The following is a 133,207-nucleotide window of genomic DNA, read 5'->3' on the forward strand; positions in this document are numbered from 1 at the left end:
TAGAAGCGTGAGCATTTTGTCGCTGGTACTCGGCTCACACTACGCCGGGAAGCTCGGTGCACCGTTTTTTCGTGGACACCCGACATTTTCCCTCGAGCTTTAATAGCTTCGCTCTTGATGAGAGCTAAGCTTCACTTTTGAATATTGCGCCTGGCGCTCTACGAATCGGACAGTGGTGCTAGTCGCTCTCTCATACACTTTTTGCTGTATTAACAGGGCTGCTGTTTCAGCTCGACAAACCGCCTACTCTAGAGCAAGACAAAAACAGAACGGAAACCAACATTATGTCTGAAATAAAGTACCGTCCATTTCGTGGCCAATCCCCCGCGATGTGCTGCTCCACGTCGCTAAGAAACAACCAACCAGCCAACCAACCGAGATACAAAGACAGAGAAACAAAGACAGACAACAATTACAGAGACAAAAAAAGATATAAAAGGGGATAAGTAGAGAGGCGGAAATCGAGGAAAAACGAGACGGAAAATGTGAGAAAGAGAAAAAACATAAATGAAAGAGAGACGTAAAAACTGAAAGAAAGAGAGGAAGAAAGAAGCAATAAGATCTAATAAATGATTATACAAATAATCTAACAAATTACTTCAAAACTATCTGTTACTTACCATATTGAAATTATGAACAAACTATTTTATATAGCAACTCGTTTAATGGCCGATGCCTCATGGTGGGTTGCACCAGGAAAAAGATGCAATCAATGATTCAATCAATCAATCAATCAATCAATATCAAAGAAGCAAGCAAGGCCGCTAAGCTCCACTGTTGGTACTATAGGCTTGTGCCACATTTGTAAGCTGTGCAGTTCTTTGCCTGTAATTTTGTTATACAACGTTATCCGCAGGCCCTTTTTTTTTCATGCTCCTATTACTATACAGTTAAAGACCATAAACAATGTCCTATACACGTTCTATGGCTTCAGTTGTTAGAAGCTGCCTCTAAATTAGGCAGCTTATAACTAAGAGACAAGCCCTTGAGCGTTCTCCCCTTGCTTGTTTACTGATAACGTTTTGACACTCAACGATATAGTTGGTGATCATATTATATGCGAGTGCATGGAAAATACTCCTCGCGACTTAATTCACTATAATCCCTTCAGGCGCAGCATTCACATATGTGGACGCCACTTGATTTTTTTTTCAATTGGACAAGTGAGAAAGGGCAAGATACATTGCGAATATGATATATTTAACCTTCTACATACTTATCATCATCATCATCATCACCACCACCAGCCTGACTACGTCCACTGGAGGACAAAGGCCTCTCCCATGTTCCGCCAGTCAACTCGGTCCTGTGCTTGCTGCTGCTAATTTATACCCGCAAACTTCTTAATCTCATCTGCCCACCTAACCTTCTGTCTTCTAATCCGCTTGCCTTCTCTAGGAATCCAGTTAGTTACCCTTAATGACCAGCAGATATCCTGTCTACGTACTACATGCCCGACACATGTCCATTTCCTCTTCTTGATTTCAACTATGACATCCTTAATCTCGGTTTGTTCCATAATCCACTCTACTCTCTTCTTGTCTCTTAAGGTTACACCTTCCATTTTCCTTTCCATTGCTCGTTGCATCGTCCTCAATTTAAGCTGAACCCTCTTTGTAAGTCTCCAGGTTTCTGCTCCGTAGCTAAGTACCGGCAAGATGCAGCTGTTATATACCTTCTTCTTGATGGATAGTGGCAATCTACCTGTCATGATTTGAGAATGCTTAAATGTGCTCCACCCCATTTTTATTCTAGTTACTTTAATCTTGTCGTTCGGCTCCACGGTTATTACCTGTCCTAAGTAGACATAGTCTTTTACAACTTGTGCATTATTACCTATATCGAAGCGCTGCTCTCTTCCGAGGTTGTTGTACATTACTTTCGTTTTCTGCAGATTAATCTTAAGACCTACCTTTCTGCTCTCCTTGTCTAACTCCGTAATCATGAGTTGCAATTAGTCCCTTCAGTTACTCAGCAATGCAATATTATCGGCGAAGTGCAGGTTACTAAGGTACTCTTCATTGACTTTTATACCTAACTGTTCCCATTCTAGGCTTCTGAAAACCTCCTGTAAACACGCGGTTAATAGCATTGGGGATATTGTATCCCCCTGCCTTACACCCTTCTTGATTGTTATTCTGTTGCTTTTTTATGAAGCAGTAGATTTCTTCCAGGATGTTTATATATGCTTCGTCGACGCCCTGATTCCGCAGTGTCTGCATGACTGCTGATATTTTTACTGAATCAAACGACTTCTCGTAATCTATGAAGGCTATGTATAGTGGTTGGCTATATTATGAGCATTTCTCTATTACCTGATTGATAGTATGAATGTGGTCGATTGTTGAGTAGCCTGTTCGAAATCCTGCTTGTTTTTTGGGTTTGATTGAATTCTATTGTTGTCTTAATTTTGTTAGCAATTACCTTTGTAAATAGCTTGTATACTACAAAGAGCAAGCTGATCGGCCTGTAATTCTTCAAGTCCTTGTCAACTCTTTTCTTATGTATTAAGATAATGTTAGCATTTTTCCAAGACTCTGGTACTCTTCCCGTCAGAAGACACCTCGTAAACAGGGTGGCTAGTTTTTTCTAACACAATCTTTCCTCCATCTTTCAGCAGATCTGATGTTACCTGATCCTCACCAGCAGCTTTGCCTCTTTGCATTTCCTCCAAGGCTTTCCTGACTACTTTCGTCATTACTAGTGGGGTGTCATCTGGGTTACTGGTAGTTCTTATATTAAGGTCGTGGTTGTCCCTGCTACTGTACATATCTCTGTTAAACTCCTCCGCTATTTTAACTATTCTATCCATATTGGTAGTTATTTTGCCTTCCTTGTCCCTTAGTGCATACATACGATTTTTGCATGTCCCAAGTTCCTTCTTCACTGCTTTGACGTTTCCTCCGTTCTTCAGAGCGTGTTCAATTCTCTCCATGTTATATCTTTTTACACCGAACACCTTACGCTTACTACTCAACTTCAAAAGCTCTACCAACTCTATTTTGGCCGTTCTACTTGAGGCTTTCATGCTTTGACGCACATTTTAATGAGATTCTTTGTTTCCTGGGACAGCTTACCAGTGTATTGTAGCTTATCATTACTTATCACTTATCATTACTTATTATTATCAGTGTATGTAGCTTACCAGTGTCTAACTACCGTATCTCCGACTTCCACTGCACACTCCGTAATGATACTCGTCAGATTATCATACATTGCGTCAACGCTAAGGCTGGTTTTCTCGATAAGAGCCGAGTACCTGTTCTGAAGCGAGACTCTGAATTCTTGTATTTTCCCTCTCAGTGCTAGCTCATTGATTGGCTTCTTGCGTATCAGTTTACATAATCGTATCTACATAATCAATTCGTCCTTATTTAACCCCAATGTACTGCGTGAATCTGCAGCTGAATATTTTAGTGAAAGCACTGCCATTTTTGACTGGTCGCTCGACGTGCCGCGTTCCAGGATCAACTTTATCAGTGTTATTTTTTTCTCGCTCAAAATTAACACATCAAGAAACTGCACGTGCATTTCGGGCCTGAGATTTTCCATTTTATGTGTAAAATCTAACATGACTGATTGCGGAATAATGAGACATTTGAATATACGCAAATTAGAAATAATTAGCAAAGATCACCAAAAACAACCTGTTTCTCCATTTTATCTCTTGAAATGTTATATCATTTACCTCAGAGGATTGGTGTAAAAAATTAAGACATTTACGAACAGTTTATTATAACTTGCGCCCGAAAGGGTGTGTGGTTACCTTATACGTTCTGCGTTCAGGCCACAACGACATCATTTGTACACTGGAAATGGCACCTGTGCCTAGTATCACGGGGTCGTGACGCTGACGGTGGCAGAGATAGCGTGCTCAAAATGGGACTTCATTTGGCCGAGCTTGTGACCGGAAAAATAGTAACTCAAATTGCAGTAAGAATTCTGCCCTGGATACTGATATCGGCGAGCAGTGTGTTGGCCGTTAAAAAGACTGGTTATCATTGGAACGTGCCGTTTTATATACATAACGCATCGAATTCTCCAGCCTTTGGAATAAGCTCGAGCGTTCACATTTTGCGCACGGTCTTAACAAAGCACTCTACTACAATGGGGAAGCGTCTCGAACATCAAGGCGCGTCTCGCAACGAGCATTGCTCACAGTTTTTCTCGGCGTAAGTAGAATAGAGAAAAAACGAAATAAGGAATGCGCATGGCGATATGGCTTCTAATTATTTCTCCGTCTCCTCAGTAATTGCCGTCTTCGTCTGGGATAGGGCAAGCAGAATCAACTATGGGCTCCATAACTACTGCATTACTTTACTCTCTTCCCTCTCTGCTCTCTTTCATCTCCCCCATCTCTCTCCTATGCGCAGGGTAGCAAACCGACTGCCTATTGGCTGGTTAACCTCCCTGCCTTTCTTTTCCCTCTATTTTCCTTCCTTCCTTCCTTCCTTCCTTCCTTCCTTCCTTCCTTCCTTCCTTTCTTCCTTCCTTCCTTCCTTCCTTCCTTCCTTCCTTCCTTCCTTCCTACTTCGTTTTCAGAAGCCTAGAGAGAGAGAAACAACATTTATTTATGCATCCAGCGTGCGGGAAGTCACCGTCCACGCACGGCGCGGGTATTCCTTATCTGAAGACTATGGCTAATGGAGTCGTATAGTTCCAGGGCCTAGATCTTGAGGACGTTGTGCTCCGGCTAGGCGTTGGATACTCGGACTTCGAAAATATGCTATTCTGCTTCGCCGTTTATGGCTAAGATGTGGCTTTCACGAAGTCATTTTTTTTTCGGAGGCGAATGGCTGACAGCCATTTTTGCGACCACCGTGATAGCAGGGAGGCACATCTTTTGCGAATATCCTCACTACGATATCACGAAGGCAGGCGAACTGCGTGGGTTACAGCCTCACACGGACGATATGGGTCCCGTTTTGTAGTCTTTTACATGGACGCGTCAGCCTCTCACCACAGGGGGTGATACACGGCAACCGTAGTTCATCAAAGTATGCCTGTTCACATGCTTACTTTTCGAGCCCTGGGCATTGTTCACGCAAAGGACGGTCACCAAAGTTCTCACAGCAGAGGACACCGTGTCTAGGATCATTAATACGAATTCGCGGATAGCGTGCCAAAATCTTACGAAAGTTCGTGTCTCCAGTCGCGTTGCTGGTTGTTATTATCTGGACCACCCGAACGCATGTTTAGTCATCCGGATCCCCAACCCACGCAGGACTTAGTTGGTAACGAGGCTGCCAGTGCCTCAGCCCATGCGCTTGACTCCCGGGAACCCCCTCACCCATTATCGCCTGACGATTCAGAAACTAATCCGGTCAGTCACCACCTTTCGCGACATCACAGCGATGTACAAATCGAGCAGGCTCTGCTGTCCGCCCCCGGCGACGGGCCAGCATAAGGCAGACGAGCGCTGGCTCTTACGCCAATACACAAACGCAGTATTGTGCCTGGCAGCACTTAGGCATTTTAATCCGGCTTTCTCTGGGGAATGCCCACACTGTGATCACCCCCTTGCGAATACTTTCCAAATGTGTGGGCATGCCCATCTAACCCGGCGGTCCCCCCCAATCTACTCTCCTTCCCCCCCCCTGCCCGAGAGAGCTGGAAGGCTGCCCAGCTCGGCTGCTCGGCCTTGGAGGCTCAAAGAGCCCTCGTGACCATGGGCGCGTGCCAAAGCGCAAAACACAGGGGTCTCGGACTAGGGACTCCTTCTAGAGTTTATACAGGGCCGGCCCTAAAGGCCAATCCTGCCTCTCACTTGTAAATAGTTTCAATAAATGTTTTTTTTTTGTTTTCACCCCCACATCACTACGATAAGCTGAAACAAACACTTGCGGTCGCCACAGCCCGCGTAGACCACAGACAGGTGAAGGCAGTAACCACATTGAAATGTCGTTATGACAGGCAATTGTGGATTAAGGCCACAAAGACGGTGGACTTGCACTGGTAGTTAAAGACCAATGTTGACATTGTGACTGTGAGGAGCGTGACTTTGCACTGGTGTGCTCTTGTACATCTTTCTCTCTCGCTTTCCGTCTACCTCTAGCTTTAAAACTATCCTATTCCTTTCTCCAGAGCAGAGAAGTATACCAGTTTTTTATGCTAGTTCAGACAAGTTTCCCAGAATTGACTGAAGGGAACTCTGGTGCTGCGACCGTTCATCAACCAAGGGAAAGATGGGCTAGTATCCGTGCTTTCGAGCTTCGAACGTATACGCGGCTTTGTTTATTACGGTATTTTAGTTTTGTTTTGAATAAAATAACAGACCTTTATCAACTGCACGACCCGATTTGATTTAGTGAGTCTAAAAGGTTAAGATGGTGAAGGGCAACTGCTGAACATTTGCCGATTGTCATCTCGTGACAAAACAGCTCCGAGCCACGCTGAGGCCAAGTGGAGTCGAAAGTACGAAGATTAGACAAATCTATGTACTATCCATCATTCCCGTGCTCGCTGGAGCGATGTCTCTAGCAGCTCCATAGACACTAACGCTAGAGTTTGGGCGAGGTTCTAAGGAAAGGCAAGTGAAGCGAAAAGTGCGTCGTTGTAACTGTTTCCCTCAAGCAGGTCACCTCAACGACGATGCATTGGGGATGGGGCCAGAGTTCTCGCTAGTATATTTATAGGAAATGCTATGAGTTAACGTTTCTTTGTTCCTTTTTTCTTCTGATCTTTCCTTCTTTTGAATCGCCCGTGTTGACGACGCCGCTACCAAAGCTAACTTGTTTGATAAGGCATCTAAAGTTTTTCACCTAAATAATAAGCCTTTCACCTTGCTACGCAAAAAGTTTTGATCTTTCTGTGTTTTTTTTTTGTCTGTTTATGAGCATCCTCTCCTGCTCAAACTACTGTCTGCAGTATTGTACAAAATAAATAAATAAATAATCCATCAGACAACCGTACATGGTTGTACAGTTCCGTTGACAGCCTATTAGAAATCGCAGGTTCCACTTGGCATTGGGCGCTTCCAAGATCCGTATTTCTTCTCTCATTTCCTTCTGCCACGACGAGCGATATGCACGTTGGAAAAGGCGAACGCTCGTTTCACGGAACCTTCCTCAAGAGCCCGCTTTGCAACTCAGTCAATAAGAGCTATCGAGAAAAAGCCTCCTATCGAAGAACAATTGAACGGGACTCTATCGGTCACCGGCTTGTCTCTCGTTATCACTTTGACATGTGCACTAAATCGTTTCACTCCGTCTCCTGATAATAATCTAGAAGATTGCCCGCTCGAGAAAAGTACAATACATTGTTTGAACGAGAGGGGTCACGAGTAACGTCGAGAGGTCAATTTTTGAGCCCGCTTCCCTTCACCCTTCGCATATCGTACTACAGCCATGCCCGCTTGCCGAAAATACTCGCAAATGCCTCAGTTCCCTGGCACTGATTTGCTTGCTTTGTGTCTGAGCAGGGCTTTTAGCTCGAAGAGCAAACTGATTAGAAAGGCAGAACATTCAGTTAGTAGGCAGGCGTTCGTCACGCTAATAAGATGGAAAAACCAGACTGCACAAAGCCTCTACTGTCTGTGAGCTTTGTGAGAAGCGAACATAACAGAAACGTATTAACAACAGGACTTCGTTTTCGGCAAGTTGGCGCTTAGATGACTTAGCTATGCTTGAATATATATATATATATATATATATATATATATATATATATATATATATATATATATATATATATATATATATGGGAAACAAGTCTATACATAAGGGCTCATTTTTCGTGTTTTACATAATATTAACGAGATCTAACAGGCAATAATGCCAAGGAAGGTATAGGGGAAGTTATAAGGCCAATTGTAATGTAAATGAGAAGAAAGAAAAGTGGGTGAAAAGATAACTGAAAAGATAACTGCCCACGCGGATATTGCCAGGCCCCTCACGGATCTCCTTAAAAAGAATGTGGCCTTTTCTTGGGGAAGGGACCAAGAACATTCTTTCGCGTCGCTAATTACCGCCCTCACATCACCACCTGTGTTGGCTCATTTTGATCCAGCGGCTCGAACAGAGCTTCGCACCGATGCAAGTGGTCATGGCATTGGTGCTGTACTCGCTCAGATACAGAATGGCGCCAACCGTGTGATAGCCTACGCTAGCCGCCTTTTGTCGCAAGCCGAACAAAATTATTCCATCACTGAGCGGGAATGCTTAGCCCTCGTTTGGGCTATTGCGAAATTCCGTCCGTACTTATACGGACGTCCGTTCGCAGTCATCACAAGCCATCATGCGCTTTGCTGGTTGTCGACGCTTAAGGACCCTACAGGAAGACTCGGCCGATGGGCACTTCGATTACAGGAGTACACGTTCTCGGTTATTTACAAATCTGGAAAGCTGCACAGTGATGCTGACTGCTTATCCCGGCACCCCGTTGATCCACCTAGCTCCACTGATTTGGAATCCGATGCCTGCGTTTTAGCCATCACTGACTTTCTGAACGTGGCCGACGAACAGCGCCGAGATCCATCGCTGCTCACCATCATTGACCGCCTTCAATCGCGTTATGCTGACCCTTCTCTAAGCAGATACCTACTTCAAGACAACGCTTTGTACCACCACAACTTACACCCCGACGCCGCGGAACTTTTACTCGTCGTACCGCATCACCTGAGAAAGGATGTTCTGCGACAATTCCACGACGCTCCAACTTCTGGACATCTAGGAGTCTCCACGACTTACGACAGCATTCGACGACGAGAATTCTGGAAGGGCCTCTACCGCTCTGTTCGCCGTTACGTCGCATTATGCGACCTCTGCCAGCGCCGAAAGAAGCCTACGACTCCCCCTGCCGGTCTTCTTCAACCTATTGAAGTTCCAGCCGAGCCATTTTATCGAGTGGGGTTGGACTTGCTAGGTCACTTTCCTACTTCTGCAACTGGAAATAAATGAATTACAGTGGTCACAGACTATGCCACTTGGTATGCAATCACTCGAGCGCTACCAACCAGCTGCGCGACCGACGTTGCCGACTTCCTGCTGTACGACATTATTCTCCAGCATGGCGCTCTGTCTCACCTGCTTACAGACCGTGGTCGCTACTTTCTATCTCGTGTGGTTGATGATCTACTCCGATCTTGTGCTACCCGTCACAACTTCACCACATCTTACCACCGTCAGACTAACGGCCTTACGGAGCGCCTAAACCGCACATTGACAGACATGCTTGTCATGTACGTATATATCTACCGACCACACTGATTGGGACATAGCTCTTCCGTTTGTAGCCTTCGCCTATAACTCGTCACGTCATGAAACAGCGGGCTGCTCCCCTTTTTATCTACTCTTCGGACGTCATCCCTTACTGCCCTTCGACACACTGCTTTCATCAGACCACCCATCCTCCACTTCGTACGCTCAGGATGCGATCACCCGGGCCCTGACGGCACGGGCGGTAGCGCGCGCTCGGTTATCGTCGTCGCCGACAGCACAGAAGTCCCTTTATGACCGTCGACATAGAAATGCCGTTCTTTCTGCGGGATCTCTTGTTCTCCTGTGGCTCCCATCTCGACGTGTTGGCCTCTGCGAGAAACTACTGTCGCGATACGCTGGGCCCTACCGAGTCATTCGTCAGGTCACACCTGTGACCTACGAGATTGCCGCTACCACAAACTTATCAGCTGCTGCACCCAGAACGGAAGTAGTCCACGTTTCTCGTCTCAAGCCCTACAACGCCGACTCGCTAATTTAACAGGCACCGAGACGGTGCCTTACGGGCCGGGGTGATGATACGTGTATGGAACTGTCGCCCCGACACAGCTGAACTGGCACCCAAATGAAGAAGACGACAACGTGGTTGTTGTGGGTTGGACTCTCGAGCTTCTCCCGTTGGCCTGCTTGACTGCGCGCTCTCTAAGCCGTTAGCAAGACCAGCTCTCGGTGAATAAATCTTCCCTGTAACAATATATATATATATATATATATATATATATATATATATATATATATATATATATATATATATTGTAAAATACATTTTTCTGCTCCTCCTCTTTTTCACGAAATTAGTTTGTGCAAAAACGTTGCTTGTTAATTTAGTTGTAAGATGCCAGTCACTGTGGCATTGAGCACAAAAACTGCACAAAATACAAGTGAGAAGATAAACTAAGAGTGCATGTTTGACCTCTCACTTCTTCTTTGTCTAGTGTTTACGGTAAATACCAGCATAAAGACATTTTTAGCCACAGTATATCATACGTATATACCATGTTGAAACACCGAGTCCATTGTTAATTGCATTATTCATAAGCACACTATCAATTCAACACATGACTGCCGGATTTCAATTAGAGAAGAATTTAAAAAGGCTTGCGCAGGCTGATTTTGGTTCTGGGGATAAAACCCTTGCTGTCTTTCAGGTGTTCGAAGCCTCCCTGGTGCTTGATACCGTTGATTTTTTTACGTCATAAATCAACTATGATCTTCTAACAGATAGAAAAAGGGGTCACAGGAGAGACAGGGATGCTGACCAGAGGGCACCTACCACAACCAGTGTTAGTACTGGTTCTCTCTTTGCCAGGTGCAATAAAGTGTTCACTACCACCACCTCCACTCGGTAATCATGTGTTTAAGAAGAGCAGATGGTGTGTGAAGCAATGAAAGAGGCCGAAAACGATACTTCAATGTCACGACAGTAGTGTCACGTGATCGTGACTGGGAAGAAGGCTGCAGCAAGACTGGGACATACACAACTATTTAATCATTGAACTTGTGCGCCCCACCCCCCTTGAAAAATTTAAAGTCAAGGTACATGCAATTCATGTTGTACTCAGATATCTGCGGGAACAGCGGTAATCAAATAGTCTGAGCAGCCCCGGACGCATCCAAATTTATACATACGACATCAAATATTGCAGCTTTATTTTTGAGAACGGCGTTAGTTCCAGAATAACTCAGCTGCTCACGTTGCGAGCTAAAGCTTATCAAAACAAACTGAAACAATCAGGAATAGCAGATAACATTCGGGTACCACATAAACTTAGTCAGCATAAAGGACAGTGAGCACACGATGTCACCACCGCCACCGTCACTGAATGAGACCACACAGGAAAAAAATATGCAGATCCAAGTCTAAAGTCAAGATTGATGGGAGGAGAACGAGGTGTCCCCAGAACTACTCAATCCTCCAAAGTGGATGCATGCCATAGGATGGACAGAACAACAAACAATGCTAACCGACGTGGAGCCCCGCAGTGTCCAGTGCAAGCTAAGCTGTGCCGACGTCGTCACAGAGCGCAGTCATACGTGGACGCTACCAGCCTTCAAACCATGAGGCAATCTAAGTCGATTCTTCGAAGAGAGAACTAAGAATGGAAGTGATTGCTAGAACACGAAAAGAAGAAGTAGAAAGTGGTGAATGTTGTATCTTCTTGACATTATTTTTCTTGGTAAGCAAATTGCAGTTACCATCAATAGGATACTAGACATTTTCTTGGCCGATACCACACAGTGGGCATGGGTCACAGTATCCAGACTATAACCAAACAAAGCCAACATAGAGAAGCTGCTCGAATACCGGCTTATGTGAAAAATATAACTACGAAGAAAAGACAGCCGAAATTCTCCAACAATACCAGCGGGTACGCTATCTTCAACCAGCACCCGTAGAATAACCAAACAGGAGTAACCCAGAACGACCCTCGGACACTTGAGAAGCGTATCAACGCCAAACATCTTGACGGACGCCATAATGCCTAGGATATCAGAGGTTCTACAGACCAGGGTGACACAGAATCCCTCAAAACGAAGCGGAAAATTCGGTTCTGGAACTTGAGACCAGATTGACCAAACCGTAGGGAAGCTTCAGCCAGCGCATCCACACACTGGAAGAAACACAGAATGCTCGCAAGACGTTTGGGTAAACTGCGAGAGACTGTAAGATCCTGGCAACCCTGAACAGGAAAGATGGCGAGGCCAACTAAAAAGAAAATCTGCAGTAACACCGACAGCAAAAATTTTGGAAATAGAATTGTCTTCAGAGTATGAACCTTTCAGAGTATGAAGCTTTCACAATGGTCCTTGCTCTTTGAAACAAATCTTATAACCCTGCAAGAAACCGAAGGTGCAGGCTTCAAATCGCTACCTCATTCACGAATTCGACGGTAAAACAAGGGCAACGATGCTGTCAGAAAAGGCAATCATCGTTCTATAACATACATCTTGCACCACATTGAGCACTCCATCTTGAAAATCTTGCGTGAGAAAAAACGGTGGCAAATCCTCCTCGCGATAGACATGTACACCTCAATAGTGGACCACCTAATTATCTAAACAAGTTTATGCGAGAAGCCAGAGGATTGAGTGAGGACAATGGACTAATAGCGCTTGGTCATATTAACATTTGCACTCTCTATGTGACCTGGGGTTACGTGCTTTTAAATTTAAAAAAAAAGAGAAGGTATACACAATGCGGCACAACAACACCACGCGCATGCGCATATAGCCAACAGTGTATCTAGAAACACCCGTCCTGATCGCACGCTTGCACAGTGTTCAAACTTTAGGAGTATAGAGCGGCATGGATGAAAATCTGGGCAACGACTTTTTAGTACAAGTGATCATCGTTCGCACCGAATCGGTCAAAAAGATTTTAAAAAGCGAAGCTAACGGACCGGGAAATCTTCCGATAGGACTAGAGTGTTGTTGATGCTACGAGATACGAGATAAAAACACGTATCCCTGGAGGCGCGGAAAGACCCAAGTACACAAGTGTAATCCAACTGTCTCGAGGCGCCCCCGTTGACGAGCACCACTTAGTGAACCTGTGGAGGGCGCGAACGGGACTCGCGAAGCGCTGACAACACAAAGTGCGACCGCGAACTCAAAATTTGTATATCCAAGCTGGTCAAGGAGGCATGAGAGTACCCTGAACAACTTAAAAAAGAAATCACCACCCAAGCACTCCGAAGTGTGGCAGCTTGGGCTAGTTGGTATGGCATGACGATAGCTATAGCGCGAGAACAAAACGACGACACAGAGACAAGAAGGACACGAAAGACACGAGCGCTACGAAAAAGAGCCCGAATAACTAGAAATGTAACTTAGAAGTGTGGCAGCTTGGGCTATAGTCGGTATGGCAGGACGATAGGTATAGCGCTCGTGTCTTTCGTGTCCTTCTTGTCTCTGTGTCGTCGTTTTGTTCTCGCGCTATAACTATCGCCAAGCACTCCGTGTGGCTTAAACGTGCAGCCACAGGTGGTTGCAGACGTTGTAATTGAAGCCAACGTTCCCCTCGAGAAACATCTGTCCAAGCCGGCGTCCACCCTGGCGGGCGCGTTTTAGGGGCGAAGCTCCTTATGGCGTGGCTTGTGCGTCCCTCGTAGTACGTAACCACCAGTGGCACATACCCGAAATAGCGGTCCTTACGATTTTGACCTCCAAGGTGGTTCCGGTGAGAGATTTCTTCTGTGCGTTGTTGAACAATAAAAGATAGTGCTCAATGCACATGTTAATGGCTGCTAAGGGGGAATGAGAGACAGGAGCATTCGGCCTTTAGGTAACGCGCACGCTGCGATCCCCAATAGCAGCTATTGGCATGTACATTGAGAGCACGATCTGACAAGAAAGGGTTGCTACGTTATACTCGCTGGGTGTAGCCCCTTGGTTTTAGAAAGGTTTAGCGAGCGTTGGGCCGCATAGCCATGAATACAGTGAACTAGTATATACCATGAACTCGAGGTGGTTAAAGGTGGGAAGTAAACCCGAAGCGCAAGCCGTAAGAAAGTGTGCATGTGCCACCTCCCGTTTAGTCCTTGAAATGTCCGCTGGATGGCGGTGCTTCCATATGGAGAATATATGATGAAAAGATGCGAGATGGTGGTACTTGGAGTGCTGAATAGATGGACGAACGGACACACAGACAGATGCATGGACGGACGCATGAACGGACGCAGGCGCGGATGCATGGACGAACGCAGGGACGGACGCACGAACAGATGCACGCACGGACGGGTGGATGGACGCATGGACGGTTACACAGACGTACGCAGGAACGGACAGAAGCAAGAACGAATGGACCGACGAATGCTTCGCCCCACTCCCCATCATTCACTCCGTTGATATGCTGCCATTTTTCTTCTATTACCACGTTGACGCAGCTCTGCCTGCAACGCCGCTTTCTCGGCTTGCCGTTGTCGCTTGCATTCGACTCGGATGGCTGCCGGATCATCGTTGCGCAGTTGGTGAAACATTTGTTGCTGCTTGTGCTTCACCACCCATGTAGGAGGAGGAGGTAAGTTTATTTACAGAAAGGCAGAGAGGTCGGCCTGAGCGATAGCTTGCTCTAGCCTGCTACTCTACACTGGGGGAAGGGAAAGGGGAAAAGAAAAATTAATGGATGACGATGGTGAGATAGAGAGGTGAGTATGTAGTGTTCTTTCTAGCGGAGACACATTTCATAGCCGCGCACATAGTCCAGTTGTTTCCAAAAAGGTTATAACTGCACTTGTGACCGCAGTTGCACTGTTGGTGTCTGGCCAAGGGCCCAACATGGTCTCATCTGTTAATGACCTTCTGCGATACAGTTCTGTAGAAGAAATCAGTGTTTGTCGTTCACGTGCGTATGCTGAGCAGACACAAAATATGTGCTCAAGTGCATGTTTCTGGCACATCACAGTGTTCACAATTAGGACCAGTGTCACTGCGACCGATGATATGTGCGTAACGTCTGGTGTACGCTACACCAAGACGAATGTGGTGGATCACACTTGTGAGTTGCCGTTTCAATTTAGGGGGCATGCGGAACCTTATTTCCGGGTCCCATTTGTGAAGTCGCTGGTGTCGCCGTTCCGGTTTGGTCCAGTGATGAAGTGTGTAGCTGCCCATCACGCAACGAAGCAGGGCGTTCGTGTCAGCTCGTGAGAACGCAATGCGTACTTCAGGGGCACTGCTTAAGGCATTTTTAGCTTCAGCGTCTGCCTCTTCGTTTCCCATCACGCCGCAATGAGCGGGAATCCGCTGGAAAGTTATAAGATGACCATTTGTAGAAGCAACCTGAATAAGTTCTGTGATTTCTATTGCCAAGCTGTAATACGGACCTTGCTTCATGATGCAATTAATGGTTTGCAAAGCGGGTTTGGCATCACAGAAAATCGTCCAGGCTCGAGGTCACTCTCCAGAAATAAATCTTATTGCCTCCCGGATAGCGACAAGCTCTGCGGCAGTTGATGTGGTTTTATGGTCCACTTTGAATCGTCGAGTGATATCCATGTCTGGGATGACAAAGGCTGCGGCGGAGGTGTTTAGCGTGGTGGATCCGTCGGCGTACACGTGCAGAGAATCACTGTACGTTGTATAAATGTGATATAGGGTCAGCTGTCTGAGGCCAACAGAAGAAATGAGCGACTTCTTCGTGATTCCAGGTATCGTAAAAGAAACAGGTGGTTTAGGACCATGGAGGCACTGCAGGGGCATTTGGCGGAGAAAACCTTGATGGTATAATGTTTTCATACCGCGATATTACTCTTGAGAAACTGCAGTGACAGAAACTGCAGTGGGTGAGTGGCAGGTAGTACTGACAGTGGGTGCTGTCTGTGTCTGCTCAGCAATCGGAGGTGAACTCTAAGTGGCTCGCAGAGCATGTATACACTGATAGGACAAGCCCGAGCCTCTGCGATTGTCCTATTTGTTGAAGTACAGCGCGGTACACCCAAGCATCTTCGTAAGCATTGAGCTTGAACACTCTCTAATGTCTTCACACAACTAGGTCTCATATTGGAGAGCACCGGCATGCTGTATCGAAGGTATCCCACAAATAGAGCATTGTACAATCGAAGTAGCGATGACTCTGATGGGCCCCATCTTGCTCCTGCTACGTGGCGAAGAACGAGAGCAAAGCTCTTCAATTTAGATTTAAGTACTGCGACATGCCTCGTCCACGATAGATCTCTGTGTACGACAACCCCAAGGAACTTGTGGTGCGTTACAGCAGGTATCGCTGTCCCATTAATAGATATCGGGTATTTCGACATATGCTTGCGCGTGAACGCAAGCACTGCGCATTTGTCGATTGAAAGAGTGACCCCTTGACGTCGTAGATATTTCTTTGTGATCCTCACTGCACGCTGTAGTCGAGCTCGTAATTGCGAACGAGTACTTCTGGATGCCCATATGCATATATCATCAGCGTATGCACTGATCTTCACCGTGCTGGGAAGTTCTGCTGCTAGGCCGATCATTGTGACATTGAATAGGATCGGGCTGAGAACTCCTCCTTGGGGAACACCACGATGAACCTTATATCGATCGGTGTCTTCGTTATTTGTCGTCATGTAAATGGTGCGGTCCCTAAGGTAGCTAAAAATCCAAGCGTACAGTCGTCCACCGATGTCGAAATCTTCCAGTGCGTCAAGGATCGCATAATGCAGCACATTATCGTAGGCACCCTTAATGTCTAAGAAGACCGCCGCCACTAGTCTGTGTCGGCTTCTTTCCTCTTCAACGCTGGTGATCAAGTCGACCACACCATCAATGGCAGATCGGCCTCTTCTGAAGCCGTTCATAAATTCAGGAAAGAAGTTGTTCCTCTCTAGAAGTCACTCTAATCTTGACAGTACCATTCTTTCCATCACTTTTCCGACGCAGCTGGCTAAGGCGATTGGTCTGTAGGAGGAAAGTGCATAAGTGCCGGGGAAGTGTTCACCACCCATGTATATTTCTGTATGCCTTGCGGATATGTATGCTCTCATGTATCAGCTGTCACTGCTGCTCTTTAAAAGTTGTCTGTTGTTCCAGCATTGTGGCACTTGAGACCAAAGTGACCAAATCGTAGAAATCTAATCGTACAATTTTCACCCTCCCCATGTGGAAGTCAAGTTAAAGCTGCTGCACGCGTGGCTGGTGGCAGGGCTACGAAGAAATGAACGATGTCGCGGACGATGCTCCCAGTAGGGCGCACTCATGGAGGAAGGAAAAATACAGGAGGGAGCGTTGCGCAACTCGATTGAAATCTACCAAGTAGTCCTAACACGTGACAAAAACGTCAGCGCGCACGGTAGGTTTTAGTTATCTCGGTTTCGTCTTGTTTTGAAAAGTGATCACGAAACACTGCTGGCCAAGTTCTGCACGCACAATTCTGCAGGCTGCCGGGTGATTATCCCCTCCCGTGAAGGATACAAAATAATAGAGAGTTTTAGTACTGCGGAATGGTGCTACGTACGCATCACGCAAGCGCCTTGCGTTACGTGGCGTCGTTTGCCACTAATCGGCTTTTAGTACGCCGTAGTACCCGCGTACGTAACGAACGTGAAGCGTGTTGCGTCATCTGGTAGATCAAAATAGAAGCACGTGTTGTTGACAGCCAATGTGAGCCAATGCAAGTGTTATAGCCAGATTATGGCCATATTTTAAGCCACAGAGCCGGTCGGTGCTTGCCTTCGATGCCGCCATTTTGCAAAACGAAGTCTCGCGCTGTCGCGAACTTGTTCGGGAGCAGCGCGATCAGCTCATTCGTACGCACGCACGCATCTCATGCATGCGTACGTAGCGGCTGCGTACGTAACGCGATACGTGCGCGTTGCGGTCTGCGCATGCGCACTACGCAGAACGTGGCGTCCTTACGTATGCAAAGCCGCCACGTACGCAGCGTACGCAGTACTAAAACTCTCTAATAATATTCGTCACAAAAGTGTGAGGGATACATGCGTCCTATGCTCACAATGCTCATGCTAATTTGACTAAAGTGCACGTCTAACGTTGGTTCGGGATCCTTTCACGGCTCGCCCGAATTTCTCGCTTGCACGGAACGAACGAAGCGGAAAAAGCACTGAGAAAAACAAAACGAGGCCACGATCAGAAGTGCAGGCGGGGATACCGAACAGCATACAGATCAGCTGGGCGTTCCGTGAAGCAGCCAATCTGCCGCTCTCCCGGCCACTAAAAACTACCGAGAACCGAGCAAGAACATCTCTATCTCGACAAGTCTCGTTTATTTCGTGATCTCGGGGCAAAAGGCTCGACTTTGATGGCTTGAAAACAGGTTGGCTTGTGCCAAGGCTGGGTGCGTGACGTCATGCTCCCTCCTGTGTTTTTTCTGCCTCCATGGGCGTGCTTGGATGTGATGTAGAGAATGACGTAACGGATGGAGCAGCCAATACAGACCGTTATAGTTAGTTGCGGCGAATGGTTTTGTGTTTAGTCATATACAGCTCTCGCTGCAAAGGAAGTGCGCACAGAAGAATGTGACGACCAGCGGGAGGCTCATCCATGGTGACTGAGGATCCTGAAAACTAGCTACCAGAACAGCGCCCAAGAAGAGACAACGAGTCATGGCTACCTGATGTGAGGAAGCCACCCACTTTAGGGTAGATTTAAAAGGAGCCTGGTAAAAAAAAATCCTATATCCTAATCTGAAGCACTCACTGAGCCCAGTACTGCTTACCTTCGGTGATCAGACAAGAACCAGCGCATTCAGCGTGGTATTGGTGATTTTACAATCTCCTGTTTCACATCAACGTCAAAAGAACAACACCATTTTTGTACATCCTGGTTTGAAAGCGGTACAAGAGGACGTACTCCAGCACCCCAATTAACGCGTCCCATTAGCCCACTTTAGGGAGTTCACAGCACCTTGGCGTGCATGATTTAGTTTGTGCCGCCCCTACTCCTATCTTGTCATGAGTGACATTCGTCGCTCCGCTTTCCTAATAAAAGAATTCACCTTCTCTCTCTCTTTTTTTTTGTCATGCCAGCGCCGCACGCGCAAGAGAGTATATACACGTGTAACGTGACTGGTTACTGCAACGCAGTGAAACACAGTGAAACACAGATCAAGCTAGACATTACCTTTCTCTGAAACTGTTATAAGCAACCTACCAGTATAGCGAACCGCTGCAACGCATATCGTCACCCTCTAGATAAATAGCCAAAGCCATACTAGAGCTAAATTAAGAAACTTTGCCTCAGTTTTCATCTCTACGCAGTCACTATTTCAGATGTTGGCTAAAAACACAGAAACAGTGGCTCTTTCTTTCATTCTTTTACTCGTTTATTTAAATAAGTTGATACATGAAATGCAAGGAGAGCATCAATACATATATAGTTCACGTCCGCAAGTAAGAAGTGTTGGGGGCACCTACCAACAAAGACAGAACGGTGGTAACTGAAGTCGCTGTAAACAGCAGTATCGTTATACATAATCATAAGCATGCGCACAAGATGGGGAGGCTGCTCCTCTTCTAGTCACAAAGTTTGCCCCCTAAATTGACTCAAAGGGAAGCGGGGCGCTGCAGAAAGCTTTAGCCCCCCCCCCCCTCCCCTTGAAAGGGAACCCTGTTCACGCCCTATGCATATAATTTATATGGACTGCGTGTTCATCAGCCATAATGCGAAATAACAAAATAAAAATAATCAAAACAATAACTAACATGGATAATTTAAACCACCAGTTTATAGCTCAACGCCACTGGAAAATCCCCGCTGATTTCTCACGAAAAGTGCTCCTAGTTGACGAAAAATTCCTCGTGCTCCGGGTACCGAATGCCAGAGCAACGCCTTTCCGGGGTAGTAGCTCTACCAAGTTGCTCTTCATAAAGGGACCACCTCTGAAAAGCGTTGGTCCCGAGTTCGATCCCCGCAGTAGGGCAAGCTTTTCCTTAATTAGAATCTTGTGTACTCATTTTCTCGTGGCTTTATGCTACAAACCAGTGGTTTATCTTATCTCTTTCATAACTTCTGCGCCACTCGTTCGCAAAACAGTAACTGGCTGATAACACGTAGGAACGCAATGCGGCTCACTCAATTTTCATCCGGAAATCGGAAAAGGAGGTGCTTTATCAGCGTCTTCCTCCTCTGCTTCTTCCTTTTGGCAATCCTCGAGACTAGTACCTCCTTCCTGCTTCTTTCGGGTGACTCGTCGGCCTCGGCTATCCACCTGCGGATGTACGTCCTCTCTATCTGGCGTGCTCGTACCACTTCCGGTGGGTCGCTCGGCCGCGAGAACCTCAAGTCCGCGTGATGTGCGGCGCCCGGTATCTTGAGTACCACCACGTCGTCCGATAAGGGTTCGAGTACGCCCAGGACTGACCACGGGTCCAACTCTCCGTTACTGCGTAAAGAACGAAGTACGACCTCTTAAAGTGTCATTTTCTTGATTTACAAATTGTTAGAAGTACATTTATAAATGCATATACGTGAGCTAAGGAACATCCAAAATTGCCCTCACCTTGATTGATTTGTGAGGTTTAACGTCCCAAAACCACCATATGATTATGAGAGACGCCGTAGTGGAGGGCTCCGGAAATTTGGACCACCTGGGGTTCTTTAACGTGCGCCCAAATCTGAGCACACGGGCCTACAACATTTCCGCCTCCATCGGAAATGCAGCCGCCGCAGCCGGGATTCAATCCCGCGACCTGTGGGTCAGCAGCCGAGTACCTTAGCCACAAGACCACCACGGCGGGGCCTGCCCTCACTTTATTTAGACAAGATAAATCTACCAGACAAGATTTTTTTCTACCCTTTCTTTTTCTTTTCCTTCCTTACATTTACATCCACCTTACGCCTTCCCAAGTGCAGGGTAGCAAATCGAAAAAAAAAAATTAACCTCGCCGTCTTTCACTTATATACTTCCTATTTAGGCCCGGTATGCATATAAATCAATAATAATTGTCTTTAAGTGAAGTTCAGTAATAGTTGCGTAAACTACAAATAACTTAAGTGGACGAAAAATAACCCTTTTTGTAGGTCAGACCTGAACCCAGCTCTTCGAATTACGCGTCCGATGCTCAATCAGGTGAACGATGACGGAAGGCACTTCCCCGTCCGTTTCGTTAGGTATTTCTCGGAGTGACAGCCAGCGCCACTCGTAACCAAGGTGACGAGTGTAGAAAATTATTCATGCCTGAAGCCGTCACGTGGATCGGGATAATTGCACGAGTGGGCAGCCGACCACTAAACCGTCGCATGCCAACGTAAGGTGTTGAGTCTGCCGGGGACTGCACATTTCACTACGCATGGTAAGAGCGGCAAGTTGAAAGGGTTGGTAAAGTCGCGCGGTGGCTTATTAAAAAGCGCCAACAGACGGCACAGACAGGTTGTGCCTATCACGTCTACCTCCTTTCCGTGTTGAGGTGTTTCGTACTTTTCAAAAAGACACCAGCGGAGAACAGACTTGTTGACTCAGTAAATCTGAAGTGCGGCATTAATAGCGAGAAACAGTGTATTTATGCTTATATGTTTTTACAGTAAACAAGATCGGGGCGGGTTAGCCCGACTTCCACTTTATGTAGGCTGGCAAATTATCCGATGATGCAAAAAAAAACGTCACTTAGGTTTCAATTCTGAAGCACTTACAATGTATACCCTTGAATGAGTTCTTGAAGCGTTTGCCCTTTATGTAAGCGCCATGCGCAACACGTTTTTTTTTATTCAGCAATCATGAATGATCACATATCTCCCTAAAATTAAGATTTCGTTCACCGACTTTTAGTGCTGCTTGAAAAGAGGCGAGAGGTGGGGGGGGGGGGGGGGGGGGGACGCCGCCGATGCTAAATGCAAGATTTAGCGGATTTTACTTGCGAACTATTTTGAGACGAGCCAATATTGAAACCTGCCATGGTGGTCTACTGGTTATCGCGCTTGACGGTTCAGCCGAAGGTGGCGGAAGCGAATCTCGGCCGTGGCGGCCACAATTTCGATGGAAGCTAATATGCTGAAGGCCCCTGTTTGGCCTATCTACTTAGATTTAGGCGCTCGTTAAATAATCCCAGGAGATATAAATTTCAGGAGCCCAGCACTATGGCGTTTCTTAAATCATATCGTGGTTTTGGCGCGCTAAAATCTAACAAGTGCGATATCATAAGTGAACCAGTGCTGGCACTTTCCAATTACTGCAAGTCTAAGCTAGGTTACTGACCACGTAACCTTGATTTCTTTATTCATTATCTAGGCTTAAGTCGCTGGGATTACTGTCTGTTGCATGGTCTGCCTTCTCCCTCTGACGTGACTTCTTGTTTTTTTTTTCTTTAACTCTTTTTCTCTAATGATAACATAGAAGAGGGTTCAAGCTTTCTTCTGTAGCTTAACGGAATTATGCGTCTCCCTTATTTCGGTATTATCTCCTTAAAAACTACATCTTCTCTGGCCTCTTCCACTCACTATATCTAATGAACCATTATTTCCCATGTACAATGTCTGTCGAAACCTGAAGTGATCGTAAAGGTAGTGCTTTTTCACCGAACGCCTCAGGCACTGGCGTAGCCAGGAGTGTGGTGGGATTGGGGAGTTTTCATAATCACCTTTACTCCAAGTTTTTCCATTTTGCATTCACGCGCACATACTAACACACGCATTACATACATAAAGGGTGGTTGAATCCTACTCGCACGCTTCCGGTCTAAGGAACTTCACTTGCGTACCACCATCACTTGTAATCGCTGCGTAATGCCGGAAATGCTGCCCAAAATAATGTCCGTCAGCTAGAAATGGCTGAATGATAGCTAACGTTCTCTGTCCTTTGTTATATAACATAACATACTCTCCTCAATGTCAACCGAACGGTTGAGTTTTATCTATCCATCTATCTAGCTGGCTGGCTGGCTGGCTGGCTAGCTGCCTAGCTGCCTGGCTGCCTGGCTTTTCTCACTCCATCTCAAACCTAGGCATTCCTTAGATGGTGCTCACCTGAATATGATGTTTGTGGCTGTGTCAAACCTATCCCCGCCGTAGAGCATGATGGTACGGTAAAAGTCCGGCGTGATGCCGAACTGCTTCTGACATCGCTCCAACTCGGCAGTGGCATTCCATGTGTACGGGAAGAACATGTCAGTCACGCCGTTGCCGCAAGTAGCCGTCATAAGTTCGTTGCATTTCTGGGGATGAGACGGAGACGACATGATGGTTAAAATATTTGAATGCCATAGCTGAGCTGTCGAATTATTTCAATGTAACAAAAGCCTCAAGTTGAGGGTGCAAAACAATGTTGATTATTTTAAAGGGACACAACACTAAAATCCTTGGTTGTTTTTTGCGTCAAATGAAAACCCGTGGCTTCAAAAGCCTAGGAAATTTACTGTTAAGCGAGAGTATGCCCTGAACATAATTACAGTCTGTCTTTGAAAGCTAGTTTCGGTTCCTGCTGTACCCTGACGTCACAACGTGGTATAAGCTTCGCGTCAAGTGCTCCCTCAAGATATTGTGACATTTGCACGGCCGCTCCGCACCGTAGCTCCATTGCTGACGCACAAGCAGTCATTTTGGAATTTTGGTGTCTTATTTCGTCACAACCAGCCATACTGTTGCATGAAGCCACGAGAATTCGAACGGTAGCCTGAACTTAAGCTAGTATCGATGTCGGTAGGTGTGCCACCATAAAATTGAATATCAAAATATTATATACTACCACCATTTGCTGAGCCTCACGCCTGCTTAACAGCTATCTCTTCATACAAAAGAGTATAGTGTGACAGCGTAAAGATACCTCCGATAAAATGGTGTCAGTACCCATTTAAGTCGAAAATTTTAGATGCCTCATCAAACGCGAAAAATCGCCGTTGGCATCGGCGGTGCAAACACGAGGGATACAAAAAAACATCGCGTGATGACGTCACTCTGTGAAGTCGGACATCTCAGGTCGCTAACACTTGTGGCGTCAGAATTACGGTATTGTGACGTCATTATAACGTCACATAACGTGAAGCCACATGATTACGTCATTACATACGACATTGTCGTTTGTTCTAAAGGGCGTCGGTCACAGAGGCAAGGTAAAACCACAGGAAGTGCACAGTTTTTCCTATGCTTCCGATCCTGCAAGCCATTCGAAACCACGTCGGCTGCAGAAAGCTTTCGTGAATGGGGTGGGGGCACGACTACAATCGAATAAAAAGGAAAAGAAGGTGTCTTTCGCCTTCGAGTTACCTTAGGCTGATGAGTAAGAAACCATTTTACTTTTTTCTTTTACAGATATTATATAAGTGCCTATAACTGCTTTTCACTAAAAAAAAAGAGGAGTATCTGGGGAGTATACTGCTACACATCAATAATCGTCTTCTGACTTGATCGCGTTTCCTTTCTTGAAAACCCGGCACTGGCCACTTTCCTGTTGGAAATGCTTTGTCTCACTGATAAGGCACGCACTGTTGGCGACCACGAGCTACTGGAACCGTGGCGATAACGCGAGGAAAGTACTCGAAGTAGATGACGACTACTGTTGAGTAGCAGGAACACTTCCCAAAAACTCGGGCGTTTTTAAGTGTTCAGTTGTGAATCATGCTGCATTTGTGTAGAGATGCGTCGAATTCGCATGACATAATTACAAAGCAATCATTGTCAGATTCCCAGACAGAAAATGACGGAATATTTTGTTTTAGTAAGCATCGGTAAGTGGAGTTAATTAGCGTGTAACTAAATATCTAATTATCCTGCAATCAGTAAGCGTCTATATTTGCATAAAAAATGCACTATTAGGCCCGAAATGCATGTACATGTTTTTTTTTTTGTTCTTGTTGTATTCGTTTCGAGTGAAGACAAAATGAAGAAAAAAAGTCTTAATGTTGGTTTTGAAACGCGGCACGTGAAACAATCGTTGAACATGGTAGTCTTCCCAGCAGAGTGATCCTCTGCATCAATACGCTGCACAATGAAGTTAAATGATCGCTAGTTGCGATCCACGAAGCAAGCCTGCACGAATGAGCGCACTAAGTTTCAAGTCATTTGACGGAACACGTGGCGCGTTACGTGCCGTCGAAGTTGGCGTATACAACAGTACAGATGGTGGCAAATGCTTCATGTAATCATTTCAGCTGCATTTCGCTTGAAGCAGAGAATATATCAGAAAGCAACATGGGTGAAATTACCTCAACATAGCCTTAGTCTCATGATGAGACAAGCGCAAAAATACACACACTCAGAAAGGACACAGACAAGCATGGAGTGTGTGTATTTTTGCGCTTGTCTCATCATGAACCTTTACCAACACGCCCAACTGGCAGTCATCCTAAATAACCTTAGTCTACGTAAGCAAAGCAGAAAAACTCCAAAAATATTTTGCAACAGGATGGCAAGAGATGCACGTTTATTTGGGACACGTAGTGTGCGAACCAGTGTAATATAAGCCCGGATGAAAGGAAGAAAGAACTACGACACAGCGCCATGTTCACATGACCATTTTTGCTCGCGTATACATGCGATCTGTTTGAATTCAGGAGGTCAAATTCTGTATACCACGAAATCGTAGCAGCAAGCCACGAAAAGTTCAGATCACACCTGGAATTATGCCTTACCTGAAAACTGTAACCAGGGATGTGTCGCTGGTAGATGAACAGGTCGTTACACTTGCGCTGTCCCGTACTGTTGAATAAGATATTCACAGCCCTCACAACGGCATCTACCAAGGCCGACTTGTTGTTTGCTGGAGCTTTTACGAAGCCCTCGCACACCACCTGCGTAAATAGAAGAACGCTGTTTAAATGCCCCTGCCGTTTGAAATGGTTATATTATATTCCGCTCTGCTAAACTTCAGAGCACCAAATCTTTACGAGACATGGAAAAGAGCGGCCAGGTGAAGCGTGGCTAGAATGTTTTTCTTTTCTTTACTACGGGATGGTGTGAGGCTTCACCAATACCGGAGTATAGGTTGAACCCCTCTCCATGTCACGAGACGAAGAGACCGGATGATTGGCGGGAAGTTAGAGTGCTCTGTAAGTACCCTAGAGGGAAGTGTGCGTTAGTGTTTATGGAAGGGACCACACAAGGCGTTTCCGCCAGCGTGGGATTATTCGGTAGCTCATGAATTTCGTATGCACTCCGTTCTTTCGGCTCCGTTCGAATCCGTGGCACAGACAACTGCTTTGTGGAAAGACGAGGTTCAGGTAACGTGCAGCAGTTACACTTTTCCGCCGTGACCTTTTGCGATAACCAGTTCAAAACGGGTCAAGAAGTTCACAATGATTCATTCTTTTATCTGAAATAAAAGCCAAAACATAACAATGAACAAAGCTCGATGCGCGTTCGAAGCCCATAAGCACGGAGATCTGGCAAATCCGTGTACTATACCAATCATTCCCATGGTGGCTGAAGAATCGCCGCACCAAAGTTCCCTCTAGTTAATATTGTAAGAAACTATCGGGAGATGTGCTGTCACCAAGTACGGCGACCAATATCGAAGAGGCATCGGTGGAAGCGAGGCGCCCGCTGGACCTATTATGAAGGGGCGAGGCGCCGGGTGCCCCTCGCCTTGACGCCATACGTGGCTAGCGAGGTGCCCTTCGACTAGCCCCGTACAGTTTCGGTGTAGTTTATACTGTTCGAGAATGACGCAGCTAGTTTACCCGGACAGGACTGGCCGGCACGGCCCCGACGAGATCAGAAGGCTCTGGAAAGTTGACCAGGGCGATAGTCCCGTAGTTCTCTTTGATCCAGTCTCTGAGGAGCGTGTAGTTGCTCGGGTGCAACTCCTGGCAAAGCCCGAACTTCCGTCTCAGCTGTTTGCAGCCGGCCACTATAACAAATTAAGACGGAACATGCATATACACCGCTGTAATTGTTTAGGGGCAGGAAAATGTGCAAGACTAAATGCAGACACTGAGATCTCGAGCAAATGGTTATATAGTTTCACTTCGTCCAAAATATGCGCTGTGAAAAAAGACCACCAATTTATACAAAGTTGTTACGTATTCCTATATTTTTTTTATTGTACTTATGCGCTTCTACCAGAACTAGTGGTAGACCGTGCAAACATTTTTTGTATGTATGTGTGCTTTGCCTTCTATGCTTATGAAGATTTTGAGTTAAACACATTGCACACAACACACGAATGGATTTTCCCAAAGCCTACTCCCGCGTGGCATAAGACAACCCTTTATTTTGGGACGTGGCTCTTAGGCAGCCATTTCCGCGTTGATTGGCGTCACCGTCGCCGTCGTTGGCGTAAGTGATGCGCATGAAAAATTGACCGATAAAGAGGAAAAAATAAAACAAGAAAGAAATACCTAAGATTGAACAGGACTTGAACGCTTACCCTCGGTGGTGCAGTCTGATGTTCGGGCACAGAACCATACTGATGCTTGAAACTAATTTGCGAAAATACCCTATGCAGGTGTCATGAAAGGCGAGAAATCACGATAACTCATGCAATATAGCGTGGTAGAAAAGTAAAATAACCAGTCATTGCAAAACGCTATATGCGCTACGAGTGTGTGGTTTATTGATTTCCACTGCACTCCAAGTTGATCAGCCATGAATTTTTATCGTCATCAACCACACACGCAGCATCAACAAAGTGCACAACAAAGTGCATGTACCTGGTACCTCACTCATCCACCGAAGGATGAATAGTAGCGTAGTAGGTATCGTCCTACTTCACAAAATTTGTTCTTGGCAGAAAGCCGAAATTTCGAAACACAGTTGGCCTTGCTTCAAGGCAAATTTAGGCCCAGAATTTGATTTAGGCAGTATCGCAATCATCAGTAATTTTTTTTCTTTGTGTCACGCGAACGTCGCAAATATGAAGTGAACACTCCTCGCGCGATTATATGATATCGTTTACTTCATTCTCTTCGGGGCACCCCCGCCAGTGTTTCGTTCATTGTCACACTCGCCTTTCACATATGAGGCTCTCGCCTTAGTTACCTATCCATGCTCAATATAAGGTGGTGAATAAGGTGGTGACCTAGTGCTTAGTCAATTGCCACACTGTCAACGTAGTATTCCTAAGTTGCAGTTTATTGGTTAACATATACATCAGTCACAGAATACTTGTATTCTGATGAGGGTTCCGGAGTATAAAAACTAAAAACGCGACGCTATGTAAAAAAATTACAACTACATTAAATTCTAAAAATGTCAGATTAGGAAGGAGATAGCAGGCGAAAACAAATGAAATGTTTAATAGAATTATGAGAACTAACTGACAATGGTGCCAAGGAAAGCACAAAAGACAATATTAGAAGTAATTGGAATGTAAACGTGAAGAAAGAAAAGTGGATGAAAAGGTAAACTGCCGTTTGTAGGGACGAATAATAGGTTTTATAATCTACCAAGTGAGACACAGCGGTTGTGTCCCCCCCCCCCTGTCATGTATTTATATGGGGGTATATATGTTAGTTTTCATGTGTCCAAAAAAAAAGAGAAAACAACGCACCCTTGAATTTCTACTTCTTCCTTTAACATTATTATCATCATCAGCAGCAGCAGCATCATGACTACGCCCTTTGCAGGACAAAAGCCTCTCCCGCGGTCCAGCAATCAATCTGGTCATGTGCTTGCTGCTGCAACGTCATACCTGGCAATTTTTTAGTCTCATCAACCCACTTAACTTTCTGTCTCCCCCTAACCCGCTTACCTTCTCTGGAAGTTCAGCTAGTTACCCTTCATGACCAGTGGTTATCCTGTCTACGCGCTACATACCCGGCCCATGTTCATTTCTTCTTGATTTCAATTATTATATCTTTAACCCCGGTTTGTTCTCTAACCCACTCTGCTCTTTTCTTATCTCTTAAGGTTACACATCTTCCTTTCAATCGCTTGTTGCGTCATCCTCAATTGAATCTGAACCCTCTTTGTAAGTCTCCAGGTTTCTGCTCTGTAACTAAGTACCGGCAAGATGCAGCTAGTATATGCTCTTGAAATTAGTGGTAGATATATAATAAGAGAAATATAAAGCAATGCGATGCGAAGTCATATACAATGCAGTAAAGGAAACGTGCATAATGAAAATACAAATGAAAACAAGTAGAGAGAATGAAAGAAAGCAAAGTAAAAAAAGAAAAACTCAAATGAATAAAACGTGGAATTGACAAAGGGTATACCAAAATGCATCATTGAAGGTACGAAAATTATGTATTTCGAGGCTTCAATGATGTATTTTCGAGGGTACGAAAATACATCATCGAAGCTTCGAAATGCCAAAACGTACCACTCTGAACGTTAAGAGGTGGGTATATGTGAGCGATATCAAGGTTCTAACTCACGAACCAGAATATCCCAGCTTCTGCAACTCCGTCCATGATTTTCTTATGGCGGCTGAGCACAGTTCGGATTCCCGTTCGTACGCAGCCGTTACCGCCTCGTTGAACTTGCCGCAAGGCGCAAGGCCCGGTGACATGTTGATGGGGGCGCTTGCAGCGAGGGACCTGAATGAGGTGAGAGAACGTGAAAGAAAGCCAGAAGTGTCTTCTGGAATTTCATTAATGCTGTTGTTCTTACTCAAACGGTTTAACAGACTTTCTTTGAAAGACAGTTTAAACATCCTAGCCGCCTGACCGCAAACGCTACAGTCAGTTGATTGATTGATTTGTGGGGTTTAACGTCCCAAAACCACCATATGATTATGAGAGACGCCGTAGTGGAGGGCTCCGGAAATTTCGACCACCTGGGGTTCTTTAACGTGCGCCCAAATACGCTACAGTCAGTCAATCAATTACCTAACCATTTAAGAATTCTATATATCCACGTGAAAAAGGTAATACATTGCAGGTAAATATGCAGGAGCAGATCCCAAGCTTACTAACCGCAGACGGCACCTCATACGTTAAGGCAATGAAAAAAAAAACTAAACTGGGAAACAGGAATAACAAGAGTGGTTTTGAAGTGTTACTATAGTAACAAGGACAGCACTAAATGTTCAGGTTAGCACTTAGGGAATTGTATACGTGCAAAGCAATGATTGGTGTGATAAATTTGAAATTTTCGTTTTTGCTTGCTTCTTTTAAAAACATGCCTAAAAAATCACAGCCGTGGCACATAGTACAAATGGTTAACCGGGATTGGCTGAAGCGTTCGGCACCGGTGTTTAGCTGTGGGTTCAACCCGACGCTGCACAGAAGCCTATCACGATTATTGGTCACGTGTTAATGCTTCTCAATCAGGTTAGACATAAGTTTGACTTGAGTTTACCTTAGCGTTTTTTTTTTTTCACAAGCTGCACATTATGCCTAGCATGATAACGGTCATTGAAAATTGTTGTGAGTGGTTAAATGCGTTTCGTAATGCGTTAATCGCAGTGGTTGTTCTCGAGCCACAAGCGGGCACAGACGTCGCCGCCGAAGACAATGTGCCGCTGGATAAATTCCCGGCAAACGTGCTCCCGCAATGATCAAATTGACGCCGCAACGCCGTGTTGTTGCAAACGTTTGATATCGCGAGCTATACCTCACAACGCAGTCAAGGGCGTGCTTGGGTACGACGCTGCAAATGACGTATCTGATAACACAGCCAATAGAGACTGCTCATGACACCGCTGCCTGACGGTTTTGCGTTTCTCCTACAGCAATACACAGCTCTCATTGTAAAGAGAGAGAGACAGAAAAAACTTTGCACATAACGCGGAGCATTCCAAAAGGTCGGGCCCCTATTCCAGGGCTCCGCTGGCCCTAGCCATCATGTGTACCCGTTGAACCAGCCAGCGCTGGTCAGCAATGGCCGAGCTGGACAGCAGTGCCTCCCATTGTTCCTCTGTGTTGTTCATGTTGTGGTGTTCTTCATTGAGATGTGTACACTCCCACGGGATGTGAAACAAAGCTGGTGTAAGCATCACGCATTTATTTTTGTACACACAACGAGCGTGGAGATATGTACTTTACTTTGTCACGTGCATTTTAGATACCTTTGAGCAGTTTTCCAGCCGGCCTTAACTGCTGGACTGTAAGAATGTTGACTCATCGATATACTGTACTCATTCGCATTATAGATAGTTTTTGTGTGTTCTTGCGCGCCCATCAGTGTGCCCATTCGAGTGCCCGAGGTGCATGTATGGAATGATCATCAACCATGCTCACAAAAGAAGTGGGTGCGGCGGAACTGGTATCCATGTTTGCGTCACATCATTAGTCACTTGTCCTGTTATCGTTGTAAGCATGTTATGACCATGCAGGTTGTTTGGTGATAGTGGCGGCCACTGATGCTGCTTTGCAAGAGCTGTTAACTTTTGAACATTTTTACCCTAAGGCAAGTCGTTGTTAAAGGCACGCCATCACTTCTTTTTAATCTTTGTGTGCACTGCGAAGCCTGTTTTTTTTTTTCTCTCGAACTGCGGCAGCCATACTACATTGCAGACTAGTTGCTTCACACTGAAATGTAGACTTGCTGTGCAAGCAGAAAGAACGGAACAGAAAGGAGACAGGATAGAGCGCTAACTACCATCTGTTTATTTTCAGCTCACAGAGTGAATATATAGACTTGCATCAGACTGCATCACATTGTGCAGTGTTGCAAACGAGGTGCATGTTCTGCAGCTGTTGTTATTTGTGGTGCCGATTTTAAAGGAACCTTGAATTAGTGCGCATGGTGTGATGACCCACTATTATTCATAATGGCTTCGTCACCTAAAGATAAACAATTGGTAGCTTTTGCTTCATTCTGACTCCCTTCTTCTCTGTTCTTTCTGCTTGCGCAGCAAGTCTACACTTCAGCATGAGGGGCGTCACACTGAGACTTTTACAACTAAGACATCTTGGCCGATCTCCCAGAGTGGGCATGGGTCATATTCCGTAAGGCGCAAACAAATAAATAAACACTTCACCCCCCTCCCCTTAATGGGAGACCCTGCGCAAGACTGTGTCTTCAACCCAGCGTTCCCGCAACATGAGACGCCTTCTCTACAGTCGACATATTCATTTCGACTCTCCTAACACCTTCACAGGCATCTCTATGTCACTACGGGACTTATTCCTTTGTAGCTGATCACGTATGCGGTTTAGCCTAATCCACTCTGTAAGGCAAGATAAGCGGAAAACGCTTACGCGGTCACGATGTGCGGGTACTTCACCCTAAACCAGGCGGCTAGCATCCCGCCGTACGAGCCCCCGAACGCCACCACGGCGCTCTTCTCAGCTCCAGGTAGCGTGTACTTCAGGTGCAGTATGAGGTCTGCGTAGTCGGCCAGTGCTTGCTCAGACGTGAGATAGCCGAGGTGGTGAGGACTCTGCGGCGCAGTGTGATCGAAACAATGAAATACCTTCTGTTTTCTTTTTGTGTTATTTTTCGAAGGCTGCAAAAGTTTCTGAAAGGTTGGGTTTCCGAGGAAAGAAGCAGCTTCCGCCAGGAACCATGTAACGTGCCGCGTTTGTGCATAAATGTTCAAAACAAGTCAACTCATAATTAATTATATACTTACATTCACTGATTATTTTTAAATAATTACTTTGTGACACATTTTTCAATTCACGAATTGTACACCACGGTTTCGCTAGCCACATCCAGATTTAAGAATCCTTCGGGTACCATCACACATTCGAGGTACTCATTTTGATAGCGTGCAACGATCTACGTGGGCGCTCTAGCTACTGCTTCAGTTTCTGACGCCCCTCCTTCTACTATTCGTAGAGCTCTACAATTTTTCCAGGGATCGCCCGTTGATTATCTATCTTTCTGACATTGTATGCTTTCTCAATTTTCATGCCCTCCCCGATCTTTTTTTTGTTTTTAGTTCTGAAGTCTCTTTTTTTTTCGGAGCATTTGTAAACGCACATCTTGCTTTGTGGTAGCAGTTATAGATGGTGCTAAAACTAATTTAAAACAACACTATGCTCAAACAGTGTCACATAACACGTGCACATATAAGTAACAGAAGCCTCAGAGACAACTGCTGCACCCAAGCATTCTTTTGTGAAAAATTCGCAACAAAGCATGAACTGCTTGCGCAATTTTAGAGCAAATAAGCCATTGGTTTAGCCAGGATAAATGTGAATACATTTTTTTTTTCAACGTTACGCAAGTGCAGAGACCTGCTAACAAGCGTGCATATTTTGCATAAGCCGAGTTTTGCCGAGCTCACGGCAATGTAACTCGGGCTTTGCAAATCTAAAGTTATGAAAAACCAATGCAAATGTTCGTGGGCAGGGATGGCTTAGCTGCATAAATCCTTTCAAAACCAATGGTATGACCCATGCTGACCGAGGTCAGACGTAGGGCACATGGCACACTGCATAGGCCGTCGAAACTCGGAACCGCGTCGAAGCTGAAACTTACCTGGTACGACTCGTTTCCGAACGGCAGTGACTGGCCGTAAAACCGATGCTCGGCGAACACTACGAGGGCTTTGAACTCTGGCGCCCACTCCCACATGATGCCCTGCGGGATGACGAGGCACTTGTTCTGCAGGCAGCTGGTGTAATGCGTCATATCGCGAAAAAGCGGCAACTCGAGAAATGGATAACCTCAGACGGAAATAAAGAGCGATATGCGACGATATCTTTGATGATGATGATGATGATGATGACGATGATAATGACTATGATGATGATGGTGGTGGTGGTGGGGGTGGTGGTGGTGGTGATGATGATGATGATGATGATGATGATGATAGCTTATATGTATGGCACGCACATGCGCACTCTTGGGGATTGGCCATAAAACGAATCTTTACGAAATAATAAATCGCGTAATAATTGTAACTCTAGTGATGTATAAAATGGTTAGGAACTAAATTTTACTAATTCAGAGATTTGCGATCGAAACCGCCTTGATTCGATTAAGAATCTCTCTGCAGCAGATCAGATATCCCAGTGACAATGACTTAAGGCACAGGCTCCCAAGGAAATATGAAAAGTATTAAAATCTAATATAATTGGATTAAAAGCCGCTTTAGAAATGTTTTCTCTCAGTAACTCAAACCGGCTACACTATAAAAAGTAATGCTCGAAAGCATCAAATCCAAACACACATTCTTTTTACAACACGCTTTGCGCAGTGTAAAAGACTAAAGATCGCAGACTGAAGCATAGAAATGATCATATACATGGCTCATCTTTACGTGGAAAAAAATTACACGCGAACAACTTCGACATTTGTCAAGCTTCAGAAAAGATGCGTTATGAAAACAGAATTTGAAAATATAAAACTGTGCTTACCGTGTTTGTAATAAACTTTTCCAACTGTTCTTCGTTTCCAGTGTAAAAAAATATCGGCCCGCCATCACGGTTCCAATACTGATCAGCCATCACGTAGCGTATCTCGAATGTCTTATTGTTGTGAAATGCAAAGTGGTCCAACTAAAACAAAGAAACAATAAGGAGAGGACAGGGTTGTAAGTAAAGCATAACTACGAATCCCAAAAACCTTTTTTATGAGTATATAGTTATGCGAGTATAACGGGAATTATAATTGGAAGCCGCTCAAAGTTGAGAAACAGTATATATATACTACTGTTTTGCGGCCTACATTTATCTATACCTTATATGTTCAAATAAAAATACTGCATTCATTCTGCCTGGAATGTCTATAATTTCGAAGGAGGTGAAATTGTAGAGTTCATGTACTTAGGTGTAGAAATTCGTGTATTATATACGTGCACCCCATGTGTTTGACATTTTCGTAGCCCTCTAGTGCGGGGTCACTCACAGCCATATCGTGGCTTTGGGACGTAAAACTTCATAAATTACTTGTACATACACAGGTCAGGCTTGCGCATGCATAGTCACCATTCTCTTGATGGCATTGTATCTGGTCGCAATTGCCGTTATTATTTTCAAACTCTTTTCAAATCTGAATCATTGCTGAGACGCTCGCCAAATGAACGCTCACACGTGCTCACGTTTTCCGTGAACCATTTTCCCGTTTAAATAATCTGCCAAACATAACGGTTTTGGTTGTAACAACTTGGTGAGGGCCAGTTGGTTCATATTTAGAGCCACGAACGAAACAGCGTGAAATTAACAAGGGCGAAAAAGGAGCGAATACCAAAATGGCAAAGAACGAAAACCATGAGACAGCGCTTAACCAGTGGTCTTCCGTCTTATGTCATTCTTCTTTATTCGGTGCTTTTCCTTTCTCTGCAATAAATAATGGTTTTTTTTTTCAAGATTTCCAAACAACGTCCAACATTTTTAATTCTTGTAAAGGTTTTTCAGTGCTTTGTCTTAAGAGCCACTTTAGTACGAAAGATGTGTCCGCGTAATTCGTGTTGCGCGGGCTACGACAGGCTCGTGTTGAAATGAAAAATATTCTGGAGAATGAAATACCTTTGTTCGGAACTTGTACTCCTTGTACGAAGTGTCAACCGCTGCACCTGACACCGAGAGGGTGGCACAAAGGCCCACGATTATTCGTAACAATGCATTAATCGTCATCGTCGCGTTTCTCCGTGAGGGCTCCTTGCATTGGCCTCAAGTCCAACGATTCGGCGACGCCTCGATTCAAGCCCCAAGTTGTACCGACGGCTGTCGCACCACAATGCTTTACACGTGTTTTCGGCGGAATGCTTCCGAATGCGTCCCTCTATTGATTCAGGCTGCGTGGCTTGCGATAAGCAGAATGATAGGCTATCGTTTCTATCCTAGAATAAGGGCGCGTTTTCTCTAGCCTCGCATTTATCGCCACTGACCCTAGAGATAGCGAGAGAGATGACGTACAGGCATGTCGACTACTTTGGGCGATGTGGTACATTGGCAGGCTGTATATGTGTTTCGCCGCTGAGAGTTTCACAGAGTGCATTGCGCTTTCACACAGAATGACGAGCGCCCACAAGGTGCAGTAAGAATTTACCGTACATGACACAATCAATGTGGGGCGTTAGCGCTAGCCATCACGAGTATATTTTGATTCACCTAAATTGCGACCTTTTTTCATTGCATTACGTCGCAAATTCGAAGAATATCATTCGCCACCATACTTCACTGCATCAAATGAAGCCTGCTCAGTGCAAGTGGATTTTCGAAGCAACTGCTACATCACCCAACACAAAATTTTTGATAATCACAAATGAAGTCAAACAAATAGAACATTCGTGTTTGTGCTGCGGGGAAGTAGTGCATGGCTTGGGAAAAAGCAGGGCGTTGACACGCTCAATGAAAAAGAAATTGATGGATCTTCGTTGGCTGTGGTGCGCACTTTTTATGTGATTCGTGCGAAGTTTTCTCATCAAATTTAATTTTTACACGTATTACAGATGTGTATATCTCTCTTGTTTCCTGTTGTTGAATCTTTTTTTGGCTCCTGTGTGATTAATCATTCTCCACTAATTTATCCTTTTTTGTCTCCTCGTTCAAGAGTAGTTGGAAGTTAAGGTTTGCCTATGCTTCTTTTGGCTTGCGTTTTCTGGCGCGCAGTGCGAAACACACAGAGATTCACACGTTTTCTTCCAGCCGTTTACTTTATTCCGTTCGCGTAATTTGCAAGAGCCCAAATTTTGCACGTGCGACGAAGCGAAGGGGCAGCCTCGTGCTATAGCAGCCACCGCCGGAATGCTCTCTTGGCGACGCGTCTGCCCAGCCGGAGCGAGTGCGGGTCCCAGCGGTCGTTGGAAAACCGCAGGTCCAGGCAGTGGGCCCCGCCTCGAATGCTTCGGTACTCCACGTAACGCGACGGTGCCACGTCGATTCCGTACGCCGACCATGGGTCCAAATTTCCGTAGCTGCAAAAAAACAAGGGGGGGGGGGGGAGGGACGCACGTACTTTCAAACCGCATTGTTTCCTAATGATCATGGCAATATGCAATATTGTTACGTGATTTTGTCTGAATGAAAGAGGGCATAGTGGGGCATACCCAAGAAAGGTGCCTCAGACTGAGAGTGAAGAAGTGGACGTTGTCGGTGAGCTGCGTTGTGGCTGCGGACTGACAACTGTTATTTTCCACGTAACAATATAAAAAGAAAGTGTTCGCACCCACTAAGGCCAACTTCGCTCCGTATGCTCTAAATAGAGCTCGCACTGTTTTGGAAAGTATTTTTGTTGTTCGATCGTTATCCTCTGGCTTGCTTCTTGCTTGCCTTTTTCCGCTGAAAAACATGACGACTGAAAGATAAACCATGACCTTTCGAAGGAACTCGTCGTACACTATGTCCCGCCACAGCCAAAAGCAAGCTTTTGTGTCCGTTGTCTGATGCCTGAAGGGCTATTGACACAAAAAATTGTGACGAGGTGGCTTTTAGCTGCAACAAGTTACTGGAGGCTGATTAGTCATAACATGGCACATCGCCGGCTCCAGCACGCGACAGATGAATTGCTATCCTAATGAAACACCTAACATGCAGTAAACAATGTTTGCCTACCATTGCCACATATCTATTAGGCCTACCATTGCCACATATCTGTCGCCATTTATTCTTTCTTATGCTTACTGATGGTGCGCCTGACAACTATTTATTTATTTATTTATTTATTTATTTATTTATTTATTTATTTATTTATTTACTTATTTATTATATGCTCAAGTGCAAATCAGTTTTGATAGACTGATCCGATAATAAGAAGCGATGACAAAAGTATACTAGGCCTTGTTTAAAACCATGAACGAATTTGGAAAGGTCGTACCATAACACAAGAAAATAACGGTACACAAAACAAAACATCACACAAGTTAAATAAAAAAGTATGGCTCCCCATTGAAATAATGATAGTACTTCATGTTGTTTCTCGGGGAACGTCATTCCTCTCTAGAAACGTTTACCTAAAGAATCAGTTTTGGATAGCAGAAGTCTTGTGTATTTTTATTTCAATCTCTGTGCAGTTATTGCATGAATAAACTTTAAAAGCTGGGCTTCTGGGAAACCCTGAGCCTGAACAAAATTTCACTTTCTCGAGTTCAAAACTGAAAACTTGCGCAAGAAACGAAGGAAGCGGAATTTATCGAGAGCTCATTTGTCTTCGATAAACACAACCCGTGTGAAAATCACAATATAATTAAAAAACTACAATTAGCTTCCTCCATACGTCCGTAAGCTTCACTGCCTGTAGGTTTTCGTTCAGGTTGTATTATTACCAAGTAAATGCGAGATCTTCATTCGTTTATTCATAGTGAGGATCTCCGTCCGGTACACTTAATTCATTCATGTGGTATGCGGGAACTTATTTGTCAGCTGCCAGCTCCTACGAATATGACGTGCTCCGTAATTCTAGCTGGCAAAAAAAATAAAGAAAAAAAGAAGGAAGGAAGGGAGAACGAAAGAAGGAAGGAAGGGAGAAAGAAAGAAGGAAGGAAGGGAGAAAGAAAAAAAGAAGGAAAGAAAGAAAGAAAGAAAGAAAGAAAGAAAGAAAGAAAGAAAGAAAGAAAGAAAGAAAGAAAGAAAGAAAGAAAGAAAGAAAGAAAGAAAGAAAGAAAGAAAGAAAGAAGAAAGCGTTCCACACTTTGCGTCATGGCTATGAACGGTACTGGCTGACTCTCCTAAACTTACTTGAACAGACGACTCCACTGTAAAAGGGAACGCCTGAGTGTGCACATCGTGTTTAGATTTCGCTATGTTACCGAAGCATAGTAGGTTAGATATGCATAAGACTTGAGGTGCTTGAAGTTTTGACTCCCCTTGACATACTAATGATTTGCATGCAGATCGTTTTCATAACCACTTGCTCTTAGAGGACCAGCAATAATATTGATGTCCAGCATTGGAGTCTTCCCTTTAACACTTGACGTTACTGTACATAAAACTTTTATGGAGTGGATGGGGAAAGGCCCGCTACTAAGGCTCGAACGATAGAGCATCGTGGGCATTGTCGTAAGGGTATATATTCGGTGCCTACTGGTGGAAAAATGTATTTTCGCGAACCTTAATTTATTTGTATTCATATTATAACTAGTACTCTGCAATTAAAAGACCACACTGCCCCGCCGAGGTAGTCTAGTGGCTAAGATACTCGGCTGCTGATCCGCGGGTTGCGGGACCGAATCCCTGCTGCGGCGGCTGCATTTTCAATAGAAGAGAAAATGCTGTAGGTCCGTGTGCTCAGATTTGAGTGCACGTTAAAGAATCCCAGGTGGTCTAACCCCCGTATTCACAAACACTCGTCGACTCGACTTCCACCCTTCACTTGACCGACTTGAGCACTGCGCCACCGCTCGGCTGAAAATGACGCTGCGCTGTTCAAGAATCGCTGCAGATTATCGCTAATATGCAGTGATTTGCCGTGCCTAGAGACGGTGCTCCCATCGGCTTTCTCAAGTGAAGCGTTGAGTGAAGGGACAATCTAGAATACGGGGGTAAATTTCCGAAGCCCTCCACTATGGCGTCTCTCGTAATCGTTCATATTAACTAATCATGAATCAAGAAGACCATAACTAATACCCCTGATATCAACGTTAGCTTCAGTGTCTGTCAGTTTTCAAACATGTTGCACTTACGTGAAGAACACCCTCGCCGTGCCGCACAGGTTGAAACCTCCCAGTGATCTGACGATCCTGTCGACTTTAGGGTGGACACCGAACTGTAGACGGCACTTCTGGCAGAACTTTGCGTAGTCCCACTCGGTCGGGTAGAACATGTCCGCCACACCGTCTCCGCAGAATGGTTGAACGAATTCGGTGCATTGCTGCAGCCGAGAAAAGTGGCACGCGTCGTAATTTGTAACCGTCCTTCAAAATAATTTAGCTGGAAGAGTTAAGGGAACGCATAAAACTAAGGAGCATAGAGGCTAAGGAGCATAGAGGCTAAATTGCGCTGCATAATGAACATGAACACCACAACTAATTGTGAATTAGGCACAATATTGAGACTTTTGAATGCAGAGACAGGATAGCTATTTATTGTAAGATTTTTCCTATCATGTAGAACATGACAACTTACTCGTTACTCAGCACAAAAATGGAGAAAGTGGTGAAAATATTTCACAGGAATCCTAGAAGTTACATGGAATGTATGCACTGAAGCATCTATTCACAGTTGTTAGAAGAGCCAATATTTAAAAGCTTTATACATCGCAAATGGACGCCTTACTTTTCAAGTACGTTTCAAACATGTACAGAGGACTCCGTTCTTCAAGCACATAAAACCTTAAAACGTGACTTTTGTACATGAAAACGTCAGTATTGTAAAAACATAAATAAGGTCTTGTCGTACGTGCAAATGAGTTCTGCATAAAACTGCACGGTGACGGAAGGGTTTAGAAAGGAAAAGAATACAACCACCCGTTTGCAGCACAAAGCCACAAGGAAATCCGTACGCATTTCCTTGTGGATTCGTGCTACAAACGGGTGGTTGTATTTTATTACTTTCTTAAGGTATTTTCATGTTTGTTTTATGAAAAGAAGAAGTGAATCAGAAGGCCCAAGTCCCTGACTGGGTCCAGCTAACCACGGTCATGCTGTGAAGTAGCTAATGTATGATTCAATGTAGCACACCGGTCTGGTAACAACAAACATGCCATGAATGTAGGGCCTCCACGAAGTGAATGCTACCAAAGCACAATTCGAGTCAAAAGATATATTCTGTTGGCGAACCGCACGTTAAAGAACCCCAGGTGGTCAAAATTTGCGGAGCCCTCCACTACGGCGTCTCTCATAATCATATGGTGGTTTTGGGACGTTAAACCCCACAAATCAATCAATCAAATCTGTTGGCGAACCATTGGTTCGTGCGCGGCTGGTTCCCAACAACCTTTTCCGGCACCAGTATGCTGTTTTACCGCAGTACATTTCTACATCGCGGTGCAGTGCTGAAAACCTCCTGGGTAAGGCAAAGTGGGGCAAGCGCTTTGCCATACAACTTGCAAGGACAACAGCTTTCTGTATTTTGCTCATATGCCTGACTCTCGGAGGCAAGAAGAAACCGGCTACACTTTTCATGACAAGTAAGCTGTATACAAGGCGTCCCTGATATCTTTTAAACAGAGTTTGACAATACGCCAGCTCACTCAACGGCGATGCAACGAAATGCCCGTTGTTCAATACGGCCTTGAAGGAGTCAGTCTATTTTGTATGTTCCTATTAATTGCTCAATCAGGTACTTTGATTAGGTAACATTTAAAGCAACGAAGCTGGGCTAAACATTCCAATGAAACAATTGTAGAACGCTTTGCGAAACGTCCGATTACATAGTTTCGAACTTATAGTATATATTCTTGCGAGTTCTGAACTAAACGTTGTAGGAAGTTTGGCGCCTGTTTTGTCTACGTCTCTATCTTTTGTATTCGTGATTCATGCGCTACCCTTACAAAGACAGACGAAAAAGGCACCATTTTGCTCCAACGTAGGTAAGCTATAAATGTGTAACCAATAAAGTGATGACTAGCATACCTGATAAAGCCTTGCAGGCTCCTCGGTTGCAGCCGGTACGGCATAGCATGCTGTTTTGCCTGTTCCGTTACGAAAGAAGCCGACTGCCTCGATGACAGTGTCGATCAAACGGCTATCGTTTCTCTCAGACTTTCTTAGGTGAGCGCATACAACCTGGAAAGATGTGTTTTTAGGATAACCCTATTTGAGGGGCTCTGGCACACTTTTACGAGCAATAAACTAATGTCTATAAATCAGTTTACTCTCTCACTAATCAATGGTGGCGGTGGAAAAACTTTATTTATTGTCCGGCAAATTAGTGGCCCGGGCTCAGGTCTCCCATGTCCGGACGTCAAGGTCCTGTCTCTCCGCCACTTCACGGGCCTGCTGGACTGCCACAAAAGTTTTTAGAATCCGTAAAGTATATACGAGCCGAGTTACAGGGGCGTTTCGCACGCTTTCAGCGCCTTTTCTCTCATTTCGTACCAGCAAGCATGCTCAAAACTACGCTAGTGTGAATAAAAAGGTAGCAAGCAGCTACATCCGTTCACTAGCAGGCGTCATGGCCTTAAGCACTTTTTTTATAACGCGCAGCTTACGTTTGTTGTGATCGCGAGTGAGCGCGCGGGCACGTAGCGGCATCTTGTGGCGGCCGTAAGAACTATGCCGCTCACGATGCTCAAATCATCCAATGGCCGTAGACGTTGGGTTTATGGCACACTTATGTGGGTTGATGGCATCATTTGTAAAAAAAAAGCAGCGTAAAATTACTAGTTAACTTTGAAAAATGGTAAATTCTGAGTCGCATGCGGCGCTATAATGTTTGGCTCACATGTAATCATGATCCGTGACTTCGAAAATGACTGATTGGGCGAGTTCGTGATTCATGATTGCTTTAAATACGAGCGCGTAACGTAGACAAGGACTAACTGTATGACGCGGACAAGCGCGTCCATGTCTTAGTCCTTGTCCAAATTACGCACTCCTATATTTCAAGCCTCGACTACCGTTCGGCAGAGTTTTCTCACCGTGCTCGAAAAGCTTCTCTGTAAGGATTAGCCCAAACTGTGTGGTGTAGTAGAAACGAAAAGTAGGGCTAGTTGGAATGCTTTCATGATCACCACAGCGCTGAAAACGAAGGCGTAAGATTGCATACAGTGCGATTGTGTCTAGAGTGCTGTCCTAAACATCGTTACATTCCGTTATTTTCTGAATCTCATTAGTCCAGAGGGCTGCTACGTCCTTCGAGATTGGCCTAAAGTGATGGCATTACGTAATGAATGGAACCCTGAATGGAACCTCCGTTTAGGCGAATTGGGCCTCGCACTGACCTTTAGCGGTTGTGGCGGCACTTGGGACGAGCGAAACGGGTAGTTCACCAGTGTCACGCCAATCAGACTGTCACGCACCCAACCGCGGAAAGACGCCAAGTGTTTGGAACTCAGCCGCTGACAAAGATGAAATCTTTCGCCAAGTTTGCGGCGTCCTTCTTCTGTAAGCGGTCATACATGAGAAAATAAAAATAAAAATCAGAGCAGGCTCTAACAAAGCAAGGAATATCACTAAAGCCGCACATTAACCGAGCAACGTACCTGCTTTCGTGAGACCCCGTGAAGTCACTTTATTTGCTTAAAGATCCCCTCCCCCTCTAGGGGTGTTACATAAAAGGCGGTGTTAAAAAATATACATGGGCGCTTTTTAATAGCGTCGGCAAACATAGATCAGTCAATGATGGCGCAGATGGCGTTAGGAACGCCGTTCCGGGTTTTCGCGGCTCGTACGAAAAAAGAGACTTGGAATGCAGTGGTCCGGGTACGTGCTATTGCTATTTAAAGCGGATGACCAGTGCGGTGAGATATGTGTGAAGGGGGCTATTCAAAATGCAAAAGCAGCAACACCACAGAAGCGTTTACATACACAAAGCTCTTTTTTTACTCTATGCCACGTGTCGGCAACCTTCGACCCGCATGGAAGTGTTATGCGCTAAAAACATTTAGACGACGCAAATCAACGGGGAAGTATAACCGAAAGCAAAGTTGCTAGTTGCGAGTTGTCACTCTTTTCTGTCACCTATCATTTCCGGGTGGTTTGCGTCGCCTAATTTTCCTGTAACATGCACCAACAAGTCCAAAAACAAGTTTTATTAAACTACTTTGCCCGCCCGGCGCAAAATCACTCCCACCTTCTCTGTCATTTCCTATCTGAAGGCTGGACGGCTAAACCGAAGTTTAGCCGTCCTGCCTTTCAGATGGGGAATGCATCCTAGCTGCGGTGGCTGCCTTTTCAATGGAGGCTAAAATTTTGTAGGCTTGAGTGCTCAAATTTGGGTGCACGTTAAAGGGGCCCTGAAACACTTTTTTAAGTAACCATGAAGTTAATTCACTGGAAAAGCGTATTGCCTCAAAAAATTAATGCCGCAAAATTTTCAAGAACCAGTCCAGTACGAGTGGAGTTACAAAGATTTGTCACACGCTGCAATCGCATTTTTCCTTCTCTCATCCCGACGAGAGCGGTGGAAGCTAAACAGAGAGAGATGGGAGGGGCAAAAAAAAAAAAAGGTCACGCTCACCCTCCTGACTTTGGGCATTTTTTTCTTCGAATGAGCGGGTTTTTTAGTTTAATCGCACGCGCCCAAGTGGACAAGTAGCGGCCTCCCATGGCAATCTCTGTAATGACCGAGCGCGCCATGCTCAAATCAGTCAATGGCTGTAGATGGGCTTACTACGAGTGATTTTTGCGCTTATTCCGTAATTTGTCGATAGAACAGAAAGCAATTTTTTGCTGACTTTGATAATTTATTGTGAAATCTAGGACGCGTGCTGCGCTACAATATTTGGCTCGCGTGCTTTCGGCAGCCTCTACTACCGATCGGCAGCGTTTTCTGACCACGCTCAAAAAGTGTTGCAGGGCCCCTTTGAAGAGCCCCAGCTGGTCGAAATTTCCGAAGCTCTCCACTATGGCGTCTCTCTTAATCATACCTTGTTCGGGACGTTAAACCACACATTATTATTATTATTATTATTATTATTATTATTATTATTATTATTATTATTATTATTATTATTATTATTATTATTATTATTATTATTATTATTATTATTATTATTTCAAGATTGACATTGCAGTTTTGGCCACAAATTCGGTTTTAGCTTTCAACCTACGTATGTCTCTAAACTGGAACCTTGTTACATGCGCGCCATAAATAAACATGAAATCTATTCCGTGTTTCTTCTAGATTATTCTGAATTAAATTCGCAGAATTTTTTTTCTGTTTGCTTGTAAACACCTCCCCTATCGGCCCATGCGGCCTCCCACCGTGTCAGCTTCATACAACCTAGGCCCGCCACCATAAAGGTCGTCGACCCCTGCTTCATTGCAATAGAGCTAGAATAAAATACACAAGTGCTTACAATACGACTGATAATTCGATAGCGGAATCCCTGCTTAGGCGGACTCTACGAAACTCGTAAATAAACTTGTTGTTTAGCTAGATAGATGATTTTCAAAAAAAAAAACATTCTTAGCGCAAGCTCATGACACATTCGCACACGCACACACCCCCACAAACAAGCACCCAACACGTGCAGATCTCATTTGTAACTATATTGTTCACCGCACGAATGCTTGAGTATATAAAACACGTGGCACCTGCGCCCCTTAACGTCGTCCAACTAAGTTGCATGCTGTGCGGAACAGCGCCATTAGGCGCATCACCATCAAGTTTCAGCGGAGAAAACAATGCTCAATCGTTGGCGTCTTCTCTTAATCAATCTATGATGACAAACTTGATGTGATAGAGTTTTCAAAAAATAATTTAACAGCATAAGCAGATTTAGCGTTACAGTTTAGTGCATATTTGAGTATTATGGAGGTCGTTATTATCGAAAGCCCCGCCGCGGTGGTCTAGTGGCTTAGGTACTCGGCTGCAGACCCGCAGGTCGTGGGATCAAATCCCGGCTGCGGCATTTTCGATGGAGACGAAAATGCTCCAGGCCAGTGCGCTCAGATTTCGGTTCACGTTAAAGAACCCCAGGTGGTCGAAATCTTCGGAGCCCTCCACCACGGCGTCTCTCATAATCATATGGTGGTTTGGGGACGTTAAACCTCATATATCAATCAATATAATCAATTATTGAAAGTTACCCGTAGATGCTAGAGCTTCGAGTAAGGGCCATATCCGTTTGACCTCTCTGGGGCAATGTTTCCACGTCTGTTTGTAGATGTCAGTGACTGCCTTATAGAAGGTGTCGCACTTGGTGACAGGCGAGAACATCTTGAAGGGGGCGCTGCTGGCCAGAGCTCTGCACGATGAAGAAGAAATACACATGCGCATGGCACTCATTTTGTTATATTTTTCTCTCTCGGCATTCCTCTCATCTCGGCCACCGCACACGGCAAACATCTCTCTTCGCTCAATGTTATGAACAGTGCTATTTGCTATGAAAAAAAAAACAAGTGGTGCATCTGTGTGCTTCGCTGCAAATGTCCTCGAAAAACAATAGTCTGCTGTCTGCCTTATTTAGTGCATAGCGTCGCATTTTCAGCGCAACCTAAGAATCACCAGGTTATTTGTAATTACGTACATATGTATTTTCTAGTGAGGGAACACACCACCTATTACTTACGTATTGACGTGTGCCTCAGATATGCGTAATATTTGCTTTTTGATTTAATATGTTGACAAGTGTAAACGCGTGCACCAGTTAAAGGTGGTGAAGTGCTTATCCGGGTGGCTCAATTTCGCCGGGTGGCTGAATCGTGTGACAGACAGAAATTTTTACGTTCGAGTATCCCAAGAAAGACGATCGTGTTTAAAAGTACAGCAGTACTTTTCCAAGCTACACACTTAAGATTTGGTTCGTCATATAAACTTTTAAGCGAGGAGCACATAGAGAACCCGAGCTGTCGTAGGGTGTCGTGTGTTGTCATATCCTGTCCTCGTCTCATGCAACTTGACACAGCGCTGACAAAACCACGTTAAGCATATAGCAGTTTGTAGAATATTGAGCCCGCTCTTTCGCCAGGAAGGAGGCTTCTTCCGTCGAATATTCTAGCGTTATCGCTAGCACCCGCGTAGGTTCCAGAATAATCTGTAATGTTCGTGAAATGGGCGAATCTTAATAAAACGATCTACTACATTCCTGAGGCTCCTCGAACACTGCAGGCATGCTTTGCGCCCAGAATCACTAACAGTGTCACGGGGTGATCACAAAACTACAAGAAGGAATGTGGCCATATCAAGTGATATGAAGCGATGATACTTCATATCATTCAGGGGCCCGGGCTGTGGTATGCTTTCGTCGCTTAGAATAACGCTGGCCAAATCACGTGCGAAACGAAATAAAAGGGGAAGCAGGTTAAAAGTAGAAAGAGGAACAACGGAAAAACGTAAAAATAACAACACAGACAAACAGAACTGAGGAAGTTAAAAAAGAAATAATTTGGTAAAGAAAATACAGAGGCAAGGAAGAGAAAACCGATGAGAAACAAAGAAAGCTCCCCAGATCTGTCCTCCCTTTAGGCTTGGGACCACTAAAGCGAAGCTGCAATAATTTTTATTTTTTATGTTACCCCTAAACTTGCGTGTATCATGCGTTTTGGACAGACGCCAAGGCACCTTCAGGGTGTATTTCAGTGCTTTTTGCCGGGCCGGGGCTGGGCCTTTATTCCCCATGGTTCATCCTCCTTGGCCTAAACTATCAGTTTTGTTCCAAGTCAACTTTATCAAATAGTTCGGCTGCGCTACATGGGTAGCATATCCACAAGACACCCCCCCCCCCCCCCCCAAAAAAAAAAAACTGACAGGGAGACCTCATATAGCTACCTAAAAGGTAATTATAAAAATGCAGCAAAACTAGGAACGTATGAGCAATGATATATCAGCTTTATAAACAACAACTATAGAATCAATACATACTTTAGTTGTGGCCCTTACTTTTTAGGAAAACGACATGAATTCAATCCAAAACCATGTGAATGAACGTAAACACAGCTTCACTGGTTGACTGAATATTTTCGCGACCTGGTTACGCAGCCTAGTGCTCTAACTTCGAAACTGTGCCATACTAACATGTGAATAGCATGCTATACAGTTTTATTAGCGAAACTCGCGAGGCTATCGAAAGCTTTATTTTGTATATACCTCCACCTGACCGTGCTAGTTTAACGGTCATAGTACTCTAGCGCTGACATGAGGTCCCCAGATCAAATATCCCAGAGGCACGTTCGAGAAGCAAGTGGTCGAAATTTCCAGAGTCGTCCACTCGAGCGTTCCTCATAATCGCACCGCAGTTTTCGGACCTAATACATCTCTCATACGGCCACCCCCGAACCCCTTTTATCTAGGCTCAGCATTCATCTACCAAATAGAGCTTTACGAGAAGGATTTTGTGGCCATGCTACACGGCTACGTGCAAGCTTTCCACGTGGGGCAGAAACGGTGCTTGTCAAAATATTAGTCGTCAAAATATTAGTCGTGTCATATGTAGTCGTCTTTAAAGCAACGTACACGTGTCTCTATTTCTCTCTCCTTGTATGCATTCTAATAAATATAATGCTGGAAAGTACACTGTAGTCGTGCGTGCGTCTCGTATGGTTATAAACAAACAATATGACGCAACACTGGCTGGTGGTGGCTTGGCGAAGCGTTAGGTGAAGAGAGTACAGACACTGATGTCCTCAAAATTAGAATTGGAACATGTATACGTGTGTATGCTACATCAAACAAAGGTGTAATGTTAAAAATCTGTAACTGAGATTGCGCGGGAGATTTTGTTAGCACGGTTTTCTTCGTAGCTATGTGAGAACGAGAGTACTTCATTGAGCCCGCATTCCCGAACTTCTTTTTCTAAAAGCTTCATTTAACTCCCGTGGCGAAATGGAAACCATGTGGCATGAACAGCTTTTCCCTCCACATAAAGAAAGACGAAGTACTTGAACGGAGTTACGTGGTGGCCGTCTGACAGAGGCCTCGGTAACACGGTTATCGTAACAGGCGTTCCCCTACAGATCGGTCACCGATAACTTCCGCGTAGTATCTCTGCGAAAAGAGCGGTGTAAACATACTTACGCTCGGACGAAGTGTGGGTACTTTGTCCGAAACCAGGTTGCCAGCATACCCGCATGATGGCCGCCAAAGGCGGCCACCCTGCTGGTTCGAGCTCCCTTGATGTTTCTCTTTAGCCAGATGACAAGATCGATGTAATCGGCAAGGGCCTGTTCCGTGGTCAAATATGCGGTCATCTCAGGGGTCTGCAAGAAGTGCTCATTAGTAGGTTTAACTGAATTTATTTCAGTTCACTTTTATTTTCTAGAAAGTACCTAGTAGTTGTATTGATTACAGTGCTAACTGCTGCGAGTAAATAACTACACGGGGTGCGAAATATATATACTGGCGCACGCTCACATGGGACACGTAGGTTGGTTTTAAAAAAAAGTGATCAAAGTTTAAATAGCACAGACTGGTCATTCCATATGCCCTCAGTTTTATAACTGAAATGACAGTGCACTCGCAATATTGCCGCGAACGCATATCCAAGGTCCTCTCGATCATCGAAGCCTCGGTGACGAACTCAGCGACGGTCTTAGGGGGGTTGCGGATGAGTCCAGCGAAGAGCTCTTGTTTAACTCCCCGCATCAGAAAGCGCACCTTCTTCTCTTCTGCCATTTCGGGGTCAGCTTTCCGGAACAGCATCTTCATCTCCTCCGCGAACAGTACAACACCTTCGTTAGGGTGTTGCATTCGCGTCTCCAACAAAAGGGCGGCTCGTTCTTTCAGCACAACCGTAGCGAATGTTTTGAGGAATCCGCTCTTAAAGACAGTCCAGTCGGTTAGGGAGCCTTCATGGTTCTCAAACCATGTTCGAGCTGCATCCTCCAAATAGAAGAAGACATGACGAAACGTTTCTTCGTCATCCCACCTGTTAAAGATGCTGACGCGCTCCAGCTTCTCCAGCCACTCTTCCGGGTCTTCACCAGGAGATCCTCGGAATGATGGGGGCTCACGAGGTTGTTGCAGAACGACGGGAGGGTTGGTAGCGCTGGTCATGGTGCCTGCGTTGATCATCGTGGTTTTTACGTCTTCTTTCCTTTTTTTTATCCGGGAGCAGTCCAAACTCTGGCTGAAGGCCTTGCTGTCGGCGGCTGACACGAGTTGGGCGTGCTTGTCGGCTTGGCAATGGCTTAGGGTTCATGTACCCCGCATCTCCACCAGATGTCACGCAGCAAAGGACGACGCAGTTGTCTATGAGGAAAACAAGTTTATTAAAGCGAACCTGTGCTCCCCTAACAACTGAAAAAATACACAGGCGGTGAAGCAGCGGCCAGCAAAACGACGGGCACGCTAGTGAGCGTCGGCGATCGAATGACGTGGCATCGGCTGTGCGGGAATTTATATCCCTCAGCGCGAGTTCGAGAACGCCATGATAGCGTTTGTTAGAAACGCTGTTCGTTCGAACAGCGCCCCTAACAAACAACGCTTGAAGCGTTGTTTCTATCAAACAACGCCTGAAGCGTTGTTCGATAGCGTTTGTTCGAAACGCTGTGGTAGCGTTACGCTGTAAAAACGGCGATAGCACAGGCTGGCGCAGCCAGGCCGAAAAAACAAAACACAAATAAACAAACCTAATGCATGGTTCGCGGCCACAAGCGATGACCTACTCCGCTGCTGCTCGTCGACCCCGACCCGTCCCAACCCGTTATCAAGAGGCCCCGCCGTACCGCCGCCCAATGTCGCCCACCCGACCCCCTGTAACCCGAAACCAGGTGCCCAGGAAGACCGAGGTGTGGCGAACGCCAGATAATCGTCCGCTGTGCTACCACTGCGGAGAGGCCGACCACGTCTACCGCCGCTGCCCGTACAAGAGGCTGGGTTTGCGTGGGTTCTCCGTCCACGCACCCCGCCCGCGAGCCGGCCAGCGCCCATTTGAGATCGAAGAATACCTGTCGAACACCAGCCGTGAACCATCCCGTTTCAACCGTTCGCCGTCGCCCTACCCGTACCAATCCCCCAACCGTCGCAGCCATGCTGACTTCGCCCGTGGAAGGTCCCCCAGCCCACGAGGGGGAAACTAAAAGCAGCAACTTCTGGAGGTGAAGTTGCACAACGGCGAGAAAATGAAAACCCTCCAACGACGCAAGACCGTGACTCACGACATGCCCTCATCCCGACGACCCGACGACACCCTGACGAGACCCCCGAAAACGACGACAGCTACGCTGCGCGACGCGTACCCGAAATGACGAAGCCTGCCGCTGAGAAGACGACGATGACGACGCATAGTGCCCGACCATCAAAACGTGCAAGCCGCGATACGACGCCCCGACGCACCCGAAATTCGAGGAAAGCGGCATCCGACGTCCAGTTGTCCATCGATGGCCTTGACGTAGTCGCCCTCATCGACACGGGAGCAGACTACTCGGTCATGAGCGGGTCATTCGCGTCCAAGCTAAAGAAAGTTACGACCAGATGGAACGGTCCGCACATACGCACAGCAGGAGGCCACCTCGTGACCCCAAGTGGAATGTGCACATCGCGCGTCACCATAGACGGCACTACGTACCCTTCGGAGTTCGTCATTTTGCCTAACTGCTCCCGCGACGTAATTCTCGGAATGGACTTTTTGACGGACCATGGCGCAATAATTGATCTGCAGACCAGGTCGATAACGTTTTCTTCCGATCACTCCACGATGCTGCAGCCGAACCTCGGACACCGGGCTGCTGTAAGGATCGCCGACGATCACGTCACCCTGCCACCCCACGCAAGCTTGATGATCGCCGTCTATTGTGAAGGTGCTGCTCCTGACGTCGACGCTATCGTGGACACTGACCAAAGGTTGCTTCTAGACCGCGGTGTGTCTGTCGCAAGAGGCATTCCGCGGTTTAAGCAACACAGATCCCACGTTTTGGTCACCAATTTCACCGAGGAGTACCAGCATCTAAACAAGAGCGCTGCAATTGCGTTCCTCGAAGAAACGCAAGAAGCGAGTCAAGTGATCGCGGTCGCCACCTTTGAACGCGCACGCGCAGATGCTTCCAGGCTGCCACATCCTTTCGACGTGAACCCGGCGCTGTCGCAAGAAAATCGGGACAGATTACTGGAGTTGCTCCGTCGCTACAGCGAGTGTTTTTCCTCGAACTCGAAGTTACGTCAGACACCTTTGGCGAAGCACCAAATAATAACCGAAGATGGAGCCCGACCTACCAGACAGTCACCGTACCGCGTTTCTTCACACGAGCGTGAAGCCATCCGGACTCAAGTTGATGACATGCTCAGCGACGACATAATACAGCCATCAAAAAGTCCGTGGGCTGCGCCGGTTGTACTCGTGAAGAAAAAAGATGGCACTTTAAGATTCTGCGTTGACTACCGGAGACTAAACAAAATCACCAAAAAGGACGTGTACCCCCTGCCACGAATCGACGACGCCCTCGACCACCTCTGTCACGCCAAGTACTTCTCATCCAAGGATCTGAAGACCGGCTACTGGCGAATTGAAGTAGACGAGATAGACCGAGAGAAGACTGCATTTATAACCCCGGACGGTCTATACGAGTTCAAGGTGATGCCGTTTGGGCTGTGCACGGCACCCGCAACGTTTCAGAGAGTCATGGACACTGTGCTAGCAGGCCTGAAGTGGCACACTTGCCTCGTATACCTCTACGACGTTGTCGTATTCGCCCGGACTTTCGACGAACACCTCACAAGGTTGGAATCTGTACTCGAGGCCATTCGTACGTCGGGGTTAACGCTGAAGCCTGAGAAGTGCCGTTTCGCGTACGAGGAACTCAAGTTCTTGGGTCACGTCGTGAACGCCACGGGAGTCCTACCTGACCCGGCAAAAACATCAGCCATTGCGAACTTCCCAAGGCCGAAAGATAAGAAAGGTGTGCGAAGGTTTCTCGGACTGTGCGCATACTACCGGCGCTTCGTCGCAAACTTCGCGCGCATTGCAGAGCCACTCACGCGCCTGACGAAAGAAAGCACCCCTTTCAGCTGGGAAAACGACCAAGAAAAGGCATTGTGCGAGCTGCAACAACGCCTGCAAAACCCACCCGTGCTCGCTCATTTCGACGAAAACGCCGAAACGGAAATGCACACGGACGCCAGTGCTATCGGTTTGGGTGCCGTCCTCGTCCAAAAGCAAAGCGGTTACGAAAAGGTAATCGCCTATGCAAGCCGTGGTCTGTCGAAGGAGGAGAGAAACTACTCTGCCTCCGAGAAAGAGTGCCTGGCTATCATATGGGCCATTTCAAAATTTCGCCCATACGTCTATGGTAGACCGTTTAAGGTTGTGATAGACCATCATGCGCTGTGTTGGCTCGCCAATTTGAAGGATGTCTGGCCGTCTTGGGCGGTGGAGCTTGCGCCTGCAAGGGTTCGCCGTTACAATATTCTACAAATCCGGCAGGAAACACTCCGACGCCGACTGCCTGTCCCGCGCCCCCGTCGACCCACCACCACAGGACTCCGATGAAGACAGCGCGTTCTTCGGAGTCGTGACAGAGAGCGACCTAGCCGCCCAGCAGCGTGCCGACCCTGACCTCCGCGTCATGATCGACTACCTCGAAGGACGCAACGTCGCCGTGCCTAGGACGTTCAAGCGCAACTTACCAGCGTTCAGCCTCAAAAACTGCATCCTAATGAAGAAGAATTTCAACCCCGGAACGAGAACGAATTATCTACTTGTCATCTCCGCAGACCTTCGTGACGAAATTGTGGAAGCGTGCCACGACGACCCGTCTTCCGGACATCTCGGAACAGCTCGCACGATTAAAAAAATTAAGGCGAAATACTTCTGGCCCCGCCTTACATCCGATGTCACCCACTACGTCCGGAGCTGCCGTGACTGCCAGCGACGGAAAACACCACCGACGAGACCAGCCGGACTTCTGCAGCCGATCGCCGTCCCAACGAGGCCCTTCCAACAGATCGGAATGGACCTTCTGGGCCCGTTCTCTACATCCCGATCCGCGAACAAATGGATTGTCGTAGCGACAGACTACATGATGCTCTACGCAGAGACCACCACTCTTCCTAGGGGAACTGCACAAGAAGTTGCAAAGATCTTTATTAACCAAATTGTGCTGCGACATGGAGCCCCTGAGGTCCTAATCACGGACCGCGGAATGACCTTCACTGCGGAGCTCATGCAAGGAATCTTACGCTACAGCAACACAGATCACCGAAGAACGACGGCGTACCACCCCCAAACGAATGGACTAACGGAACGGCTCAATAAGACAATCGCGGATATGCTGTCTATGTACGTCGACGTTGAACATAAGGCGTGGGACGAAGTCCTCCCGTACGTCACGTTTGCGTACAACACGGCTATTCAAGAAACCACGCAGATGACACCGTTCGAGCTCGTCTACGGAAGACGGCCGACTACGATGCTCGACGCCATGCTTCCGCACGTAGAACGACGACCTCAACGCCGACGTCCAAGGATACCTCCAACGTGCGGAGGAGGCCCGCCAGCTCGCTCGAGCTCGTATAACGGACCAGCAACTGGTGGATGCCGGACGCTACAATCTCCGACGCCGAGACGCCGAGTACCATCCTGGAGATCGTGTGTGGGTTTGGACTCCCATTCGATGACGTGGACTCAGTGAGCAACTTCTACGACGCTATTTCGGACCCTACCAGATTCTACGACGTGTTGGCGAACTAACGTACGAAGTGATCCCCGATGGGGACTCCCGTACATCACGACGACGCACGCGGCCCGAAGTCGTCCATGTGGTTCGCTTAAAACATTTCTACGGACGATGACGAACTTTTAATTTGTGTAGACTGTCCCTTATGTTAGCATCAGGTCGATGCACTCTTAGAGGGGGGGGGGGGGGTAATGGCGAACCATGCATTGGGTTTGTTTATTTGTGTTTTGTTTTCTCGGCCTGGCTGCGCCGGCCTGTGCTATCGCCGTTTTCACAGCGTTTCGAACAAACGATACCACAGCGTTTCGAACAAACGCTATCGAACAACGCTTCAGGCGTTGTTCGATAGAAACAACGCTTCAAGCGTTGTTTGTTAGGGGCGCTGTTCGAACGAACAGCGTTTCTAACAAACGCTATCACGGCGTTCTCGAACTCGCACTGAGGGATATAAATTCCCGCACAGCCGATGCCGCGTCATTCGATCGCCGACGCTCACTAGCGTGCCCGTCGTTTTGCTGGCCGCTGCTTCACCACCTGTGTATTTTTTCAGTTGTTAGGGGAGCACAGGTTCGCTCCAATAAACTTGTTTTCCTCATAGACAACTGCGTCGTCCTCTGCTGCGTGACAATATTGTTCCAAACAAGCGAGAAACTATCAAAGCTCAATTCGGCGATACTAAAATACACTAGCGTTTGATAAACTAAGTACATTATATGCCACAGCAACAATAAAGAACAGCATTAAATAAATTTAGGCGAGTCACAAGAGTACAATAATAATAATACTGACAACAGATTGTAAACAGCTTGTGTGTAAGTAACTATCAATGTACGAGGGAAAAATGGTTTTTTTTAACTATATATATATTTTTACCTGAATATATCACATAAAAGCTATTTTGGAGCCCGTAGCAATTGAGGGGATAAAAAAAACGTCATACAAAAAAGACGCGCCTAATAACAGCTCACTCAGAGACGCTACAACTCTTGCGTTAGCTTTGTCCAATCCACTAGGTGAACTGACAAAACTGATTGCATTCTTGTTATTTTTTGCTGTGAGAAATAATAGGAGTAGGGTTGGCCAGCTCACCTTGAATGAGTCTTTTCCAAAAGGCAGAGATTTGCCGTAGTAGCGGTGCTCGGGAAACACCAGCAGTGCCTTAAAGTCTCGCCCCCACTCCCACATGATTCCCTGGAAGGAGGTAAGATGACCTCTCTATACATGTCTTCTTGATATAAACGCTCCCCTTGAGAAACACTTTAACTAGAGAACATTTTTTTTATTTTTCTATTCAAAAATTATGTGCAAAGAAAATAATGCTATCTGAAAAGAACTGCTCCACAGATTTAAATAAGGACGCTGCATTACAGAGATCGAAGTGTTGGAAAACATAATCTTTATTAACTATTCTAATTCATCCACGAAAACTCAAATGTATGCCCCGAACGACAAACGAAGCACGAAAAGTAGAGAAATGCATAACTTTCTACCGAAAAAAAATTGAAGTTCTCCCAAATGAATATGTGATGAGATTAACTAAAGTGGTCATGCATTCTGCTAGCGATTGAGCCTGATCTTTCATGACCACGTGGCTCGCTGCTAAGCATGAGGTCGTGGGTTCAATTTATTCCCAGTGTAGCTGCATACGCATCGATGGGGACAAAATGCAGCAATACCAATGTACTAGATTCAGGTGTCACCCAATCTTGTCAAAATTAGTCTTACCCCCGTATTATAGAACGTCCCTTCACTCAACGCTCCACCTTCACTTGGGAAAGCCGATGGGAACGCCGTCTCTAGGCATGGCAAGTCACTGCATATCAGCGATAATGTGCCGCAATTCTTGAGTAGCGCAACGTCATTTTGAGCCGAGCTGTGGCACAGTGCTCAACTCTGTCAAGTGAAGGGTGAAAGTCGAGAAGAGGAGCGTTTGTGAATACGGGGGTTAGTCTCCTTTCTACGGTGCGCGTCTAATCGCATACTGGTTCTGTAACGTAAACCCACACAAAATATTTTTAAGGAAAATATCTTATATGCATCGTCAAATTCGAAAATTCCCCGTCGGCGCCCCTCGGCAGCGTCGGCGTCAGCACGTCATGCAAGAAATAATCGTCACGAGAGGTTAACGTCATAATGAAGTCACAGATTGCAAAATCTACGACGTCCTTGTTACGTCACGTCACACGATGACGTCATCGCATGATATTGTCGCTTGGTCGGAGAAGGACCGACCATGGTTGCAGTGCAAGACCAGGCAATGCGTCCGATTCTGGAGGTCATGTGAAACCACGTTAGGGCACAAAACTTTCGGAATAAAGGAAAAAAAATGAAAACGCCTTTCGTATTCTAGTGGTCTAAGTAGAATGCATAAGGTACTCTACGAGTTTTATTATTTTATTGACGATGCATAAAACTTTAACAAAGAAAATCAGCATACAGCAAGACATCTACTCGCTAGGCGTTACGCGAAAGTAAATCTCTCTTACGGTGTTCGAAATGTGGTCTTCAATAGGACCTTCGTTCGCGGTATAGATGAATATGGGTCCGCCCTTCCGATTCCAGTACTGGTCGGCCATCGCATACCTCAGAGGAAACGTTGCGTTCTTGCCGTACGTGAAGTGGTCGATCTTGTGTTGAGGAATAAACAGAACAGAACCATAAATCACTTTAATGCCCCAGAAATGTTCTCTTTGTTCCTATGATACCTGCTCTGTATGGCTACAATATTTGAAATCAATGTGAATCCGAGCCCTGTCAGCGAATCTGCATAGAACAGTTTTCACTCCCTGCTGAAGTCCTGCAAAGTTCCAGCGTTGCCCTGTTCGAAAGGTCTTCAAGACTTTGCAAATGTTTCACAATGCCCACCGCAGTTTTTAAGCCCTATTCGAATATATTTAGTTGCTTTACCATACTTGTAATTAAGTTCTTTCAAGTCTCTTCTATAGTTGATGTATGTTCTAGCAAGTTGCTTAGGAGGCATACCGACAGCTTTGGCGTGATAGGACAGGGCATTAGCCAATCAGCGTCGCCATACATGAGCTCTTTCTCATCAGCAGCCAATTCGCTCTGCGACGCACAGACTATTATTATATACCTGTATACCGACCAAGTCGAAGTCCGACGTTTCCTGTCGCCATGGATCTTTGGTGTATGAATATTATCGTTTGATCCCTGAAGTGCTTTTCGCCATGCTTGTAAACTACGCAATATTTAGCGTGGCATGATGGTCGTTCAGCGGCGCTTGTGCCGACAAAAAAATCTGTTTCACCGTAAGTTAATACGGGGAAACGCCATAATAATACTCATAAGCAAATAATGCGGCAGCAACAAAATGTAATGTTGCACGGAGTAATGCTATAGAAGCTGACACTTTATGATCTATAGCTGCTATAATATTGTAAAAAACGCTGTTTTAGGCGAATAGGGCCACTCCAGAGACCGAAGTGACTTTCTTGCTCAGTCCCCTGTACAGGAAGTAAGCGTTCCGAGTCCAGCATGCAAGCTCTATAGATAGCGCTCGTGACCGCGTCTTTATGAGCTAAGTTCGCATTTGCTGCTGGAGCGACGAAGAGAAGAGCGAAAGAGCCTTGCCGAAACGTTTTTTCGTCCTCGCTCTGCTCTTGCGTGCAGCAGGTATCCCGGAACGCGCGGTGGTGTGGATGGCGCGTGTAGGACCTTTCCACGCGCTACCCTCACAGCCGCAACGCACGTGCCAGGGCCCCTGCCGCACCTAAGTGTGTGTTTGGGGGGGGGGGGGGAAGCACATTGGCAACGCTGTTTCACTCTCCGCTTGGGTGTGGAAGAGGTCCTGGCACGTGCGTTGTGGCTGTGCGGGTAGCGCGTGAAAGGCCCGTACGGGACCTCAAGAGATTCTCCGTGAAACGTATTACTGGCACTTCTATGCATTATGAGGAAAGTCCAATACGAACCAGAGCGTCGAAGGTGTGGTACGTGTGTGAGAGGTTCAGAGCAGCTTGACTTGATGCGTGCACAAACATGGCTATCAAGGCTAGCCTTGCTACTGGACGAAGCACAGTAACGGCTGCCATACTGAGTTTCTGTAAAAAAAAAAAAAAAAAAGTGGTGGTTAAAGGGCACGTTCGCTCCATTAGTATTACCGTGAAAACGTCGGACCACCGTGACAAACGGAACAAATAAAGATGGTCGGAATGGCCCTGCAACACTGAAAACATATCATTTATAGCCTAGTGTGACCAACTTACCAAAGCGTCGGATCGAAAGCAGCCTTTTTCCAGTGGCAATCGTTCGGCCGTCTCAGTCGAGTCTATTGAATCGAACGCTTGCTCGGCCACTTTTTGCTTTATCGAATGGCTTATAGTGCATGGTCTGCCTACTTAGCGTTAATTTGCGTTTACATTTTTCCAGGTCTTTCACATGGCTACATACTCGTTGTGTATGCCCACATTGTGAGCATTCGGGGACATCGGTACGTGGCGTCACCTTTCTGCAGCAGCATCGGCGTCCTGCCATAACTCAATGAAAAATAGGCGAAAAGAAATATCTGATGAAAAAAAAACGATTAGCAAAAAGTACTCCGAAATATATGCAGCAGAGATCCACAAAAACATATCGGTAAAATTGCAGTCTTGCACTACAAAGGTTTGGCGTCCCAAGGCTATTAAACACCGCCCTTTAGAAACGCAGGTGGTTCCATTAAACACTCCGGCAAGCCATGTGGTGCGTAGTGAGACAGCGTAAATTTACTAGAGCGTTGCAATAAGTAATCCGTTGTATATAACGGGCAGTCCTTTTTGGTATTTCGTCAGATATCAATTCTTTTCGACTATTTTCTATTTATCTACGGTAGGCCACCGCTGACGCGAGATGGCGCGACGCGTACGTGTCCCCTGGTGCTCCCAAATTCTGCTCATGAGGGGCGGGGAGCTAGCGAAAGAAATACTTATTTGCATTTAAGATAGCTTTCTGTCGTTTTTCTTCAATTCTGTCATGTCGCGTGACCTCCCTTGAGTGTGGTGAAAACACCCGTGCCGAAAACTACATGTTAAGGCGTTACCCAGTCACTCGAGGCAAGCAGACGCGTCACGAAGAAGGACGTGGACGCAAACATACTGTGCACGCTGGTGGTGCCTTGCTCACGAAATTTCGGCTGTCGAAGCTTCCGGGAAGATGGCGACACTCTTCAGGTCAAACGCGCTGGGCTTCGACATCTTGCAAGCGCCATTATTGGCCTTGAGGCCGGCGCGCCCGATTCTGCGCCACCGATCCGCTAGCTCTGTGCGATGGCTCCACTACTTTTCAATCGTGATGACGATGGTTAGTTCATTTGCCTTTACATGTTGCTCATACCCACTGTGTATTCACCAGATATTATTGCCACATGAGGAAGCGGTAACCTCACACTCGGCTTCTAATTTATCTTTACATTGTGGAGAGTATATGTGCACGCCGAAATTCGATGCAAGCGTATAGTTTAGCACTGATGATTGCAGAAACGCGTCTAATGATTTAAGCGTAGCATATCGACAACAGCTGTGTCACATGCGTTGGCCAACGTTCGATTAACTTGCACGAAACGAAACACCTCAAACTTATCTTTCACGTAGACCCCCTCGTGTGCCGGATTTATAGGTTCCCCTATATTGTGCGGCATGTGCAGATACGTTTTCCCGCCTTCTTTCCTTTCCGCCTTTTTTGTTCGTCTTCATTTGTTAGTCGGAACTTGTGGCGGCCTGAACTCTTTCTTATGTTCGTATCTTAAGGCCCAACAGTACGGACGTGATTTTCGAGTGACAGCGACAGGGATTTGCTGTCGCGGAGGCCCATCGGTAGTCACCGCTTGTCGCGTTGCGCTTTTTTTTTTTTTTTTTGGAAAACTAGAAAAAAATCGCTTTTCGCCTGGAAGCCAACGTGACGATTTCCGGCATGGCTGTACCCCTGATTCTCGCTTTGGTTGCGATTTGCTTTCGCTGCTTGTTATCCGCGCGTACTTTAAGGAACGCAAGGTATCGACCACCTTTACAATCGCATCTCGCGCAGAGAGACTGCCCAATTTTGTCGCAAATCTCGTTATCGATGGTTTGTTTAGATGTTTTGATGGTAGCTGGAGACAAAGATTGGGGGTCCCTTAAGTTATTGTGAATTCCATAGAGAAAACAGGAGTAGAGGGGCAGGGCAGAGCACTGAGAGCAGGGCCACTCAACCTGCCACTGGAATGTGCCGCGCTCCCGGAGGGCAGGTGAGACGGGGACGAGTAGGGAGACCATGTGACTGAAACATTCCAAGCCCCGGCATATTCTCTCTGGGGCAGCAGCGAAATACGCGCGAAATCGGTCGGCCACATATTCTTCATTATCCTGATACCTAGTATGCTCGTGCAACGACTCGTTCGGCAAACGCCCAGCTGTCATTGTAACCATCCGTACAAAACAGCGCTGTCAAACTACACATGGTTGCTACCTTTGCCACCGCGCTCGCCAGTTGAAAAAAAAATTCGGAGGCTGTGACGTTCAAGGACCACGTGACTCGAGGTACTCCGCTTTTCAGGCGAGAGCACTGAAAACTGCTCCTGGATGCTCTCGGCCCAGCAAACGCACTACCAATGGATAACAGTGCTCCTGCACCTGTCGACCACTGAAACACGCCGCTGAGCACTTTTAAGCATGTTTTTCATTGCTCCTTCTCTCCCAATAGAATTCGCCATTAGAGTGGAACACGATAGTTATATCCTGTCCCTAATGTACCTTGTTCAAAATGGCTTGTGTCGGTGAAGCTTTCGCATACAGCTGCATTCTGTGTGATGGGCACCACGCTTTAAACCATGGTTGATTGTGCACGTGACATAGAGTTGTTATACTACTCTAGAGGAAAAAAAATTCCTCGCCAAATGAAAACCACTGTGAAATATACACATGTAGATGCAGCGCACACGTGAAATGGCCGAAGAGGTTTTTATTAGATCCAGCAGCAAGTGCATAAGTCATTCGTCAATCACTAGTCTAGATGGAGAATACATCTGTTAGACAAGACATTGATTATGTGTTGTAACACATGTGCACAATTTTGATGAATCATCGATTTTGATTCGTTCTTTTTCAAAAATAAATTCAGTTGTGAGCTCAGCGCTGAATCGTTTTCTGCTGCCCATATCTAACCCATTGCGCTGTCAATTATTCTGCGACGAACATCCACTAACTAGCCCAACTCGCGATTCTACGCTTTATTTTTCTAAACCAAATCAGTGTTGTTGTTTTTTCGATTTGGTGTCCTTCAGGGAGCTGAGCAAAGTATTAGCCCATCCCATCCCGAGATAACCACCTCAAACCCGGACCCGACCCTAAACCCACGGGTTCACTTTCGAGCTTCGCCCAGGACTTTAGCCAGCCCGGGCCAATGCTTTCTGGGTAGGCCCGAGACCGTGCAGTGCTCTAGTACAGACGTCCCCAGCGTCCGCGAAATTCCAGTCCTGGCTGCGACCACGTGGCACATCTTGCTTCGGAGTGTAGTCGCATATTACAATGAATGAAACAAGAAATCCTCAGTGACGGCTACAATTCGTTTATTGGCCTCTGAACGAGCAGTAAAATTTTGTTTAGTCGGGTCGTATGACACGTAACCGTTGACACGTTTGCGTAACTAATACAGATAGAATATTGCCGGGGTCTTGACTAGTGAAGCCGCTGTATCCAATTTGAGATGACCCGCTTAGCGAAACTCCTGGCTTTCCTGAAGGGCCAGGGGTCGTCGCGGTGCGCGAACTGCAAGTCCACGTGGTGAGCGGCGCCCTCGATGACGTGGTACCTGGTCCGAAACGTGGGAGCATGGCCCAAGCCGAGCGCTGCCCACGGATCCTTGTCCCCGTCACTGGAAAAAAACATTTGGCAGAGATTTATCTGGATGGGTAAAAATTACGCGAATACAACAAACTCTGCAGCCACTTTTAGCCTATGTCTTTAATATTAAAATTAAAAAATTCCGCCATATCCACGAAGTGAATGATGATGAGTGGGCGAAGCTCCGGAGGTAAACCTGGTAAACCATGAATCCTCTGTACATTTTGCCCACTCGATTTTATTACATCGCTCCCCCTAGCGTACGTCGCCGCACTAAATCGAATGATTGCCTTCAACCAATGACACGCGCCATATGTGACATCATTCCTATTTTATAAGATCTCGCGTCTTTCATCAACTACAAGTACCACTTTCTAGTTTATAACATCTTGCATCTTTTCATCATCAGCTACAAGTACCACCATCTAGTAAACACTACAAGAACTAAACGAGAGGTGGCTACATACAAGAGACGGTACCGCCATCTAGTGAACACTGCAAGAACTAAACTAGAGGTGGCTACATACAGGGGACGGTACCGCCATCTAGTGAACACTGCAAGAACTAAACTAGAGGTGGCTACATACAGGCTACAGGGGACGCACAGCCGACGCCCTAAGGAACTTCGCCCCTAAAATGGTCCCTGAGTTCTGGAACCCATTCGGTCTCTTTTTCTTGGGGTGACTGCGCGGCCGGTTCCGAGGCTATAGCGACTTTTCCGTGTACACTCTAAGCCGAAAAAGACTAAAGTGGGGTATGTCATTGGTCCTTTAGGGGTCTAAATGCGCTGCCACAGATTTTGAACCAATTTTGGACTAACTGCGGGAGTAACTGCAAGGGCTCAACTGTTGCCCCAAGCACTTACTCCACTTGGTTTAAATGTTGGCCCCAGTAGAATGCTCCAGCGGGACTAACAGTTGAACCATCTGGACCAATGGCAAAAAAATGGCGACACTGCGTTTGGGCAGTATATTTTATGTTTATTCCAGTTTAATCAGCACTGAAGATCATAGCATGTTATTCATGCAACACACACACAAACACACACAAACACACATACATACGCACTATTATTTCAAAGTAAAACACCGCAAACCCTGACTTCCCGCGCTGTACTACAGAGAACAGACTCTCGGGTATATATAGCACAGTATTTTGACCTCCCATCTAGTGCCAGTGGGCGACTTTTACTCGGCTTAAAAAAAGAATAAACATTGATACCGTAACGCGAAAATTTACATCGGCTAATTCGTAGCACCGATGCGCACCGATCCTTTAATATGAATCCATCCAATATTCAACATGCTTCCAGCCCGAGACTACGAATTATCAGCTGGTATTCGATCATGTCGGCCGAACCAGCGTTTGCAGTGCTGGCGCACGAGTCCGCAAACACAAACATAGCAGCGGCGCTTGAGCGGGAAAGCCGGCGAAGCAGCCGCAGGCGCCCCGCCGATGCCATACCGTGTCGGCTTGCCGACGGCGTCGCTAGGCTTACGACGAGTACGGCTAAACGACCGCCGGCGATCGCAACATGCGGCTCGCGTGAAATTTTCGTCGTCGTTATTTTATAGTCACAAATGAACAATAGGTAAGTGCCCCATGTTCGCTGTGTCTTACGGAGTGATGTAGATATCTGTATATTTACAGCGACGAGACCGTTCGCAGGCACGGTTCTTTCATCGTGCTGGTAAGGCACAACCTGTGTACCGCTGGCCGCACGATTAGTCGTATCCGCGATCGCCTACACGTTGGATTTTTTATGATTGTCGCATGGATAAAAAGACATAAGTTTGCCTGAGCTACTATTTTCGTGAACTTGTACGCGACGTTTCCTTCGCTTGTGCCGGCAATGCACTCACACCGGCAGCCCGCTTGATACCGATGACGTACGAAGCCTACTTTTCCTATATATCGCTTTGAACTTGTGGTCACTGTGTGGGTACACGACCGCTGATGAACTGCTTACCTTTATTAGCATTGTCAGTGTTTACTGTAGTTCGAACTTATTCAGCACATTAAAGCGAGTTCTCGGCATTGCCCGTGTTTGCGGAGACTTTCACTTAGCTTCGGCTCGCCCGTGCCGGCGTGGTGGAAACGCGAGGGCACTTGCTGTGTGCACTGACAGCGTGTTGTACTACTTTCTTCTAATAACATCTATTCGTTTCATAGTGCTTCACTTTCACAGTGGCATATAGCCTATTTAACTTGTTTTCATGATCGCCGACCACGCCGAGCATTGCAGTGTAGCATCGACAGGAGGCGATCGCGGCGCAGTTGCCCTCCCCGTTGGTCCCTTCATTGCCGGGCGTTTGCGCAAGACACGCATTGTCACACATTTAGTCCCTGTTGGACGAACCGTTCGTCCATTGGTTCAACGACTGCAGTTAGTCCAACTTTGCCGAATTTCGGCTTAGAGTGTAGTGTCCCCTCTCCACCATCGTTCTTCCCACTTACCTAAAGACTGTCTAAAAGAAGCTTGAAAAGACACCCTTTCCAGCTTTTGCTGCGACCGTGCTGCGCGTTCCGCGTAAGCCTATTTCTTGCCTGATCGCACAAATCCAGACGCTCTTTCTGCCTTCATCTTTCGCGAAGCAGAACGTTTTGACTTTACATAGCAAACTAGCTCCGTGTCGCAGACTGGATCTTGGCCCTACAGTTCAGCGCCCGAGTGCATCGGATAATTTCCATCTGTATAAGAAGTCGACACACAAGCAGCCGTGGCTGGCAGCGCAGGCTATATAAAGCGTAGCTTAGATTCGATGTAGCTTTATAAAGCTACGTTGAAACAAAATAAACAGAAAGTTTTCAAGGGCGTATTTCCGGTGAACGTGCAATGTTATCACAGAACAGCTGGCATTAGCGAAACCGTCTGTAAATAAAACAAAAGCAGGGACATTTGAACAAATCAGAAACTTACATACAGTGCTCAATGTTCCTTTAGAAGCTTTTTGGGGGGGGGAAGGTATAGGTCCATTCAGGCAATCTACAAGCCGCGAACTTGCGACGAAGGAAAATGTTTTAGCTTTTGTTAGCCACCACATAATCTTGAGTTCAATATCGTGGTTAGTACTCTGCATCCGTCTTTATCTATTGTCTTTTATGTGATTCTATGCGCTGCTTTTTCGAGTTATGCGCTACCAACTATCCCATCAGTCTGCTCTTATAAAAGTGCACTCTATCGCAGCCCGATTGCGTGCCTTTCACCTGAGTTGCGAGTCACAATGCGGTGTCATCGGTGCTTTCTGCAAACACGTTCTAACGGCTCTACTCTACGTGAGCTCGCCTTCAATAATTGCGACAGAAACTGATTACCACCGTCATATCTAGCGTGCGCATCATGGTCTTGTAACGCTAACTAGCTAGAGCAATGGCGGCAGAGGTGGTGCCCATGGCAGAACCCAGGAATTTTTTGTGGGGGTTGTTTACGTGTAAAACGGCTAACTTCGGCTACTGGTGATCGATGTCAAGGTGTGTATCTGCTTTAACATCACCCGGAAGGTTAAATCATGAAAAATTTGAGAGCTGTGTTTAAATGTCACGGATGAACACACTGGTCAATTACATGTTTGTAAATGGCCCCGATACTGGCCTCTCGCAAGAGGGCCATGTAGTGTTTGCAATCGGTTTGTATTTATTTCATGCCAATAAACAGACATGAATTGCAACAGAATCGAAAGTTGGGCTAGTTGGATATGCATGGTATAACTATCATTTAAAGCGCACGAAAAAAAACAGACATAAAGTCTGTTGCGAGAAAGCGCTTGTCCTCTCTTTATGTCTCTTTTTTTCGTGCGCTTTAAATTATAGTTATACCAATAAACAGACAACAATCAATCAATCGCATAACCAATTAACTCCCAACTACTCCCCCCCTCCCCCTAGTTACGGCTCTGGTGGTGCCCTTGTGGTCTCTGATTACAACGCATGGGTCCCATGGGAAGCTTTTTTTTTTTTTTCTAGAGTCTGTATTAGCTCTGAAATCAAGACTGGTCGAAGCCACGTGGCAGAGCCTTCGAGTTAACTTTGTTGACCGCCGCGCACGTGTACTGACACGGTATGCAACGTACGTGAAGAAAATCTGGGACGCCGCCTGGAAGTCCGGGATCGGGTACTTCTTGAGCATCCCGTCGAATTCCGGCGTGACGCCAAACCTTTCGCGGCAGCGTTCGGCGAATTTCTCGGCATCCCACTCTTGGGGATAGAACATGTCGTTGACGCCGTCGGTGCACGTCGGGTGGATGAGCTCGGTGCACTTCTGCGTGAATTATTTATTTATTCACAATACTGCCAGTCTCCAAAGAGACCATAGCAGCTGGGCACTACAGTATACAGTTACAAAGAGCACTTAACATTTTCAGGATCGTAAATTGGTAAATAATGTGTAAAAATACAAATCAGCAACCTTGAAGCATACAATCAGCACTTATGCACACCATACACACCAAATACAAGTGAATGCTGGTCACAGTGAATGCATGTCACAGGAGAGCAGACATATTATTCAAGTGGATCAGATTCTGTACTAGCCAAAACGGATGCTGGGGCAAGCTGGTTTGTAATTGAGAAATATTGAGCAGCGTAAGAAAGGCGGGACACGTGGGAGGGCGCGCAGAGACGGCGCCGTATACCAACGACTAGTTCATTGCTCGAACGAACGATCCACACGCTCGAACATTACTGAAACACGTGACACACAAGTGTCGACATCCGGCGTTCCTCCGCCGGCGGCGCGCTGCGTGCGTTAGTCCTGAAGTCCCTGAAAATCGGTTCTAGCGCTAGAGTTTTCAGGCCATAAAAAATGTTACGAAGCTAAAGCAACGCTGCACCATGACGAAGCCCACTGGGACATATGCCACAACATTCCGCGCATCGTGGTGCCATCCAGAGCATTACCATTGCTCCTGCGAAAAAAGTTCTGATGTATGCGTATCAGTGCATGATGCCAACCTAAGACAACGTTTAATCTCCTACATTGATCGCGATAATTTTTTTTGGATAACGAGAAAATAATGACCACCAAGACACTCCGTACAAATCGTTAACCATGCAACGAAAGCTACAACGCGTGGCCCCAGTATTTAGCAGTGAGTGCAGCCTAACGTGGTACTGAAGCATTTCGAAACTGGTTATACGTTCGTCCTTCCTAATGCGGTTATACGCACGTTTGGCTTGGGTTTACCACCGTGCTTATTTCACATACCACACATTATGCCTCGCATGGTGACGGTCATGGAGGATTGTAATGAGCGGTTGAATGAATTTCTCAGTACGTTAATCCGTTAATAACGCCCCGCTGCGGTGGCTAAGGTACTCGGCTGCTGACCCGCAGGTCGCGGGATCGAATTCCGGCTGCGACGGCTGCATTTCGGATGGAGGCGAAAATGTTGTAGGCCCGTGTGCTCAGATTTGGGTATACCTTAAAAAACCCCAGGTGGTCGAAATTTCCGTAGCCCTTCACTACGGCGTCTCTCATAATCATATGGTGGTTTTATGACGTTAAACCCCACATATCAATCAATCAATCAATAATCCAATGATTACAGTGGTTCTTCTCGAAACACAGGCGGTCACAAACGTCACAGCCGAAACCAAAGTACGATTGGAGAAACTCCCACCGAAAACGGGCGTTTGTCCCGGCGAACGCGCTTCCGAATGCACGTTGACGATGCAGCGCCACATGTTCGGCGTAGGAACTGCGCTGTTTCGCCTATAGGCAGAAAGATATTAGGTGCCTTTTAGGGGCGAAGCTTCTTAGGGTGTGGGTCGTTCCCTCCTCTGTAATTGTATGTTGTAGTAACCACTTCTAGTACTTTTAAGAATTGCTCACTAGATGGTGTAGTGTGTATATTTTCTTAGAATTAATATCACTAGATGGCGTTGGATGTTTTCGCATAGTTAACTATTAAACAGGATAGGTGACGTTGTTATAGTAATAAATTCACAACATATCCACGGAGTAAATGATGATGACAGCTTCTGATGACAGTCTCTGCAAATAACAAGAACGACCTCTGTAATCTCTCTTGGTTGGTTCCGTCTTTTTTTGTTCAATTCGCGACGACAGTAGCCCATTCGCGGGACGTCACGATGAAAGAAGCTCTCGATTGCTCGATATACGAGATATATTCCTTTCCACTTGTCTCCTACTCCATTTTTTCGTGCAGTAGGATGACCGTTCTGACTTGTCTCGCATCTATATCGTGCGTGAAAAACGGTTTTCACTTCATTCGCTGCGTTTGCGACTGCGCAAGCAGAGATAGCAGCCTGTGGGCGGAAAGCGCCAAATCCTGGCCGACTCAACGTATACTGGTGTCATTCCACGAGCTAGTCTTTGTAGTAATGGTAGCAAAGGCCACACAAAAAAATACTCTCTCGCCTTTGAGCTCAGCGCGGACCCTTTAAAGGGATTCGCTCGCAGGATTTCCAGCTTGACGGTTGTGCCCTCGCGATCTCCGACGCCAGCGTAGCTCCCGCCGACTGGTTCGCCCTCCGCGGTCTCCTGACACCGTGCAGCTCTCGCATTGTGGCGCCCCGCCCTCGGACTGCTTCGACCGGATCCCCACTTTCCTATCTCCTTCTTTTTTCCGTCGCTTGCCTGTCTACTTCTTCGTCTATTTTCCTTCTATTCTTTTTATCCCTCCTTCCCCCCACCCCTATAAGGCACTGCACCATGTCGCCTGAAGGCAGACAGAAATTAGGTGCCCTTTTCCTCTTCCTTACAACCACTAACACCACCACCCTTTAAAGAGTAGTTGCTGGGCGCAACAAGTTCTAGATATCACGTTGGCGCATGTGCTGACCCACAGGTGGGTCGTATGACGTCTACGGCAGGTGATTTTAGACGCAATACGTAGTCCCGCGCGAGCTTCGGGCAGTATGGCGGACTGATGGCTTCAGGCTGAAGCTGCGCTGGCTCGGAAATTCCAGTAGTTGTCGGGCGCCTTGACGTACGGCGTCAGCAACGTAAGTAAGCCTGGTTCTCCGACAGAGGTAACATTCGGTAATAGTGGTAACCACTCCTTCCGCGCAATTGTTTGTTGGTTTCGAGAAAGTGATTGGTGCTTAGCGAGTGCGCTCTGGCGTAGCTCGTGGACAGCGAACAGTTATCTTACCTCGTCTGCAACTATAGACCATTTTCAACAGCCTTTCATGCACATATCTTGCCCTCTTAAGAGCTCCTGATTTACTTCTCGCATGAGGAAACAAACGCGTTTTTCCTCCGACGTACCAGCGTCACCATGGCTGACGAGTCAGGTCGTCTCTTCCGTGGACGTTATTGACGTTTTCGTCACGGAGTGGCCCCCATGTCTCAAGCAAAGAAGCCCTTGCGCATGGCGTTCGTTAGAGAAGCTCGGAAGCTGGTAGGAAGCTAGTTATTAGTTATTAAATCCTTCGGTATCAATAGAGTAGGAAACTTTCTACTCCTCAAGTGGTCTTGCAGTGCGTCCCCGATCGGTCACCTGTCGACGATGTCATGCGATGGCATCATTATATGACGCCACGAGACGTGATGTCATAGGGACGACACAATGACGTCAGAAATGGTGACCTTTGACGTCATCAAAAGATTTTTTGTTCTTTTTCGCATCACTTTGAGCTGACACCACCATTTGTCACTTTTCGCGATTGAACAGGCGTCGAAGACTTTCGCCTCAACAAATCATCAAAGAGTGCAAAATTTTCAAAAACATTGTCTCCAAAAAAAAAAACAATCGTTCACACTGAGTATAGTTTGGTCAAGTAAGCCGGGAGTCATATTTGCCGAAAAACGCTGAAATTTCGGAACAGTAAGTAGTTATACGGCACACAGCAACCCACCAATATTGTGTGAATTCATTAGCTGTCGCAGTTGTGATAAGCTCACCTGGAACTTGTAGGCGTGCATGTTTGCGGTGGGGTAAATGTTGTTGCATGAGTTATTGCCCGTGCTGTTGTACAACATCTTCACGACATCGGCGACAGCTTGTAGCGTGCGTTCGTCAGTATCCATCCCACCTCTTATGATGGCACAGGCCTTCTGCACAGTGCACGGCCGTAAACACATACAAATACAGCGTTAGTAATAGTGCACGTTACATCACGACTACCTGACCCTCCGAAACGAGCATAACTGGCAAATCGGTTGATCTGTTCACAATCTGATTGTTTTTATACGATTGCTCGATATAAAAAAAAACCTGCTCTACGAATATTCTTTAGCAGTCTCTTTTAGATCTGATACCATAAAAGGTCGCGGCTATATACGTAGTTTATCTAACTTGCAATTAAATCCTTCAACGCACCTAAACCAACACTGAATATTGGCATGTGCCGAGACCACGCACAAATTATGTCTTTCAGGCATTGAGTTATTGCTTGCCGAATATACTAAATAAGTTAGGAATTAATTATGAAAATGTTCGTATGCTCTCTAATATTTTTATTTTAAATATGCTTTATTAATTTGTGTGTAGTATTATTTTCTGTTTGATTACTTCTTTCTTTCGATGTATAGCATGTGCGCTTTTGGTTAGTATAGTTTGTTTAAATTTTTTGTTCTCATGCAAAGCATATGCATTGCTGGTTTAAGCTGTCCTGTATTTATTTGATTTTGCCGTTTTTGTTGCCACAGTTGCCATGGGGATATGGGGCTTTGTCAAGCTGTTTTATGCAGCTTTTTTCCTCTGTCCCAGCCGTTTACTGTACAACTGTACGTGGTAAATAAACTAAACTCAAACTCCTTGATAGTCGTGAAATTTGATACGTGATTTTTTGTAATTACACTGAAAGTTTTGTCAGTCAGCATTGTTATTGCATTGTATATTTGGCTCATTATCCTACTCCTAAATTACATCGCGTCGCTATGGTGGTAAATCTATTGTATCCTTAATAGTATATTAATATGCTTAACACCTCCTTCCATTTTCAGTTGCTGCTTCAGGAATACGTTAGAATGGCCCCATTTTGAAGACAGACGCAAGTTCTTACTTTTATTTCTGTTTCACAAAATATCAAGGTTTAACGGGTATTCACAAAGAGAACAACGTATTGATTGATCGATATGTGGGGTTTAACGTCCCAAAACCACCATATGATTATGAGAGACAACGTAGTGGAGGGCTGCGGAAATGTCGACCACCTGGGGTTCTTTAACGTGCACCAAAATCTGAACACACGGGCCTACAAGAGAACTACGTATTGAAGCCTACGTATATATCTGCTCGTATACTGACGACTTAATTAAAGTGCGTGCCTTCGCTGCCATAATTAACTTTTACATTTTTTTCCGTGATAAAAACAGATGTGGAACAAACTACCTCAAGAAAATGTAGCCGTGTCCACGGAAATTATCAGCGTTGCACTTCAAGGTCACGTTTTTTCCCTAGCCTGATTACACTTTTGTTTGTTCGTTAAACAAAAATATAAAAAAAAATCTTCAAATATACCTGGGGCATCGTGCAAATCGCTGCCTGTGTTTATAATATTTGAACATATTTTGCTGTTTATATTCTGCCATTTACGTGTCACCATTGGATGCTTTATTAGGTAGGATTATTTCTTTCATGTACACCGCAGTGTTATTGGCTTATCGCAATTCTACAATTTTTGTCTTTATTGTTCGGAAGTATAATGCTTTTTGTATATTATTTTATTTATGTATTTAAATGTTATCTCCCCCTATTAATGTCCCACGTGGGCGCTGTAGGCATTGTAAATAAAAAATAAATAAATAAATAAGCTCGTTCCTTGTTACCCCCTCCCCCTTTTGTAATGCCTGGTGCTACATCCTTGCGGAAGCTAAATGAAATGAAACAATATATTCTCGCGTAAACCCATTCGGACGCCCCGCCGCGGTGGTCTAGTGGCTAAGGTACTCGGCTGCTGACCCGCAGGTCGCGGGATGGAATCCCAGCTGCGGCGGGTGCATTTTCGATGGAGGCGAAAATGCTGTAGGTCCGTGTGCTCAGATTTGGGTGCACGTTAAAGTCCCAGGTGGTCAAAATTTTCGGAGCCCTTCACTAAAGCGTCTCTCATATTCATATGGTGGTTTTGGGACGTTAAACTCCACATACAATCAAGACCTATTCAAACGATTCCTTTAAAATCAGCTTTCAAGAACTTGTTCTTTGGAGATGTAGTCCTTGCTATTCACCCAGAACACAAGCATCTCGATTTCCGGAGCCCTTCACTACGGTGTCTCTCATAATCATATAGTGGTTTTGGGACGTTAAACCCCACATATCAATCAATCACAAGCATCTCGACTCGAGCGATCGAGATCAGTTGATTTACTTTAGAGATGCAACGTGACAAGCTAAGAGTACAGTCGCAATTGAAAAAGATCACTACAAGTGACCGCTGGCTGGAGCCGCTAAATTGCGACACGTGGTGCGGTTGTTGATGAGCGCGCCGATAGCCAAACCGCCAAGCACATTCCATTTGCCAAAGTTGGGCGGACCAGAGGAAAGCAGTCTAACTTGTTTGCCCATCCGAAAGCAGACATCTTAAAGAAACGCTTGGTCATTTCATATTGGAAGTTGCGGCTATGTACACGATTTTTTTAACCGTATCCTTAACACGGTTCTCCCGACAAAACTGTTCGATTGCTCGCCACCAGCCACCCCTGCTTTGGAAAGTGTAATGCGCTTGGCATTCTCGACATTTGCGGGCTCGGGAGAAACAGCGCCGCGTGTCACAATCTTGCTGCTCCCGCCTTTGGTCACTTGTGCCTGTATTGTATACTGCACTCAACTTGTGCCAATCCGGTTCCATTGCGACTGTACTCGGCATAACCTATTACGAATTTTACAGCAACTTTACAGTGAGTCGAGCCGTCTGAAAATTTGCCACTAAGGCTCACGTAAAACCACGTCAAGTGCAGAAAACTTTCACACGAAAAGAATCAGTACATCGACTGGAACTAAAAGGATGGCTTTTACCTTCGACCCCTTTACAGGGAATCCATAAGGGACGGAAATTTTGAGCCTCAAAAAAACACATTCACGAAATAAGAGGACAGAACGGGTGCCCTTCCAGTCCTCTAGTTTTGTGAACGTGTGTTCTTTGCGCTCGAACTTCCCATTAACTATGCGCCATCACGCCGAATCTTAAGTTTTGTTAAAGACATGAGAGACGACCGTGCACGTGATGCATATAATTTACCTTGACAGGACGTGCCGGCAGGAGTCCGCGGTACATTACGGCGAACGGGTAGTTTATCGTGGCCAGTACCGAGTACGTGTGTCGGATCCAATTGCGAAAATCCGGGTAATTGCTGGGCTCCAGGAGCTGGCACGTGCGAAACGTTTCCTCCAGCGTCTTGCATCCCTCCGCTGCAGTGCCATGCAACCGATTGAATCGTCACTGATCGATCAAAACTAATCGAATCATGAGACCGATCAAATCGTGCCTCAGTTGATTGAAAGTAAGTGTTGAAAAGACGAAGTTCGTGAACCATATTTAGGAATCATATTGGTCCAGTGCCAGAGAGCACATGTTCTCTTTTGAGGGTATATATGCGTGCCGTCGAATGAAGGTGTCTTAATAGGACAATATTCGTTCGTTTATTCACAAGGTGTGGCCAATCGCGATGATAAATGTGGCAAGAAAACGTTCGTATTACTAATAGATTCGGGAATTTTCGACTTAATATCTGGTGCTTTACATCCCGAAACCCCACTATGATTACTAGGGACGCCGCAGTGAAGTATATATTCAGGAAATTTCGACCATCTGGAGCTCTTTATAGTGCACTGACATCACGCAGCGTCTGCAGGGGCAGATGGTAATTTGTCAATTTAATAATATAGTATAAATATAAATTTATTTATTTAGAATATATCTTGTAGCATTGTTAACAAGACAAAAATATGAGGTTCTGTAGCCTAACAATGACCTAAAAGTTGCATTTGTATACGTACTTCGTGGAAACACTTCTTGGTACTACTTGGACGTTGGTATATAATTTGAATACAAAGAAGACGAACGTCGATAAACAGAATGGTTTCCTAAAGTTCCCACCGTGAGACCGGCCTTCGTCAGCATAACAGAAGTGACAGTGGTGCTACGGCATCACGTGAGCACAAACAGTCGGAAATGAAAAAAAATTGGGGCCCCATATCACATCCTACTTATGAACAATTAATTCAGAAATCACGACGCGTAAACAAGGATTACACGCGTCACAGGCAATAATACCAACAGCAGTCACTTTCTGTGCACTTTCATTCAAATCGCCTGTGATCGTATGGAAATTGCAGATAAAAAAAAATCAAATTTCTGGATTCGAGAAACACGACTCCAGAATTGTCACTGTGATGCTGTCAAATGATTGGCTCGCTACGTTATCATGCTTTGGTATTGGAAGATAGGGTAGGTTGCCTTGCGCTTGTTGAATCGGTATCGGAAGGGTGCTTCGGTAACACCTACATATTGCATTTTTCAGATTGAGCGTTCCAGGAGATGAAATACGTTACGCGTGTCACAGTTATAGCAAACATTTATCTTTAGGCTGAAGTTAGATGTGGTGCCGTTTGCGATAAGTGAAGTGGTAATGTGGTGGCCGACTGCAAGGAAGTTTGTTGCAAGGATGACAGTCAGTAGGTTTATCCCGTGCGCTTTTTTGAAGACGTCAGTAGGTAACGCAGATTTCGGGCTCTTCTGTACGTCACGTGTGGTGGTTCTGAAAATATATATCTCAGTAGTTTGCTTTGTAGAATTATGTTACGGTGCTTTTTCATACGACATTTACGAACTGCGCAGATGCGGAAAAAGTTAGAAAAAGGTTAGTGTTTAGGAGGAAAAAAAGTGGCTGGCTGTTTATTTTTGGTGCTTTGCGGCCTTGGTTGTTTGTCCTTATGATGGCGTCGTAAATAACTCTGCTAGGGCATTTATGTTTTCATAAAGCAATCGTAAGCTGCGCACAATTGCAATTAATATCACTTTGTTTGGGGCTTATATATTCTTTCGAAACGAAGGGCCGGCCTTTAGAATATGCTGCTTTTAGAGTGCTTGTCATGGTTGCTATTGAAATGAAGGTGGTGTTGAGTATCAACTGGCTTTCTGTAAGCTCTAGTGGCAAGTTGGCCGTCACACATTCATTCACGATTTCAACACCGCTCATCCGTCCATTTCATTCTCACACTTACTCAAGACAAGCTATTATCTTTCTGGACGTAAGAGTGACAATAAGTAACGATACATCCATTGACTGCCCAACTCATTTTCGTGCGGCAGGCGACACGAAGTGTGGGCATTCTGTAGCGAAGGCCTTACGTGTTGATCCCAGCTTGTCGAGCACGGTCCAGGTACGAGACACGTCCTTGGAGCAGCCCAAGGACGACTTCTCGAAAGCTTCTGTGACTCCTCTGTAGTACCGGTCGCATGATCCTAGTCCGGGAAACATTCTGAAGGGGGCACTACTCGCCAGGGCACTGAGAGAGGGCAGTGAAGATTCTCACCAAAGTGCCACTCTCTATTCACTTTCGTCATATTCGTCTTCGTCAGAATGCGCCAGCAGAACGACTTATTAGACATCTCGCTGCAGTTAACACAGCCCAATCTGTTGTAAAGTGCTATGAGCGCTTACCCAGATTTGTATATTATCAAATACTAAACGTTTTGTGGAGTGATTGAGCGCGACATCTGCTACATTTATAGATGAATATTTCTTAATAACCACATTAGCTTACATTACGGTATCCCACATGGAGGGAAGCCACTTGTCTTCCTTTAGCATTCTGAATCTTTACCGACACCTTTATGCAATGAAATTGAACATTCACCCTTGTCGATAAAATTGTAATGTATTACACCTATTACCTGTAATATGTTTTCGTGTGCTCAAAGATAACGCTAAATTATATGATTTCGGTCGGGTGTTTGTCCTTCGAAAAGTTGCCCTCATAACCAGTCATAAGATCTATTATTTGAACGTTTGTACTGACAAGGACTACTCCTTTTACCTTGGTGACCAACTTGTTCAAGACCTTCGTAAACGTTCTAGTGAGCTTGATAATTATTATTTTATTTTCTATCCTAGCAGAACGGGGTTACGTTGTCGTTATGGGTCCCTCTTGAAGAAGGCAACGCTAAATAGCAAACGAAGGCACGGGAACGCGCAGAATATCGTCAATTGACCCATACCCACAAAGTACGAGACCGAAAGAGACATGAAAGAGGGGAAAAACAATTTCGTTTCATGTTAGCTAATAAGTAATTCATCATTACAAATTCACCTCGCCTACCGCGTAAAACCGCTTTGTAAGCGACAAAACGCGTTAATTGAAAAGGAGGGCGGCTACGTCACATTTTCATTTCCGCACTAAACGCCGTGACGTCATAGACTTTGATGGCATCTCCTAAGCACTTCATAGTCTCTCATCTTTGAAAACGGAGTGCGTTGTCCTCTGAAGGGGCCATAAACGTAACGTTCCAAGCTTCAGGAAGTTTTGTTGGGCCAATGTCGCCAAGATACGAAAAATACAGTTAGACATTTCTGGCGTCAGGTGCGGGGATTTCGACGCGAATTTTAACTCTCAAGCTCGTCGCCTGACTACACGCCTGCCTCCAGCAATATACCTCGGCCAAACACGTGCCGCGATCTACGAAGTGAACAATGATACAAAACAGGCACTTACGCCTCGACGATGTACGGGTACTTCACCCGCATCAGCGCTGCTAACACGCCTCCGTAAGAGCCGCCAATAGCGACCACTTTACAGTTCTTGGCTCCCTCAAGGTTGTCCTTTAGCCATGTCAAAAGCGCGGCGTAGTCAGCCATGGCTTGCTCACTGGAGAGGTACGACATGTGTTCCAAATCCTAAAAGATGAACCAAAACATATAATTAATCTAGTGGCCAGTTCTTTTTTTTTTACTCTTTCTCTCCTTTTTGCCCTCTCAGACGCCATCTATGAAGAACTGTCGATTAGTTGTCAAATTGATACTTTATGCCTTAAGGAATTCATTATTTTGTAGCAACAAAAATAATGTAGTACATAACCCATTTTTAACTTAATTACTCCCACTTGAATTGAAGTGAGGTGTTATTTATTCTGAAGTCATTTCTTTGTTTTTGCATAAATACTATGAAATCTCTGGCGAAGTATATAGTGGTGTAAATCCGTTTTCAGACATGTTTATTTTGAGCAAATATAAATTTTACTTTTGTTGTGGCCTGCGGGAAAAGGCACGTCGAACGACCTGTCGAACTTCTCATTGTCTCCAGCAGAGGGATAATATGCAACAGTGCAATGCAAAGTGAGTTCAAATGACGACCCCTTTCCTTCAAACCACTCACCATAGCAGTGTTAGAGTGGTTTGAGCGAGCGCATTCAATGCGGGGGGGCACTGGGTTTGATTCCCTGTGCCGCCTGGCACCGGTTTTTCTAAAGCGGTGAGAAGTACCCCGGCCTGGCTCTAAGTGTTGTGGATACTTCATTTGCGGGTAGGCGGCCTCTCATTCTCTTTTTTCACTTCCCCCAACGACACTGCACAGTGCGTCCTTGTGGGTTCTCCTAGTAGCAGTGGTTCTTGAAGAAAAGAAAAAAAAAAGCCACCTAATTTCTGTCTGCCTAACTAGCGACACGGTGCGCTGCTTTATAGGGGTGGGTGAAGAGGATACGAAGAACAATAGAGAGACAAATACAGGACTCTCCACACTGTAGCGACAAAAAGAAGAGAGAAGAGTTGGAAATATATGGGACATGGTCGAAAGAGTGCGAGGATGGTGCACCGATCGGCGAGTGCTACGTGACGTGAGGAGATCGCAAATGACACAACCGTTCAGCACAGAATCCACCGAGCGCGTTCTATGGGTTTCACAAATGAGTGTCGTTTCTATAGCCTCGAACTATTCCCTCACTCTCCTACTTTTCACCTGCTTCCCCTTTGTGCAGTCTACTCAACAGTTAATTTCCCATTCTTCCAATTTTGAGATTATTCGGCGGCTCCCACGTCCCCCGACCATGGTCCGAAGAGGATCGACAAGGATGGAATTTATTATCAGACTGGGAACAATCTTCACAATTCATGTTTTGCTAAAGAAATAAGGTACACATTTAAAGCAGAAAGGACATCATGGGTGAACCGCCACGAAAATGCTTCGTGGTCGAAGCTTAGCCCTGACCCCTCGGTGAAGGTGTTGAAGTGGAAGAATGACATCGGTAGCCGTCGGTCGACTGCAGCTACCTTGATAAAGTGCTTCACATAAGTTGCAAACAATTTACTCTACCTTAGGTTCAATAGCTTATGTGATTTCAAGGAATTGTTCAAGGGCCTTTTAAAACCTATACGGAAAAAGAAACCCCCCGACGATCACAATGCGGCCTAATGCGAACACTGAGCACCGCTTCGTGTTGGCGCAGTGCCACCTGCTTCAATTGCGGACCATTTCTTAGCGAACTTCGGTGAGTGTGAATCTATCTATCTATCTATCTATCTATCTATCTATCTATCTATCTATCTATCTATCTATCTATCTATCTATCTATCTATCTATCTATCTATCTATCTATCTATCTATGTATCTATCTATCTATCTATCTATCTATTATATCATTGTCGTTTCACGCTCATTTTTGTTCTGTATATTCTAATTCAACGTCTTTAAAAAAAAATAGCGACAGAGCCTATGGCGTTACTATTATTCTTTGTTGTTGCTGCTGCCTCAATGAAGATGTATGGAATAAAGTTATGCTACAAAAGTTTCGATAATTAAACCTTACATAAGCAATATGTAAAAATCACAATATCTCAAATGGTGCAATGCTGCGCAGAAAGGAACAAAATCGTTCGTTGCTCTGTTGACCACGCGATCATTATTCTGCGATAGTATTCAATTCAGCCCAAAGTTTGGGAATCGGGCAATTACGCTTCATCAGACCCTCTGTTTTTTTCTGAGCGGGCGATCGCAAAGCTCAACACATCGAAAACAAGCGTAATGGGAAAAACAGTGAAGTTTACCTACCTACCTACCTACCTACCTACCTACCAAACTACCAAACTACCTACCTACCTACCTACCAAACTACCAAACTACCAAACTACCTACCTACCTACCAAACTACCAAACTACCAAACTACCTACCTACCTACCTACCTACCTACCTACCTACCTACCTACCTACCTACCTACCTACCTACCTACCTACCTACCTACCTACCTACCTACCTACCTACCTACCTACCTACCTACCTACCTACCTACCTACCTACCTACCTACCTACCTACCTACCTACCTACCTACCTACCTACCTACCTACCTACCTACCTACCTACCTACCTACCTACCTACCTACCTACCTACCTACATACATACCTACCTACCTACCTACCTACCTACCTACCTACCTACCTACCTACCTACCTACCTACCTACCTACCTACCTACCTACCTACCTGCCTGCCTGCCTGCCTGCCTGCCTGCCTGCCTGCCTGCCTGCCTCGATATGAATCAATATATCATCTATCTATCTCTATATCTCTTATCTATTCGCCTACGACTTCTAGCTCCCCTGGCCGTTTGGATAATGAGATCTGTGCCAAAATTGGTATGGCATAAGTACAACGAGCATAAGTGACTAGTCATAACATAAAGATAAAGTCATAAATGTCATGAATGTCATGATTTACATGTCAGGGTTTTTTTGCTCCTGCAGTGGTTTCGTTCACATGACATATCGCAGAACTGGTATGGTATGACATGACAGTATGGCGAACATGAGTGACAAGTCCTCACGTGGAAATCAAGACATGCGTGTCATGTAAAAACATGACTACTGCCACGCTCATGATGAGCTCGCAATTGTTTCGTTAGCTTAACATATACCAAATTTGTTATTACGTTCCGTGAATAGACGGCGAAGATAAATGACACGTTCAAACATGATAATCATGGCGTGTCGTATCACGTATACATGCCTCGCTCATAGCGCGCTCAAGGCCATTTCCCTAGCGTCACATATACCACATTTGATATTGCGTGACGTGAATGGACGACTGAGCACAAATTCCAGGCGCAAACATGATAATCATGACATGGAAGTTATGTACGGCAAAATTTACGTCCTCCTCCTAACGTTGTGCTGATTTTAATGTGACAATTCGACCTTCCTCATTCGTGCTTCGCATATCATCGATTCCCACTGTACATGGGATCTGCCTTTTTTTTTTTTTTGAAGTAGTGGCGATCTTCATCGATGTAACCTTCGTTACATAGTGCCGCAGAAACTTTAAGCGCTCGAGTGCTACATGGACCATTTCGTGCACTGCGGACAGCTTATACGACAAGGGAAGTCAGCCGCAGTGCACGTCCCAGCCCTGCACGCGCACGAGCTCCGACCGAGAGGCCAGTGCTTGTGACGGAGGAGGAGAGCGAGGTTCGATGTCAGCGGCTTTTGATTTTGACACACACACCAAGTTCGCTCTATTATGTCCTGGTTCGTCCCATCAGTTGTGCCCACTTTAGAGAGCAAAGGCGACGCTACTCAGTCCTGGTGCGGGCGCCCAATAGCTGCTTTCTAAAACGGAATGGAGGCAACGTTGAAATTGAATTCAGTCGTTTTTTTATTATTATTACTTTAATTTATTACTGTCCCCAGCAAATACGGCTGTATTGAATGTAATGGCTACAAGCGAAATGAATTTATTCAATGAGCAGAAATTAATAAAGCAAAGAAACATGCACACAAAAAAATGGCTCCTAGACACACAATGCTAGATATGACGTTAGTGGATGCAGGTTGGACAATGAAGGTTAATGTAGTTATGCAGTATTAAGCTATGGTGTTCTTCAATAACTGGTCTGCAGCGATGAAGTTTGTCGTGGTATGAAAGAAATTCTATTCAATGGCATAATTTGTACAGCTATGATTGCTGTAATGCATTATATCTGCTTGATAGAATGTCGATCTTCTGAATGTGACTTAATCCGGGTGACACAGAGTCGGAGATATAAGCCTTTTGCGTTGTTTCGAGGGTTCAAATGACATATGAAAATTTATTATTGACGTTAAGTGTCTCTTGACGACGCCATTATTGTGTCAAGTAGAGCCATTTCACTTGCCTTGAAGGATTCTTCTCCGTAGGGCAGAGACTCGCCGTAATATCGATGTTCGGCAAACACGAGTAGTCCAGAAAAGTACCTAGCCCAGTCCCACATAATACCCTGAAACCGGCAGGATAAAAATGAAATACCATGTTAATAAGCTACACTTCCAAAAAATTGTCAGTGTAATCTCCTACTGAAACTGCCCGTACCTTGTATTCCACATTGCTTCCTACCCGAAGTGATTCTGTAACATATAAACCCCGTCTTTAGCATCACAATGTGCGTAACTGTTTAACCATGATTTATTAAAACTCATCTGTCAGGTTTTTTGAAGGTTGACTCTTCCTATTATCAAAAATAATAAGGAAATCTTGGGCCCATGGTCAAAAGGAAACCTACAAGCCACGGCTGCGCGTACAATATTTCACTTTGAGGGGAAAAAGGAATATCACAAAGTACTAAACCAGAAAAGAATATGTATTCTCGTAATTAGATGCAAAGCAGCTCTTTGACTAGCGTGTGTAACGGTGTCCCTCCGTACAAACGCGCCGTGCACCGCAGCTGTTGGCGCGGTGCCAGGTAGGTCACATCGCTGCTGCGCGTTGAAGTCACGCTCCTCTCGCAGTGCGCACTAGCGTTACTGTCTCGATTGCCTGCCGCGCGTTCGCCGCGGTGCCCGCAGCTGCTGCCTCGTCCGTTCGCCCGCAACACCTGCCGCGACCGCAGCACGCTACACCGCCGACTCGTCGGTTCACGCGCAAGAAACCTTACGCGCAGCTTACGCACGCGTTGAAACACGTCTATACGAGTCAGCTGCAAGACGTACGCCAGCCATCGCTTCACACGTATCTCCGAAGCGCTCACCGCAGCACCCACGTTTGCATCGTTCAACCCGTGACGCCACCCATGCGCAACGCTTCTGCTTCGAATCCCATCAGGACTCCTTTCAAGTAGATGGTCTTTTTGTTAGCAGGTTTGTTTCATTACAATATTCTAGTGGTTAGGTATATTTTGGCGGGAAAATCTTTGTGAAAGCCTATTTGTTGCAGTTACAGTGCAGTATTTAAAAGACTGCTTCGGAGAGGCATTATCACTTTTTACAACATTTTAGTAAACTTTAATGTTTTGCGTGTACATTTCAGTCACGTGATAGTTTTTTTTTTCGAAATCTGTGTTGTGTGAACAGATTTTTCTATTGAGAAACTTGGACTCCGTGCGTAAGATTTGTGCTATATACCTTTGTATAACCTTGTGTTTCTTATATAATATGCGATGATGACTGTTGTGCAAGAGAAGAGGAGTAGATGGCGCCACGCGTTGGCTCCAACTTTTCCTGATATAAATTTATTTTTAAAAAACGACAAACGATACGTCCACGCAACCAAAGTATGCAATGCCAGCTCGTATACACCTTTAGGCTATCGTGAAAGCTGCCATCCTTCTCACATAAGCGATTTTGTCGTCACAAACGACGATATGAAATGAGAGAACATAGATTCCTACGTTCAGGGTTTTCATCTTATTCACTGACACCGTATCGTAACGATACGAATCCACAAGGTGTGCTTCTCACTGCACGAAATGGATTTTGGGCAACGCGTTGTCCTCCCTAACTTGCGCAGAGCTTATGACAAATGCATGTACCATTTTTATTTGGCAGAAACGATGGGGGCTAGGTACATTAGATTGCGTTATGCTGCGTTAGGTTTTAGGTCTAGTTCAGTTAAGTTTTGTTTGGTTAGGCTTGTTTAGGTGCAGTGTTCAGGTTTGATTAAGCTATAGGTTAGCCTTGGTTTGGCCTGGTTTGATTTCGTGAAGCTTGGTGGGCTTCGGTTGTTCTGATCCTTCGAGATTCTTTGACTGAGTTTGCTCATGATTTCGTTCACTTGTGACAGTGACACATTACGAGTAATGTCGTTATCGGTAACGTGTTGATTTTCGGTAATTTAGTAGCGTAGTCGTTAACATTTTGTCGCTATACTTGATCACGTACTTACGATAACGCTTCTCGGTGACGCGATGTGTCACGCTACTCGGAACTCCTTATAACAATTATTCCAGCAGTGAACAAATCTCCTTCGTCTCGCAGGCGCCACCGCCGCAGCGCTATCCTTATACCGCGGCGGTGAACTGCTATATCGGTCTGTCAGATGTTCACAGCAGTCACCAACCTATACAAGTATAATGCGTCTGTCGAGCGCCCTATCCTTCTGTGGCGACCACTCCGCACAAACCTGCGCAGCCTCCGTCTCGTCCCCGTTAAGCCCGACGTGACACGGCCACTTGCTGAAACACGCTTCCGATAAGGGACAGTTCACCGGAGGCTTACGTCAACACTGATGGCTGTAAAACCCAAGCGGCCAAGCTCTGTTTAACCCTTTGTTTTTCTAACCGTTCGAGCACAGCGGCGGCATGCTCGCCCCGCTGTTGCTACCACGTTAACGAACAGTCGTTATGTTTCATGTTGGGATGCGTCCTTCTACCGACATGGCATCCCTTATGTCCATAGTGGCGTAGCTGTAGATTTATTGACTAAGCGAGACAGGCTTTGATAGATATGTGAGCTTTAACGTCCCAAAACCACCATATGATTATGAGAGACGCCGTAGTGGAGGGCTCCGGAAATTTTGACCACCTGGGGTTCTTTAACGTGCACCCAAATCTGAGCACACGGGCCTACAACATTTCCGCCTCCATCGGAAATGCAGCCGCCGCAGCTGGGATTCGAACCCTCGACCTGCGGGTCAGCAGCCGAGTACCTTAGCCACTAGACCACCGCGGCGGGGCAAGCGAGACGGGCTGTCCGACGACAGCTCTTGAATAGGACTGTTGCTTAGATTCTACATGTTGTATGTCAGTAAGTTGTCCCTGCAATACTTAAGCACTATTTATCAGTTCTTTTTCTTTTTTCAAAATACTATGTGCTTATGTATGTCAAACTGCAAGTTTCTGCTTGTTAAACTCCTGAGCAAGCCATGGTGGCCTTGATCGCCTTCGCATCAGCATTCACAATTTTCGAGGCAATTATTGCGTTAAAGGCACGAAAATGACTAATGCTGGATAATTTTTTCCAAGAATATGCAAAACAATGTTTATTTTATTATTACTAAAAGAGAGGTTACCACTGCATCACAAATAAAGGTTTCTCTTCCCACTATTGACGCCAGGTGAGCTGCACTTTTTAACTCTATAGCACGCGTTGACTCGTGAACGCGAGCGTCGCTGAATAATATTCTTGTATGTGAGCGAAAAAAAAATCAAGGTGTGTGTACCTGCTTCCCTTCGTCTTAGTCGTTTTTTCTCATCTCTTTCTCATTTTTACCGCTCATCATCATTCACTCCGTGGATATGCTGTGGATTTTTTTTTCTTCTTTTCATCAACATTCCACTCTGAGAGCTTTTGTAAAACAAATTCTCTCCCTATTTTTTGACGCAGAATAGCCTCTATTTTCTCTTATTTGTTTTTTTTTTGTTTCTTCAGTCTCAACAAAACATACCGTGCTGTACACGAAGGGTTCAATCCTCATTTCATTTCCAGGGTAGAAGAGGATCAGCCCTCTCTTTCTGTCCCAGTATTGGTCGGCCACGATGTACCTCATCTGGAAGGTGTCGTTGTTGCGGTACGAAAAATGATCCACCTGTGACAAAACAAATACATGTATTTCATGTGCGACGTGACGCGTGGGTTTTTTTAACACTCGCGCACTCAACCGCAAATAACGCCTGCACGGCACATGTCTGCACTAGACAGATATAAATCAACATCTCTATAACTTTTCGACATCTCACTTTAAATGTTGTGCCTCTTTTTCTGAAGTCCGACGCCGCACCCAGTGTGCCATAGGCGTGTGCTTCAGCAAGCGCTATAAAATACCTTCATAAATGCACAGCTTCCCTTTAAAGAGCTCGTGCAATCTGTTTCGAATGAATTGTCTATAGACGGTTTCAAGGTCACGAACGTCGTACCCTAGAAAACTTCGGGTCACCTCATTTACCAGCTCCTGACGTCGAAACTGAAAGCACGTTTTCAAGTTCGTTTTAAATGAAGGAAATGTCTCCCTTTAGTTTTTCAGATAAAAGGAAGGTGCGAAAATTTCAAGATCATCTCTTATAATTTTTATGTAGCCACCATACACGTTCATCGTTGTGCTTCCTGCGTCGTCAACTTCAAGCTACAACGTCTGCATATCCATTGACTTTACGGACCACAATGGTGATTCGTAAAGCAGACCCTTCAAGGTCTGCTTGCCGGAGCTGACGTCTCTCTTCAGCTTCGTGTGCTCTCACACTGGCGCTGCCTTGTTGCAGCCGCTTCGCAAGCTTTCCCTCCGCCGCACTAATGGTGGTGGTAGTGGTTAGAAGGCGCCTAATTTCTACAGCCCGGTAGGGAGCACACGGAGCAGCGTCTACTACTAATGCTCATGTCTTCATACTACTGCTCTCTCTCTCTCTCTCTCTCTCTCTCTGTGTGTGTGTGTGTGTGCGTGTGTGTGTTTGTGTGTGTGTGTTTGTGTGTGTGTGTGTGTGTGTGTGTGTGTGTGTGTGTGTGTGTGTGTGTGTGTGTGTGTGTGTGTGTGTGTGTGTGTGTGTGTGTGTGTGTGTGTGTGTGTGTGTGTGTGTGTGTGTGTGTGTGTGTGTGTGTGTGTGTGTGTGTGTGTGTGTGTGTGTGTGTGTGTGTGTGTCGAAATCAAGAAAGAAAGAAGAAATCAAGAAGAAATGGACATTGGCCGGGGACGTAGGCAGGGCTAACCGCTGGTCATTAAGTGTAACTGACGAGATTCCCTGAGATGGCAAACGCGCGGAAGGGATACCTAGTTAGGTGGGCCAATGAGATTTAAAATTTCGCAGGTATACATAACGTGGCTACGGCCCCGCCGCGGTGGTCTAGAGGCTAAGGTACTCGGCTGCCGACCCGCAGATCGCGGGACCAAACTCCGGCTGCGTCGGCTGCATTTTCGATGGAGGCGAAAACGCTGTAGGCCCATGTGCTCAGATTTGGGTTCACGTTAAAGAACCCCAGGTGGTCGAAATTCCTGGAGCCCTTTACTACGGCGTCTCTGATAATCATACGGTGGTTTTGGGATCGTAAACCCCACATATCAATCAATCAATCGACGTGGCAACGGAAAGCACAAAACCGGGTAGATTGACAGATCATATGAGAGGCCTTTGCCCTGCAGTGGGCGTAGTTAGGCTGGCGATGATGAAGATGTGTGTATGTGTGTGTGTGTGTGTATCTGCGACCAAATACAGAAGCGCTTTGGTTCGTACATACTTTCTGAGTTTTCTGGGTGAAGAGTGATTTGTGAGGTGATCTTCGCTACTATACGCTCGCCACAACTGCTGGTCTGTTTTACAGCTGAGCTATCAAGTTTTTTTGATGTCATGTCACAAAATCAGGAAACTGGCAGCATCACAAACCGGCACGCGCCCTCTTTGTCCTCTTCGTATGCTCCTTCGCTGCCAGAACGCGTGTACCAATTTGTGCGCAGAACGAGAACATGGAGAGAAAAAACGATAAGGTAAACAGAGAGAAAGATGTAAATAGAGAAATAGACGGGAAAATAACATAGAAAGGAACAGACACAAGATATACAAAAAAAATACGAAGGTTTAGTCATTTACTCGCTTCTCCAAAGTCTCGCACGACGGCTGATTCAGTTATCCCTGAACTTGCCTTTGTTGAAGATCAGGACATACCTTCGTGGTGAAGTTGTGAATCTTGAATGTGAGATTCCTCTGCTGGGCAGCCGCTTCGGGTGGAGCCAAAGTGAGCAACAATAACACCACTGACGCGGCCACGCGCAGACTCGGCATCTTCGTTTGAATCTGCAAATAGATTTATTACTTATTTTGTTTATTTTTGTATAATTTTGACCAACGCATAATATGACCCAAGTGTCAGCAGGAAAGTACGTGAATGACTTCCTTACTGAATTCTGGGCGTGTTCACTCATTACACGTGTGTGCGTGTAATTAGCAAAGAACGTAAGTGTGCGACTCGTTTAGAGGATAAGTACGGGACAAAGTGCAATTGCCAGCACTTCAATTTAACAAATTTAAATAATCACAGGCTTCGTTTCCTAAATGTATAGTGCTTTATTAATTGGAAAAGTGAACAAAATACAGCTCAGAACTGTAGCAGTTATTTTCAATGACAACGAAACTCAAATCAAAACATGTGTGGCCTATTTGGTAGGTTCAAGACAGAGCAGTCTGTCAATATTGTATAAGCAGCCATCTTTTACAGGTTTCATCATGAATAAACTTTGTCCTTCTTACAGTTACTTTCCCACATAGTTTAAAATATATGTCCACTTTTATACTCTTTCTTAGGCTTCATACTCATTTGCGTATCATATGACATTTAACTAACCTAAATAGAGCTCCTCATCTCCAGCTGCTGGGAAAAAAAAGATTTTTCCCGGAAGAAAGTTACAGTTACGTCCGCCTAAGGTGCTAAATTCAAGCTTTTATTTCTGTTTGAATTCAGCAAAAGTATCGAACTGGGCAGCTATGTATTGTGTACGGTGCGATGACGTATCTATCTAGAGTGCCTTTGATTAGTATCACGCGCAATACAACGCTATCTATTTCATGCCTAAGTGTAGCCATCCCAGAATTAGAAAACGACACAAGTCTCATATCTCTTACCTTTAATTCAGCCTTTAGGAGAGTGACGATTTGGACCCAGGTTCTGGTTCACATTAAGAGTTCGCCCCTGGACGACATGAAGCGAATTTTAAGGTTTGCAAGCTCATGTCTTGCGTATTCAATGTTTGAAAATTGTTAGCGTACTCTCATATACCACAACACTCCACAGTGAATCCCACAAGTACTTACAATAATATCAAAGGTATTATATACCAAAACCACAACATTATATCGAGGGACGCCTTAACGGAGGGCTCCGGCAGTTTTCACCATCTGGGTGTTCTTTCACGTGCGCTAAAATCGAACGTATACGGGCTTCTCGGATTTCACCTCCACCAAATTTCGACCACCTCGGCGGGAATCGAACCCGCGACCTTCGCGTCAGCAGCCGGGCACCGCAACCACTACAACATCACGGCGGACATCCACAAACACACGTTCTCGCCTAGTTTCGTGTATAAATTGAAGGTGTTTTTTGTTAACCCTCCGTGAGCGAGTGGAAAGGCAAATTTCGTTACTGACAAGGATGACGCCGTGAAATTTGACCTGCGCAGCTGTAGGAAGCACGATATACGCCCCAAGCTTCGTCTGGCTAACTACTTTTACATCGCCTTGTACGAATGAATTGTTCAATATCGTCCTATATTCGTGCTGCTATCAGGTGGTTGTCAGGTCGTAAAGCCTTGGGTAGCTAGATACGGTGATTGAGCATGTGGAGAGCTGCATATTTATTTTCAATTCCTCGTGGTATTACGAATCCCAGTTTTCTTTACTCGCGGCTATTGCTATCCGGTCACCGTAGCGTTTTCCCTCTCCCTCTTAATAAAGTCAAGATAAGCCAAGGATGTGGATTATATAACTTTGTCCGGTTAATTATGTAAGATTTTAAATTATTCAATACTATGGGTGGGCATATACGATGCGTATCGGTGCGTAAAAGCAGGCAAGGGTTGCTTGCTTTCACCCATTTATTGAGGATGGCCCGGCAATTTCAATGGTTTGATACGAAAATTTTCACTTGTCCTTTTTTTTTGCTTCAAGTGAAAGAACCTAGAAAAATGTACTAAAAAAAACTAGTTTCGGTTCCTACTGAACCCTGATGTCACAACACGGTATAAGTTTGGTATCGGGACGCTTACACGGCCGCTCTTCACCGCCCTTACAAAAGTATATTTTAGAGCCTGTAAACCATTCAGATAGTGTACGGATGGTCTAAATCTATTTTTTAAGAACGTGGCTCGTTTGGTGACACACGAGTGGCCACATTGAATGTTTTTAGAGCGTAGAAGCGGTCATTTCGAAAGTTTTTGTGCCTGACGTCATCACAACTTGCCAGACTGCTGTGGAACGTTACAAGAATCAGTATTGTAGTTTGAGGTCAATCTAGTGTCGATGTGAGTAGGTTCGCATTCGGAAAATTTACTTCATTATTGGCATAAGATTTTATCCACATTTTCTTAGCTTCACGCTTCTTCACAGCCGTCTCTGCGAAAAAGAGCTTTGTAAGGCGAAGTAAATGCCCTTTCGAAAAAAAAATGGCGTCATTACCCCCTTTAACATTTCATTACACTCAAATGATAGATCGAGTAAAGAGTACGTCCCACAAGAATAATCGTCAGCTATCTTGTGTCCCTTTCCTTGCACTATCGCTGCGCGCCCGGCACTTTTACGTCCTTAACGACATGCGCATTATCAGCGTGATATAGCATTCTTGATAGGAAAGTGGCCAGCGGCAAGTCTTCAAGAAAGGAAGTGCAGGCAAGCCGGATGACGATTATTGTTGCGAGACAAAAAAGCACCCTTTTTATTAGATATTTTTTAGTGTTGCTAAGAAGGATTTCGGTCTTTAGAATACTTTCGGGGATACCTTGAATATCACAAGCATTCAAGAAGCCAACAGCAGACGTACGAAAGTACAGAGGGTGTAGCGTACCTGTCACTGTACTGACAGGTGAAAGTGAGCTGGTGTGCTCTTGCGCTGTGCACTGTGGCAGTGACAAACAAGTTGAAGAATGAACTAACTATCAGTTAATAATGCACGGACCCGACAACATCTCCGAGAATGGCCGTCGCGGAACATGAAGCGGTGAAACGGGTGAAATCCCAAAGAGCGGTATTTTCTAAGCACATGCAAACGTCGTTTTTGTTAGCGTTGAGCTGTTTCACAATTCGTTCACTGAACGTGACTAACTAATACGACGTTACGCTTCTGTCGCTTACCAGGCCATGTCGTCTCGCGGGCACGGCGCGGCCGTCACTTGTTTTTGTTTTTCATCACTGGCTCATACCCACTATGAGGCTGAAATGGCAATAATAATAAGTGAGGTTTTACGTGCCAAGACCACTACACGATTATCAGTCATGCCGTAGTGGAGGGCTTCGGGAAGTCTGGCCATCTGGTGTTCGTTAACGTTCATTGACACCGCACAGTACACGTTCCTCTGGCGTTTCTCCTACATCGAAATTCGACCACCGTGGCGGTGATCAAACCCCCGACCTTTAGGTCAGCAGCCGAGCACCGGGTGAATAGCCAAGTGGCAGGCGTACTTACAATCGTAAATTTAAAACTGTTGAAGGGGGGCGGGGGTTACTTCTTAAAGCTGCGATATGATTACGAGATGCCTTAGTGGTGGGCCTCGGAAATTTCTACCAACCACCTAGTGTTTTTTTTTTTTTTCATGTGCAGCTAGATCGGAACACACGATCACCTAGTGTTTTACCTCCATCAAAATGTGGCCGCCGTGTCCATGATTTTTTCTCGCGACGTTCGGGTCAGAACTCAATCACTATAAACCCTGTAGACCAGCAATGCGGGTCTGTTGGAAGTCACTGTATCAAATATTTTGTTTCGAAATGTAGCTGTTTACGGGTGTAAAACATGATCATATTCATTTATTTTACTCGTTACTTTATATTCATCTGTATCGCGTGTTTCCCGCTTCAATCAGCGAGAAATGCGACCTTAGTTTCACGTTTTTAAATATATGACGAAGCTGTAACTACGCCGCCCAACCCTTCAAAAAGAACTTTATACAACCCAAACCTTCAAAGAGCAAAGGTGACAAAGATTACGACGTCGAGCTGTCCACCTGCCGTGTTGCTCTGAACACCGTTTTTTGCACGGTGACGTGCGTGAGCGGCCCTGCAAAGTCGAGGAACTCAGAGACGCCTTCACCACGGCCGGTCTATTCTTGGACGTCGTGGCGTACCAAATCAACCACGTGTGGGCTGTGACCATAAACACGGGAGAAGCGACCAAGAAACTGGTAGCGCTGGCAGAACTCAAACGGCCGCAGATGCATAATAATTGATCCCGAGGATCAGCAGGTCAAGCTTCGCCTGCTTCGGATGCTTCACGGCGTCCAAGACGAAGACAATAAGACAGCCTCCTTCGCCGCGTTCGGCAACGTCACTGAAGTGATGCGAGAATGGTGGCCTGTTTGAGGCCTACGGGAGAAGGGCTCGACCACGGGAAGCGTGATCCTAAAGCTGAAACCGGGAATGAAGGAGGACGACCTGCCCCACCAGGTGCAAGTCGTCCCGGGCGGGCGATGCAAGTTGCGGTACGGGCCACGTACAGCGGTGAGCATAGAGTGAACACGTGAGGCTGTGGCCACGCTTCGTGCAGCGCCAGTGTGCCTGCACAGGCACGCATCGAAGCGTAGCGATGCATGCGCACACGCACACATTGGAGCTGCTTTACGTCGTCGGCTGCATCTCCTGAACACGCCATTTCGTAGTAACCAAGCGCCGGTCTCGCTTGTCTGTAGTCAGCGCCTCATTTTTGTCATCAAGTGGCAGTGCAAGCGCGCGCTCTTCAACGGGAACCGCCGGTCCGCCTTAGTTCAGAGAATGGTCGTGATGCGACTCCCAATGAAGGACAGGCCTGCTTTCATCACACGTGCTTTCGAGCGCTTTCCCAACGAATACGCGATAGACGTGTGTCCCTCTCTAATATCATGCGACGGTCAGATTTGTTCCCTCGTGCTCTTTCTTAGTGCCTCGAAGAAGTGCCACCACCACATCACAGCGCTATGGATATGCAGCGGCGTCACCGTGACGCGTCGCCATTGGTTGCCCGCATAGTGCCACGAAGGGCAACACGCTATCTCAAAACACCGTACCACTTACAGAGCCAGCGTGACCGCCAACATTGTGATAGCGAAGAATGCAAGACGCAGCCCTGCGGATCTACACACAAATGAACAAAAAAAAATACTTTACATTCCCGTCGTGAGGCGCTGCATGAAGGAACTCTTGCCGATGATCGTAGAACACATGCGAAGGCTAGGTGATGGGCTCGAGGAGGAGAGGGCTAGAGGAGAGGGTGACGAACGCCGGGATCGGGCACATCTGGTTGGCATTGATAAAATAGAGGAGGCGCTGCTGTCACTTTCGTTTGCGCCTGCGCCACTTGGATTTGATGCGCGGCCGCACTGGCTGCACTGACGCTGTGCAGAACGCTCCCACGCTGAGCCGTGTTCACCCTAATAGGGCTCACCGCTGTACGCTGAGACTGCAGGGTGCTCCGCTACTCGAAGTGCCGGCGTTACGGACACGCGGACTGCGTCCGCACCTACGCGTCGGCGACCGGGCTTCCAAGGGCTGACGAACACGACGAACTTAGGGACGATGTCGAGGCTGAGGAGGCTTCCCGAGAAACCGACTAGACGAAGAAGCAGGTGGGACCACCGGCCACGTCGTCGCCTTCAGTTGGTGAATCTTCGAAAGGGGAGGCTCCGGAGGCCAGTGGAGCTCCAGGTGAATCATCTTGGAGTAAGGAAAACCTGGCAGAATTGCAAGCTGTACTTTTGGCTTCCGAAGTTGACACCGGGGAGGCTGTCGCAGCAACGCCCCAAAGAGCGGAGTGCGAGTCGGCTGTGTCATCCCAGGTGACGGTGAAAGCAACAGCGAGCACACCAGCACCCCAGGCTGGAGAGCTTAGTACTAACGAGCTGCCGCCTGAAAAGAGCGGCTCCCCCACACTGACCAGCCTCACCACTGCTTCAAAGCGGCCCACCCACCAGCGAGCAACGACGGTGCTCGTACACCGTCGAGGTGTCGAGGAACCCTCTGTTGAATCTGCCCAGGCACGGCTGCCGTCTCTTCGGGCGCGTCTGAACCTGACGGAGGACAAGGGTGTCGGCAACGCGTAGGTCGTAGGGGCAAGTTCCCGCAGTTCTGCCGGATGGCAACGCCAGTGATGGCGCTGTCTAGCCATGTGTTATACACTACAGAGGTAAGCGCCATGTTTTCGGTCCTTCTTCCTTTAGTTAAAATGGCGCCTGCTTTCCGTTCAAATTGCTACCATCAAGTGACCTACAGCACGCATGGGGCAGCGTTTTGCGTCTAGGTTTTTTGTGGTTAGCCAGGCAGTGGGTACATCTGCTGGCTGCATAGCTTTTGAGAAGCTGCTGGGGCTTCAGGTGAATGTTCATTTTTTTTTTGTTGTTCGGCTCTGATGTGCTATGCTCGGCTTTTCTCTGAACACCGTGACGGGTCGTGTGCGTGTACGCGCCCAACAAGGCGGAAGAATTGGCCCTGCTATTCATGGTCTAGAACATCTAAGCGAAGTAAGGCAGTTGGTAGTGTTGGGTGATTTTAATGGTGCTATCAGTGCACACAAGACAAGCACTTAGTTTCACACAAGAGCACAGATGTGTTGACGCAGACCGAGAACTGGGACCTTAATGATGTAGCTGAATGTATCAAATGCATAAGTGCGCTTTAGTACACGGGATTGGAAAGCCCAAGCCGTGCAAAACTTGACCGCATTCACGTATCAGTCAACATCCTTCCACACACTACCAGTTATGACCTAGTACCAGTGTCATTTTCGGACCACTGCTTCCAGTTCTCTGTTTGAATTGTCGAGCGAACTGATTCATTCTCGTGGGACACCTGAAAATTACAGCAGACTTCTCTAAGACGGAAGTGTAATTTTTATGTAAGGTAGGCAGTTAGTAAATTAGACGCCAGCAAAAGCCTGGATATTTGGCGGCAGTGGCAAATCTGTAAAGAAACTTTGAAAGTAAAAGCCACTGAGAGGGCCAAATCCATTCGGTTTGACCAGAGAAGAGACCGAATTGAAAGCGCTTCTCGATAACCTGCTAAAGCGTGAATGCCGGGATAACAGAAAATGGATTGGGGGCATGAAAAAATGAAACAAAAGCTAGAGCAGCTGGACGAACAGCGATATCGGGGAGTGCTCGTGAGGGCAAGGGCAGAAGACACCGCCGCGGGCGAAACGTCGTCTAAACGCGCCGAAAATAACCACATACGTGAGATTGAGTGGGCCGGTACCGTATCAACAGATACGAATCTTATCACGAGAGCTTTCACGGAGCATGATCGTCCACTGTTTGCAGTGCACACAATAGGTTATCAAAACTTCGAGGACAAACTTTTGACCGTTTTACCCATTTGGATGACGAAAGGAAAACGAGTTTAGAGTGAAATAACAGTTGCCGAAGTAGAGGAAGCTAACAAGAGTTAAATCCCGGAAAGTCACTGGAACTGGACGGTTTCACTGCTGCTTTTTACAAGTTCTTAGACGAAATCAGCCCTATTTTGACAGTTATATTTGTTGAGGCGTACATTGCCTCATTCATACCGGTCATCCCACGCAGTTAATTCCCAAAACAGAAAACGTAGGTGAACTCGGATCAGTAACAGCGTGTCGTCCATTAGCGCTGACTCATATTGAGTACAAAATTTACATGAAAGTATTGGCTCGTACACTCCAGACAGTTATACAGGCTATCATAGGGCCACACCAAACATGGGGCATGACAATGCGATCCATTCTCCTAAATTTTCGCAAACGCGCAGTATTCTCGAGTGCTCAGATTTTTCGAATGAACATGTTGCCATTTTAGCTTTATCTCGATAAAGCTTTTTACTCTGTCGATCACAAGATTTCGTTCGCCGTTTTGAAACGGGCTAATGTGGGCTCAGTTATTTGCGAGGCAGTCGCCCTGGCGAACTGGAACTGTACGACGAAATTGATCGTAAATAAGAATATAGGGACCCTCAATAGTGTGATATGTTCGGTTCATCAGGGCTGCCCCCACAGCCCCCTGTTATTTTGCTTGTATATTGAAACCATTTGCTTAACCATAGTCACAGTCGTGTCAGTGGTTTTCAGTTGTAATCGGCAGAAGTCAAGCTGCTCGCTTATGCTGACGATGTGGCTTTTTTTTTTCAACAGATAAACGCAGCGTTGAACATGCTCTACAAACTGTTCGCGATTTTAGCCATGTCACATGGAGTAGAGTTAAGTGGTAGGTCATTCAACGCCAAACGTGCCAGACATTTTGGCGACTATCTGAAATGTATTCGAAAAAAGTCGTGCTGATTTACTACATTGCAAAAAAGTGAATTGCTAGAATATTTTGGAGTGAATGAATAAATGAATAGACTTTATTTAAAGTCCGGCAGTTTTACCGGGTGAAGTGGGGGAAGAGGGTATTAACCCCTGTGTCTTCCCACTCTCCATTGATTATGATGGCGGTGCCCCAGGTGACCGCTCGAAGGCCTTGCACCCGGGCGGCATCTTCAGCTTGCCGGACGGCCCAAAGCTGGTCGACCAGCTCGTAGCTTCTGAGTGCCGCCGATCGGCAACAGTCACAGCAGCAGCCGCGGAGGAGGCCGGCCACTGCCCTCGTGCGGTTGGAAAGAAAAACTTTTTTTTTGGGGGGGGGTTACGCGGCTGCCTTCTGAACTTCCCGGAATGTCGTTTAGGTGTTGTTTGTGGAAAAAATTCTTAAAAGTACCACTCCTTCTTTATATACCAAATTTGGTATACATGTTAAGTAAAAAGGCTTGTTTAAGGCGTTTGAAGCTCAGTAATATTAGTGCAATTTTGATGGCACATACACTTACAAGAATTTAGCCAAAATGTGTTATGTTTGTGTATTTTTTATGTTACAATGCCGCGCATTGTATGAGTATCTGAGTAATGAATACTTACTCTGCAAAAGGTGTATTTTGAGAAAAAAATATTTTAGACTTCTAAGGCTGTTAAACTTTAGGAGAAAAATTCCCTAATTTCGCAAAATTGTCATTTTTGTCCATGTTAGGACGCAGTTTGACCCATGTGGTGGTCCTATTAAAAATCACCTTTATACGTAAATCAAACACAAATAAGCAGTCATTTGTATATGGCAAATCTTATTACATTTTTAGGAAGAAAATAAATTTTGGAGCTTCCCATTGGCGACTATCTTCCCATTGGGTCATACGACAGCTTCTGCCTTGAAATTCCGCATTGCCGTCAATGAGAAAGTTGAAAAACTTTGCTTAAAACAAAAAATGCAATGATCCCGATCCCGTTACTTTGTTACCCCGTTTAGCAGTCTGTATTTCGAATACGTGTTGCAACCTGTAAACAAATAAGCAGCCGATGTAGGGGTCGGTATCGTGTTCCTGTTTAATTTCTGCCAAACGCGCAATTGGCGTGAAGTTGCGCCAAGAATTAAATTCAAAAAGGAGCAGCGCTACCCATTCTCAGAAGGGATTGGCAGTGTTGTCTAGCAGCGCTTGTACAATGGCCATGACTCGTTATTTCGTTTGGCATTGGTTGACGCCAAAGGCCAACGTGCTTTCTTTGGCTGTAGGTTTATGGTGCTGTAGGCAGTCGCCACGCTCCACCACCACCACAGAGCGCAGCCTATGCGATCACGAGTTTCTTATCATAAAAATTGAAAGTGCACGTGCATGTATTGCCGAACATTATGCAATGGATCACAGCGCACTTCCTTTCCCCTTTCTTCCTTGCTCTTGATTTCTTCAGAACGGAGGGGCCAAACTCGCCCGACGAGTTCCAACCAGTTAAAGTGTATGTGCACATTTCAAGTCGAAAAGTGTAACCCTACTCTCCAGTATCATGTACAGTCAACCACTGAAGTTTGTGGACCACGTGGACGCGCGCCAAACTGACTGTCCCCGCCACCTAGCGGTGCGCAATCTTCCGCCGACCGCAGTGCTAGGCCCGGAAACTGCTCTTGTTATTCACTAGCCTTTGAATTTTCTACTGCCGCGTAGCGCATAGCTAGTTCGCAGCTTCCACGCGCGGCGCTTATCTGCAGTATGACCATCACATTTTTCTTTTCGTAGCAGGATCAAAGCTATCGCGGCGTGCCTCGAACCGCACTCTGTTGGCCAGATATCGCTTTGTGACGAAGGCTGCCACTGATAACAGTTATGCGCATAGACTGCTCTCGAGGCAGAAGCACGTAGACGCAGATGCAGGAAAGCGCGCGTCGTGTTAAAGCGTGAAAGCTGAAAATTGTTGGTACTCGGAATAGATTAAGGGAGGGGTGCTGCTCGGGCGCTGAGGTGCCGCCTATCGCCACTGACATAGCGGAAGTGTCGCGAAGGAGCTTTTCGCCATGTGCTCGTGTGGTCCGTAAAATTTTGAAGTCGCCTTTTAAAGTTAAGCCTGTTATACTTCGGTGGTGCAGGCCGAGGCATTTGTTTTTCTTGAAGCCTCAACAAAACTTCTGTACATTAAAGTGCACCGACTGCTGAAAAAAAAAAGCGATTTCCAGTCGTGTGAAAGCTGCGCGAAGATGTAAAGAATTGAATTACCTATGTTTCTTTTTTGTTTCTTTTGTGTTTCTCTTCCAGTTTCTGTTTCTTTCTTGTGATTGATATGTTCTATTCTTTTCTGTTATTTTGTGTCTATCAGATTTTATTTGCAAACATCTATGTATTTTGAGTAAAATGTTTCTTTTCCGCTCTGTTTCTATTGTTTGCTGTTCCGACAGCAGTACGTCCAACTCCAAGCTCTCGCGTTTCTCCTCCACTTTTCCTTTCCATAGGTCTGTGTCTTATTACCAACGCTGGCGCATAGCAGTCGCATCAGTGGCTGGGATAGATGAATTAAGGCCTGAACACACGTACGAGCTGCAGCCCACCAGCGCTTCGACTTCTGGCGCCTCGCCGCACCCTCTCCCTATGGAGAAAGAGGGCGCGAGGCTAGGCGAACCTTCCTTCTCTTCTCCCTCCATAAGGAGAGGACGCTTCAAAAAGCCTTGCACTGGCGGGCGGCCACGCGTACGTGAGGTCAGGCCTTCAGCCCTTAGGCGACGCTGGCCTGTACGTGCAAGCAAGCTCTGGCGCAGCCTGCTCGGCTTATGTGCATAAAACATGGTACCTCCGTGACGACAGGCGTGCGCAGGGTTACCCTTCAGGAAGGGAGGGGGGGAGCAAAGGCTTTTCGCGGCCCTCCCTCCTTACTATTACTATGTCTATGTACAAGCTGATTTCGAGCTCCCCCCCCCCTAGTCACAGCACTCCTCTTCGTATTATGACAATGTAGAGGGCTACTTCCTCTTACGTTACTAGAGGGCACCCCCTCCCCCTACCCCCTTGTGCGTACGCCTCTGAGCGTGACGCGAAAGTGATCCGTGATACGTCAGGGTGGCCCCTTCAAGTGCCCCCCAGTCTAAACTGCGCAGAATTGAGTCGAGTATACGAGCAGCTTTTGTTGGAGGGGTAAAGTCTTCAAAAGAAGTGTTTTAACAGCGGATTTTCATGCAGAGAGTGGGTGACTCGATCCTTGGCCTCCGAGATCACCGCCTCGTCGAGCCACCGGCGCACGTGCGCCTTCTCCAGATCGCGAGAAGCCTTCAGGGATGCCGGGTCGCTGTCCGTCGAGAACCTGAGGTCGCTGTGGTGAGCCCCGCCCGGGATCATGATAACCGGCAGGTCGTCGGACGGAGAAGCGCGGATGCCTACGGAGGACCAGGGATCCAAGTCTCCGTGACTGCAGTGAAACCGGGTGCATCAGTTAGCTTTCTCTCAACAAGCAAGTTTTCCAACATTTCTTTTTTATTTCATAGGCTCTTAAATTGTTTTTTTAGTTATTGTGCCCCGGAGCCTTCCGTATTTCGTAGTAATATTCCAAGGAAACACGCGTACCAAGTTCGAAGTGCTGTTTCGACGAACATTGTTAAACGCAGCAGCGCTACGGGCCGCGGGTGCACCACAAATTAGAAAAACAATTCAATCCTGTGTTTCGGACCTTTCGGTATTCGATCATTCCAGCGACTGCGAGGGGCGCGACGGTAGGTCAAAATGGTGGATGAGCGTGACGGTGCTGAGGTGCGCGTCTCGGGAAGCAACGTATGCCTGCACCACGCAATATTACTGTAATATTTATTGTTTTAGTGTGAAGAGTGTATGCTGCACGCGTGTGTTTGTACTGCATGGAAGTTTCTTTCACTCACGCGAGGGTTGGCAGTATTATTAAATAGATAAATAGATCAATAGATAAATAAATAAATAAATAAATAAATAAATAAATAAAGCTTATCAGGCCCTCTAGTTTTATTGCAGACCATACTTTCTCTCGCCAAAGAGGCGCATAAATGTTTGAATGAAAACGAATCGGCTCTTGTGAATACCGCGACACCGAACAGAGTGGCATACTTATCACTGGGTGCCAGGTTCGGAGGAAAGTCGCATGGCGCCGCCTGCGTCGCAAAATGACCGAATCCCCAGCGTTGTCATGACTTCTTCAGCTTCCGCATTTCATTATGTCATCCAAACACACGCACAAAAAAGAACCTCGTTGTTTTCAGCAGATGTACAGCGTCAATTTTGGGAACACCAAAGCGCGTGGCCTACGTGCTCCAGCGGCTGCTGGCAGCGCGTTCAAGTGGAAGCGAGAGCAACCACAGCCTCTTTTCGCGTCATCTGGCGGCGAGCAAAGCTACCATTCATTGCTGATATAGAACCAGTGGCAATATAGCACCCACTTCTCCCCCTATCAAGGTGAATACGCTTTACCGCGCTGCCAGCAGCCGCCGGCGCGCTCCCGTGTTCTTTCATAAAAAGCTACACTGTACTACAATCTCAACGGGGAAAAATTGTCACAGGTGAACGGTGGCTCGAGCCTCAAAATTCAGTCTAGAAATCTTAAGTGGTGTTGGTCACCTGTCTGCTACCTTCATCATATTTTCTTAGGCAGCTGTGAGAGTAGGATGGGCTCAATATATGTGGCACATACCCGTTCCTTTTCATTTTTTTATTCTACGAAATGTTTTGACGGTCACCCTAACCAGCTTTGCTTTTTAAAAAAAATACAGGTCTGTTGAGCTAATGGCGGTTGACACTGAACATTGCCTCCGTGATTGTAACAGCTGTAAATGAGCTGTGATGCCATCTAATTACGTCATCGTGTGCAATTTCGTCCCCGCTTTGTCGTGACGTCACAAATTTTGTATATACTTGCTGTTGTCGTGACATCCCGTATCAATATTGTGTTGTGATCTCGCGATTATTTTTGATCGGGACGGCACTCGTCCTCCCTTCAACAAAAAACAAATGTGATTCCTACGTGAAGCAATTGCAAGCCTGAAACCAAGTGAGGTATAAAAGGGGGTATCAGAACTACTAAAATCGCAAAATTGGTGGGAAAGTAGCCAATCGGAAAAACATAAATGGACACGGTAACGCATGCGGCGTCCCACCCCACTCCGACGGTCAAATTTTGAGTTTGATGAAGAATCGAAGGCTTTCATCCCCATCGTGACACTTTGTGTTCGTGAGCTGCCTGAGAGAGCCCTGTGTGCGCGCAGTAGCTAATTGCATTAACAGAAGAAAAGAGTTTTAGCAGCCAACCATTCAGCTCCGAAAAATCTTTGTTTTCATCCTATTTTCACAATATAAACACCCTAGGAAGAATCGACGGTGTTCCTCTGTAGGCTGGCAGAAACAATATTATCTGGGGTTTTATTTACGCCCTGAAACCATGATATGATCACGAGAGACGCCGTAGTGGAAGGCTTCGAAAAAAATTGACCATTTGGCGCTGAGATCGCACTACACGGGTCTCTGTCATTTCGCCGCCATAGAAATGCATCCGCCGCGGCCGGTATCGAACCCGCGACCTTCGGGTGAGCAGCCGAGCACCATAGTCGCTGTTCCACTGTAGTGAACATAATGGCAGAAGTGTCGATGACAAGGCTGCGATGACGAGGCTCCGCCCTTCCACTGAACGTTTTCACTTCAGTTCTGGTCTGGCTCAGCCACTGTTATATCTCTATACGGCAATGAGAATGTGTCTGCAGCATCATTTGGCTTCAGCATTCCTAGACTAGTAAAAGAACCAGTTTTACTTCAGTCTATAGCCTACGTAACGGCACGAACAACTTTATTTAAAGATCCGGAAAAGTGTCGCCCCCTAGGTCGACACCGCGGGCCACCCTCGCATGGGGGGCACTCTACTACTCTAGAAATCTTGACCGGCAGTTGTCACTTCCAGTGGTTCTTTCATGTCGTGCTACCATACAATGCTTTAGCTATATAGGAGTGTGCTCTGATGCCGCATGCAATCGCATTGCGCGAGAATGAAGGAACGCAACGTTGAAATCAAACGATTTCGTTGTCTTAAACGCCGATTTTTTTTTTTTCAGTCACCATAGTTCCTTTTTTCTGTACCCTTTCATGGCAAAGCACGCGTTGCTGGCTTTGGGGTGATAATGAATTCTCGTTCCCTTGAACGATGAAATGGCACTGTTAGGCCTTCGACCTGCTCACCTGAACACAATGTTAGACGCCGATCCAATGTTCCTGCCGCCAAAAGACATAACGCCATGGTAGAAATCGGGTCTAAGGCCAAATCTTCCCTCGCATTTCTGGGCAAACTCCGTGCTGTTCCAAGTGCGAGGATAGAACATGTCTGTGACGCCGTCGCTACATGTCGGCATTGTCAGCTCTGTACATTCCTGCATAATAATAATAATAATAATAATAATAATAATAATAATAATAATAATAATAATAATAATAATAATAATAATCAGTCGCACTTGAACAGCGATCACAGTTTATTAACAGAAAAAATATATGCAGGAGGAGGAGGAGGAGGTTGGAAAATCCGGCGGCCTTGGTGGTGCGGATCCTGGCCTAGGTGCCAGGTGCCAGCCAGGAGCCCTTGGGCCCTGGCGGCGTCCTCGGCTCGTCGATTTTCCAGAGCTAAAAACCGGCTTGGCTTTGTGGTAGATCATCTGCTTGCCACGCACAAGTCCCGAGTTCAATTCTCCCTCGAACCAAAGTTTTTTACGAATAATTCTATTTCGTCACATATATTTAGAAAATTCACTCATATACAACGCTGTTTGGCTCGCAACCAGCGACGGCGATGACAAAATTTTCCGAAATTATTTCTTTAAGGTTCTCGTCGTGTCGTATAAAGTAAAATGCACCGCACGATCATCACTTGTGGATGTCCTGTGAGCATCTCTTAAAACGTCCGGGGTCTGCAAAAAAAAAAAATCCTCCACACCGCAAAAAACCCTTTTCAGCCGCGCCCACCGACGGACAGTCCGAGTAGCCGCCGCGCCAGCCACGTACGAGAAAGGAAAGGTCCGCGTTTTTAACGGAGCGCCACAGCCAGTTCAGCACGTTAGCTCAGTCGCAGTTTTACGTACATCCTTGCGTGGTCTGTCACAGGCTATGGTTTGACTCTACTTTGTCTACTCTAAGGAAGAACTTGGTATCAGCCAAGAAGAGGCCACGTTAAGCCCGATCAACCAGCTTAACTGTTTGCCTCAAGCTTAGCAACGTTGCTTTGGCTGGTAATATAATTCCACAAACATGTATTGGGCGCAAGATGTTGTCCTTATAGTTTCTAATTATACCTGGACACGCTACCTGGAATCTCCAGGACGTCTGGTACTGGTCAAAGATGTCTAGGTCGTTGCAGCTACGTGTCCCTGTGCCATTGAAATACAGGTTGACCATCTGGGCGACGGCATCCACGATGGCGTCGTCGCTAGCGAAGCCTCTCTGAAAGAACTTGCACGCTTCCTGAGGAAGAAAAGGAAAGGGCATAATATTATTACAACAGCCACGGAGAAGAGAAAACGCGAGAGTTTCAATGCGAAGGTATTTGTTTGACGAGTGTATGTGGTCTGGTGAGTATATGAGAATAAAGCTCTGGCCTAAGTTAGTATCACAAACCAGTATTCTAGTACACAGCATAGTTTTATTGGCAGGGGTGGTAACAACCTACGTGAAAGTAGCCCGTACAAGTGAAATATGTGTGTGCAGTAAGAAACGTATACGCACAGAAACCAAGGCCGTTGCCAGGTGATGAAACGGTGACGTTATGTTGCGACGTCATCAATTCACATGCTTATACAGATACCTACAGCGCTGTCATGACATTCTTATAATGGTATGCCGATGAAAAAGCCTTGTAAACGGTGCCAACACAATGCGAAGCACACTTCATGCAGGGGCCTTAACCCATACACTGGCGTGAAAGTGAATTAAACCCATGCATCTCGGGGAGGAGTGGTCATCGTAACGATTTTACTGTTTGATTAGTGTGTTTCGAAGTCATTAACTTCACAACTCGGGAGGTTTTAAGCTTTTAAGCGCCTGTCTGTTGCACAATATATAACCACCGAAATCTGGTAAAAAGAGTGACTTGAAGGGCTCGTTTTTTTTTTTTTTCACACAATAATAACGAGAACTAACGAACAATATTGCCAAGAAAATTATAGGTTATGTTATGCGTAATCATTTTCATATAAATGCGAAGAAAGAGTGGACCATAAGATGACTTGCCGCCGGCAAGAACCGAATCTGCAACCTTTGAAGGTCCCCTGTAGTTTCCTTGGCATTTTTGTCCGTTATTTCTCACTCGTATCCCGTAAGATCTACTGTAACAAGTCTCCCCGCTTCCTGACATGTCTTGTAGTCGTAGTCTCCGGTTAATGCAACGCCTGCACCGATGCTCGAGTCACTCGATACCAACCTAAGCCAAGTCATACGCCAAAGTTGCGGTAATCGCACCCACCCTGACAGGATGAGCAGGAAGAGGGGTGAGAAGGCTCGAAGCGTCTGCGTAGTTCAGCATCGCCAGCACCATGTAGACGTCGTGCAGCCAATCTCGCAGCCTGACGTAGTCGGTGGAGCGAAGCTCTTGACACAGCTTCAACTTGTTGCGCAACGTGGTGACCGACTTTTCTGCAACAGAAAACATTGCTGTCTATAAAATCGACTGGCGTATCTTTCTCGCTTATGCGCGAGAAGTGTGCCCTGAATTAGCAGTTTGAGAGAGACGCCTAATGAGCTTTCAAGCAATAACTACTTCGAACTCGTGACCTTCATAAGTAATATGAGAACAGTTGGTTCAAAATGATAAAAGGTTGAACTATATACGGTAGTACGGTAGAGATTTGCGACAGAAAAACGTATGCGTGAAGACATACGTAGTACAAATGAAACTGGCAGCCAGAACGCCGATTATCATCGGAAAGGTCACAGTGTGACTTAATATAACGTAGACGCAGAACTTACGTGCGCAAGCTCAGAAATGGCAGCGCCAGAGCTAAACGCACATGAGAAGGCACTTCGCTTCCTCCATATTGCGGCCTTCAAAGTAATCCCAGGTGGTTGTGTAAACCTAAGTGGGGCGTGGTACGTAACACGGACTGGAGGAGCGAACAACACAAGCGCACACTCGCAACTGAGTTTATTGAAGGTGCAACACACATATTGCTTACAAAAGTTGTCATATCATTAGTTCTCCCTACCTAAAAAAACAAAAACAGAAAAACTATCGCCATTCCGTAAAAAATTGTCAAAATATTAAGGCGCATGCACCTGAACAGGGAAGATAAGCAAAAATATACATAAGCGGATGAAATAAACAAAGAACTAATACATAGATTTGTTTTTTTTTTAGGTGAGAGAAGAACTTGTATTATGTGACAATGTTTTAAAGCTATGTGTGTGCACCTTCAATAAACTTTCAGTTGCGAGTTTGCACTTGCGTTGTTCAGCCCGTGTTGCGTACCACGCTCCACTTCTTTCATAATGAACCACTATCAACTAGCCCAAATGGTCGTTTTGCGATAATAGTCACTTCGACGTCGTGAGTCACTTAGAGCCACTTCAGCGTCGCAAATGCACCTTTGCTTCTCTCTTTGGTCATGGGCACACTGTGAAACGGAGAACTAACCTGAAGTGAATTTAGATTCAATAATGGTCCACGACTTGCGGACTGCCTTCGTGCAGAGTGGGCCTGCTTGGTCGTAGGCGTACGTGATGGCTCGATCGAAAGCGGAGCATGGCGAGAGTCCCGGAAACATGAGCAGGGGTGCGCTGCTGGAAAGCGCACTGCAACAGAGAATGCCAAACGATTCGCAGAAGTCTTTGAAGCATACAACGATTCGCAACAACAAACCGCAGCATCTTGTTATATGGATAACGAGTTCCAATAAAACTGAGCTCCTGCGATATAAAAACGAAGATTTAAAAAAAAAAAGTGAAGAGCTAGCGTGTAAATCGCATTCGTTAACACATCGTAAAGGCATGTGGTTTAGCAGCTAGAGCTTCACTTTTTTATCTACATTTCCTACATGCCACCATGGTAGCTTCTCAGCTACTACGGAGGTGTCTGGTTACCACATTCCAGAGAGTGGGTTCGACTACCGAAACGGCGACCACACTTCAGTGGGGATGAAATGGAAAAATACACACCCATGCACTTTGGCTGCACATTATAGAACCTAAAGTTGTTAAAATAAGGTGCCCCAATGCGGCATGCATCATCAATTTGTCGTGGTTTTCTTCGTTCATGAAATCCCATAATTCGTTTTTTTTTTAACACGAAAGTGCTTTATGCCGGGGTCCACCCCAGCTCCGCTGACGCATTTTCGTATCGGATGTGACTTTGTCGAATACATTTCTAACAGATTGCAAAGAAATAAAACGAGAAGGTTTATGTAGCGGGGCGTCCAACACAGGACCTCTTTGACCGCAGTTCACGGTGCAAACCACTACGCCGCGGAGCTGACATCAAGAATTTCACCGGGACGGTATTTATACACATCATATACTGTTTATGGGTCCTCACAACTTCGGAACTTGAGCGCGTTTTTGCCATCAGTAGCGAGATAACATGACGGGCTCACGTTTGGCGCGCTCTAAAGGTCGTCGCCTGTCTCGATTGAGCGCGGGCCTCCAGAGAGAATGGTCTCTGTGCGCGCGCTTATCAGACTCCTGTTTCGGGAGAGCACCAAGGTCACTTCACTCGCTGGCGTGGCCACGTTTACGAAGGGAGCATGCTGCTCGCACACGAACTGCGACAGTTGTTCTTTTGTGCGGTGTATGCGCTTGTTTGTGGTGGTTTCATTCGTCTTCGTGCTTATGCACTCGTTTTGTGCATCTTTCTTTGGGTTTGAGGAGCGCGCTTTAAGTGTCGAGCTGTGATAGCTGTTAGTTCGCGCTCGTTCTGTGTGTGCTTTCTGCTTGAGAGAGAGAGAGAGATAAGGACAGGGTGGTTAGCCAGTTACCGGACCGGCTGGTCACCTTGTGCTGAAGAAGAGGTAACGAGTGTTATAGACGCCACTATTTGAGGTGTGCGCTTTGTGCTTGATGTGTGCGCAGCAAGTTTCGAGCCTCTTCACGCGTTCTTAATTTGACTTTGCGATTTGTTGCTGAAACAATTTGTTACTTTTGCCTAAACAATGCTCAATAAACTCGGCTACCTCGGTGAAGACACGATCGCTTTCGTCTTGTCCGATTTCTAGAAAGAGGGATCGGCCATGCTATTTGGTTCTTATCATGGGGGATAGAAGCACGAACGCCCCACTCGTGAGTCTGCTGAAATACAAAGCCAAGTTCAAGTTCGATTTTATTCAGCATCTTCCCTACAATTGTTGGAGGCCCGCAGGCTGTGCTATGTCAGTGCACTTTACAGAATTTGAACTTTTTTTAAACGATGAAACGACGACGCGGAAGAGAGAAGCGGGTGACAAACCACAGCGCTGACTCGCAACTGAATGTTCATTGAAAGCAAGTGAAAGAAAAAAGGCTGCACCCCTCACACCCACGTAACCTCAAAACTACAAAACGGCAAACCTGCATTGCACGTTGAATACCAGGAAGCTGGAAAGCGTCAGCTCTCCAAAACAAGTAATTTTTTAATATAGCACTATCTAGGAAAGTACTCTCTATCATGCTGGGCAATGAAAGTGGCTTCATGTGCTTTCAATAAACGCTCATTTGCGAGTCAGCGCGGTGGTTCGTCCCCCCCCCCCCTTTTTTTTTTTTCGTCCGCGTCATCGTTCCACTCTTTCAAAAAAGTTCAACGACGGTCACCAACTAGCCAAGCTTTCATTCCTTCTCCACGTTTAAAGACATCAGATGGTTGAAATTTCCGGAGCCCACCATTACTGCATCCCTCAGAAACGTAACTCGATGTAAAACCCCGTATAAAATTATTGCTTAGACCTCTCGGCAGTTTCCTATTTAAAATGTTGCACGGTGAAGTTGGCTTAGGCTGAGCCGTACTTACGCCGTTACAAGGTGCGGGTACTTCATTCGCATCCAAGCGGCCAACATTCCCCCGTACGAGCCACCGAACGCCACGACAGGGCTGTTTGCTGCGCCCGGAAGCGTGCCCTTGATGTGGATGAGGAAATCGGCGTAGTCGGCCAGAGCTTGCTCTGCTGTCAGGTAGCCCAGGTAAGGAAGTCCCTGCATCAAAACATCAGCACGCTCGTATTCACTTCATTCTTGTGCAGTGTAAACTATATTTAACAAAATGTTGATTGCACTCGATATATTTTGTTAAATTTTGAAGTTCGTAAAACCTATAAAGGGGTTTTCCGGTATTTCAAAACCTTTAGGGTTAATGTACGGGTAACTGAAAGCTGCTAAAGCCTTTCATTTGCCACGCCTGAGCGTCTTTAAAGTCCGCGGGAGCAGCCCGGGCGTGCATCCTCCCATGTACTCGAAACGTAGGGAAAACAGATGGCGATGTGCAAATACGCGCATAGTTTCTTGCTGTATCTGCACTCACGATCTCAATGCGTGATTGTGAGTGCAGACAGAGCAAAAAATCTGCCAGGAGGCAACCAGTTTCACACATCGCATACACAAACAACGGAAGCAACTTTCGTGTTCCTGTAAGAGCATTTACAAGGACCACGACCCGCCGCCACCTCTAGCGCAATTCGATATGCAAATGTGCTAACGACTGCTCTGTCCTTTCTTGCACTGGCTCGACGGGCAGCCTCGTCCACCGCGGTAGTGCAGCGGTTACTGTGCTCGGCTGCTCACCCTAAAGTCGAGAGTTCGATCTCTGCCCCGGCGCTTGCATTTTAATGGAGGCGAAATGGTAGACCCGTGCCTGCCCTATGCCTGTGTACAATAAAGAACACCGGATGGTCGAAATTTCCGGGGTCCTCAACTATGGCGTCCCTTATAATAGTATCGTGGTTTTTGGGCTTATTACATATATTATTATTACGACACATATTATTATTACGCGCACAGCCTCGGCAAAACAAAGTTATGGTCGTGACTATGGGGCTAGATACTCTAACGGGATAGCGCTGCGGCGCGCCCCCGAAGAAAACCTGTTTGGGTTTATACTAGAACTTGCAGCAATTTTCACGCATTCATTTCCGAAAAGCCTTCGTTAAATCGGACTTAGCGTCATAGTAGCTTCATTAATTCGAGTTGAGGAAAACGTTGAGCCTTACGGGCACTTATCAGGGAATGAAAATTCGTTCTGTAGATCGACGAATTCGAAAGATAACTTCTTTTTAAACAGACATAAATTGTAAGTTAATAATTATTTAACGTTCCGATTTTTTAAACAGAATATACATTCACATGGTTAAACTTTTGAACGTTACTTCGCATGTACTAATCTTTTCATTTTTTTTTTCCTCTCCGGACCGTCAATGACTGAAGTGCATTGCCGCTGGAAGAATTTTGTGACAATGATACCTGAATTTCAAGACTGTTTTCGAGCTCATGACCATACAAAACAAGCTATTGGGACTGTTTCATATGGCACATACTTGCTTTATTGTGCTTCGAAGCATCTTACTGCCAAACAGCGATATATATATGTGCAGTGTTTTAGTGCTAAATAAATGAATAAATAAAAATAGATTTTAAATTTCTAGCAGTGTGTCTTGCGTCACCTTTTTTCACAGCATGCAAGTCTCATGAACTTATCAATGTAAACTTTGCGAAAGAGTCATAAAAAGGACGGGCTACAAACGCTTTGGCGCTTCCCGGGCCTTTCTGTTTGGCCTTGGTGAGGTTTCGCGCTATCTACAGTGATCGGTCGCTACGGCCCGATCAATGCGGAAAGTACGGATAAAAGAAAGGCAGGAAAGTTAACCGGGGCTGAGCCCGATGGGCTGAGTCTCGGTTAACTACGGTTAACTCTATGGGGTAGAGGGGAAGATAGTTGCAGCGGAGAGAAAAGTCACGGCTACAGCTGATGTAGCATTTTGTGCGTGTTGTCGTACGCGTCATACAGTTCTCAAGTTTGGTACACACAAGCCAAGCAGGCTTCATTTTTGTAACGCCAGCACGCGCTTGCACGTCAACGCCAACGTCGGCGAAGGTCTCGTGTCTTACACACGCGGAGGAGAAACGCTGGGGCCGGAGTTAGACGCACCGTAGTCGGCTGGGAACAAATGCAATTGTCTAAAACGAAAAAGAACGATACGACTACTTTCGTCTTTGGGTCATCTTTGGCGAACCCATTAGAGAACCAATATACTAGTTCGTTTGTTTTTTTATAGCGAAAACTGTATAAAGCTGGGAGAAACATAAACCCGTTCGATAGTGGTGTCAAAAGCGGTCTCCTTTGGCCGTCTAGTCAGTTACGTCGTTGACAGGGTCGTACCCAAGCACGAGCGCCTTTCGCTGCATTGTGAGCATGCTCGCGATTTAAACGCTTGAAACGGCGCGGTGTTCGCCCGGGCGAACGCCCGCTTTCAGTGGCAGTTTTTTCAGTGGCACTTAGGTTTCAGCGGCGACGTCTGTAAACCGCCTGTGGTTCGAGATCAACCACTTTGATTAACGCATTGCGTAACGTATGATAACGACCGGTATCACGCGAGACACAATGAGTGTGGCATGTGAAATAAACACTGAGGTAAACCCAAGCCAAGCGCGTCTCACTTCGTTTAGAAGCACGAACATGTAATCAATAATTGTAAAAGGCTTCAGTACAGTCTCAGGTTCAACCCACTGCTAAACACCGGGGCCGAACGCTTTAGCTGGTTAGCCGTTTGTACGGAGTGCTTGGGCGATGATTTTTTTTAGATATGAAGCTTTTTGTGGTTGAGCTTAATCTGTTGTGCGGCATGACCACCCTTACTGCACATGTGCGCCCCTCCTACTCCCATCCACTACCCTCGCTCCCCCCCCCCTTTTCTCTAGGCATCCCTCCTAGTTGCGTTAACACCCCCATTGCGGATGCGCATCTCTTCCTCATCTCTTGCCTTGCAACGTCCGCAGGCAGCGTCTTTTAGCCTACGCTCGCTTTTGTTTTTAAATGCGAAGCATTTCTTGGTGAACTTCAGCGACTTTGAGCGTATCTATCTATCTATCAAGCCGCTTACGCTTGGTTGCTCTCGTGGTCACCCCATGACCTTGGTGTGAACCAAAATTAGCATGACAGGGTACGATGGTTTGACAAATATGACGCACTGGTCAAGACATGAATATAGTCGCCATCTCGTCACGTACGTCGTCAAACACTTCCCGCCAGGCAGTGGTACCTACCCACGGGCGGGTATGTGCCAATGGTATGCAGGTATGTGCCACGGGTGACTGGCACTTACTATCTACCCAGGAACGAAAAGAGCACACATGGACAACTTTAACGCTCGAGCGTTAAGAAATACCCCAATCGGTAGCGTCGACACAACGAAGGCATAGAATAAATGTCAGTGTTAAGGAAAACCTGACATAGGCAGCGTTGGCCACCCGACGAATGCAAATAATAAATTTCATGGTCCCAGCAGGAATCGAGCCCAAGCATTCTGCGTGGCACTCGAGCATTCTACCACAGAGCGACGCCAGGTCTCTGAACTACTTTTCAAATAGACGTATAATCTTCGTGAAACGTCAATAGTGGTTGCATTGCTACCTACCCAATTTCATAAACATTACATATGTACTCCTTTCATAGTCGTCACGTCGGGTTAACGTCAATTGAGATGAGGTGCTATGTGCTGAAATTGATTTAAGTGGCAGTGCCAAGGGCCAGCATCTTCGCGAGTATCAGCGCTTCATGTCAGCTTCTGGTGTTGCTAATAAGCATGTTCCAGTTGACATCGTTGCGCAAGTGCAAACAGCTGGTTATATAAACATGTGCAACACTTCAACTTATGTCTGTGCGTGCAACACTTGTACATATATTTAGCGTAAATCCATGACGTGTCGCTCATTTAAAAAAAATGCGACACGGTCACCTTCCCTCCGCATGCTTCGCGTAACGTCGATTCTCAGATACGTGGGATCTGCCGAGTTTCTGTTTTGTTTTCTGGTTAACCTCCCTGCCTTCCTTTTTTTTCGCTTCTCTCTGTTTTGTTTTGCTTTGTTTTTATTCAAACACGTGAATGCCTTAGTGAAGAAGTGAACGTGCAGCTCACGTGCCTCGGTATTCGAGGCTAGAGGATGGTCACGTGACATTTTATACGACACGCCGGCTTTTTAATCAATGTCACGTTTGCATGAGACATAAGAGGCTTTCAAGCTAATATAATACAATAGCCTATAAAAAAATCGCAGCATATCCACGGAGTGAATGAGTGGGGTAAACCATTCGTCAGTCGGTCCGCACTTTCGTCCGTGCGTTATACAGACGACAGTCGTACGCGGCCAGCGGGTGATTCACGGTTTGCCAATAAAACCCTCCGAAGCTTCGCCCCACTTATCACTCACTCCGTGGATATGCTGTGAGGTGGTCAATACATGCATACATACAGGTGACGACCGACCCACGCCTTAAACAGCTTCGCCGCTAAAACATGGACAATCTCCCTTAAGAGAACTCTGATGGGATGCGAAGCAGCAGCGTTGCACACGGGTGGCGTCACAGGTAGAACGGTGCCACCGCGGGTGCTGCGGGGAGTGCTGCAAGATTACTTTAAAGCGATGGCTGGTGTGTGTCTTGTAGTCGACACCTACAACATGTTTCAACGCGTGCGTTACGCACGCGTCAGGTATATTGCGCGTGAATCGGCGAGTCAGCGCTGTAACAAGCGGCGATCGCGGCACATGTTGCCGGCGAACGGACGAGGCAGCAGCTGCGGACGCCCCAGTGATCACGCGGTAGACGAGGGAGGGAGAGTGGCGTGAGCGCGCCCTGCGAGGGGGCGTGACGTCAACGCGCAGCAGCGTGACCTACTTGGCACCGCGCCAACACTTGCGGCGCGCGGCACATTCGTACGGAGAGGCAGTGCTACAGAGGCTAGTCAAAGAGCTGCTTCGCATCTAATAGCCTTCAGGCACGGGTAACTTACCTTTAGTGATTCTCCACCGAAGGGCATTGACTTGCCGTAAAACCGGTGTTCCGTAAATATGATCAGTGCTTTCATCTCGGGCGCCCATTCCCATATGAGGCCCTGTTGGGGTGAAAATAAAGGAAGTGTTTCAATGTGGTGTTATTTGAGAAGTGTTTGTATATGATTAATTTAGGATGCTAAAAGAAATTCACTTATGCCAACTTACTTTAGGGTCATCAGCTAGTACTTATTCTTGGTGGCTGTGCAGTGGCAGTTGCACTGTGCAGTTGCGTGTGTAACTATGTATTTACAGACAAGACATCAAGTCGGGTCATCATAGCCCTGTAGTCATGAAATGACAAAAATGGCAAATTCATTCCTGCTATGCCCTAGAGCACACTAAAGCTGAAGAAGCGTTGTATTTGACAGTGTCGAAGCTCTTAAAATAACTTCAGAACTTCATCCCGAAGACGCCGCATTCCCGACTCGTCGTCACCCATGTCTTTGGTCAAGCTTATTTTATGGATCGAAGCCTGGCAGAAATGAAACGGTGATTGTGTCGATCGCAGCGGAGATTTTTGAAAAATTACTTCTCCAAGAATGAGTAGGTTTGGTTTTGTGTCCAAGTTCTATACGAGAAATTTCGTGTCGTGTCGTAAATCGACACCACGGCCGAAAGGGTCAAGCCTGTTTATTTTGTTAATGTTTGGAGAGCCGCCTGTTTCGACGGCTCATCAAACGTTCCGCGTACAAACGACCATATGATTTGGCCGCGTGTGATTTGTCGCAATAGGACAAGGACCACGGGGCGTGGTGACGCAAGCGATAAGCGCTGCGTCTGCTTATCGCTGTCATGAGCCGCTGCTATGGAAGAATGTTTGTACACGTGACATGGAACAGTCGGATCATGCGCGCATAGTTGCACAAGTGTGAATGTCACGCTTTATTCTTTATTGTTCATATTGCTATCATCGGCATCTGTACTAAGCGGAAGAAGAGTAACACTTAATCGATAGAAAATTAGCAGGTGTCTAATCGAATGTTTTGGGAAGTGATCTACGACTTCCTCACTGAAATTTCTCACCTGGTTGCTTCAAAAGTTAGTTAATTTTACGTGCTCATTAATATGTTAAGAGACACCCAAGAATAGTGTGAATTGATCCATGCAATAATCAGCAATATTCATTTGGGCCCGTCATCACTGATTGCGGCATCATGTTTTCAACTGTCGCCACAGTTGGCTTGTGTGCCTTGTCAATCAACTGGCATTTTCACAACGAAACCAGGCCAGTAGTACCCCCGCACACAGTATGCCTGCGTTACGGTATCCTTAGCTCAGTTTTTAGACTTTCCATGAGATAAGTTGATTGGAACTTGGCGCCACTTAGCGCCATTTCTTTTTTGTGTCAGAAATCGTCCATGGCTCAGGACAAAAGATCTCAAATCCTTGCCGTCCAGCGGACCCACGCGAGGTCCGTCAGGTTTAACTTTATTGTCTCGAGGGGGCCTAGCCAAGGGGACGTTTATTTCACTCTCGTCTATTGTGGACTGAATAATGTTGCTTTTCACTCAGTCATGCCCCCCGATGGGGGCTACAAGCACAGGCGTTTTGAAATTTCACTTTTTTTGTACATTACCGTGTTTTCAATGAAGCTCTCCATGAAGAACTCGTTCCCAGTATAGAGGAATATTGGTCCACTCTTGCTGTCCCAGAACTGATCGGCGATGGCGTAGCGCATATCGAATGTCTCGTTGTTATGAAATCCGAAATGGTCAACCTGAACAACAAGAAAACATCTGCACGACACAATAGAAGATAGGGCCATTCCGAAGGCGCGTGCTATTCTATTTTTTTTCTTTCTTCTGCGTCGTTAAGCAATCAGGAAATTTCGAAACAATGAATGCGTGCAACCATAAGTCATGTTTGTTCTATTGTTTGTTCTATTCTTCGTTTGTTTGTTTGTTTGTTTGTTTGTTTGTTTGTTTGTTTGTTTGTTTGTTTGTTTGTTTGTTTGTTTGTTTGTCCGACCAATCAACCGACCGACCGACTGATTCTGTTTTCTTGCTATTTTTTTTTTCGTTCGTTTGCTTGTTTACGGTAGAAACTTAGACACATTGAAGTGCCACAGAAAAAAAAAGGCGGGGAAGGTACTTGCAATACCATAATTTGCAAACTTAGCGCAGGTGTATATATGGGTGGCTAACGTTTATGTTTACGCTGATGTGGTGTACAAGTAAATCGCTCGGCTAAACGATTTTGCCAATTCCTGGTTTAAAATTTCGTTCAGTGCACCACTTGGTAATCTGTTTGATTTTTGGGTAGTATTGAGAAAACAGATATACTTAACATCGTATTGTTCATCATTTTTTTTTTTGTTTCGAGGCCACTCATCAGTCCAGCATTATTCGGTTCGTGTACATTAAAGTACTTCTGAACCCATCAAAGTTTTGGTAAATAAGCCTGATGTCCAAGGTGTAACTTTTCTTGATGTGTAGACCCTTCAGAGACTTGTACATATTGAAATTGGGTAGGATAACAGACATAATTTAACAAATCAATAACGTAACTTCGAGCTTAAAATACAAAGTATGTTGACAACTTGTGTCTGCAGAAGAATCACAGGTAATCTATGACTAGAAACTGCAATTTTATCTTTTCTTAGGTGCCTGCCCTTCTTGCGTTTATTTTAGCCGTACTGTTGGAATTAACGAACCTCACATGCTGGGTAATATATTCGGCCTCCTCCTGCCCTACTGGTCACTGTAGGCGCTTCAATGCCGAAGTCCTTCAAAAATTCGTATTTTCATGATTCATGCTCGGCAAAACAACCCCCTTGCCCCGCCGCGATGTTCTAGTGGCTAAGGTACTCGGCTGCTGACCCGCGGGTCTCGGGATCGAATCCAGGCTGCGGCGGCTGCATATTTAATGGAGGTGAAAATACTGTAGGCCCGTGTACTCAGTTGTGGGTGCACGTTAAAGCACCCCAGATGGCCGAAAGTTCCAGAGCCCTCCACAACGGCGTCTCTTATAATCATATCATGGTTTTGGGATGTTAAACCTCACATATAATTTTTTTACTGTGAAAGCTGTCATGAGATCACAACTCTGGTCTCGCACAGCGCCATAGTTGTTCGTCGCCGCCGCCGGTGTTCGTAACCACATCGCGAGAAATTAGCAAAAAAACCTAGTACCCATAACACAGTGGGGCTCGAACCCAGGTCCGCTGGGTTCCAGCCCAGTATTCCACCAGAGGCATGCTGGTGCTTAGGACTTGTTGGCAAACTTGCCTTATGCAGGCTTGATGTCGGGAAAGCAATCGCGTTAAAACGACTTATAAAGCGTTTTAAAACAGCGAAAGAACAATCAGTCGTCGTACAATGTGAGCGAAAAAACAAGCAGTCGTCACAAAATTTCAATAGCGTAACCAGTGGGTCGTCCAATGCACCAACCCATTACAAAAGCTTGTTTCCGTTCGGTTATTAACTGTGGCGCATACCCACAGCCATAATTCCTCATCGTTATCGGCCACTGCATGAATAATTAGCACAAAATTCTTTGCAAGTGTTTAGCGGACACCATGCTTCTCTGAAGAAAGACGAAAAATAGCGTAACAAATGCCGGCCTGCAACCCTAAAATTATTAATGCCGTAGTGGGCATCAAGCAAGTGTGCTTGTTGCACTTACCCAATGAGTGTTTAGAAAAGGCTCTGAAAGACCACTCTTCTAGCTTTCGCTGTAACTGTGCCGCGCCTTCCGCGCAGGCCTGGCATTTTTTTTTTTTTTTTACAGCGAAAGCTGTTGTGAGATCACAACTCAAGTCACGCGCAGTTGTCCGCCTCCGCCACTGCTGCCGCCACCGCCGGTGTCCGTAACCACATCGCACGAAATTAGAAGAAAAAAAAAACCTACCACCAAAGACGCAGTGAAGCTCGAAACGCGGGTCTGCTGGCTGCCAGTTTAGTATTCTACCGCTGAGCTTACTAAGACAAGTTTGCCAAGAAGTAAGCACCAGCGTAGCTGGTGCTTACTTCTTGGCAAACTTGTCTTAGGCAGGCTTGATGTCGGGAAAGCAATCACGTTGATATGACTTATAAAGCGTTTTAAAACATCGAAATAACAACCAGTCGTCGCACGTACAATGCGAATAGCGTAACGAGTGTGTCGTCCAATGTTCCAACCCATTACAAAAGCTTGTTCTTGTTCCCCTAATAGCTGTGGCGCATACCCACTTCAGACATAATTCCTCATCGTCGTCAGCCACTGCGTGAACAATTGGCACGAAATTCCTTGCAAATGTATAGCGGATGCCACGATTCTCAGAAGAATGACGAAAAATGACGTAGTGAATGTCGGCCTATAACCCATAAGTTTATTATTAATGCCCTAGTGGGTATCAAGCAAGTTTGCTTGCCCTAGTTACCCATTGAGTATTTTGAAAAGGCTCTGAAAAGCCGCTCTTCTAGCTTTCGCTGTGACTGTGCTGCGCCTTATGCGCAGGCCTGGTGATTCGCTGCTGTAAACGATTTGCCCAAGTTTTTACATTGGTCATTAAGTAAGGTCGTCGACGTGTTCCTACCTTTGTTCTGAAGACTCGCTCCTTGTACGGTCCAACCTTCGCCGCTGTGCCGATGAATATTGTGGCTATCAGCACACTGCCAGCCCACACTGCATGCATCTCTGGTTTCTACTGCTACAGTGCTGTGCGCACAGGGGTAAACTGACTATCGTGGCCAGTGGAGTTGTGTTTTGTCAAAGTTATTGCGCTTTAAACACAGCAGAGGTAAAGGAATGGAATCGTGGAAGGAGGAGGGACAGTGAGAGGAAGAGAGGGGGGAGGCGAATGCGGTTCTCGGTGGAACAAAGTGGTCAATCTGAACGCGGGCATGACCTTGTCCGAGACGCCGGTATCGGTGTGGCCATCGCTTCCGTAGGGGTGTGCACTCTTTCACGGCTCTCTCTTCATTTCGCGTGATACATATCCTCAGAGGATGCCGTTATCAGCATTTGCTGGTGTGCTTTTTCATTTCTCTTTGTTTTTTGCGTGAAAGACTCTCGCGAGTTCACCTGCACTTTCCTCCTTGAGATGGTCAGTTACAAGCTTAGAAGTGTGGCAGTTTGGGCTAGTTGGTATGACATGACGATAGTTATAGCGCGAGAACAGAACGGCGACAAAGAGACAAGGACACGAGCGCTCGTGTTCTTGTCTGTCACCGTTCTGTTCTCGCGCTATAACTATCGTCATTACAAGCTTGAGCCCAGGTTAGCTGTAATTGGTAAAGATTATGCGATGAGAGCGTGATAAGCACACTGTTAGACTTTAATCGGTGTGGCATAACAGGTGTAGTACTTGTTTTAAGCTTAGTCTCCTTTTATTAAGCGCGGACGCGTTACCGTGTGCTTTCTTGATACGACCACAGGTCGGCTCGGAATATGGGCAACTACTCGTTTAAGGATGGAGTCGCCCTTGAGACCAGTCTTTCACTGCACCAAACTACAGTGCCCTATTTATGGACCAATTCATCACGTTTCAAACTGTAGTGCGCATGAAATTCCAGAAACTAGGTCTCAACCGGTCCACAAAACACTGTTTTGTATTCTTTTCCAAAACGTGCCGAAGAACAACACTTATGAATCGCCACAATCCTTTCTCCGTTATCTTGGTGCTTGTTTTTGTTGCATAAGTGCACAGATAAGAACAGAGACGCGGTGTTGCAAATTTAATCGTCGCTTTTTGTTACCAAGTGTTGCGATTCGCATGACCGCGCAAGTGTAGGCATGGTACTCGAAAATTTCCTTCGACTGTCAATTTATTTGCAGCGTCTTCTGAAAGGCTGGAGCCAAGTGGGTAAAAAACCTACCGCCCCATTTCTGTTAGCATCATGAGCACCGAAGTTTTTCTTCGTGAAATAATTTCTTACGACGTAAAACTACAAAATTAAAGCTGCATTTCTACTCCACTGCATAAATCTCTCGTCGGGCATAGCGAAGACGACGACAGGTTGCCATCTTCTTGATCAATACCATTAAAAAAGATAAATATCATCGGTTTATAACGTCCTTTCATGACTGTTATATATGAACTAATTAGTGCAAGTTTAAGGGTTTGTTTTTGTTAGACTGAATATTAATAAAAACTAACAGACGATGACGCTAAGGAAAGAGGAGATGCTATTAGTAATCTTAGTGTGAACATGAAAAAAAGAAGTGGGAGAAAATATAACTTGCCGCTTTGTTAGCACTGCTAATCTTTTCGTTTGTGTTTTCAGGCCTCCCCCCCCCCCCTTTTATTTACCAAATTTTTTTGCAAGATCCCACTGCCGCTCTATTTGTGGCCGATCCCCCGTGGGTCGAGAGCCACTCCTCCGTACCAACCAAGGGACTGAACTTGCGATCTTCGAATAACGCGTCCGATGCCCTACCATTGCGCTACGGCAGGTCAGCGGTATAGAGCCCTCATTCGTACCGCGGGTCTCGTTCTGACAGGCTTGGTGCCTTCAGGCGAGAGAGAGAGAGAAGAAACTTTATTCAAGCGTCCCTGCTGGGGTCAAAGGTGGCGGGGGGCCGGGAGACGGGCCCCTCTGTAACCCCCTTCCTCAGGCAGCGGCCAGGCCTTGAATCCTGGCGGCGTCTTCGGCCAGCCGGACAGCCCAGAGCTGGTCCTCCGGGCACGTGCTGAGCAGCAAGGCCTCCCACTGCTCGGCCGTGGTGATTGTGAATGTAGGGTTCGTGCTGTGTTTAACTGAGTGAGTAGCTTCGGGGCAGGCCCATATAATACGGTCGAGCTCAGCGTTAGGTGCACCGCACGTTTTCCTTCAGGCGAGGAAATATTGGTAAGCTGCCAGCTCGTATTGATTAAAATCACGTGCTACGTGACACCAACAGGCAAAAAGACTGTTTCACACTTGCTGTTAGGGCAACAGGTGGCGCTGACTGACGCTCTCACGTTTAAATGCACATGTATAACCCATGAAAGGGACCGGAGGATGACCGCCACCGTAGCTCAGTAATATCGGACACGTGATTTGAATATTACAGGTTCAGAGCCTGCCGGTTGAAAGTTATCTTTTCGCCTAATAAGCCGCACTCATTGCAATGGTCAACGAGTGTTGATGGTCGATATTCTGTTAGGGTGCGTTTGTGATCTCTTGTTCCGATGTTAATGCATCAGCCGCAGCAGCTAATGTGATGGAAGCAAATCCGTGCGTAAACTGTGGCAACAGCTCATGCCGAAGCTGCCGTGACGGCGACACGCCAAATTCAAAACAGTGCCACCTCGCAACCATTTGCGTCATTAAATACGTCATAAAATACTTAGTGAACATGCTTTTCTTTCGAAGGATGCCTCAGAAGGTGCTTCTCATAGACGTATCAACTGAGGTAGTAGCCACGCGGTGTCCAAAGAAGGTCTGCACATCAGAAGAAAAGGCTGCTCACCGCGAGGCTCGGCGTGCTGCAGATTGAGAATGATATCAGGGGCGACGTTTAAACCCTGCTTATGTGGCCATGGAAGCGATTGCTGCCAAACAACGAGTCGAGGATTCGGGGTATGCATATGAAGAAAGGATGAGGGACACAAAAAGGCAACAAGCCAGGCACAGTCAACGTGAAGTTGGGCCAGCCGAGTACGACCGACGAAAGGCCCGTGCGAGCACCCAGGGAGCCGATCGATCCTACATTTGCAGGTGAGTTTTGAGTCCTTCTGTTTGTAAACTCATTCTAAGCGTATTAACGACTACAGAAGGGTTGACAGGCGGGCTAGTTGGTACAAATTCATAATGAAAAAATTGGAAACGCAAGCCAACGGGACACAAGAGAAGAGACAAACAAGCGCAGACTGAAACTCGGTTTATTCAGAGAAGAAATTATATACTAGAAAGATGAGAAAGGGTAACAACTGGAGAGAAGGTTCCAGCATGATCAGGTGTTGGATTGCGCTTCCAATTTTTTCATTGTGTATTGTTGAATAGCAGCAGCAGCATTCAAAACGCCCCTTGCTTCGCTGCTTTCAAGCCTTGCGCAACTTAGCGCAATCTTTAATTTTTTTATTACAACAGCGTGAGAAAGGGCAATTTAGAAAAGTAAAATGTTTACACTCCTCGAGTATACCTTAACAGCCAAGCTGGTCGATCTCAGGGTTTTAATAACAGCCGTGCGCACGAGGGGGGAATAGGGCGGAGCGGCCACCTCCCTGATCTCCTAAGAGGGAGGGAGGGGAAGGGCAAAATTCAGCCTCTCATATTGACGTAATACGTCGGGAGGGGTGGTGCTGTGGCTCGGGGGGGGGGGGGGGGGTGCAAAGTCAACGCCATGCATTGACAAAGTAAGAAGGAAGGGCGCTGTGCCGAACCTTCGCCTCCCCCCCCCCTAAAGGGGAACCCTACGTATGCTTATGAGTTTAATGTGACCTTCTTGACTGATTCTAGGTCTTTCCTTGGCATGGACCAAATTTCCAAACTCCAGCGCCGGAAACTCGCGTGCAATCCTAGCTGTGGCACCCCAGGTCGAAGCACTGGCCTTTCGTTGCTCTTGCTCGGCTCTGGCAGGACAGGGGACTGTGCGGACTGTTCCCATGAGTGGGCGTGGATTAGCGGTGGCTGCTATCCGGCGCATGCGCAGCTAGGCCAGGTCAAACCCAGGTGGCGCGCAGCTGCGGCTTAGTTATTGCTGAGCAACGGCGCAGAGGGTTTTTCACAGACTGCAGACGTTTCACTTCTTGCTTTCAAAGCTCCGTTTATGAAAGATTGTCAATCCTACTAAAAGAGTGGTTTGAATATTCTTTTATTAATATCTATTTGGGTCTAACTTCTCAAAACCACAATATTATGAGACGCCGTAGTAGAGGCCTCCGGAAATGTCAACCTTTAAGGTGCACAAAATCCATGTGCACGGGCCTTCAGAACTTTAGTCTCTGTCGACAATGTGGCCGCCGTGACCGTTATTCCATCCCGCAAACTTAGTGTCAGCACTCGAGCAACATCACCATAAGACCACTGTGGCGGGTGAAGTCTCTTTGAAGAAATAGCTAGGCTCACTGGCACGTGTACTTTCAAACTAAAATTAAGATCCGATGTTGGCCACGAGCTGATTATGAAACACGCTGTAGGAGAGGACACCAAATTCTTACGGACCACCCAGGTATTTGACGGGGGTTAGACAGTGACACCTTTTCACGCAGCCCATGAGAAGTAGAAAAACCAGACTGCTGCACATGCGACGCGCTGGAGGTTGACGTAGGTCAAACGACGCCTGGACATGACTGCAGGCTCGGCGGCGCCCAGCAGGAGCGCTCTGCTGTCCACCTTCAGGAAGGAAAGGTCGTGAGTCTGCACCACCGTCGCCCTGCGCGCGTGCGTCGAGAGATGCAAAGTTTCATTTAACTAAAAAAAAGTCTCTGCGTGCACATGCGATTCTTTACATTTTGTAAGCGTGCATGTACTGGCCCACATTAAAACACACACAAATAGCAAGCAAATCTTTCATACCAGTGCAAACACTCGCTCATAAATGGGTATAGTCACTTCGTAATGCTTTTCTCGGTCGATGAACGGATGTATTCCCTATTCTGGAACCCCATTGGCTTGAGACCCGGTCTCTGCGCGTGACATCGGGGTCTTTTCGACCGCCTGATATAGGTCCACCCCATTCTCTACTCAAATCATCGGACCTAGCGTATTCTTTTTGCACTCCCAGTCCATGTGGTAGGCTTTATGTCAGCAGGTTAGTGTTCCATAACCTGCAGGGTCGATTTTTTAGTGCGTGTGGGCTGTAATAACGATTTTAAGCAGCGCCAGTTGTGCGGCCTTACCAGAGTTGAGGATCTAGATGGGTGTACGTAGTCAGTGCAATCTTGCGGTTTTGTAGTATTTTAGGATACCCGGTTAGGTTGGTCAACTGATCTGGGTGTATTGGAAGTCCCAGCACTGAAATTAGGAGTATCAAGTTGAGTGCTCCGGCATGATGCATTGCCGTTGACTCTGCTGGCGCCGGCTGTCTATAACTCTTCTGCCTCCCGCAGTAAGTGTGTTGCTTGTCGGAGGCGTAGGCACATTTTTTGTTCGGGGGGGGGGGGGGGGCATCTTTGATCAGAAATGGGTTGGCCAGGCAAATGGTTACTTAGCACATTGTATGCCATATCGAAAAACATTTTCGGTTGAGGGGGTGCGAGTGTGTTTGCGGCGCAGCGCGCGCCATCTGTCGGAAATGTCAGTGACCATGATCGTCATCACAGTGCGCGCAGGCGCAATTACCTAAACATGACCTGGATGAGGTAACGTGGGCTTGGGTCCGGTCTCCAGTGGACCACGACCTCCACTTTGCCCTTGTTGTCTCCGTGGGTTACGGCGTTCTACGCAAACGAGAAAGAAAGAAAAAGAAAAAAAGGTTACCGCATATTCCGCTAAAGGTAACCATGTGTAGATGCGAAGCAGCGGGCGCTGACGCTTACACTGGCGGCCACGTTGATGCTGGCGCTCATCGCGGCGTTGTGCAGGAGAGAAACCTATGGGCGCAAAGCACGCAGTGATGAACCGGTGTTTCCTACTGAAACATACCAATCGCTGCTAATGTGCAATTAGAAACGGAAAACTCCGATTGCACAAAGAGACCTGCAGTCCGCTTTTAACTAATGCGCACGCTGCTAATTTTTATTCAACAACGCACAAAATTCTGCCACCGAAACTACCTTGGAGGTCAAGACCCAGTGCTTGTGTGTGTGTGGGGGGGGGGGGGGCAGTCAACGGTTGTGCAGCACGAGCAGTTGGTTTTTTTAATTGAGAAATTCGTTAGCAGATGCTACCTTCATTCTTGTTGCGAGGTGGGCGAGGGAGAGCCTATGAGAGGAGAGGGGACCGACGTGCATGCGCATGTAAGGGTTGTCTCGCAGGACACCGAATTGAGCTCCACCCTTAGCTGCTTCGCATCTATAGAATTGCAGTGTAGCCGAAGGTGTGAAGCAATGAATATGGTAGCTGTAGTACTTCTTATAGAATTCATATTTGTTGCAAACTCTTTTGGATCAGACTTCACGCAACTGCAAAAAATGCTGGCTTAAGCGAATGCACCCACTCTAGGTAGTGAAGAGGTTCACCTGCTGTCTGTCGTCTTACGCAAGGTAAGTGGCGAGAGCACAGCACGTGTGCTAGTAGTGTGCCCATGTCTGTCGCCCTAGCGTGCATGCCAGCTCTAGTGATACACCTTTGAAATAAAGGTACGCAGCTGCTGCTACAGCAATGGTACCCCTCTCCTCACCCCTCCCTTCAAGCCTATTCGTACTCCCTTGCCCTACGAAGGACAGACAGTTTCCTCTACGCTTGAGGAACAATCGAATGCAGGCCTCGCGCTCGGTGATTTGTCGGCTGCACCCTCTGGGCGGCGATGATGGCTGGCTCGTTTTATCTGTGCTACAGCCAAGGCGGCGATGTGGACTAGTTGGTTTCGTTCACTTGCATTGATATTTGTAGCGCTAGCCGTCTGTGTTCTTTCTGTGTCTCCGTTCCTTTAAAGCCATGGTTTGCGCTACAAATGTGAATGCAAGTGCTCCAGCCACGGTGGACCGCAACCCTCGCAAGCTTTCGCTAGCCCGTACAACATAAAATGCGCGAAGCGATGTTATCGACTGGTGCTTCATACGGAACGTGATAACGGTCGCGTCAATGCCTAACGGTTGTAGGCTTGTATCTGCATCCGGGAAAATTAACGCACCCTTTCTTGACCCTCGCAGTCGAGGTACAGGGAGTCCTGGAACTTGGCGTCCTTCTCAAAGAGTCCTCGTAGGTAAACCCAGCTGTTGCCCTTGAGCGCCATGGCACGGATGAGGAAGCCCCGGAACTTGACACTCTGGTTGAGCGTAAGCAGCCGGACCGTGAGCCTGCCTTCCAAGACGCCCGTGTCAACCAGCAGCTATCATGAAGCATTTCGTTACTCCTTACGGCTTCTGAAACCGCAGGAAATCACTAGGCATGGAAGTACTATTGGCTTCAGGGACATACCGTGGCGCCACCTACGGGATTATGTCACTCATAAGATACCGGGTTGTGTTGTCTGCTAGAACAGCGCATTTTCTGCGCTTTTGCTGTGGACACCATGCGTGCTTCCCTTCGTTTTGAAGCTCAGCGCTTAAAGAAGCTGTAATACATAATACGGGCAAGCAAACTACGAATCGGTGCTGCCGGTGGCACTCTCGTGTCTAATTTGCATCGTAAAATTGCGAGTGAGAACCAGTGCAGCCATGGAGGATGATGCTAGTGGCATCGCGAAAGCTAAGCTGCCGTATTCCACAACTATCCTATCTGTGACGTCAAAACGACCGCAGCGCTGACCTCTCCAATGGAGGCCCTCGCGGCCAATACGAAACAAGCATCTTCCATAGTTAGAGTGCCGTTTTTATTTGTGCAGCTTTTTTATTTAAGACGTTATGGGTTCTGTAGCTTCGAGCCCGATCTCGGTGCTTGCAACGTTACGCTCGCTTATGTGTAAACGAGGCCATAAGCCTTGGCACAAAGGGGAAGGGGAGACCCTTAATTACAGGGAGGGGGCGGGGGAGATTTCATCTCCAACGCTTTTTCGTTAGCCGCAGTCGGACTTGTATCGTCATTGTTTAAAGGCCAGGGCTGTGGCACCCAAGTTTTGAGGGGCGAAGCTCCTACAACCGTGGGTCTGTCCCTCCTATCTCGTGGTACGTGACCGCCTAGTTAGATGACTCACCCAGCAGGTGTGGACGGACCGATGGACGGATGAACAATTCGCGGTTTACCAATAAAACACTCTGAGGCTTCACCTCCTCATCTTCATTGATTCCGTGGATATGCTGTGATCTTTTTCTTGTTTTTACAGTAATAGCGACCGAAAGCACCTGATGTCACATTGCAAACCCTTCATTGTTACTCTTCATCTTTTCTCCTGGAAAACCAAGGACAAAACTAATTCCATTCTGGACAGAAGGTAATTGTTTCATTTTTTTATTTCATCCTCCGTTATGAATATGGCTCGTGGTTTTGGATAAATGCCAAAATTTGACGCACTCACTGGTGAAATATTTGACAATTTTCGATTTATTTTATAAGCTCCCTTTAGAATGGCATTTTCAATGTTCAAAAGGCATTTTCAAAGCTGACACTCTTTACGCGATAGGAGCGCACCTTCATTGGCAGCAGAAAGCTCGTGAAGCATGCTTTCGTCTATTACAATAAACTTTAAGCTTGTAATACGAGCATAGGGAGGTGTTTCGTGTTCAAATATTTGTACTTGAATGTATTTGTATTTCCGCGTTCAGTCCTTCGAGACATGCACTTAGTGTGTTTAGATGTTTTTGGGTTCAGATTTCAATCCATCTAAAATTTTGGAGCACTCAGAAAAAGTATAATAGCATCTTCATTTTTCGTCAAGAAGATTAGGGAGGCTGAGAGAAAGCTGAGGAGCATCTTGTCTAGCTCCTGCTCCCCCCCCCCCCCCAGGCACACTGATGCGCTTGCAGCACTGCCCATCAACAGCTTGTTTAAGAGGTCAAATGAACAGGAAGTAAGGAAAAAACGAAAGGTGAAAAATTATGGTTATAAGCAACAATGAAACGCATTTTTCTTCAAAATAATTTAATAAAAATGCATTGCGACAGCTTATAATGCAATACGAAACTCCGCGCGAACTGGAGATCTGCTGTAACTAAACTCCGATAAACGCTGTATTTCCTCCAAAAAAAATTAGCTCTGAAAAGCACCCTTCAAATTTCAAAAAAAAATCCCCGTAAACACAGAGGGCAGCCGTGTAGCATGTTGTCTTTTGGACTCGACCAACAATGGGAAAAGGGGTGCTACGATTTAATTTGTCCCCCCCCCCCACTCATTTACAGGGTGATCCTAATATGCCTGTGATCTTGGCCGCGTTCACAGGGGCCATTAGCACATTCTGAACAGGGTCAAGAAACGCTGGGCCTGTGTTCAAAGTTCGTGTGTGCCTTGAGTACAGATTATGAACAGATTGTTCTGCGCTACAACGCCACTCTGACGTCTCGGTGACGTCTGTGCCGCTGTGGGGTCGTCGTTTTTTGCGATTACGTGTAGCCGCATAGACAGCGGGTGCTTCCTAAGCAAGTTCACTTGAATACTTGTTGTCTTTGTGTTCATTCATTTTCTCTCCACGAAGCCATTTGCAGGTCACCCGGTGTTGCGCCACATCCAAGATCACATTTCAAAAAAAGCTTTTGTTGTAATAGAAACGCAAACAAAAGACAGGAAGACAATACCCATGCGCTGTACGTTTTCCTGCCTTCTGTCATCCTCTACGCTTTTGTTTTCGTGAACTTTCATCACCTTTTTGAACTTGGCGCTCTGCTCCGGGATCCCACCTGATTTGTGGTGCAATTCGTGTTCATGCCACCTGTTTTTAAAAAAGCACGAGCTTTCGCTGTGACTGTGCTGCGCCTACCGCGCTGGCCTGGTGTAGAGAGAGAGATAGAGAGAGAGAGAGAGAGAGAGAGAGTGTGTGTGTGTGTGTGTGTGTGTGTGTGTGTGTGTGTGTGTGTGTGTGTGTGTGTGTGTGTGTGTGTGTGTGTGTGTGTGTGTGTGTGTGTGTCAAATGAAAGGCCAAGCACCTAACAGCCTCACAAATGAACAAATAAGTGTCAGTGCGTGAGAATCAATACGACTGGAAGCAAAAACTAAGATCGTTTTCGCCTTCAATTCGTATCAAGCGAATGCATGATAAACCCTGCAAGTTTTTTACCACCTTTCATATTAAGACAGCCACAAAAGTGGAGAGGGCAATGATGTGTTCTTGCCTGGAAGTTGTGGTGCGTGTAGGTGGGTCCCGTCCTGTGCCTGGGCACCATCTCCTTGCAGGAACTTAAAGGCGCCCCGTTCGAGTAACAGAGCACGGGACGAAGGGCACACATGACGAACAACGCCACCAGCATGCCGTTCAGCCGAGATCGCCGTGGCGACGGCTTCCTGCACCGGGCTTGAAGAACAGTAAGAGTGTTCTGCGCGGACTGCCAGAGTAGCCAGGCACGAACCAGTTTGTTGGTCCTACATGTTGACGATGATTTCTCACGTGGCATACGACACGTACCCACACTAAAAGATAGGGCAAGGACCTACGTGTAGTCCTACACCAGGTTCCACTGCAACTTTCATTGAGGCCGCATTCATATATGCCTCATCAGACACGAAATTCGACCGTCAGCGTTGGAGCCTTAGCAAGCGTATGTTCTACGGCAGTCTTAGCTTGCTCGCTTGACCCTTTGGGATTCGCGCTTATCCACTTTTAGGCATTGGCTATGAAACCGGATGTAAATATAGGGAAAACGTTGAGAGTACAGATAAAGCTATAGCCTCTCATATTTGATCGCTTTTTTCTTTTTTATTGGTGTGTGTGTGCCTTCCCTCAGTTCATTGTTTGCTTTCCTCGTGCATATGGGCCATGCCCGCTACGGTCGATTGGAAAACTTTTGAGGGATGAACGAATGTTCAGATTAAATTTCACCTATATTTTCGAAAAAACTCTTTTAAAATGTGGCAATCAGCAGAAAATCAGTGCATTAATATTAGTAAAATCTACATCGCTCACTGCATTATAGTAATGAAGTTTGTCTAGACAATATATTGTTGAGTCATTCCTATGGACACCAAAAGTCGGTTCTTGCTTCGGCTTAGTCTTTGTTTCCTGAATATGCTGTGCGTTGTTGTAATTGTTGCGTGTTTCTTTTTGTGTGTTAAGGGCGACGCTCCTTAGGCCGAGAGTCGTTCTCTCCTCTGTAGTCGTAGTAGTAGTATGCAGCCACGTTTAGTTTACGAGTTGCTCAATAGATAGCGTTGTGTGTACATGTCCTTGAGAATAATATAACGAGGTGGCGTTAGTGGTTGTCACTGCACATTCACGGAGTGAATGAGTAAGGCGAAGTATCCGTCCGTCCGTCCGCCCGTCCGTGGGTCTATCCGTCCGTCTGTCCCTCCATGCTTCTGTCCATGCGTCTATTCGTGCTTCCGTCTGTCCATGCGTGCGTCAGTGCGTACTTCCGTCCATCCGTGCGTCCATCAGTGTCTGCTTCCGTCCGTCCGTGATTCCATGCGTCCGTCAGTCCCTGCTTCGTCCGCCCATCCGTACGTCTGGATGGACGCTTCGCCCCACTCATTTTCACTCCGTGGATATGCTGTGAATTTTTTCAGTAGCAATGATATCGACACTAATGGCAGGCTTTCGCCGTAGCTGTCAGGTTCCGCATAAAGTAAAAATCGATATTTTTCCGAGCACCGTATTTTCTACGCACGCTAGCTTCGCGACAAAGGCGGCTGAAGCACAGATGAGGTGAGCCGGCCATATCTCCGTCGCACGGATGGTGGTAGTGGTGGCGGTAGACATTTGTTGCTATATGTACAGTGAGACGAGTCTAAAGGGCCGGCTTTCCACAAACACTTGGAGGGATCCTTAGTCCGGTATCCCTGTAGCTGCCGCGGCGGCCCGAGCCCTAGCCCCCAATGCCTGTTAAACTTGGAGGTCAGAGCAGCCGAGCAGGACACCTTCCCAGACCTCTCGGGAGAGGTGGGGAGGAGTTGGGAGGGTTGGGGTGGTGAGCCGCGTCTCTCGAGCAGCAACAGCAAACTTAACCACAAGGGCGTGACCACGAGAGCTTTCGCGTGCGCTATCCAACAAGCATCAGCAGACTGTTCGTACACATGCATGTACTCTGACCGCTTGCTACGGGGAAGGAAAATAGGAGGGAAAGACTGGCAGGGAGGTTAACCAGCCTATGGGCAGCCGGTTTGCTACTCTGCGCATGAAAGGGGGATGGGGGAGATGAAAAATAGAGCAGAGAGGGAAGAGATAAACACAGCACATTCGGCAGCACACGCGCGCCAGTAGGTATACTAGTAGGTATGTAAATTTCTGAACCATGTAAGACACTTCTAAAAAAAAAAAGAGCAGTGGGAGCATCTTGGCAGCTCGAACCTCTAAACACGATTCGCGTTCCCAGGTCAGGTCAGTCCAGCAGCGAATACCCGTGAAGGCGGAGGTCTATGGTACCATCAAGTTACATCTTGAATTTCTCTTTACTCCCTTCCCTAAACTAAGGTATCTAGACATCGCGAAAACTGCTTCGACCTCTGGAGCGGCCGTTTTCGTTTACACAAGCGTTTTGCACTTTCGCCAGATTGTATGTAAAAGAGTTAGCTGCCAGCCTTGCCTCATACAACATTCCGCTTTGTTGTTATCGCATTCATTGCTTAAAGGTGAAGGTTTCTAGTTATTCTCTTTTTTGAATGTATACGTATAAATTTAAGGAGGAAACTGCTACACTTCAGTGCCGCTGTTTTGAGATATTGACACAGGGGTACATTCAATGCGGTTTGCAATTTCATTCAAGCCACTAAATTATTCCTCTTTAAATATGAAGTCTAATAAGTACTGCTGAAGTAACATTAGTAGGTGTTTTATTAGACACTCTAAATGGTTCAGTGAAGTAAACGCAGATGTCTTGTCAGCTCACAATTTCATAATTTCGTTTTCTTGCTCTTCTTTTTTTTTGTTCTTACGCCTTCTGGTTTTTTCGCACTTTTATTTTATGTTCTACTGTATATATAAGTTTATTATTAAGCAGGATTGTAGTGCTCCTTCAAAGGTCCTTTGCTGACCAATCCCCCGGAGTGGGTATGTGCCATAACATATATACGACTTAATTTATTTATTTATTTATACAAGTACCTCACGGGTTCCACGAGGGAACATTGCGTGAGGGGGGGGTACATTTTGATTTTCAAAGAGCGATGAAAATATATACATATGCAAAAGTCTGGCTGCGTAAAAATAGAAAAGATACGAAAGAAGCAGCAAACAATAACATTATATAATTCGGAACGATAATACGCAAGTATGCAATACAAAATTGTGAAATATTTTTCTATAAAAGCCAAAAAGCACTTGGCTGCGCAGAAAAGATACAGATGAAAGAAAATAGCAAACAATAACGTTATACAATTCCAAACGATACTACATAACTATATAATACAAGAAGCGTTACAGTGTTAGAGGCAACCGCGTTAAGAATCAGAAACTAGCAGGAGTACAATAGGTAAGGCGCACACAACTAGAGTTCAAGAGGCAGTTTTTCAAGCAAGCCTCTAAAGATCTCGGTTTCTTTCACGTTTGCTATACTTTCAGGAAGATTGTTCCAGAGTACAATGGCACGTGGTAATGAAGATGAATTATAGGCGTTAGTGTGCCCGTATAGACGCTGAAAACTGAGGTTATGCTGCAAACGACGGGAATATCGATGAGGTTTGAGAAGTGGCAAGGAAAAACTGTGCTTGCTGTTGATGATTCTGTGCAACAGACATAAAAGAGAAATGTTTCTGCGGGAGGCGAGAGAGGAAAGAGAGAGCGACTGCTTGATTTTAGTTACACTAGAATGCCTGCTGTAGTTACCGGTGATAAAGCGAGCAGCGCGGTTTTGAACCGATTCCAGGCTTCGGGATAGATAATCTTGGTCAGGTGACCATATAGAAGAAGCGTATTCGAGTTTAGGGCGCACGAGTGTTTGGTAAGCGAGCTTTCGTGTGGTAGGAGGTGCATCACGAAGGTTGCGTTTTAGGTAACCAAGCGTTCGTGACGCGTCAGCAGTAATCTTGTTGATATGACTGGCCCAAGAAAGGTTCGATGCCAGATGGATGCCTAGATACTTATAAGATGAAGTAGGTCTTAGAGGGCTACCATCAAGGAAATACTGAAATGTTGAGAGTGAGCGCTTTCGAGTGAAGGTCATTTGATTGCACTTATCAACGTTTAATGACATTTGCCAATCAGAGCACCATGTGGTTACACGATCAAGGTCTTGCTGCAGAGCTGTATGATCTGATGGTGAAGTGATTTTGCGATAGATTATGCAGTCGTCCGCGAAGAGGCGAATTGATGACGTGATATCTGAGGGAAGATCATTGATAAAAATTAAAAATAACAAAGGGCCAATAACGCTCCCCTGAGGGACACCAGATGTCACCTCCGAGAGAGGGGAAGACATGTTATCAATTACAGTACACTGTTTGCGAAAACACAGGAAGTTCCTAATCCAAGAGACTGTAAGTGAATCTAAGTTCAGAGATGATACTTTAGCTATTAAACGACAATGTGCAACGCGGTCGAATGCCTTAGAAAAGTCGATGAATATGCTGTCTGTTGGTAAATTTTCATCCATATTGTTAAAGATCTCATGCGTGAATTCGATAAGCTGTGTATCACAAGAAAGTCCTTTGCGGAAGCCGTGCTGATTTTTAAAAAAGTATTGGTTTTGTTCTAAGTGTGATGCAACATGTGAAGAAATAATGTGCTCAAGTAGCTTACATGGGATGCTCGTTAAGGATATGGGACGATAATTACTTGGCAGGCATTTGTCCCCGGATTTGAAGACCGGAATGACCTTAGCGATTTTCCAGTCATATGGAATCTCGCCAGTTTGTAACGATTGCTGAAAGATGTGACCGAGAATGGTACTAGACGGAACAACGGTATGCTTTAAGATTTTAGAGTTTATGCCGTCGACACCTGAACATGTGGACGTCTTGAGATTTGTAATTAGGGAAGAGATACCTGCAGGATTAATCTCTATAGGATCCATAAAACGATACTGAAATGTAGGTGGCAGAGGCATGTTAGTGTAATTTTCTTTCGTAAAAACTGAAGTGAAGTAATTATTAAACACCACTGGGCAAGATTCAGGAGAGACCGTAACACCGGCGCTGTTCAAAATCGTGATACGAGTGTTAGAGCGTGTGGGGGCGATTGATTTCCAGAATTTCTTAGGGTCGTTTTTTAAAAGTGACTGTAGGTCATGTGAAAAGAACTTGTGTTTCGCCTGACGCACAGCATGACAATAAACCTTATCAGAATCACGATGCTTCGCCCATGCTACCGAAGATTGCAATAACTTTGCCTTACTGAAAAGGCGCTTCTTTTTATTTCGAAGGGTGCGAAGTGTACGGGTAAACCATGGTTTAGATGTATTTACGCGAATTGTCAAGCGAGGGATATGTTCATGCACCAGGCTCAACAATTTTTCTTTATAAAGGCACCAATTTTCGTTGACTGAGCGGTTGAAGAAAGAGGCCATAAATGAGTGAGAGAAGTCAACTAAACTCTGATTTATGGATTGATAATCACCTCTTTTATAATCAAGTATTGGCCTTGGAGAGACATAAGGCTTGGATGCAGGTAAGCTAATAGATACCTGAATGAGACGGTGGTCACTGAGACCATCTAGATATAAGGTTGATGTAGCTTTTTCAGGAGCTGACGATAGAAGCAGGTCAAGAATGTTGTGTTGGCGCGTGGGTTGGTCAATTAATTGAACAAAAGAGAAGTCAAGGGTTAGATCGAGGAACTCTCTGGAATTGCGTGAGAGGGAAGTTAGATTGGACCAGTCAATTTCAGGGTAGTTGAAATCGCCCAAGAGGAAAACGTCAGCTTTAGGAAACTTAGAGCGCAAATTTGTCAAGTTGTCGTGCAAATCTGTAACAAAACTTTCCGAGCAATCTGGCGGCCTGTAACATACTCCGAAAATTGTTTTGGATGCATGTGATGAGGAGCACACCCAAACAATTTCCAACCGTGACGGAATGTCAATCACAAAAGATGTGATATGACTTTTTATGGCAATAAGTACCCCCCCACCAGCTCTACCTATCCTATCTTTTCTGAAAATATGGAAATCAGGTGAGTCAAGCAAAACTTCACTATCTGAGATATTAGGGTTTAGCCAAGTTTCCGTAAGCAGCAAGATATCGCAGTTGCTGTTTTCAAGATAAGAGCACAACTCAGTACGCTTTGAAATAATACTGCGTATGTTGGTGTATGATAAAGTGAAGTTCTTGTACTGAATGGGATCAGCATGTGGCAGGAAATTGTTTGTAAGTGTGTGCGTAGCCGACCTACGCGCGAGCTATTGCGATGCAGGTGTTATTTTGTCATTGATTGCGTCGTACACGTAAGTAACGTTATCGATTCGCAGTTTATCAACTGAAAGCTTGAAAGGCACGTTTTTAGCTTTTCCAAATTCTAACAACTTTTTCCTAGCAAACCGTGTTTGCGGAGCAAAATCCTCACGGATGGCAAGGAGCGTGCCCTTCAGTTTGTGGCCCATTTCCATGATGCTGTGCTTGTCTTTAAAGAAAGCGAACTTTGTGATGATCGGTCTGCACTTATCAGAGTTGTATCTTCCAAGCCTGTGGGCTCTTTCAACTTGCGAGGATTGAAGTGTTGTGCCCAGGTGCTGCGAACATAATTGAATAACTTTCTGTTCGGATGAGAACCAGGACTCAGACGGTTCGTCAGGTAGGCCAAAGAAAAGCAGGTTAGAACGTCGTAACCTGTTCTCGGCATCTTCACATCGCGATTCAATAGCCTTTATTTTTTCGCATATGTTGACGCCGGAAGTTTGTGACAAGGAAGTCGATGAACCATCATTTTGCTTTAAAGCCATAACGTCCACCTCCACGGCATGCATCCGGGAGGATATCTGCTTTAGTTCGTCATCAACAGATGTCTGCCAAAGTTTCAGGGCGCGCAGATCATTCAGTATTTCTTCTTGTCTGGAATCTATCCTCTGGACAGTGGCCAGGACGGTAGTTAGAACTTCGTTTGTGTTAGGACCGGGATTAGATTCAACGTCACCGGATAGCAATAAAAGCAGGCTATTGGTATACATGCGAAACCAATTCTTACAGCGTTCAAACATAAGGAACAGTTCACTTGGGCACGACACCATAAGAAAGCAACGATTGCTGCTGCGGGGACAGCAAGAGCGGTCTAAATAACTAACCTGTAAGAGCAGACAGGGTAAGCGCTCCATTCCGGAACCGGTGTCGTGCCCCAAGCAAGCCTCTCCGGGAAAATGCTTATATGCGGTGCCTCCCCCG

The 133,207-nt window shown here is 46.1% G+C and overlaps 5 protein-coding genes and 1 long non-coding RNA gene across 9 annotated transcripts; 1 reads left to right on the forward strand and 5 right to left on the reverse strand.

The window, feature by feature from the left end:
• Nucleotides 1–18,963: 18,963 nt before the first annotated feature.
• On the reverse strand, nucleotides 18,964–35,131 carry LOC119181028 (lysosomal Pro-X carboxypeptidase). Its single transcript, XM_037432183.2, has 9 exons — nucleotides 34,898–35,131; nucleotides 33,788–33,928; nucleotides 32,907–33,008; nucleotides 31,679–31,860; nucleotides 28,914–29,071; nucleotides 26,270–26,439; nucleotides 25,223–25,381; nucleotides 22,623–22,810; nucleotides 18,964–20,046 (listed from the first exon to the last, which is right to left on the reverse strand). The coding sequence occupies exons 1-9, from the start codon at nucleotides 35,003–35,005 to the stop codon at nucleotides 19,737–19,739; spliced, it is 1,518 nt and encodes a 505-aa protein (XP_037288080.2). The 5' UTR covers nucleotides 35,006–35,131; the 3' UTR covers nucleotides 18,964–19,736.
• An 877-nt stretch (nucleotides 35,132–36,008) lies between these two features.
• On the reverse strand, nucleotides 36,009–57,575 carry LOC119181888 (lysosomal Pro-X carboxypeptidase-like). Its single transcript, XM_075874562.1, has 9 exons — nucleotides 57,453–57,575; nucleotides 56,010–56,150; nucleotides 54,613–54,714; nucleotides 47,930–48,111; nucleotides 45,004–45,161; nucleotides 42,192–42,352; nucleotides 40,882–41,034; nucleotides 38,992–39,179; nucleotides 36,009–36,288 (listed from the first exon to the last, which is right to left on the reverse strand). Exons 1-9 carry the CDS (start codon nucleotides 57,570–57,572, stop codon nucleotides 36,099–36,101), a joined length of 1,395 nt encoding a protein of 464 aa, XP_075730677.1. The 5' UTR covers nucleotides 57,573–57,575; the 3' UTR covers nucleotides 36,009–36,098.
• A 3,468-nt stretch (nucleotides 57,576–61,043) lies between these two features.
• Nucleotides 61,044–87,090, reverse strand: LOC119181887 (lysosomal Pro-X carboxypeptidase). Of its 2 annotated transcripts, XM_037433127.2 has the most exons (10): nucleotides 87,021–87,090; nucleotides 86,067–86,195; nucleotides 83,864–84,004; nucleotides 80,382–80,483; nucleotides 75,956–76,137; nucleotides 74,592–74,749; nucleotides 72,480–72,649; nucleotides 69,202–69,354; nucleotides 65,405–65,592; nucleotides 61,044–61,365 (listed from the first exon to the last, which is right to left on the reverse strand). In XM_037433127.2, the coding sequence occupies exons 2-10, from the start codon at nucleotides 86,181–86,183 to the stop codon at nucleotides 61,170–61,172; spliced, it is 1,407 nt and encodes a 468-aa protein (XP_037289024.2). In that variant the 5' UTR covers nucleotides 86,184–86,195; nucleotides 87,021–87,090; the 3' UTR covers nucleotides 61,044–61,169. The 2 variants fall into 2 exon arrangements, with proteins under 2 accessions (XP_037289024.2, XP_075731118.1); XM_075875003.1 differs by lacking the exon at nucleotides 80,382–80,483.
• Nucleotides 87,091–91,435: 4,345 nt separating this feature from the next.
• LOC142774569 (uncharacterized) lies at nucleotides 91,436–98,352 on the forward strand. The gene is made up of 2 exons (XR_012886445.1): nucleotides 91,436–92,259; nucleotides 97,566–98,352. It is a non-coding gene; the product is annotated as an uncharacterized LOC142774569 (long non-coding RNA).
• Nucleotides 97,508–116,220, reverse strand: LOC119181886 (lysosomal Pro-X carboxypeptidase). 3 transcript variants are annotated; one of them, XM_075875005.1, is made up of 9 exons: nucleotides 115,891–116,215; nucleotides 112,951–113,091; nucleotides 111,332–111,433; nucleotides 106,345–106,526; nucleotides 104,005–104,162; nucleotides 102,838–103,007; nucleotides 101,685–101,840; nucleotides 100,569–100,756; nucleotides 97,508–97,791 (listed from the first exon to the last, which is right to left on the reverse strand). In XM_075875005.1, the coding sequence occupies exons 1-9, from the start codon at nucleotides 115,987–115,989 to the stop codon at nucleotides 97,530–97,532; spliced, it is 1,458 nt and encodes a 485-aa protein (XP_075731120.1). In that variant the 5' UTR covers nucleotides 115,990–116,215; the 3' UTR covers nucleotides 97,508–97,529. The 3 variants fall into 3 exon arrangements, with proteins under 3 accessions (XP_075731120.1, XP_075731121.1, XP_075731122.1); XM_075875006.1 differs by lacking the exon at nucleotides 112,951–113,091 and having other exon boundaries at nucleotides 115,891–116,220; XM_075875007.1 differs by lacking the exons at nucleotides 111,332–111,433; nucleotides 112,951–113,091 and having other exon boundaries at nucleotides 115,891–116,220.
• Nucleotides 116,221–120,116: 3,896 nt separating this feature from the next.
• Nucleotides 120,117–126,219, reverse strand: LOC142774863 (putative defense protein Hdd11-like). Its single transcript, XM_075876004.1, has 4 exons — nucleotides 126,085–126,219; nucleotides 123,015–123,212; nucleotides 121,562–121,659; nucleotides 120,117–120,653 (listed from the first exon to the last, which is right to left on the reverse strand). The coding sequence occupies exons 1-4, from the start codon at nucleotides 126,217–126,219 to the stop codon at nucleotides 120,482–120,484; spliced, it is 603 nt and encodes a 200-aa protein (XP_075732119.1). The 3' UTR covers nucleotides 120,117–120,481.
• Nucleotides 126,220–133,207: the final 6,988 nt, after the last annotated feature.

This window comes from Rhipicephalus microplus, chromosome 10 (genome assembly GCF_043290135.1).
Source record: "Rhipicephalus microplus isolate Deutch F79 chromosome 10, USDA_Rmic, whole genome shotgun sequence".
In the NCBI taxonomy this organism is placed as follows: Eukaryota; Metazoa; Arthropoda; class Arachnida; order Ixodida; family Ixodidae; genus Rhipicephalus; species Rhipicephalus microplus.

Coding starts and splice junctions, on each gene's coding strand:
- LOC119181888 (XM_075874562.1), bottom strand. CDS start 57,572: ATGGCAGCCGTTACTGTGCTTCGTCCAGTAGCAAGGCTAGCCTTGATA. Junction 56,151..57,452: donor ACCACACCTTCGACGCTCTG/GTTCGTATTGGA, acceptor CCTCAACACAAG/ATCGACCACTTCACGTACGG. Junction 36,289..38,991: donor ACGGCGAGGGTGTTCTTCAC/GTAAGTGCAACA, acceptor GTTTTTTTGCAG/CTACGGAAATTTGGACCCAT.
- LOC119181887 (XM_037433127.2), bottom strand. CDS start 86,183: ATGCCGAGTCTGCGCGTGGCCGCGTCAGTGGTGTTATTGTTGCTCACT. Junction 76,138..80,381: donor ACGGAGAAGAATCCTTCAAG/GCAAGTGAAATG, acceptor TTCATCTTTTAG/GATTTGGAACACATGTCGTA. Junction 69,355..72,479: donor TGCCGGCACGTCCTGTCAAG/GTAAATTATATG, acceptor TGCACTGTGCAG/AAGGCCTGTGCCATCATAAG.
- LOC142774863 (XM_075876004.1), bottom strand. CDS start 126,219: ATGCTGGTGGCGTTGTTCGTCATGTGTGCCCTTCGTCCCGTGCTCTGT. Junction 123,213..126,084: donor ACACGCACCACAACTTCCAG/GCAAGAACACAT, acceptor GCTTCATGATAG/CTGCTGGTTGACACGGGCGT. Junction 120,654..121,561: donor CTCATCCAGGTCATGTTTAG/GTAATTGCGCCT, acceptor GCACGCGCGCAG/GGCGACGGTGGTGCAGACTC.
- LOC119181028 (XM_037432183.2), bottom strand. CDS start 35,005: ATGACGATTAATGCATTGTTACGAATAATCGTGGGCCTTTGTGCCACC. Junction 26,440..28,913: donor GCAGAAGCTGGGATATTCTG/GTTCGTGAGTTA, acceptor AATTTGTTATAG/TGGCCGGCTGCAAACAGCTG. Junction 20,047..22,622: donor GCCACAAACATCATATTCAG/GTGAGCACCATC, acceptor TTCTTTACGCAG/TAACGGAGAGTTGGACCCGT.
- LOC119181886 (XM_075875005.1), bottom strand. CDS start 115,989: ATGCATGCAGTGTGGGCTGGCAGTGTGCTGATAGCCACAATATTCATC. Junction 111,434..112,950: donor AGAGCTTCATTGAAAACACG/GTAATGTACAAA, acceptor TCACCCCAACAG/GGCCTCATATGGGAATGGGC. Junction 97,792..100,568: donor GCGTCTAACATTGTGTTCAG/GTGAGCAGGTCG, acceptor GTTTCACTGCAG/TCACGGAGACTTGGATCCCT.